Raw genomic sequence first — 144,179 nt, forward strand, 5'->3', positions numbered from 1 at the left:
CACTGCACGCCCAACCTACCTGGAAAGGGGTCTCTCTTTGAACTACCTTTCCCAAGGTTTCTTCCATTTTTTCCCTACTAGGTTTTTTTTTGGGGAGTTTTTCCTTGTCTTCTTAGAGAGTCAAGGCTGATGGGCTATCAAGAGGCAGGGCCTGTTAAAGCCCATTGCGGCACTTCCTGTGTGATTTTGGGCTATACAAAAATAAACTGTATTGTATTGTATTGATGGAAAAGGCCAGAAGGAGTTGCATTGTGTCTTTGTGGACCTGTAGAAAGCATATGACAGGGTGCCTCGAGAGGAGTTGTGGTATTGTATGAGGAAGTCGGGAGTGGCAGAAAAGTATGGTACAGGATATGTACAAGGGAAGTATGACAGTGGTGAAGTCTACGGTAGGAATGACGGATGCACTCAAGGTAATGGTGGGATTACATCAGGGATTGGCTCTGAGCCCTTTCTTATTTGCAGTGGTGGTGGACAGGTTGACAGACAAGATTAGACAGGAGTCCCTGTGGACTATGATGCTTGCTGATGACATTGTGATCTGTAGTGATAGTAGGGAGCAGGTTGAGGAGACCCTGGAGAGGTGAAGATATGCTCTAGAGAGGAGAGGAACGAAGGTCAGTAGGAACAAGACAGAATACATGTGTGTAAATGAGAGGGAGGTCAATGGAATGGTGAGGATGCAAGGAGTAGAGCTGGCAAAGATGGATGAGTTTAAATACCTGGGATCAACGGTACAGAATAATGGGGAGTGTGGAAGAGAGGCGATGAAGAGAGAGCAGGCAAGATGGAGTGGGTGGAGAAGAGTGTCAGGAGTAATTTGTGACAGATGTGTATCAGCATGAGTGAAAGGGAGGGTCTATAGTCCAGCTATGTTATTTGGGTTGGAAACAGTGGCACTAACCAAAAAACAGGAGACAGAGCTGGAGGTAGCAGAGTTAAAGATGTTAAGATTTGCATTGGGTGTGACAAGGATGGACAGGATTAGAAATTAGTACATTAGAGGGTTAGCTCAGGTTAGACTGTTTGGAGACAAAGTCAGAGAGGCGAGATTGCATTGGTTTGGACATGTGCAGAGGAGAGATGCTGGATATATTGGAAGAAGGATGCTAAGAATAGAGCTGCCAGAGAAGAAGAAAAGATGAAGGCCTAAGAGAAGGTTTATGGATGTGGTGAGAGAGGACATGCAGGTGATGGGTGTAACAGAACAAGATGCAGAGGACAGGAGGATATGGAAAAAGATGACTCCTAACAGGAGCAGCTAAAACAACAAGAAGAAGAAGGAAGAATTTTCATGTCCATATGTTAATTTTGTTGATGTCACATGTGATTTTTGTAATTGTGTTCTGTTCCATGTTCTTTGTGGGTGAAGGGCGGAGTGGTGGCTCTGAGGCTAAGGATCTGTGCTGGTATCCAGAAGGTTGCCGGTTCGAATCCCCGTCACTGCCAAAAGAAATCCTACTCTGCTGTGGCCCTTGAGCAAGACCCTTAACCTGTAATTGCTCCAGGGGCACTGTACAATGGCTGACCCTGCACTCTGACCCCAAGGGGTATGCAAAAATTAACAAATTCCTAATACAAGAAATTGTATAAGGCTAAAAAAAGAACAAAAAAAAAAAAAAAAAGCCCTGGGAGGTTGGAACACCCTGACATCACCTTCTCAAACTGAGGGCAGGTTTAGTTATTTGGGAATCATTTATTTGAAGAAGTTTCCAGTAAGTATCACTCTTTCTTGTTGGACTTTGAGGAATTTTGATTATATCACACTTAGTTTTAATGATTCTGACTTTGGATATTCAATTAGGTCTTGTTTCCAGTGGACAATCTTTTAGGCAACTCTTTTGTTCCTGTTTTTGTTCTTTTGAGCCTTTTTCAGTATTTTTCTATTTTCATTAATACATTTTAATTTGTAAAACTTTTTCTTTTGCCCCTTTTACTATAAGCTTGGTTAAATTGAGGCTCTGCTAGACAGACCAGTGATGATCCTGTCCTACTTGAGTAGAAACTTTTCAAGGCTTCACAGTCTTTTGCCTTGGAGGAAACTCTGATTCATGATAACTAACAGCTCATCACTCTTTTAAGCAGCACAACATTGGCAATGTGGATGTGGATGAGAAACCTACACAGTTATGGAGAGAAAGTAGCATAATTTAAGTGACATTGTAGCATAGCGGTGGGTACTGCTGCCACTTCACAAATCCAGCATTATGGATTCAAATCTTTCACCAGGTTTCAGTTTGTGTGAATTTTGCACTAAGTGTGACATTGATACTTGTAATAGGTTACTGTTGCACTGTCTGGTTGCGGTAATGCATGTAAGGGTCCATGGTTATAGGCAAGTATTTTCAAATCAAAACTGTAGGCGTGCAAGCTCTACACAGTGAGGCGGCAGGATGTCAGTGGGGAGGCGAGTTGATCGCTTGTTACGTGCAGATGTGGTCAGCTCAGCTATTCTCCATTGACATTACTCAGGTCCTCAGGCAGAGCACCTCTGCCTATAAGGTGGATAAAAAGAAGCCTGAGCTGAAAGCTCTGGAGATCAGAGCAAGAAAGGAAAACAAAGGCAGAGTGGGGAAGTGCAAGCCAGAGTGGTGGAGAGAAGGCAGGTGGAGCGAGATGATGGCGCTCCAGGGGTGGATCGTTCCCTGTTGAGCACAAGGGAGAAGGATGGAACTATCAGGCAGCCTCTTAGGGACTCCATAGATGCAGAGAAGGGCATGTGGAAGACGAAGGGCCATCTCTGAGCATCGCAGCACACACCAAAGTGATGAGAGCCAGACGAATGGGACACAGCTTTAGGCCTCTTAACCCAACTGAGAAGACTGGATGGGGTGAGCTGTGAGATGTAGAGTGAAACACATGCTGAGCTGGAGGAAACTGAAAGGAAACCCAATATCTGCATGGATTTAGACTGGGTTTTTAATTTTTTTATAAGCAGTTTTTATCCTCCATAGGCATTGGATTTTATTTGCATTCTTTATTTATTGATACACTGCACTGTTTTACACCTTGAGGCTTTGAATCCCCTGATTGTGGAATAATACAAGCACAAAGTGCCTTCCTTCTGCTGTATTAGGAGACCTCATTGCCTGGTCCATCCTCGATTATGACTATTGACTGTCCCAGGTGCAAAGAGTGTGACACCTGCAGCCAACCGGGACAGTCACACTGGTGTACACACAACATTTCTTAGTTGTCACCATCTAAAATCTCATTGAGACGCATTAGCACACAAGACAAAAAATATGCAGCTCATTTTTTTATCTTGTTTTTTTTTTTTAACAGACACAAAGAAAATCAAACAATTTACCTGGTGACTTGTATGGAAAATGTCTCAATTTAAATTTAATTAACATTATAAAAAGAGTCCAAGGAATATTTTTAAGCTTTATAATAATACATTTATTTTATCTTTTAATTTACAGTACTTACCGTGAGTAAAGCATCCCCAATAGGAATCAATGCATTAAAAACACATGACTGCCACCCCTCACATGAGAGAAGCTGCCATTTCAGTTAACAAAACAACTAAAGAGAGAGTTGTTACTGGGAGGACAGAAAGATTGAAAAAATAAACCTGAAAACCATTACGTTACCTCATAGTAAAAAAAGAACACGCATGAAAATCTCAATTGGAAATTTAGGATAGAAACACACAACACTTGAAAAAGGTTTTTTAGCCAACCATGGAATTGAAATACACGTTGAACCAGAATCTAACATCTTACACTACTGATGTAAAAACACCCCCCAGATTCTGGGACTACCATCTTGATGATTGTTTCACAAAATGACAGGGTGCATCGAAATGCAAAATGGCAATGCAGTAAATAAAATACATAAAGACATTAAAATAAACTTTTTCCTTTACTTGGAGATACAGTAAGTTACAGAACTTCATCTCTAAAGTGCTTCATATAGAAAAATACCATTTCCAAAAGAAAAAATGTCACCAAAATCCTGGAAAGTGTAGAATGATAGTTTTAATAACAGTGACATTGATAACTACACTGACCTGCCTAGACATGACATCACCTCAGACACTGAGACCGTTAACTCCACTGCCAGGCCTTGGCCTACACCTGCCCAAAATACTTTCAAAGATACACAGCGATGCCCTTCAAGGGAGACGATAATTTTGAAAAGACAAGTTTACTCCAAAAATCTTTATAAATGCTAAAATTTAATTAAATAAGTAAAAAAAATGGAAAATAGAGAAAAGGTCAAAAAGAAGCTAAAGAGACACCCTAAAGGCCTGCAGACTAATAACACATTCTGTATGTTTAGGGTAGATAATAAGCCCTAGATGTACCAGCAAACACACACTTGGCAACTAGAGAACAACAAGGAGCTTAAGAGATGCAGAACCTGTGTGACCTCCTGGCTAAAAGCATTAGACTATAAATAGCACATCCCTCATTTCAGTTAATAGCATTGCCTCCCTGTCTGATCCTAAAAGAGCAAACTGACCTGTTAAGTAGACTTTAGACCTGTAAGGCACCTTCTCAATGGCGAAAAAAAGTATAATAAAAAATGACAAGTTGTTGTGAGTGGCGATACAAAAGGACTGGCGTCCCGACAGGGTTGGAGACTTAGGTCTTATCCGGCTGGGAGGCCATGAAGAATGGACAGTGTAATGGCTAATGATCCCTATCCCAGTAGGAGCAGTCAGGGTGTATTGCATGGACTGGGACAGTTTCTCCCCAACACGGGAGGTGACAGTTCTTCTCCTGTCGACTTCCAATTTGGTCACCTGCAGGGTATCATTGGACCTGTAGTCATGAAAGGTAACTCTGTCGTTTTCCCTGGGTGCCACCAGTGAGTGCTGCCAAATGAAGCTCTCCCTATTTTGGGGACCTTTGGTCTGACCTGGAAGTTCTTCCCCCAGGTTACGACCTGGCACTAGATGTACTCACTGGTGTTGTATGAAAGGAGTCCTCTAACATCCATTTGGGGAGTCTTAGTCAGGAGGAGGCAGACAAAGCTCATTGAAAGGAGAGGAAGGAAGAGAAAAAGAAGGAATTGTGCTGGTGTTTGAGAACAACCTGTATGAAGGTATTGCTTGAGTAAACTTTGTATTGAACCTGGAACTTGTGTTGTGTTTGGGGCATGAGGGCTCAGTGGCATCCCCTACAGGTCACACATTCTAATTCCTCCATGATTTCCAAATACTGACACTACCCTTAGAGAATTATTTACCTGCCTAGGCTTGAATTGCAAAAATATAAAACAACTACATTATACTTGTGGGGTGCCTGGGGATAAAGTTCACTATGGAAAGATTCTATACAAAATTGCAAAGTTTCAGATTTTCCCTCACTTCTGATATTTAGTCTTTGCAACTAGAAGCAAGTCAAGTAACCTGCCAGTGGTGCAGTGTAGAAATCTATGAAATCAGTTGTAAATTTCATAGTAAATTTGAAATCATTTTGGGTAAATGTAAATGTAATGGTGTTCTGATTTGCTACGAGTTACATTTTTACAGCATTTATTCTTAGCTTTTGAAATTCCCCTTAACAGTAGGAAATGTTTACTGGGATTTAGAACTAAGGAGAATCATTCTTCATTTGCATTTTACTCTAATATTTTGTTATTAGTTTTTTTTATTGTTACAATTTATTATGAATTATTTGCAAAACTATTTTATTTTGCTGTGGTCACCTCCATTTTGGAAGGCTGGCTGGTATGATGTGACCAGTGTGTCTCTAAGGGTTGTTCCCCAGCATCATCATAGCAATAGCATTTAATTTTCAGAAATGCTACATGTTGCTGAAGATAAAAAAAATCTCAAAATAAAAGATACTCACGGTGTTTGAATTCAGAAGTGACTTTTTGGTTTTGACCTGTTCTTGAACATTCTGAGTTTCAAATTTGTTTTTCTACATTTGAAATCGTTTATTTGACTTTATCGATCTCTTGCTTTGGGCCTTTGCCTGTCTCACCACCCAGTCTGTTTTCATGGCTTTTGTGACCCACCTATCCATCCACTGGCAGCACAAATAGAAGGAAAAGAAGATGTTCTCAAAATTAAAGAGAAAATGAGTAGTGGTCCATCAATTATTGGAATTTTGAAGACAGAGTAAAGGGAATGTCAAGCAGGACTTTTGTATGCTAAATAGTTTTTATCGATAAAGTGATAAGCCAAATCATATTGATGTATCTGACCAATCAGATATGCTGCCTTATGGAGACGGTGTGGTCTCACAACAGGTTCAGTACAGATTGTGTTTGCCAGGATAACAAATCTGGGGAGCGTTTAGAAATAGAGGGTGTTGTACCGTAAATATCCTATTCCGATGTAACATTCTAACAGGATAGAAGCTGACACAATACCACATGTTTGCAGTGGATTATGGGTAGTGTAACTATGCTCAGTGCAGTGCTCTGCTGTGGGTCTAGTCAAAGCCAAGGTCAAATGACATTTGGTGATCTGTGAGCAGTGACATTCCATTAATGTACAAATCATCTGCGATGCCACGGTGAGACTGATAAATGTTGTGGCTCGGTGGCCTGGGTCAACCCATGATTCATTTATTTTGAGGAAAAGTAGAGTTGATCAGATAACTTGCTGATGCTGCTGTACATGATGGCTGGCTTGTTAGTAAGCTAACTAGCTGAACTTTTTCTGAGTTTTTCTTATGGCCTGTCTTAGTCATTGTCACTGTCATCATGTTATTTCAAGTGCCAGGTGATAATGGCTACTTGCCCCCTAGAATACAGACGAGAGACAATGTAATGCCATACATGCTCTTGCATGCTCAGGACTCCTCAAATGCAGGTGACAGTGTATGGATGTGTCAGGTGGGAGGCTGCTCTATAAGCCAATGGAGGTCTGCAGCATCATGACTGTATATGTATGATGTTAATTAGCACAGTCCATGCATAGTTATGTCAGAGTGGCATTCACGCATGCACGTTTAAAAGATGATTGTGATTTATCAGTTTCTCAGATCCTTATGATTGCCCATTTTTAAATAATAATCATTTTTTACATTTATACAGTTAGTGGGGAGCCACTTCAACGACTACTATTGTGCAGCATTTACCTAGATAATGTGATGGTAGCCATTATTGCACCAGTACTCTCACTACACATGCGCTGTTAGGTGGTGAAAGGGTTAGAGACAGGGGGTGATTAGGGGGCCAGGAGAACTAGGCCATGGAGGGCAATTTAGTCAAGACATTGGGGCACACCCTACTTTTTACAAAGGATGGCTGGGGATCTTGAATGACCAAAAAGAGTAAGGACCTTGGTTTTACATCTCTGAAGGATGGCACCATTTTTACAGCACTGTACTGGGGCTTTATGAGACACACACAGACCACAGGGTAAGCAACCCCTGCTGGCCTCACCAACACCTCTTCCATCCAAGCCTAATATATCCCACCTGTTAAATGGTGCCATTGTATCGAGACAATCAATGTTATTCACTTCACCTGCTAGTGGTTTAAATGTTGTGACTGATTGGTGTATATGCTAGACATTACACTTAATTGCAGAATGTAAACTTAAAAGAAAGCAAGAGGGTTTTTACTTTAGAATACCTCTTGGACTCAAAGTGTATCAATAAGGTGTTCTAGAAAGACTGTTCTGATTATGGAGATCCAAGACGCATGGTAGCCAACTGTGCATAATTGCAGGGAAACTGAAGCTTCTTCTCTTAGTCAGGGAGGGTGCAGTGGGCCCTGGCAGTCAAACCCTGGTTAAAATTTCACTCGGGTTTCCTTACAGATTCATGACAAACAATTTTAAGCCTTAGTCAATTCCAAGACTGAAGAGGATTGTATTAGATCATCTTCACTTACAGAATGACATATTCTTCATAATTCCTTTGTGGTGACGTGTACTTCCAAGTTGTTCAAGACAGTGGATAAAACTTTTCCTTTGTCCTTTTTGACTTTAGAAATGAGTCACCTTCAACAAATTTTTGAGTATGAGTTCTGTTGACCATGTTGTGTTTAGGTGAATGATTTTCTTTTTGCTGAAGGCTTGATCTCCTTCATGTGTCTTTGACTAGGTTTTTACTAAGATTTTCGGTTGGTTTTGAATTTTGTTTGTCCTTTTCCCTGTTATTTCCTCCTCCATCTCTGGCAGACTTTGTGATTGGTGGTTAAAGAAAGGATGGCTTAAATTATTATTATTAAATTATAAGTTCTAACAGTAGCACCTGTGCAGTATTAGTATTATCTGTGCTGCACGTCTAAATGCAGAAACATAAAACAACTATTCAAATGGATATAATTATAAAGCAAAAGAAAAAAAGCATTACACAACTTACAGAAAGACAAATAAATATATGAAATACAGTGAGAAAAATTAGTAACAAGAGAAAAAGAGAACAGGCATTAAAAAATAAACCATAACATAAGTCAGAGATAGACCCCCAGTGTGACCCTGACACATTCACACTTCTCCCTTTCAGCATGTACAACATGTGTGCAGATCCCTATGGAGACTGTGACTTTGGAAAGCTGGCTGTCCCAAAAATTCTGTGCTATTTCTGCAGTCACCTCACATGAACTCTCAATCCATCTGATATAAGTATGCCTTTGTAAATGAAAAATACACATACCTCCTACATCCTGTATGTTACCATTTCTATAGACCATCTACTAGTCACAATCTCCCTGTGCTGAAGCCTGTCTGGGGTCCATGGCATGTCTGCACAGGTGCAGGTGCAGCTCAGACCTCATAAGTGTAGGTATGCGGGAGGAAAGCCATGCGGCCGCAGAGAAGTTAATGGAGGAATTGACTAGTTGCTCGATTCCATGGACGAGTGCAGTCAGCACAACCATCCCCCATTAAGTGTAAAAGGTCAGAGAAAGGGATGATCAGATAAAGAAATTGGGAGGAAGAAATCAAAAGAGAGTGTAAAAATGCACAACAGAACCATAAGCGGTCAGGGTAGCCCTCACGCAGAGGGCTTTCAAGGGTGACTATTCCCCCGCTGATTTTTAAGAGCAGGGATGGCTGAATGTTCCAGGGGTCCTTCTGGACCAAAGGATGGCATTAGGTTGATGGAGTCAGGCTTCAAGCATCCCAGTAGGTACAAACATACAGTAGGTGGCTGGGACAAGAGTCTGTCTCTGCCCTGCTGAGGATGACTGTTGGGTGAGCAGGGTGAGACGGGAGAAAGAAAAAGAGAACACCGGTGAATGAAATGGGAGGAAATGAGGCTGAATGTTTGTAGCCTTGATTTGAACTAGTTGTTGGATTTATTTATTGATTGATTGATTGATTTTAACTTCCTCACGTAGCACTGTTTTTATGTATTATTCGTTGAACATCTTTGCACTGGACTTTAGACCGTGAGTGGATTTTTTGGAATATACACACTTAACAGTTTTGCAGTAGCCTTGTTGTGTTTGTCCTAATTCACACTAGTCCATCTCAGTTTTGACTATCGAAGAGCGGGCACCCAAGAGCATCACACACCCCTATAAGAATTATTATTAAAATTTTGTTTAATATTTGGTCTTTATCATGAATCAAAATGTTAAACGTAAGTGGTGATTAATTCTTTAAATTAATATATAATATAATGTATACGTAAACCATTTCTTTCTTTAATGTGCCCTTGGTGTGATACTGCTTTTGTTGTTGTTAACACAATACTGCTGGCTTGTGATATTCTATGAATTGCTGGTGTAACTAATGAAAATGTAAACATTATTTAGACCTGCTGGTTTGCAGGTTTCACTTTTAGTTATACAAACATTTACTATGTAATTCAGAACTTCAGTGTTCAGGTGGCAGAGGCAGGCCAGGTTTTTATGTTGTGTTCTGCAGCAGTGCACAAGCCATCACAATGCGGCAAACCTTTGTGGGGCTGTACAGATATGTGAAGCCCGATAAGTCCAAACACCGACATCTACCTTTTAATGAACCAATAGTCTGTTCTGTCATTATTATTACTATATATGCACTAATTCTGTATTTAGTAATTAGTCTGTACTTGTATTTAGCTGAGAATTTATCAAAGTGTTCTGTGCCTGCACTTCGTGAAGAGCGCTATACCAAAACAAACTGTATTGAAGCACTGAGTGGAGCTACTACTGTTTATTGTCAAATAACACAAAGTCTACAGAAAAAAATGGAGGCAAACATAATATTTTGAAAGCCGATAGTTAAGTGAACTTTCAACAGTAAAGATGAATGCATCAACTATATGTGCACCAAAGTCCAAAGCAGTTTTTGGAACAGTGATATAGGGGTGTATCTATCAAACTCAGAAAAAACATGGCAGCTCGAGCTGAACTTTAAACACTTGACCTAATGAGGTGTGGGTCATGACCTCTGTAAACACAACACCAAGCAACCGGAGGACGCATCATAGCAATGGGATCCACAAATGGTGGAGCCTGAGTGAAAGACAACATGGCATTGCAGACAAACACAAGCAATTTCAGCAAATGTCAAAAATTACCCTGAAATGGTGCTGGCCTTAAGGAAAAAAACATGGCATCATGAGGAGAGAGAGTGACTTAGATAGCAAGCTCTAATGAGGATGAGACTCCTTGACCTCTAATATGCCTAAAACAAGACCCTAATCATTTTTTGAGGTTAAAAATAAATAATCAAAAATCAAGGCTTTATCATGATAGTTGCAAGAGGAATTGATCTGGAAAGAGAGAGTGAGAAAAGCGACTGTGCAGGACGGCTGAGGTCTTCAATCATCATGTTTGCCTTTGAACTTCAGCAAGTGTTGTGTATCTCAAGAACAGAAGACAGCTGGGTGGCAGACTGTGCCATCTTTACTACCCTCTGCAGTGGTTTATGTTCTTGAACCGAGCAGTAGCTGTACCTGGACATGATTCAGCCAGTGAGGACATACTCTATTGTGCACCTGTAGAGAATTTTGTGAGGCAGAGAAATGCAGGCTGTCCTTACACATCTGAGGAAATAGTGGCACTGGTGAACTTGTTTTACAAGAGCCAAAATGTGCTGTGCCCACTTTAGATCATCGGTGACTAGAACTGATGAGCTGTGCTTACATAAATGTTGTGTTCTTCTCAAAATGTTCTTACGTTCTTCACCCCTTTTATTGCATTCAGGGACTTCATGCTAGAAGTTTGTGTTCTCTCTATTGCCACACAAAGTCCCATCTGTCCCACTTGTGGACAAAATGGTGCTGTGGGCTTTTGTTTGCCTTTCGTGCCATTATGTAAGCATTGTGTGTTTCTTCCCTGGCTGACATTCTGTCATCTTCTCAGGCTGACAAGATCTATTTACATTATTCAAGCAAATCAAAGCATTCTAATGTTCTAAATTCTCATTATAGAAAACTGAACACACCAAGGGAAAAATTATCCTGGTGAACTTTCCAAGCTAAGTTGAAAGAGACTAAATGGATTAGCACTCTTGGACAGCAGCTGTCATTGTAGTGTAGAAACGTTGGACAGTTTGTATGGAAATACGCAAATCTGCACAAACTGTTTTTATGAGAATTAGAAGAGCTGAGATAAAGAAGGCAGGAATCCAATTAGACATAAAATGTAAATAAAAGCTGGTGACATTTTTCTGAAATCCTGAATAAGGAGCAGGAGTTAAATAAATATATTAAGTCTGCCTCCATTTATACACAGCCTGCTGTCAGCCATGCCCTTTTTCCCCACCACTAATAGTTTTGGAATCAGAGGAATGAACATATTTAAGCAGCACTCACTTCTCTGCTTGTCAAGTCAAGTGGCTTTATTGTCATACCATCCATACACCATACTGCAGCATACAGTGGCATGAAATAAAAGAATCACTTTGCGACACGTACATAAACAAAGCACAAGCGCAAGACAGGTAAAGAACTAGACTGAACTATAAATAGATAAATAATCTGTCTCATGAAGACAAGGTTTCTGTCCCAAGAAGTCTTGTTAGATATTCCACCTCGTTCTATTGTTGTCATTCTTTAGCCTTAACATTTCTACAAGTCCTGAACTGTCACTGTCCCACCCCGCTTTTGTCTTTGTTTTAAAGTTAAGACTTTTCACAAGTGTTGTGTAACCATGGCTGGTCCTCTACCTGTTCTCCAATCTTGTATATTTCTCCCCAAGTATCCTGTTTACACGAAACATTGTAGACCCCATCGCTAAGCCTAAAATGCCCTGACCTACTGCCTTTCACAACTTGTTTGCCAGCCTCCCCCATCTCTTCAGCTTTTACAAGTTCCAGGTAACATCTAATAGAAGGCAAACTCAGATCAGCATCTGCAGGCCACGAGGTGCTGGGGGGCAGTAGCCTCTGTGTGGAATGTAGCCTGTGCCTGTGAAATGAGACATGACAGCATCACAGGGCCGTCTGTCTGCATTCTTGATAGACATGCAAGAAAAAAAAAACACACACACACACACCGACCCACCCAAGTTCCTCCCCTAGAAGATGCACAGCATTCGCTGAGTTCTTTACTGGCAGTCGGCTGACCCTTCACCTCATAAAGCTCCTCTATTGAAAGCAGACGTTCCCTCAGAGGCACACCTTTTTTCCCTTATTTGCAGATAATCCAATCCGTGCTGGCAGTCGGCAGCATTCCCGGTGTTCCTGTGTCAGGCAGACCACGTAGTGAAAGAGGACAAGCAGTCTGGTGACTCTCATTTAATATTAGGGTGCTTTTTACTTGAAGTTTTTAATAAATGTAACCTTCTGTTTAAAATTTTCACTTTTAACTTTGTTCCACTTTTTGCTTTCCAAACATCCATCCATTATTCAGCATCCCCAATCCAGTTTATAATCATGGCCACAGGTGGCAGTACTGGGGCCAAAGCATGAACCAGCCCTAGAAGGAGCACCAAATGGAATGAACATGACGCGGGCGATGGGGTAATTGTGGAAACCTGGGAAGACATTTACCATTGGGCACGAAGACACAGTATCTGCTATTGCAGGATCACTGACAGGGCACCAAAAAAATCTTGCTTCCTAGTGGCCTATTGACATGCAGCAGTTACGGTGTTATGGTAGGCTGTTTTATGCAATTGCCAAAGTTTAAAACAAATAAATAAAATTACTTTGCCAGCCATTGTCTGTTTGTTTCATTCACTGACTGATTTTAATCTCCCTCTTCGGCCCTCTGATTTCATACAACTTGGACTCTTGTGATCCTTTACAGAGCTGCCCACTGGTGCTGCCATAAGGACAGCTGCTAGTGGCACCAAACCACAAAGTACCTCTTTTTCAAATTAAATCTGAAGTCTCAAGTCTCTCTGTCAATGCTTACTTGGCTCTCCCTCCCGCTTATTGATTCAAAAATATAACTTTTATGTGTATTTTAGATAGGAGCCAAGCTAAAATACACACACCTTTTGTTACCAGAGTTTCAAATGATTTAGCAGCAGCAAGGATTGGCCTTACCAGTGCTTCACAGAGCCCTGCTGGGGTTCACTATGACACACACCGCTGTCTCCGCTAGCCTCCTTCATGTTTTGTTTGTTCCTGGTGCTGTCCATTTGGCCAAGTGGCCATCTCTGATAACAATCAGCAACTAGCTGTCAGACTGAAATACTTAGGATGTTGTGAATCTGGACATTCATTCTGTATGTCTTATATACTGTAGCTCCTTTTCTATCTATCTATCTATCTATCTATCTATCTATCTATCTATCTATCTATCTATCTATCTATCTATCTATCTATCTATCTATCTATCTATCTATCTATCTATCTATCTATCTATCTATCTATCTATCTATCTATCTATCTATCTATTATATAGTGCCTTTCATATAACTCTGTCTATCTATATAAGTACATACAGTAGAAAGTTAAGAAGTCAGTTGTTTGATTAAATAAGAATGGATAACAAACCATTACAAATCTTTTCAAATGTTCAGGTATATACAATTTAAAAATGAGTAGGACTATTTTCAGTTTGATTGCATAGTGAAAATTCAGTACAAAACTTAATTGGATTTTTCCCACTTATTGATGGCAGTGTCCGGTGAGGGTCACTGCACAATCCACCTCTTCTCAGCAGTTGTGACCACGCTGGCATTTCGCTGGCATGAGACACGTTAATGGCTAGAGTGCTCCGTAGAATAGATGATGGCTTTCAGACCATAAAGTCACCGTTTCAGATCCACTTGTGTGCACTATGATCCATTCTAATTCATGCTTGGAATTTGAATTCTGACTGCAGACATGTGGCACAGGGTCTAGAGCGGCATTAGGGGGTGGCAAGTGGGACGACTGCCCCAGGACCCATGCTTAAGGGTGCCCCTACTTCTGAGGTCTGCATGTCCTGTTTAAGCAGATTTATCAAGCAATATTCTCCAGTATATATATATATATATTTGAGACTCTTCAAAGAGGAACCCTTTTAAAATCCCTCTTCAAGGTCAAATTACATACATTCCATAGTCCACCATAGTGAAAACATTCCCTAGTCCACCTTTATCGCTCGAAAAGGGTTGCAAGTATAATTCCTTCCTAAAATAGGTGTAACCCATTAATTACTGGGTTGGCTTCTCCTATCTATAGAAAAAGACATTGCATCCAGATTAGACTACGAAGATGGCATCAACGACTTTTCTAATTGGAAGGCAAGAAAAGTGGATTTTCGTCTCTGAACCTGGAAACCAGTAAGAGATTTCATGATGATACCTCTACGTTAATTTCACACTTCCTGTCGAAATACTGAAACTCACATTTTATTTGTAGGCCAAAAACATGTCCAAATATTAATGCACAAAAACATGTATCACTAATGATAACCGGCTGACATGACATCATCATGAGTTATGACTAGGACATCCTGCATATCGAGATTCAGAATATACTTTTCTAGAAGAAGCCCAGCTAATTTCCACATAACACCACATCGCATTTCGCACTGTTGTGGTATTGTCATGAATTATGGAGGAGAGATATCAAGGCAGATGGGACATATACATGATGGCAGACTACTGTTGGAGTCCCCAACGTGATTGTTCTGATGACACACATAAAAGGAAATCGCATAAACAGCGTTTTTTGAAGCATTGACATTAATAACAATTAATAACTAATTAATATTGTATTAAATAATCAAATCATACATAACTTTTTTCCTGTCACTGTTAGATATTTTTAATTTCTTTTTTGTATGATGTTAGACTATTTACTTACTAGTTGTAACTAAAATAAAAATATTCTTGCAATTCTGAATGCTTTTCAAACGTGTTGCGTTAATTAATTATTAAATATCTCAGAAACTAGAGCCAATCTGGCAAAACCAAAGTCATATTCTTAATCAGCACCATAAACTTAATATAAAACCGTTCAGACATCATTGGCACCAGAATCACTGTATACCAGTGTTATAGATTGCACTTTTTTAATAGATTATATCGTTATATTTTGATAAAGTCCACGCGGTGTCTTGTAAAAATTTAGCTGAATACTGTAATGAGAAAATCTGGTGTATGTTAACATTATTTTAATTAAATTCACGTGCAAGTTTACACAGTCCACACATCCCGGTAACAACGTTTGACAGAACCGGCCCCACATGGGGTTGGTCATCCCTTGGTCCCGCACACTCCTAAGGCCGGCCGCCTCTGCTCAGGGTGAAATGTGAGTCTGAGGTGAAAACTGAACTCGCAGATCTGTTGTTCATAGTCACCATCCACACTTACCAGGCCTGACTGCCCAGGTGACCAGATAATCTGCTGTCCTAACGTGAGCAGGTGCCCTCTAAATGAGTTTCTTTTATACATTTTAAAGAATTGTTTCAGACCACCACAGATGCTGTGATCAATATGATAACAAATGATCACAGCACTAATTTCTATAGTGAATACCATTGCAAGATTTATTTTGCAAGTTTCACGTGACTGTGAGTCACACAATTAGTCAGAGGTGGGAGTGAAACAGGCAGCTTTGTGCGTTGAGACCCACAGAACAGTATGCTAAGCCATGCAAACATAAACACCACTTAGTTGATGTCAACACAAACCCCCCAAATTCTTTTCAGAGGTTGCTTCCTGTAGGACAGTGTTTCCTTGTCGAGAGGTTTACTTACCTCGTCAGCAACATCCATGTCTCTGGTAATTCTTCCTATGAAGTCAGTAGATGGATTGGGAGAGCATGGGGGGTCATGAGGTTACTAGAAATGGATGTGTGGCGCTCCCGATGTATATGCAAAAGGACGAAGATTTAGGTCAGTGATGGCAAACCTTTTAGAGACCGAGTGCCCAAACTGCAACCCAAAACCCACTTATTTATCGCAAAATGCCAAAATGGCAATTTAACCTGAATACTGAGGTTTTAGTTTAGAAAAACAACTCATACATTAACATCTTTTGTCTTAAAAGAAAAACACAATAACAGAGCTTTCAATGATATAAACAACTTTTTTATGGGAAGGTAAAAGTTTGCATTTGGCATGCTTTTGAACAATTAATGTGATTTTTGCTGTTGTATGCATGCTGATAATTTGTCTAACCTTGGTTCATACTTTGTAAATTTGAGAGCAACACATACAGCACTCAGGTCATCTGTTAGTCTGTTTCTGGTGTCAGATTTGATATAATTCAAAGCTGAAAACAGCTGCTCACAAGCATAAGATGATCCAAACAAAGTAAGGAAAGCAATGCTAAGTGCTTTCATTGACATTAAATTATTTGGCAGAGAATTCCACACTTTAAGGATTTCATTTTCAGAACTAACTGTGCTGTACTTTGTCATCCCTTCTATCTTCTCAATTGTTTCACGCTTGGTCTTCCTCATTAACTGCGTTCCCATTCTCTCTCTCTTTTTTTCCCCTTTCCATCCGCCTCGCGCTTCTATTATATATTACGGGGACGTGGATCGGATGTGGCGATTAGCAGCTCTCAGCAACAATTACAGATGCAGACAACTCCTCACCTGTGCACTTAAGTGAGGACCGCCACACTACCACTCTCCCCTCTAAGCTGCGAGTGCGGCGATTATCTATTAAAACTGGCCTTTACAATTTTTAGGTGTGGACCCGCTATACCACATCCCCTCCAACCTCACCACGGGAATCACCTTTGCCACAGACTCTACAGGCTGCAGTCCGCGCTGCACCCTCACGCCGCATGTGAGCCGCCTGCCTTACCCCAGACAGGGGAGGGAGGAAGCGATCCCATTGGGCTGCTGGGCAGAGGGGCAGGTGATGTGAGAAATGTTCTCAGGCACGCGTGGAGAGGGGGAGGGGAGCAGTCTGGCCCCACATCCCTCTGGCTTTCTAGTAACGAACCATGTGCTGGGGCGACAGCACGGGCCCACAGAGAGAGCTCTGAGTGCCCCCTCTGGCACGTGTGCCATAGGTTTGCCACCACTGGGACTCTAGGTCATTAGAGTCCTGGTGCTTCCTGTCTTGCTATATGGTTTGCAAGACATGGACGCTATCAAGTGACCTGAAAAAAAGACTGGACTCCTTTGGTACTGTGTCTCTTCAGAGAATCCTTGGATACCACTTGTTTGACTTTGTGTTGAATGAGAGGTTACTCCTGGAGTCCCGAATGAGGCACATCACCTGCATTGTGAGGAAGCGTCAGTTACGGCACTACAGCCATGTGGCGCGATTCCCAGAGGGTGATCCGGCTCACAAGATCCTCATTGTTGGGGATCTGAGTGGCTGGACCAGGCCAAGGGGACACCCGCATAACACCAGGCTGCAGCAGATAGAGAGTCATTTTTGGAGGGTGGGACTGGACCGCGTGGTGTCTGCTTGGGGGGTTGCCATCCAGGATCCCGAGCTGTTTCATCATGTGGTGGGTGCAGCAATGCGCTGTACCAGTGCATGCTCCCCGACCTGACCTGACCTGACCTTGGATGAATGAAAACACTAACAAGACTTAAATACCAAGTTTCATATTAAGCAGGGACTGTCTTCTAATTAGGAATCTGGTTGAAATGAAAACCTGCAGCCACAGCAACGTTAATAACGATTAACAAAATGCGACCCACACAAAACCTTACCACTCTAGACAACTGCCAGGTTCGCTTATATCAGGGATAGTCAAACTGCGAGAGCAGGTGGACGAGGTGTGAGCCAGTTGAATTAGGCTGCAAGATGGTTAACTGGCTAGTCATTCTACAAGATTCGTACCATTCTTGGCATCTATGAGCCTGGCAAGAGAAGAGCCATAAAGATAGATTTGGATTAGAAGAGAAGACCCGTGGTTGAGGGTGCAACCTGGCCTGATTTTACTGTGTCTCAATATATCACAAATATCTTATTTTGAATAATGAGCCAGAAACATTATGGCTGCTTTATTGACTGTAGCAATAAACTGAAAAGACAGGACAATACTGTAGAGCCTTCTTGGAAAACCACAGCAGGATTCTTTGTTGGTACAGAATTCTACCATCTTCTGTTTAGGCACTGGAAGGATAAGTGACTGGCCATGGAGTTACACAGTGAGCCAAGGATAAAAAATGTGTGTTCAGGGATTTGGAACAGGGCCACATAAAATACAAAAATATGTTACAGACTCTGTTTTCAAAATGAAGCCCCATAATAATTATCTTTCAAGGCACCTGCATGTCAGCTCCTGTGTATTTTAGCTATCATTGCCTGTCATGGTGCCTGCTCTTCTTCTCCTCTGCTCAGCACCATGACTCTAGGAATTATAGTTAAAAAATGGGAAAATAAGTGCTTGGCGTTTTGGTAGCAGAGAGGTATTGGGGTTTAGGACATTTTGCTTATTTTGTAACAGTGATGACTATTATTTCTGTTGCTTCTTCCATCTTCTGATCTGCTTGTCATTTTTTAAAACAAGACCATTAGAACAATTTTGGCAAGAGTAAGCCATTCCACTGGCCATAGCATGCTAATCCTAATCACCTAACTGTACACTAACATCAAGTTCAGTTTTGGGATCCCCAAAGTAGTACCGTCTACCACCCTATATACTCATTTATTCCACATACAGCGCCTTCACAAAATATTCAGAGTCTGTCACTTTTTTCATATTTTAATTCATTTCCCCTCATCCAGCAACACTCAATACTCCAGAATGACTAAGCAAATATGTGATTTTAGGAATTTTGGCAAATTTGTTAAAAATAAAAAAGTGAAAAATTACATGGATGCAAATATTCAGACCCTTTACTTGACCCTTTGGCCGCAATTCCAGCCTGGAAGTTTTCTTGGGTTTGACACGTCCAGCTTCACACAACTGGATTTGGGGATTTTCTGCCATTCTTCTCTCTTTCAGGCTGGATGGAGGTCAACAGCAGACAGCTGTTTTCAGGTCTCCCCAGAGATGTTCAAGTCTGGCCTTTGACTGGGCCACTCCAAGACATTACCAGTGTTGTCTCTAAGTCATTCTTGTGTTGTTGAGGCTGTGTGCTAAGTGTTGTTATCATGATGGAAGGTGAACCTTCTGCACAGTCTGACGTCTACAGTACTCCCTTTGGCTTTCTCTCAACATTGTGCAGTACCCCAGTCCCTGCTGCTGAAAAACAATCCCAAACTATGATGCTGCTACTGCCATGCTTCACTGTTGGAATGTATTGCACAGGTGATGAGCGCGCATGGTCTACTATAGACATGAGACTTGGAGCTGAGGCCAAACAGTCCAATCTTGGTTTCATCAGACCAGAGTATCTTGTTTCTCATGGTTTTTGAATTCTTTAGGTGCTATTTTTACAAATTCCAAGTGGGCTTTCATGTGTTGTCTGGTCACTCTGTCACGGAGCCCTTATTGATGAAGTGTTGCAGTAGTGGTTGCCCTTCTGGAGTTTTCTCCAATCTCCACACAGGCTTTCTGGTGCTGAGCTAGTATGACCAATCAGGTTCTTGGTCACCTCTGTTACCAAGGCCCTTCTCCCCCAGTGGCTCATCCTGGCAGGCCAGCCAGTTCTAGGAATAGCAGTGGTTGTTCCATTTTAGAATGGGAACCTTAGTGCTCATGGGAACCTTCAGTGCTGCAGACATTTTTCATAACCTTCCCCAAATCCGTGCTGTGGTACAATCCTGTCTCTAAGCTATACAGGCAACTCCTTCAACTTCATGGCTTGCTTTATACTCACCTGTGTGGCCTGCTATAGACAGATGTGTGCCTCTCCTAATCAGTCCAATGAACTGAAGGGCCACAGGTGGACCACAAACAAGGTATAGAAACATCTCAGTGTTAATCAACAGAATGAGATTCACCTGAGTCAGATTTCAAGCATTAGAGCTGAAGAAGCTAAATACTTGTGTCAATGTGATATTTCATTTTTTTTAAATAAATATAGAACATTTCTAAAATCCTGTTCTCACTTTGTCATTCTGGGGTGTTGAGTGTTTCTTGATGAGGGTAAAAGATTAAACGATTTTAGCAGAAGGCTAAATGTGTAAATAGTGAAAGGCCTTGAAGACTTTCTGAAGGCGCCGTATCTAAAACAATTTCTAACATTTGTGCACCGTTTCCCTTAAGCAGCCTCCATCTGTGCTCCTGTGTTCTTATTATGTTAAAGCTTCAGGCATACCTGTTGACCTATGCTTTGTAAACCTATTTGGTTTTATTTTAAAACTGAATGTCACACAGATACAAAGTGACGTCATGACTCAGATAATATATGCTGTGATAAGAACAACACAGATACATCAAAAAGGTTTGAGGCAGCCAGCCATATATTATACCGTGGCTGCAAAAGGTTGATTTTGGGATGAGTTGTGTTCAGGTTGAAGTCCAAAACAGAACTGATTTCGGTTTGACAAGATGGTGGATTTAAAGGCCATGGCAGGAAGTGATGTCATTGAGACCGGAACCAGAAGCAAAGTCTTTGGGGACCGGAAGTGACATCATCAAAAGCGCCAGTACCTATTTGGATTTCCCAAAGATAGTCTGCAGAGGATGGAGAGAGAGACCTACTGCAGGTCTGGAGTGGTATTACTATTATTTAAGTCCTCTAGCTGCTTCCCATGCGGATGTGTGTGACTGCACTTTTGTCAAACTTAACTAACAGGCTTCATATTCACATCTTAGAGGGAAGACAAAGCAACCAGCACGGCAAAAGCCCACCATACTAGACACTGTGATCTTGACTTGGAAGTATGTGACTAGGTGCCATGAACCGGGTGCAGCAGGACTCAAGCCAGCCTGTTTGAAAATAACATTAGTGCTTACATTAGGAATTACTCAGACCTGATACAGATTCTCTTTTAGGCCGACTGGCTAAATCCCATGTTGCATTAGATGGCTTTTCCAGCAATTATCAGTTATAGCCTTCATTTACATAATCTTGACAGTCGCCTAATGTGACATACCCGACAACTGAGTAGAACTAATCTGTGACTGGCTAGGATAAAATCAGACATATTTGATTTTGTCTTTGGTCGGAGTGGTGGGCACTTTGTGTATGAGAGATAAGGAACAATGAGAAATCAGCTGGCAGAGCAATGCATAGAATTGAGCAACAAGGAATAAGCAACATGTGTTTATTGAACCTCACAAATAGAAGAGAAACCCATCTGTCTCATGTCTCACGTTTTATGTACTAAAACAGAGTAGAAAAAAGAAAAAGGGCTGAGACTGTGGCTGAACGCACCACAGCTATTGACACTTCACACAACACCAGTATAGCGCCTTCTCTGTCGGGTGCCACAGGGGCTGTGGACCTCACAAACAAAAGGGAAGTGCGCTGTTTGATGTCTCATATTTTACATACTGTAATAGAATGGAAACAAGAAATAAAGGGCATAGCTTGTTGCTGAACTTGCTGCAGCTGTTAACCCTCATAAAGTGTTGCTTTATTAGTCAGCTTGGTATTGGCTATGAGAAAAAAGGGGCAAGCATGACTGTGGTAGGCAATTGGTGCTCGGTCAGTAATTGTGACATGGACTGTGATTTTTAGTTGTGTAATGTGACACAGTGCAGCAACGAGATAAGCATCTGGGATCAGGGCTATCTTAACAGCATCATAGTCACCTGGGCAAAGTATTGCAATGGGGCCCCTGTTTTGATATTAAAACAAACATATATAGGCATCAGAAACATCGTAGGACCCTATACTCTTGGGGCCCCTGGCCAATGCCCATTGTGCCAATACATTAAGTTAGCCCTGACTGTGATTTGCACATCTGGCATCTCCCACGAGAAAAAGTCATGTAATGTGACATTGGCTTAAAAGCCGGCCTTTTACGTTACTCAGGGTGCCACTCACCACCAATCAAGCCTGTTACATTCGGTGACATGGCTCAGATTAAGCATATTGGTGGTAGCTGGTCCCCTGGAAGCCATCTCAAGTAATGGCCATCAGTACCTGGCATGGCTGTAGGTTGATGCCTCTATTGATTTCCATACCCAGCTTGGAGGCATGGGGAGCTAGAGCCCAAGCCATCAACAGACCCAAGGTAGGGAGCTATCATCTGACTGAGCAGCATTTTATCATCACACACGCCCAAACACACTGATACTGCACCAGTTTAGTGTTTCCAGTCAACCCAACATGAATGTCTTGGTTTTTGAAACACTCAACCACCAGACCCCAACCACGCCTTGCCTGGGAGTGCCCTCATGTGGTTGGAGTCCTATCTCTTGGGCAGATCCTACCGTGTGTCCTGGTGAGAAGAGATGTCAAGAGTGCATCAGGCAAGCACGTGGGCACCCCAAGGATCAGTACTTTGCCCTCTTCTCTCCTCTTCTCTCTATCCACCCTCTCACTAGACCCTATTTTCATCTCCCATGCTAACTCTTATCAGTGCTATAGTGATGATATTCAGCTGTACCTGCCATTCCCTTCAAAGGACAACACTGTATCATCTAGAATCTCTGAATGTGTCACTGCAATGTGGATGTTAGTCTGGGAAAGATGGACCTTCTTGTTCTTCTTATTTTCAGCACCCTATCTCTGTATAGCTTGGCTTATTATTGTTAACACCTGCCAAGTTGGCACACAACCTTGGAGTGATTGATGAGCAGCTGTCCTTCACTGCCCCATGTTGCAACAGTCTCTCAGTCTGTCAGATTCACTCCATACAAAAACCTGTAAGTTCAGACCGTATCTGATGGAGTATGCAGCTTAATTACTGGTCTAGGCTTTGGTCTTTTCACGCCTGGACTACTGCAATCTCTGCTGGCAGGAGTACCAGCGTGTGTCACCAAGCCACTTCAGATGATTCAAAATGCAGCAGCATATCTGGAGTTCAACCAGCTGAGACGGGCACACGTCACTCCTCTCTTCAGATCACTACACTGGTTTCCTCTAGTGCCACGTATTAAGTTCAAATCCTTGATGCTTGCCTGCAGAGTTCACTTATGAGGTCCTCTGCTTCTTCTCACCCACTCAGGTCTGCTATAAACAGTGTCTGGTGATGCCACCTCTTCATGGGATCAATTCTGAATCCAGTCTCTCTTCACGTGCAGCTCTTGATGGGTGAAATGAGCTGCCCACCTCCATTTGAAACTCTGCCTCCCTCCATGTGAGTGAATGTGAATTTCCCCTTGGGATTAATAAAGTATCTATCTATCTATCTATCTATCTATCTATCTATCTATCTATCTATCTATCTATCTATCTATCTATCTATCTATCTATCTATCTATCTATCTATCTATCTATCTATCTATCTATCTATCTATCTATCTATCTATCTATCTATGTGTTCTAAGAAGTGTTGAAAGACCCTCTAGGAATTGTAATTCATTTGTTTTTTTGTTCTGAGCTCATCAATTGTGGTGATCAATTTTGTCACCTTGTCCTGGAACGCTTCTTCCCAAACACTGATGTTTGACTGATGTTTACTCCATTATGCTATCTTTTGTAAGTCTCTTTGGATAACATTGTCTGCTAAGCAAATAAATGGAAATGGAAATGTGGGTTGAAATGTGGAGAATGGCAAGTAAAACCCCATTGTTTAGAGCGGGAATGTGCCAACACCGCACAGAGGCTGACCAGACCCAGATCTGAACTGAGCCTCCTGCAGCTGTGGGGCAGCGGCGCCACATACTAAGCCATCCTGCTGCCTGAGTTAGGCTGATAATCAAACATGACAGATCTCTGCCAGGAGCAGATGAATGTTTTTTAATTGAACCTTTTTATTCTGCACAAAATTCTCCAAAAGTGAACACTCGGAAGCGTTTCCTAGGTTACAGCTCTTTCTGTGTAACTGGATTTGTGTTGAACAAGCCGCTTATAGATACAGTATGTGGCTGCTTATCTCGCTTGTTAAGGGCCTTAAAGAAAAAGAAAAGCCAAAGTTGATAAAGTCAGAGGAAGCCGAGGGCCTGCCACTGATCCTGGACTCGGGAGACTCTTAACTCCTCTGCTGTTCACACATTTCTCCTTTCAGCACTCTTGGGGTGAGGACTCTAATACAGAAGATAGACAACGCCGTTTCAGCCAAAACTGATTTTTTTTTTCTGCCATTAAACACATGACATTAACTGAGAGGGGAGGCTCCTTTGCCCATTTAGCCTCTCTATCTGTAGGCCTGGATATGCCCTGACCTGCTGGTTGTAGCATTGCCAGCATAAAAATCAACAAGAAAACTGTAGACAGCAGTGGTGGAGAAAAGTATCTACAAGTCCCAAATTAAGTAAGGCCTCAGTCTGGGCTGGATCAGAAGGAGAAGTTCATCCCTGGAGTTTCCATACCCCCCCCCCCCCAAAAGAACTTCATGTACAAAAGGAGTTTCCTCCACTTTGTGTTGGATGTCCCACACATCTGCATTTAAAATGTGTCTCTCAGGTGACATTTCCCTGCCTCAAAAGGCCTTGCATTCCTGAAGGAGGAATCTTCATCTTTAGGCTAGTGCAACACCCACCCCCCAGTTCTCCTGCTGCCCTGAAATCTCTTCCTAAAGTATGTGCTCTCCTCAGGCCCGGCTGGAATGAGGGGTCCTAATGTAAACAGCGGCTACGAGGCCCAGTCCCCCAGCCTTCTAAGGTAAGAGTGGCTTATTAGGACACGGCTCTTCCTCCCTGCACCACAAGCAAAGGGGAAAGGTAAAAATCTGAGCGCACTTCCTTATAAGGACAAACTTCCAAAGGCTTCATGTTTGGAATAGTGATGTCAGAGTTGGGGGGGGGGGGGGGGGGGGCGAGGGGTGCAGTAATCCTGCCAAGCTACTCTTAAAGCATTCTTAAAGAGATACACACTCAGACACGAGTGTTTTCACAGACTGAGAGGAGTGTGAACAGAGGCCGGGTCGAGGAGGCCAGTCTAGGGCAGGCTCTGTCACCTTGATGTTGACTTCCTGCGGCTCTCTTTGAAGGTAAATGTCACCAGTGCTTGGAGGCTCAAAGCCTCAATGGCACACATCTGCTGTGTTCACTGCAGAGCAGTGGCTGTCATTCCTACTGCTTCCAAATCAGGATAATTCTCAACTGTCGGCGAGGCAAAGAACACTTGGCCATTAGAAACGTGTGATGTGGAACGAGTTTTTCAGCCTTATCACACATCCCAAAAATGGCCTGAACAGCCTTGGACCAAACTTCATCCCAACGTTATGTTGTGTTACTCTTTCTTATATGCTAAGAAACGGTGCTAAGGTGTGATGGTATATTTTTTTCTTTGCCATTCCAACTATCCATCCATACATGTTATACGTTTGCATAACTAATACTTGGTTTAGGGGGGTCTAGACCTTCAACCTGCAACACTGGGTATAAGTCAGGAAACAACTTTGGGTGGGACACACCTCATACATACTTAGACAGTACCAGCTAAGAGTCACCAGTTAACCATAACATGCACATGTCTGAATAGAAATTCCATCCATCCATCCATCCATCCATCCACCCATACATCCCATTTTCTACCACTTATCCAGTGCAAGTGTAGGGGACAGCAGTCTAAGCAAAGATGCTCAGATATCCCTTTGCCCCACCACCTCTCCAACTCCTCTAAGGGGATACCAAGGTGTTACCAGGCCAGCTGGGAGATATAATCTCTCTAGCATGTCCTAGATATGCCCAGTGGTCTTCTCCCAGTTGTATGTGCCCACTCCAGAGAGATGTCCAATAGGCCACCTGACCAGATGCCCAAACCAACTCAACCAGCTCATTTCAATGTGAAGGAACATTGCTTCTCACTGTATCTCTAACACTGAGCCCAGACACCCTGAGGAGGATGCTCATTTCCACCGCTTGTATCCGTGATCTAGTTCTTTTGGTCACTTCCCAAAGCTCATGGCCGTCAGTAAAGGTAAGAATGTAGATCAGCTGGTAAGTTGAGAGCTTTGCCTTTCAGCTCAGCCCTCACCTTTGCCACAACTGATTGGTACAACATCCACATGACTGCTGATGCCACTTTGATCGTGTTCTGCACAATGGCAAGAAGAGGAGGAATGACAGGTAGTCATAACCAGAAACAAGTGGAAACCAAACTCTAATCATTAACCAGAAATCAAAGTCAAGAGAGAAAAATGGTAGAATCAGAAACCTGAGAGATTGAGAAAAGCATGCGTTACATTTGATTAGAGTTATTCTTATAATCACAGATACAGAGTGAATTTTTGTGTCGGATTTAATGGGTCGCTCAGGTGACACAAGGTGCAGTGTCATGCTATGCAACTTCCACGTGCCAGTAACAGGGATAATAACCTGGTGGTGCTCGACTGCAAAGTCCATCCATCCATCCATCCATCCATCCATCCTCCTCCGCTTATCCAAGATCGGGTCGCAGGGGCAGCAGCTTGAGCAGAGATGCCCAGACTTCCCTCTCCATAGGCAACTTCTACTAGCTCTTGCAGGGGAATTCCGAGGCGTTCCCAGGCCAGCTGAGAGACATAGTCCCTCCAGCATGTCCTGGGTCTTCCCCAGGGCCTCCACCCGGTTAGACGTGCCCGGAGCACCTCTCCAGGGAGGTTTCCAGGAGGCATCCTGATTAATTGCCGAGGAGCAGTGGCTCTACTCTGAGCTCCTCCCGGATGACCGAGCTTCTCACCCTATCTTTAAGGGAAAGCCTAGACACTCTGCGGAGGAAACTCATTTCAGCCGCTTGTGTTCACAATCTTGTTCTTTCGGTCACTAAAGAGTCCACCAAACTGGACCCCCTCAACACCCTGGCTGCGCCTAAAAATTCTGTCCATAAAAGTTATGAACAGAATCGGTGACAAAAGGCAGCCCTGGCAGAGTCCAACTCTCACCAGAAACGGGTTTGACTTACTGCCGGCAAAGTGGACCAAGCTTTGACACCGAGGGACACAGTCGAATGCCTTTTCCATGTTCACAAAACACATGTAGACTGGTTGGGCAAACTCCCATGCACCCTCCAGGACACCGCCAAGGGTGTAGAGCTGGTCCACTGTTCCATGACTAGGAAGAAAACCACACTGTTCCTCCTGACTCCGAGGTTTGACTATCTGACGGACCCTCCTCTCCAGGACCCCCGAATAGAGTTTTCCAGGGAGGCTGAGAAGTGTGATCTCTCTGTAGTTGGAACACATCCTCCGGTCCCCCTTCTTAAAAAGGGAGACCACCACCCCGGTCTGCCAATCCAGAGGCACTGTCCCCGATATCCAGGCGATGTTGCAGAGTCGTGCCAACCAAAACACTCCTACAACATCCAGAGCCTTGAGGAACTCCAGGCGTATCTCATCCACCCCCGGGGCCCTGTCACCAAGGAGTTTTTTTGACCACCTCAGTGACCTCAGTCCCAGAGATGGCAGAGCCCTCCTCCAAGTCCCCAGGCTCTGCATCCTCATTGGAAGACATGTTAATGGGATTGAGGAGGTCTTCAAAGTACTCCCCCACTGACCCACAATGTCCCGAATTAAGGTTAACAGCACACCATCCCCACCATACACAGTGTTGACACTGCACCGCTTCCCCCTCCTGAGACGCCGGATGGTGGACCAGAATCTCCTCAAAGCTGTCTGGAAGTCATTCTCCATGGCCTCCCCAAACTCCTCCCACGCCCAAGTTTTAGCCTCAGCAATCACCGAAGCTGCATTCCACTTGGGCTGCCGGTACCTATTAGCTGCCTCTGGAGTCCCACAGGACAAAAAGGTCCTGTAGGACTCCTTATTCAGTTTGATGGCATCCCTCACTGCTGGTGTCCACCAACGGGTTCAGACACTACCGCCACAAAAGGCACCGACCACCTTACGGTCACAGCTCCGGTCAGCCACCTCAACAATAGAGGCACAGAACATGGCCCATTCAGACTCTGTCCCCCACCTCCCTCGGGACGTGGTCAAAGTTCTTCCGGAGGTGGGAGTTGAAGCTACTTCTGACAGGGGACTCTGCCAGACATTCCCAGCAGACCCTCACAATACGTTTGGGCCTACCAGGCCTGACCAGCATTCTTCCCCCACCATCGAAGCCAACTCACCACCAGGTAGTGATTAGTTGACAGCTCCGCCCCCTCTCTTCTCCTGAGTGTCCAAGACATGTGGCCGCAAGTCCGATGACACGACCATGAAGTCGAACATCGAACTGAGGCCTAGGGTGTCCTGGTGCCAAGTGCACATATGGACACCCCTATGCCTGAACATAATGTTCGTTATGGACAATCCGTGACGAGCACAGAAGTCCAATAACAAAACACCACTTGGGTTCAGATCGGGGGGCCATTCCTCCCAATCATGCCCTTCCAGGTCTCACTTTCATTGCCCACATGAGAAATGAAGTCTCCCAGCAGAACGAGGAAGTCCCCAGGAGGTGTTCCCTCTAGCACCCCCTCCAGGGACTCCAAAAAGGGTGGGTACTTCAGACTGCTGTTGGCGCATACACACAAACAACAGTTAGGACCCGTCCCCCCACCTAAAGGCGGAGGGAGGCTACCCTCTCGTCTACTGGGGTGAACCCCAATGAACAGGCTCCCAACAACAGAGCTCCTAGGATCATTGGGACACGCAAACCCCTCCACCACGATAAGGTGGTGGCTCGAGGAGGGGCCGACTGCAAAAACAAAAAGAAAAAAAATGCTGTAGCATCGTGAATAATTAATCATTATATTCAGGAAATATATAAATGTAAAGAACCCACACAGAAAGATTCTAGAAATAAAGCGGCCCAAATTTGCATGCGATGTCTTGTTCTACAAAATATTTTAAGAGAAATAAAAAATAATTTTCAAAGTGCATAAATTGTGACAGCTCCATTTGCCGATCTCCTGCACCCATCCTCCCTCACTTGTGAAGAAAACCCACGAGTATACTTAAACTCCTCCTCTTGAGGCAGCACCTCCAACCCAACCTGGAGAGGGCACTTCACCCTCTCCCAGCTGAGAACCACAACCTCACACTTAGAGGTGCTGATCCTCACCCCAACTGCTTCACACTCATCCACAAACCTCCCCAGTCATGCATCTGAGGTCAGCACCTGATGAAGCCAATAGGACCGTAGCATCTGCAAACAGCAGAGTCGTGAACCTGACGTCACCAAACTGGACCCCTGAATGCAAATTGAAAGGAAAAACAAAATATGTGCCAAACACCATATGGCAGACAGCCAGGCACAGGATTTCAGCCCAGGACAATGGATCCATAAAGCAGAAGCAGTACTTCTTTTGTGGATCAAGACTCTACAAGTCCATATCCATACTTGGTGAGGGTTTATGATTTTCAGAACAACTTCATATCCAAAGACCTCCTGAACCTCCCCAATCAGGGCCAGATTTTCCTATAGGCTAACTAGGCTTCAGCCTAGGGCCTCAAGATCAAGAGGGGCCTACATTCAAATTGTTAGCAAAATTTTATTATCTCTCATGTAATTTACAAACTTAAAAAAATGGAAGGTGAAAGGGCCTCATAAGTGGAATAGCCTAGGGCCTCTTTTCATATAAATCTGGCCCTGTCCCCAATTCCTTTGAGTGCAGCACTTCTCCAGTCCTAACTAAGGAGACATTTCTGGCTCTGAACGTAATTCATTGAGGATACAGGATGGGTTTGGATTTTTCTTCCCTAAAATATAAATCTGTAGGGAAGATTTGTAAGTCAATATCTTCTTAGCTGCATGTCTCCTTTGGACTGGTTTTTATTTGCTTGTTTTTGTTCCTTCGGATATCATCAGTCATTTATGTTGTATCTATCACAAGCCATTTTTTTTTTCATTGTCCAATCAACCAAAATTGAAGAGCTATCAACCAATGCAATGAGGGCAATGTGGCTAGAGGTGCCTGAAGCTGTAGGTCACATGAGGTGCCATTATGTTCACAGTGGGTTGAGGTCATCAGAAGTGGACATTGGTCAGTTAGAGGTGGCAAGGGACCCTTCAGAGGTTTTGTTGACTGGAGTTTTTGTTTTCCATTTGTCTACTGTTAAGTGCCTATTTCTGTTTTGCATTGCTAATGAAGTTTATAGTATATTAGCTCTACTAATAAAACAACATGTACCTTCAGTGCCTTTCATCAGCGACATGAAGTGTCTGACCCTCTCTTGACCAGTGCCTCATCTTTGTCTGTCTATACATATATAACACTAGCTACATTACCTGTTGAAGACAAGTAATAGAATACATTTTTAAAATATTTGATCTCTTGCCGTATGTGTACCCTCAGCATTCCTCCTACACACCTCTCCTTAGTATGTCTGAACATCTCTTGACTGGCACTTCCTCTCCAGTAAAGTCTGCTCCTCAGACCCTGTCATTTTCAGGTGCCTTGCTCGCTCCCTGTCCATTTTTGTACTTCTTGTCTTTGAAGGTGACTGTCAGCATGCCTCCTACTTCTTTACTCCTCCACATGTGTCTTACACTTGCGTTTCCTTTCTGCTGCACCACCACAGTTAAACTGACCAATCAGATTGCTCATGAGGACCAGACACACACACTTTAGTGTTTTATTATATAGTAGATTGTTCATAGGAATCATTGACATTGCTCTGTTTGACTAACTGATTAAGTGTATTTATGCATTCAGATGTTTACTAATATACAGGTAGTGTTTGATATTTGTAAAATATGTGTGTAGTGCTCTAAGCCTGCACTCATACTCTAAGAGTCATGTCATTTAATCCAGATAGGGGTGGGCAGGGTTTGCAGCCTATCCCATCTAGCACAGGGCGCAAGGCAGGAACAAACCCTGGACAGGATGCCAGTCCATTGCAGGACAAACACACACACCCGCACCCACACCCTTGGGCCAATTAATTGTCGCCAATTCAACTAGCCTACATGTCTTTGGACTGTGGGAGGAAACTGGAACACCTGGGAGGAAACCCACGCAGACACAGGAAGAACATGTAAAATCCACGCAGGGAGGACCGGGGACACAAACCCTGGTCTCCTTACCGCCACCCTGGCTCTAAGAGTGCTATCAAAATACAGAATTTGTACTCAGTAAATGCTATTCAAGATGAAGAGGAAAGCTACAAGGCTGCCTCTCACTTCAAGATACAAAATTTGTTTAAAAATCTGCCTGCATGGCGTAGCACATCACGCGCTGTGGTAAACTATTTATTCTGCCACGTCCTGTTTTATAAACCTGATGAAGTGTGGTTTATTCTCAACTACCTACACGTCCCCACATGCTTACTTCTGTTTCTCCTCAGACGACAGCTTTATTTCGGAAATCTGACAAGCGTTCTTCAGATTTGCGCTCCATCTGTTTGACTGCTGTGTGTTTGTGAGTTGATTTTGTTTAATCTTAGTTGTGGTGAACAAACAGATGTCGTCCTAAGTTGCTTTTGTTCAGCTAAACTGCCTTCTGCTTCTTTTCTTAGTTAATCTCAGAATATGCAAGTCGTTTTCTTTTTTTACTGCTTTACATTAAGGATGTTATACTTCGTAAAGCCCAGCAAACGTTTTTTAAATATGAATGTACAAAGCGGAAGTTGTTCAGAATTAAATACCTGATGGACTGCAGCCTCTCTGAGAAACACTACATGTCTTTTTGTGGACACTCCTGGAATAGGCTGAGGCTCCAGCGACTCTGAGTGGGATAAGGCAGGTGTGAAATTCAATGGATGGTAATCTTTCACACATACAAATGGAATCACTTAAACAAATCTTAATTAAAGTGATTGTCATATTGTACAATTGTTAAATAGCAAAAACCACCAGTGGACAACCAAAGTCCTGCTCCAGGTCTGAGTCTGCAGCTAACAATCCATTTCAGAGCAAAGAATGTGAGAGGGTCTTTGGTCCAGAGCAGAACATCTACAGACAGGGAGCCGGCAGACAAGGGTTGAAAGTGGCTTTGAGTCGACTGAAGACACATAAAGTGGCGGTGGCATTTCCAGGTAATGGGATGGAAAGCATTAAGCCAAGGACTTCAAACTATCACGTTTCTATTAACTTTCTTTAAAGGGGAGTGTGGCCCACAGTGGCGGTCTCCCACCTGCTCAGCCATAAATGATGGAGTTGCTTAAATTGTGCAGGCAGCCTTGTGTTGTGGCTAAAGCATTGGACTTCAAACCCTGAAGTTATGGGTTCAAATCCTGTTATTGACACTGTGTGACCCTGAGCAAGTCACTTCATCTGCCTGAAAACACAAAAGAAAGTTGCCAGCCATGGGTGGTTGACAGAGAGTGCTCAACCAATTAGAGCAAAGCATGTAACAGATGGCACATCACAAACATTAAAACCACTTTTATGAATCCCATACCAACTGGAATATGACAGGACATAGGTACTGCATTTTCCATTCCAACAGATGGTGCATTGCAACATTTATAGTATTGACTTTTCTTTGACAAATCAAAGTGTTTTTGAGATTTTGAGGTATTTTTCTAACTGGGGGGGGGGGGGTGTTACCCCTAAATATTGATAGATTGAAATCTTCTTTCTTAGCAGATACCCACTGGCATACATGTACCATTCATCCATTATCCAACATGCTATATCCTAACTACAGGGTCACGGGGGTCTTCTGGAGCCAATCCCAGCCAACACAGGGTGCAATGCAGGAAACAAACCCCGGGCAGGGCACCAGCCCACCGCAGGGCATACATGTACCATCCTGGCAAATTTCTGCTTTTCAACTAAATGTGAAATATCGAGTGAGTGAGTCAGTCAGTGAACTTTGTATTTATTATATACTGTATATAGATAAATGTAATATGTAACATCTTCAAACCTGCTCAATCCAGTTCACGATTGTGAGGGCTGGAACCCACCGTGGGAAGGGACTTAAAATAGGAAACAGCCTTGGACTGGGCATTACACGTGTTTGACCGCCATACCCTGCACTTGGCTTGTTGTAGTACAACTCAGTGCAGGATGAAGTCCTGTTTGCTTATGTTCTCTCAGGCACAGGAGCTGTGAATACTGTGGGCTTTATTTATATTTTAATCACACACGTATTTTAGTAGTCTCCCCCTGCTAAATTAGTCCTGCCGCCCACCAGCTTATTATTTATGTACTGTAATTTTCATAGCCACTGGTAGAGGGAGTGCAGACATAAAAAGAATCCAGTCTGTTGCATGTGTTCATTTTATTCATTAACATATTTAACATATTAACATATTTAATTAATATATTACCTTTTATGCAAGTTAGATTGATACTTACCTGCACAGTTTCATATAATAAGGTTTTCAAATGATGCAAAACCTTGAACTGTGATTAAGAGTAAGCAGGCAAACTCAGCATTGAAATGGCATCTCTGTCTGTCTATACAAATATAATACTAGCTATGTTACTTGTCAAAGACAGGTAATAGAATTCATGTTAAAATATTTGATATTGCTTGCCTTATGTGTACCCTCTGCATTCCTCTTATGCCTCTCCTTGATTTACCGACTTGTTTAATTCTCTTGTCGTGATCTCAGATGAAGTCAAGATGGTGACGAGGTGAGTTACAAAAACACTCCTTCATTGTTCCTCTAAATTCTTTCTCATGTTTTCCCTATTCAAGCTCATATTCTAATATGTCATGTGTACAATGAAATTGTTACATTGGTGGGCACATCTTCCTGGGGTCACATGTTTAAACGGTGCGTATGCACAAAAATGTTGCGTACTCCCGTTTCCACGCTCAGATCCCGATGTATAAAACCTAAACTTGGCGTAAAGCAATGCACATTTTCACGGTAGCTCAAACCCTGGCATACGCAAGTTCTCCGATGGGTATTGCAAACTGGCGGCACCCAGCGTCAAAGCAGTGCTACTGTTCAAGTGTGGTTTCCCTTGCATTTTTAGATCCACATCACTGATGCGGCTTTATCATATACACTGAAATTAACCGCATATTGTTTATTAATTTAAGGCATCTGATTGTAATTAACCTGTAACAATATAATGGTCCACGGAATGGACAAACTATTCCAAATACCATGGCTGCTTTAGCGTTGTTGCTCTCACTGCACCATTTTCTTCTTCTTTCAGCTGCTCCCATTAGGGGTTGCCACAGCGGATTATCTTTTTCCATATTACTCTCACTGCACCACTCGGAGTATTTATATCCCTGTATCTAAGTATGGAATCACAGATCTACAGCAGCTGATCGGAAAGAGAATTATCAGTATACAGCATCAAGCACACACTGCCTCAGCCATGCTGTCTATTGAACTGCTCTCATTCGACAAACGCTTCAGATCCTTTCCTGTTAGGACCTCGCCGGTTCAGAAACAGTTTCATCCCAAGAAACTATAAACGCATTCAATCAGTCCATCGAGTGCTCCTTGTAAAACTGTTTGTACTTATAAGTACAATTACTCACTGTAAACTTGCGATAAAGTTATAATATTGCACAACCTGAGCCACTTTATAAAGTGCGTATTTACATATGATGACAATATCATTTTTAAGATGAAATGCAGCAAAATACGTTATATTATATTACTGTATACAGATAAAATGTTAACATCATTTAAATAATCTATATTTTTAATAATTAAACATGTGAGGACACCATGGACAGCGGTAGTGACGAACTGGCGCCCCGATTTTTCCTGCCTCGCTCTGTATTCTTGCTAGGGCTGGTGCGACACTGACACGATAGATGGATGGAATAATTAAACATGTACTACGAAGATATTTCAATGTTCCTTAAAAGTTTTGAAGAATTGGCGTTCTCAGCTTACAGGTGGCTTAACGTCTATTACAGAGCTGATTGTGTAGCAATTGGTTACTTGGAGAAAGAAAAGGAAGGATAGGAATTGGGGGTTAGTACATTTGAAAGAGACAGTACTGCTGCAATAAATTATTTCATCGAAGGTCACACACGGCGCAGCAAGCATCTTGCGTGAGGCATGAATAATCACTGCGCCACCGTGTTCCCGTGTTTAATAACATGTTTTAATTCCTATCATCGTGAAAGTGATAGTGGCGCAGTGGGTAGCGCTGCTGCCTCGCAGATAGGAGACTCGGGTTCGCTTCCTGGGTCCTCCCTGTGTGGAGTTTGCATGTTTTCCCCATGTCTGCGTGGGTTTCCACCAGGTACTCCAGTTTCCTCCCATTGTCCAAAGACATGCAGGTTATGTGCATTGGCGATTCTAAACTTTCCCTAGTGTGTGTGTGTGTGTGTGCACCCTGTGGTGGGCTGGTGCCCTGCCCGGGGTTTGTTTCCTGTCTTGCACCCTGTGTTGGCTGGGATTGGCTCCAGCAGACCCCCGTGACCTTGTAGTTAGGATATAGCGGGATGGATGAAAATGATATCAAGTATACATCTCAGTATTTTAATTATTCAGAGAGCTGTAATATCACAAATGTAATGGATTCTGTGTCCTGTCGGAGGAAGAGAAAGCCCGTTTAAGAAGCACGTAGTGATTCACACACATAGAGCACACAGAAGAACACATACAAAACAAAGCATTTAACGTGCTACTTTAGTTACGATGGTATTTGAGAAACTAGTAAATTAAGCAAAGATGAAGTTTATGATGTTCAGCTTTAATGACAAAATAAACTACGTGATTAAAGTGGAAATTTCGAGATTAAAGTTGACATTTCAAGCTTTTTTCTCACTGTGTCCCTATTATTTTTTCTTTTCTCTGTACCCTAATAAGCTTTCATATGACACTCAGACGGTGGGCTACGACTCGCCTTTTCATGGCGACTTTGATATGTGACAACTTCTTTTTTATTTCGGGCACTGTGAGACTTTGTGAACTTGAGCTTTCAAGTTTCTCCGACACTCTATGTCACTCGATCAACTTCAATTTGTTGTTTAAACCAACAAATAGTACATTTTTCCTTGGCTCCACTTGGTATTCGCTGAAATTCTTCTATTTTCCCCTGCGCATTGCCTTTTCACAGAACGCTGAGCTTAAGGGCTATTTATATTGATTTGCATATTCAAAGAGGCGTAATTCTGGGAGGAGTTGGGGAGTGGCAGCAGGCACGTGCACGTGCGTTACTTTTCACGCTGACCGGGATTTATGGAGTGTAAGAACGTGGAAGTTGGTGAACGCACAGATTTATGCATCTGGATTTTTTTGTGCATACGAACATTTCCGCTTTTGTCCGTACGCCATGTTTTAGTGTGAATTCTACGCACTGCGTTATGCATGAGGCCCCTGGTCTCTGCCCCAGCAGCCACACTGCTTATCAAGAATCGTTAGTCAAGTAGACCCTTCCCGTGAGGCCAATTGGTTCTTCCTGTACGTGTGAAGATGAAGCCTTATAATGTTATAATTCTGCATTGCGGCTCGCTCAGCCAATGCTGTTAATGTGCTGTTTGATGGCTTTTCTTTTTGACGTGTCTAGCTGTGGTGATTTGGCTGCTAATTTATACAAGGGGTGTTCAATAATTTATCTACCTGATACAGAAAATAAAATCGGATGGTCAAACTCACCTCCTTACTTTTCAATGTAACCCCACCCTGACCCCCATTCAACGCACTTGGTCCACCTTGCCACTGGTGATTTAATCCCTTCAGAATAGAAAGATTCACCTTGGCCTTTCAGCCAACCCGTTACCGCCTCCTTTAGGTCATTGTCATTGGGAAATCACAGTCCATGTAGAAATTTCTTCAGGAGAGCCGGTCTGAACTGTATGATGGATGGTTAAGGTCTATGAAGCCACATTCCATGATAGCAGCTTTCAATTTTTGGGATTTCTGAGACGGTGTGTGTTGTCATGAAGCAGAAACATGGCTACTGATGGTTATTCATGACATTTCTGTTCAATCGCCTCATGTAATGACTTCATTGTGAAAGTGTAGGTTTCACCAGTGATGGTTGACAGGAGAACACCCTTTGTATTCCAGAAACCTGCTGCCATGATTTTTCGGGCCAACTGCAACACACACAAATTGTTGGGGGTTGTTTACCCTTTCTGTTTCCATTCCATGGAGTCTATGTTTGGTTTCAGGGTAATGGTGGTGAGCCTATTTTTCATCCACAGTAACAATCAGTGAGAAAAAATCAATCGGAGTTTCTCTAAGAAGATCTAAGTTCTTGTGACTGAATTCCTGGTGATATGCTTTCTGATTTGGCACCAGCATTTGGGGAACCCATTGGAAGCTGACATTTGACAACATTAAATGAATATGGAGGATTGTCCCAGCTGAAATGCCAAGTTCATGGACTGTAACAATAACTTTAACATGACGATCCTCCATAATCATGACCTCCACTGTCTGGCACATTTCCTGTGAAGATACTACATGGGGGGCTCCCAACCCCATTTAAATGGCTTGGTCCAGAAAGTCATGTTATAGTATGAAGGTGCATCATCACCATATTCAGGACTCAACCTCTCATGGATTTCCTTTGGCTTCTTCCCTTCCTTTGTGAGGAGTTTAATGACGGGGAGATGCTCTACCTGCAGGTGTAGGTAGATGTGTTTGAGATCCTCTCTGTCCGAGTGCTTGATAAGAAGTGACCTCAAACCTCAGGTGTAGCATGCAAGAGACATCCTGACCTCCAGTGACCAGTCCAGATCTGTCACACAAACACGTGATACTCAGATAGATAAATTATTGAACGCCACTTGTATTTGGATCAGTTCACATATTGCACTTCAAATTGAACAAAACAAGCACAGAAATGGCAGACGTGAAGTTCAGGTGCTTTGTTTTCAGTGAGACTTTGGGGTTTTGCCTTTTATTGACTTGGTTTAAACAGAAACAGCTTGCTTACGTTAAACACATCTTTAATGAATCAGGCTTACGGTTTGTATTTTAATCTTTTAAAAATAATTGTATTACTGCATCATAAAAGCTTTTGTGATATGGGACTCTCACTACGTTCTCAAAGGATGTCGCTCCTTTCTTGAAAGAAACTGTGAATTAAGTGAACGATTAAATGATTAATGACAGTTAAAGCGATGTTGTTAGACTCCAGGTCACAGTATCCAGTATGGCGGTAGTCTGGCCTTGAACTGTGGCGCTCCCAGCTGTCTGCTGTCTCTGCTGCACTCACTCCTAAGCTGGCGGTCAGTTGTTGGTTTATTTATTTTCCATGTCTGTGTAGATTAAGTGCACTTTGACCAAGTGCTTTATGAATATTTAAAACAGTGAATCACTGACTTTACAAATGAAGATGAAGCACGTGGCCTGCACTCATTCGTACATGTTGTGCTTCTTTCTCTCTGTCACAGATTTGTTTCTCTGAAGCCGTAAAATATGGAGGGAAAGTGGCTACCCCAGCTGTCTCACAGATCCAGCATCACGGGTTCGAATCCTGTGCCTGGGGGGACACCTGTGTAGAGTCTGCATGTTGTCCCCTGTGACAATAGATGGCACTATACCAATGCCTGACTCGACACAGACAGACACAGGAGGCAGACTAATAAAAACACAAGTTTTTATTTTTATTTTTATTTTTCTTCGCCTGTGGCCAATGCCTTCCCTGTTTCCCACAGGCACAACACAGTCCCAGCAAGCACTAAGCACACACACAATACTTTATCTTCTCTCTTTCTCCTCTACTCCTCTCCAGCAAGCTTTGTCTCCCTCCTCCCAGAGTGGTGGCTGCTGGCTCCTTTAATAGCCCACCTGGTGGTCCTCCAGGTGTCCAATGACCCATTTCTGGCTGCACTTCCGGGTGTGGTGGAAGAGCTGCCCACACGGGCTCAGAAATCACTGCAGTGCCCCCTGGTGGCATACCCAGATCCCAACAGGGTTGTAGAGAACTCCATCTCCCATGGAGCCCTGCGGGAATCCGAGGCACCCCTGCCACTCAGGGGGGCTGCCATCTAGCATCCCGGGGAGGTACTGTTCAATCCATGCTTGTTCCCACGGACCATATAAAGAGAGGCATCCCGGCCGGGCCAGGGCCCCGGCTGTCTGCCACACGCCATGTCTGTGTGGCGTTCCTATCTCAGCTCATGATGGCAAGACTGCCAAATCCGTGTTCATGCATGAGTCCTGCCCTGTCCATCTTTGTTTCCTGCCTTGTGCCCACACTGACTTGGCGACAGCCCCCGGTGCACCTTTGGGCAAGACTGAGTATGATAGCACATTAGGATGTAAAATCAGCCATCACTGCACAACACAACACATTCAATAAAGATTACAAAAAAAACATTTGCTTGGCTTCCTCCAAAACATTCTGCTGAAAAGTGCACCTGACGCTTGCTGGGAGAGGCTGTAGCTCAGTGTAAGCGGGTTTGGAAACTGATGGATGAAAGTGCAGCCGACACATAAACTTGGCAGCACAGCTTCAGAATATTTACAGTACTGTATGTTATAGACTTCACGCCAGGTCTTTAATGAGGAACACTTAGATTGTTCCTGAGGTGATCATTCTTTATCTTTTATGAGATACAGTTTTAACATTCTAAGTGTGTCCACTTTTTTAGGCCCCCTGCCAAATGAACTTGCAAGGAGCTGACAGTGAGGTCTAAGATGATGGCAGTAGTAATGCTGTCATGTAAAGATGGTGATGTATGTCTCAAGTTTTCTCGCTTCACCACACTCTCTGTGGCGTGCGACAATACAAGAAAGAGCCTGGCATGTGCCTCCCATTTTCTGTTCATACGTGGTTAAAAGTGCTTTTAATGAAAGTATAATCTGTCCAGCTAGCTATGCTAACTCTGACCGTGTTGGACTTCCATGATATGTCACATCTGCCTTTGCAGGTAGCAGACTGCCGGAGAGTGCCAGCATGTTGCATGGTGATTAGCACACGCCGATGAGAATTTCACTGGATTCTGTGACAATAACGACCCTATCAGCCTGTAACCCTAAGTGTATGGAGGCCGGTGAAATTCTTAGGCTAAGGAAGGACTAGACCTTGACAGTCTCTCTCTCTCCCACCCTGAAATGATATATCGCTTCCTTGGTAGCCAGAGGGGCTCCTAAGCACCAAGCAGGTAGAAGCCCTTTGATCTGCACCTCCACACACAGCCTTGGCTCAGGAATTCAACATGCTGGCCTGCGCGGCTACACCCACAGCTGGACATCTGCATGGGACCCTGGAATTAACAAAGATTTGTGACAAGATATTTGCTTGTTTTTGAAAGAAATGTTCCTACTGCTACCCTGTATGATCCAGTCCACTTTAAGTCCTTTATTCTTATTCCTTATATAATTCGTCCACCACTTGCCACAAGCACACCATCATCCGAAAGTTTACGTGTCTCCAGTTAGCTGGACAGCATTTGCAGCAGTGGGAAAACTAAAAACGGGCTGCTGAAGCAGAAAGCACAAGAACAGAAAGGTGTTTTGTTGTTTTATAACTGCAACTGGTCTTCAGCAATGGCCAATAACTCCATTATTGATTCTACTTCTAGTGATTGTGAAGCATACAAAGGTAAAGGTTTTGCATAAACTGTAAAGTTGACACGACTTCTGTTTGTTCATAGTGTGACAAGAGCGCCGGGTGACTTTCAGAGCTGCCATCCATTGATTTCCAGGGCACAAGGTGGATTTTTCAGGTGTAGGTGATCCCTTAGAGAATTTCAGATTGAATTGTGGTGGAATTGTGAGTGAGACGCGTGCAGCAACTGAGCAGCACGACACAAGGGGCTTATGAGCTCTGATGTCAGTTGTCATGAGCTGCTGGCTTTCTTTGAACTTATGCTATCAACTAAACTTTTATTTTAAAAGCCTTATGGATCAATAGTGAAAACTGGTTTGGTTAACTTGTTAGGTGTTTGCATTTTGTTAATTTTCTTGCCACTTAGCACAGTAGTGAGAAATCCTTTTTGAAAACAAATTTATTCTCTTCGCTTTTCATAACTGAACAGAAAATTGCTAACGAATCAGTTGTGCTTTGGAGAGGTCGCATGACAACAAAGCGATACAAACTGGATAGTCACTCAGGGGGCTGCATACTGGACAGCATGTAAAGTTTAATGGTAGCTGGACAAAAGTGCCCAGAAAAACTGAAATCTTGGATGTTTTTACGTTTGTTTAAATTGTTTACTTTTTGTACATTTTGTGTTTTCTTTGTTTTACTGTAAAAGCTGAAAATACCTGATATTGTTAAAATAACCGTGCCAGAAAAAGGTTTTTAAAATATTTTTTCTCTCTCTCTTTCAGGAGCTGAGAACTCAGACTCCTATTGTTTGTAACGTTTAACGTGGCTTGCTGTGCTCTGATGGCCATCAAGCAGAATGCCAGGCTTTGCCAGTGCACACTCTGCCCTTCTCTCTCTATCCCTTCTTATCTCTGATGCTGTCCTAAACCCTTGTTCCTTCACAACACCAAGGCAGGACACAAAGAATGGCTCAAATCCAGGAAGCCCCCCCTCCCAAGTCCACCCCTGGCCCTGCCCACCCACTGGTTAGCCTTAACCAGCATCAGTGGGCTAAACGGGCTGTCACTCCACCCTAACCGCATAAGTGAGTGAGGAGCTCATCTTTAGAAAGACTCTTGTATTTTCATGGCGCATATTAATTGTATTCCGCCGACGGCCTAGGACGGTATACGGACCTCCAAAACTGTTTACGTTTTGAACGTTCAGCTTATTCAGATCTCAACGAGTCCATGTCCTCAGTGGGACCCTGAGCTCCTCGTTTGAAAGTTCTGATTGACGAGTGACCCTCAGCATTACCAACAGCACAGACTGCGCGGCCAGTACAGGATGTCAAGCTAAAAATCCGGCATCGTGTGTTCCTTTTAAGTCCCCTTCGTCGCTACAGCATTGTAAGTCCGGCTGGTAGCAGCAGATGACGTGAACTCGCATATCACATTTTCAAATGCTGATATCAGAATTAAACTTGGTATGAACCTTTAAAATGCTGCCGTCGTTATCAAATTTCAAAACATACGGTATCAGAGTTTTGAATTTTGATATCAAAAAAGGAAACTGAATGCTAAAAAGGTATATCCAGTACATATGCATATCTCATTGACAATGCAGGGCTGCTCCCTCCACCGCCTCCATTAAATCTTATTGGACAGTTTGAGCAGATTCGCTGTTCTATTGGCTATCGGACCACATCTGCTCAGTGCTGGGCGATGCAGTCATAGACATAGAATTACTAGACGCCGCATGACCAGCAGCATCGTACGTCAACGTCGCCGCCATATTGCGAGTGGCACTGCTGTGGAGTGAAGTAATAAATAATGTTCTGCTTGGGATTGTACAAACCGCTGTACGTTCCAAACCAGACCCTGAGGGATTACATTTCATAGGTAAGGCTGAACAATTGTTTTGGTTATATTTGGACATTAGAAAATCAAGTTTTATAATCTTAGCACTCAACGTCACCTTACAATAAAATTAAACATCCATCCACGCTCGAGCTCCCACAGAACAGAGTTTTGATGTGTGGTACAGACAGTAAAGCTGCAGATGAGGATCTGAGTGAGCGAGAGGGAGTGTAAATCTGTAGGAGATCAGTGAGGTTGTGGAGAGCTTTAAATGTTAAGAGTGGTATTTAGTATTGTATTCTGTAGTTAACAGGGAGCCAGTGAAGTTGAGTGAGAATAGGTGTAATATGTTCAGTGGATTTAGAACAGATTATTATCCTGGCAGCAGAATTTTGAAGAAGTTGTAAGCGATGGATAAGTTTTTGTGGGATGCCAGATAGAATAGCATTACAGTAATCTATACGTGAGGTGACTAGGGGATTAACCAATACTTAAATACTGTGTTGCACAAGAACAGGACGTCTAGAAATGTTTCGGAGATGGAAGAAGGCAGTCCGAGAAATGTTATTTATATGGGAGGAATTATTTAATAATATTTATTATTATTATTTAATAATTGCCATTATTAGTGTATAAATGGATATAAATAATTGCATGTAAACGATTCGCCAAAGTCTGTTGTATGTAAACGATACTATTTTAAACGTTATTGTTTTTTCATCAGAAAACCCGGTTTCCACGTCTACCTGTATTAGTTTAAATGGCACTTTTGCCACTCGCAATAGGGCGGACGCGCTGCCATATCGTGTCGACTGGGCAACACAGTGAATGCGGCGTCTATCTATATCTGTGTATGGATGCAGTCCTGCCCACTCTTCTCCCATTGGCTGTAGTTAGGCGCAGATTAAAATGAGCGAAAACTGGCTCACCTGTGCAGGGGGCATCGTCCATTCACACTGGTCAGTCAGACGAAACGGTAAAAGTAGTACAATCGTTTTGTTATGTAAAATAGATATAATGTTAGTGTTTTATGAAAATGAGGAAAGTGTCGTTGCGGAGAGGAGGCTGGGACATTCTGATTTTCCTATTTTTTTACCTAAGCAACAAGTATAAGAACACAGGACATTTTACAAACTAGAGGAGACATTTCAGTTCGTCGAGCACTAAGACTTCGGTTCTTTTCAGCAATGCCAAAAGGTAATTGCTTTTATTATTTTTTAATTACACTACTGCTCTGATAGTGGACGCTAAAAGAAATAGCTTATCTTTATGACGATCAGGTGACAGGCCGCGGAATGAGTTGCAATTGTATATAAACATGTTGAACTACAATAAATGCACGATCGTGGAATCTGTTGACCGACATCCATCGTTTCAGTCATTTGGAGGTGTGCGGGGTAGACGCGTTGTCTACTTCTGAAGTGAGTTATCCGCACATTTTATTGTAAAGCTTCTGTATGGAAACAAAGCCGCAGAAGCGGACTTGAATTTTAAGCTGAAAGAGGACAGGTGTGTGGGCAGCAGAGCCCGGTGTGTATGTCAGCGGACAGGTCTTGTTGTTAGATCTCGAGTTGTGTTTTTGAAGCGATCGTACACTATTGCAATAAAATCTGCTCTGTTGTGCTAAATAGACCTATTTAAGGTTGTTTTCTACCAAAAAATCCCAGTTTGGGATATAAGTACCATCCGTGTCACTTAGTGCTTTCTACTAAAAAAACTGTTGTACGCTTGTTGTCACAAGGTAAGTATCCAATCGACATGCAACATCTCCCATTTTGAGAACCCACCATAAACACGATGCCAGTTAGACGAACTGGGGACTCATCAATTGAGCAGATCGCGCGTCCAAAGATTTGTGGGGCACGGCAGGAAATCACGGAGAGGACATGCAGACTCCAGTTGGATTCCACTTTGAATTCAAGTCAAAACATTCAGAGCTGTCTGGCATTCGAGATTCCCTGGACTTCTTTCGGTTTAATTCGCGTCTCCGCGTAAGTAACGAAGCCAAAGTAACGGGACGTATTGAATGTGTTTGTATTACTTGTTTAATTTAATGGGACTCTTTTCAAGTTATGCTTGTGTTGTCAAGTGTCGGTGGGTATTTAATGTAGTGATTCCCTTCTAAGTATTAATGGAGCACGGGGAGTTTCTCTTTTAATGTTTAATTGGACGATGGAGAGAGAAAGGGACAATCCTGTCCGTTCGTCTGTGAATCTAATTGGAGATTTGAATAACGGGTGTTTCTTTCTGTTTGCCTGTAAATTCTATTGGATATTCCACTAAGGGGCGTGTTTCTACCCCGCCTCTTTCTGCTGTCAATACATCTGACTTGTGCTGTCTCATCCTGCTTCGAGTTAAGAAAGAAAAAGAGCGAAACACTAGGATTTGAGAAAATGTTTGAATCGGTCTGCTGTTGGTGTTCGGTTTACAAAATCAGATTGTGATGAGTAAGTAAACAAGGATGAGCTGATTGAGGAGTAGCGGGATGGACCTTCTGTTGTTTAATCGTTCTTTGATTTCCAGTATTTATTTAGTGTTTTATGAGGATATCATTTTTTATCCAATATTGTATTGTCATGTTGTTTATTTTATATTTCTGTAAAGCGCTTTGAACATGGGAAAGGCACTATATAAATACAATTTATTATATTTTTGTAATCGTTACTATTTGTTTTGCGTGTAGTCTAGAAATCATTTCTAGCACTGGCTCCTCGGTTTTCACCCCAAATAAAAGCGCCGTTTTTTTATCTCCCTGGTGATGGGGTTTATGCGGGCCTCGAACATGCTAGCTCTGGTGGATTATACCAGTGGGCTAACTGGGTGAGCTACCGTGGCTTACCTGAAAATAAGCCAAACAAACAATAAGCTTTATATTAGCGACTGGTAAGCGGACTCTTAAATAAATTGGTCTCTTAACACGACAGGCGGGGACGGGGTTTGAACACAACACCTCCGCAACGTCCCGGGCTTGTTGAACCGACTCGATTACCTGGGTGAGCTAACCGTCCAGCTGAGAAAGGCAACACGTTTTTTAATATCATTGACAGAATGTGGGGCGCTGCAAATGAACTGGCCGATTAAAGTCGGCGTGCTAAACTGTTATCGTATCATACTATGTTTCTTGTTATTATTATTATGATTTGAAGTAAACTATTACCAGAGCGACGACTGGCAACGTTTGTGATCCTATTTGTTCCCTTTATTTTATTGCAGCACAGGCAGGTAAAGTGACTTATGTGGGCTCACCAGCGGAATTTGAACCCAAAAGCCCAGGGCCTGAAGCTGATATGCTTGGGATAAGGGGGCACTTGACGGCTCAGGTCAGGGGGGCACAAGGCAGGGTCCATCTGATGACATGGACAGGACCAGCTGGCCGGGGGTGTCACTTTGCCGGGTCCCCCATGACCATCTTCATTGAATCAGGCCGTTCAGAATTCCACAAAAATGCAGTCCCACTTTGTCACAAGTCGCTGCGTTTTTGTTCATTTTTTAAATTTACTAGGGGGCTTCGCTCGCCCACCCCCTTCCCCCACAAGGCCCCCTTGATGTCAGCAACTTCACGTCTCTGCCGCTCAAAATTGTGAAGGGGAAGGCTGAGCTGCTGCCGAGCTGCGTGTTCTGCTTGTCCCACTGCGAGTCGATCATTTAAATGCCTGTGCAGCAGCAGCGATCTCCCGGGAAGTTAAAGCGTCTCCGAGAAAATAACATCTCGTCTCCTTCAAAGCCTTCCAAGATATTTTTTGCTGTTGCTGAGCAATTGGTGGAGTGATTTCTTTTCTACTTAAGGGTGAGCTTATCGCATGCTGTAAAGGAGAGCACTGTGCCCTAATGAGGTACTTTCACAAATGTTTAAATTTTGCACTTTGGGTCCCTGTTCATACCCTAGGTGGCCTTGTGCCCTGTGCTAACAGGGATCGGCTCCAGCTCTCCTATGACCCTGGTCAGGATAAAGCAGGGCTAGATGATCAATGGATGGCCCCACCTTCTCTGCTGGTCTCTTATCACAATACTATGAATTGTCAAAGATGTTAACGTCAGGTTGATTGGAGACGCCAGCAATGCTGAGATGACTATCAGCCAGTCGAGATGAGCTTCCTGCCCTGCAGCCAGCGCTGTCCAGAAAGGCTGCCATTCCATCTTCAGCTAGTGGACAGGGAAGATGCTCTCTTACAAATGAAGGTGCCAGTTTAGTAGGTCTGTCTGTGTGTTTGTCTCTATTATTCCAAAAGATGGAGCATCACAAACATGTTTAGTAATTAAATGCATTGCATTTGTCATTCCAACAGATGGTGCATCTCAAACATCAACACAGATTTCACGAATCCCCTACCAAATGGCATATAACAAAGTGCATGGTGCACTACCAACATTAATGCTGAGGTCTACGTTGACTACTGAGATTTCACCTCATACAACATCACAGGCTAAGTTGAGGTGTTCTTCATCTGCTAAGTAGCTACCTGTTTTAACCACACATTTGGAAACTTTTTCAAAGTCCAAAGAACTCCTGTTATAAGTAAGGAGACCCTCCCAAAATGAAGTGAGTCTTTGTCAAGTGATGGATGTACGAGCAGCCACACCGCCCCGTAAAGTGCCATTAAAGAACCAGTTCAGTAGTTTTAAGTGTGTGTACCGAGGGGGGAGTGTGTTATGGCAGGCAGATGGTAGCCTCTCCATATTCTGTAACTTTGTTCAATCTGATGACCCCCCTGTTTTTTTTATATGGCCACAGAAAGATGAAGTCGGCCAATGTCTGTCTTAAAGTCACCACTGCTGTTCTTCTGCAGGCATCTCCACATGTCTCTGCTTTGACAATTATCAGGGCAGCTCCTCCTTTGGATAAAGCCGTTGTACGAGTCCCATCTTCATCCTTGAGTTTCTGCCCTAATTTATGAGACTGATTGCCTCAATGAAGTCTAGATTAAGACCCCCACACCCCCTCACTTCCTCTCACTACGCACCAGGCACACTCGTCCTCACTAATTGTGAACATCACGTGCCAGTAATACATCAGGTAGAGGGAGTGAAGCAGAAAGAAGTCCAGAGCTTTACATCACCTCCCCATCGCCATCTTTCTTTGTTCGCCAGTGTTTCATGATACTGGAAATGTAACAAAACAAAACAATCGCTGAGCGCAATGTCACAGCTGTGGGAAATCAATGACAACCCAGTAAAGAAACGTCACCTAAACGATTTCAAAAGGACTGCGACACTTGGTGCATAACAGTGAAGTGTATCTGGGCATTCTAGGGTCACTTGTCTGCACCAAATAAAATAAAAGACCACCGTTCCCTTGTGTTCAGCATGACTTGGTGCGTCTCACCTCCTGCCGTCTTGTGGGACCCCCAAGAATCGGCCTGCACTTTGGAGCTGGGAGCGGAAAGGCCAGCCCTGTCTTGTTAGTCTCTGTGTTTACGGCTTCTTCAAATCAGTTTAGTTTAAGGTGTCATTCTCAACAGAGCAGCGTCTTTATAGTGTCTAATTTTTTTATTTTCCTATTGCTGCACCACTGAATGGCCATCCATGTGGACTTTGTCAGTTTTTCTGCACAGCAGCTCGTCTTAACGTACAAAGCTCATATAAGTGACCAATCAGAGCCCAGCTGTGATTGTGCCCCGCCCATATCAACCAATCAGGACTCCCATTTTTCTTTTAGCCCCCTTAGTGTTGTTTATTTATTTATTTCTATGCTACTTATTCTGTACCATTCTTACCTAATCTTATTTGTTTTTTCTTGTAACTTTCTCTTTGACATCTTGTAAAGCACTTTGAGCTGCAGGCTGCGTATGAAAATGTGCTCTAGAAATAAATGTTATTGTACCCTGCAATAATGAGCCATTTTCAGTGAATTTTTTTCAACAATAAAATGTTATTATGTGTAAGAGAAAGATGTAAACATTAAACATCAATATAAATCCAGTAGGTAATGTCTGTCGTGTGGCTGCTGCTGTACTGATTTAGGACACGTTCCTTCACGTGACAGCCTAATGTCACAATTGTGACTATAGAATTGTGTTGTCAGAGCCTGTCCCACACGATCAACGTGCCCCTTGTGTTACTGTAGGCTTCCACATTTCCCAAACACGAACATTGACAATTGCTGCACTGTAAGCAGTGCTTAGGGGGCTCGTGTCTTTCTGGCCTTGCACTCGATTGCGATCAGTTTGTCTTTTTACCACACACTTTTGCCCCTTGTTGAACCTTCACATTCACCTGACGCACCCCAGCAGTTGGACGGTGCTGTACAGATCAGTTTCACTATCTGTGTCAATGGCTGATGACCAATTCACATCATCAGCAGTGTCACTTAATTCATTTCCTCGTTCAGGTTCAGCTTGTTCTAAAACTGACTTTATACACCGTTGTGCTTTGGCTGAAGGTGCCACCCCACTCATGAATATTGATGAGCTACCAGTGTGTCAGAACACAAACTCTCTCATCCCCTAGGTGGCAGCAGCAGACACTGTAAAGCAGATGTCGAACTCGGGTTTAACTGTATTCACATGTGATTCAGAGTCACACCTGGAGGGGTTAACACCAAAGAGGGTAAAAGCAATTTCTTTAGGGCTGATAATGAGAAGTGAAGTGAAGTGAGGTGAGGTTGAGGTGGGTGCAGTTGGTGAGAACTTAAACTTTTCCTGGTTTCAGCCATTTTTTCTTTTGCATTTTCAAAGGGCCCTTTGTGAGCAGAGACCCCACCTGAATCCCCTGCTTGACCATGATGGCAGATCTGGCCAAGGCCCCAATACTGCCGATCCTGCAATTGTGGAGACATTCATAAAAAGACTTGTATTCTTTGCCATGGCTCAAAATGCTGATGTGCCTGTTGTCGTTTTCTTTTTAATTACACCTTTTCTGTGGAATTTGCTCCTTTAATGGTATCCAAATGATCAGTAACAAGCAGTGCAGACACGGGTGCAAACAACGCTGAATGCTAAAGGGATGGTGACTGGACTGCCATTTTCACTTGTCAACTCGTTAACAACATCTCTCATAAATGAGCAGGCAGGTAGCTGTGACACTGACGTCGCTGCTCTCCTTTAATGTTCAGGGTGGTCAACGTTTGGATACAACAAAGTGGGCAAATTCTGTATGTTCACCTTCACAAAAGAATAAGGTGTCTGTGTGTTTGGCCAGTTGCTATGTTTCGGCCATTGCAACAGATGGTACATCACAAACATTTGGAGTTATGCACCATAACTCCAAATGTTTGTGATGCACCATGTGTTGGAATAACAACTGCAATGCACTTTATTACTACAGTAGATGGCACACTGCAGACATCAACACTGAATATGCTCAGGCCTTACTTTGATTTCACTCCGTCTTAGATGGGCAGCATGGAAATAAAACGCTAAGGTCTGTCAGTGACTAGCGGGGCCAGAGACCTGGGGGGTATTTTCCGTACGTCGCTTAAACCATCCGAGATCAGGTGCCTCATCTTGAATGAGTTAATGCCAGTGAAACTCATCCAGATAAGTTGGTTTTTCAAACGCAGCTGTGTATTAGATTAGTGTAGCTGGATCTAATCATACGAGATGAATGCGCGCGCCCGCGCTGAGTGAAAAGCCCATATATATTGAGTCTAGAAAACATGATCAGCAAGTCTTTGATAGGCTGCAACAAAATGACGAAAGAACGGGCGCATTTTTTTTTTCACACACGCGGCGCAAGACCTTTTATTCGAAGGACACGAAGAATTTCAAGATTTAATATACATAAGGGGTAACACTGCAAAAGCAGCCCAGACCAGAAAAGACGGCTGGCAAAAAGTGGCCGAAAAAATTAAACGCTAAGTAGTGTACATTGTACTTACTGAATGCAGCGTTTCATTTCCTATGTGTCAGATTAATTATTATTTAATATGTCATAATTCCAGATCAAACGTGAGCACAAGGAGAACATGGGAACAGGTTAAAGTGAAGTACAAGAATATACTTCAAACTGGTAAATATTGGTATATAACTATTTAAAGAATTGTTGACATAAAGAATCATATATAATATAAAAAACATTAATTTTAAAGCTAATAAGGAGGCAGACAAGCAAAAAACAGGTGGCGGTCCACGCGGTCCAGACCTAACCCCTGCAGAAGAGTTGGCTCTCCAGCAAAATGCCCATTGCCCTGTTTCTGAGGGCATTCCAGGGGGAAGCTCCTCCTCAGAACCAGTGGCAGGATGCAGTGGTCACTTCATTTCAGGTAAAGGATGGTCATTGCATATTTGTCCTCCATGTGTGCCATAGGTATGTTCCATATAGCCCTCTTTTTTGTTGGGTCAGTTGCAGGGAATGTCATATCCCTTGAACCTGTGTCTGACCAACGAGATATTAACGAAGGTCAAATATTTGATGAGGACACTGTGTCTGATTATTCATCAGGAGGAGAGGTACATTTTCCAAATAATGTTTGATCAAACTCCACTCTGATCAGTCCCATGTGCCCCAATCACATTTGGAAATCCTGGTAATGAGAATGTTAGGCTGATTGTGGGATTCTTTATGGAACTGTGGGTGTTTTTACCTGTGTATTCCCCATACCTGCAATGGCATGAAACGCCTCTTTTATTGTCTGCACACGCAGGTGTCCAGGAAACACAATGAAAACCTTAAGGAAATGTTTCAGAGCCAAACAGACTTTACGAATTGCCTGGCAAACTGCACTTTTTGATAGATGTTACGCAATCGCCTACAGTATATAAAAAAAGTGCCGCTTGCAAGAAACCTCAAAGCAACGCCTACTGTCTGTGTGGTTGTGAGAGCCCGACCTCGCCGAGTTTGACTTCGAATATACGGAGCTAATAAATCTTTGAGGTACAATATTCCCCCTCGGCTAAAGCGGTATCTTTCGTACAGAAGTTCCTCCGGGGGCAATAAAGGATCTTGCCGATCGCGCAAAACCCTCTTTATATGAAATTCTCTTCGTATAATTTGCGCACCGATATCAATTGGTCGCTCATTCATGAACGGCGAAGCCCTGACTGGATGACTTCCACGCACCGTCACTGATCACGTGTGTAAACTAATCCTTGTTTACGCAGAACAAACTGCTCCGAGCAGGTTTGCGGATTTGGATGTGTTGCTATGACAACACTTCCAGCAAGAGTTTCAAAAAACCGACAGATCCAGGATCAGGCCAAATCGTCAACAATTACATCCGGCTAAACGAGTAATCCACGTACGAAAAATACCCCCCGTATCTTGGTCTTAATCGAAAGCCTACAACTCGGTATGTTCTGAAATATCATGGTGTCTTGTGGTTAAAGCACAGTCGCCACAAGCCCGCGGGACACGCTACATGTGTGTTCCCATTTCATGTTTGGACAGGTTACTGTCATTCATTTCTGTTTTTAACTTGTTGAACCACAGGTCCATATTTTCACTAGTTAAAAAAAATGGCAAAAGAAGCTAAGACAGTTAAAAGCTTGTCGAAAATATAAATATTTCATATTTGTTTAGGATAATAGACTTTAAAGGACAGCGCATGAAGCTAAGAAATCTAAAAAAGTCAAATTGAGTCACTGGTTGGAGTAAAAGCCTTGCAGCCTCAGAGAGCCCATGACTGAACTTTGACCCCACTCTTTAAATAAAGATGAGACTTGAATAGCAGGTGTTGCTCTAAATGTCTCTCTATCAAAACACAGTCTGGCCTCAGAAAGATTCCAGTCATTAAATGCTGAAAGAGCCATCCAAGAGCTTGAAATGTAATGGCTAGTGGCAAATCCACGTCTGTTCTTCCTACTCGGCTGCACACACAGCTTACAAAGGCAGGAGCACTACCCGCAGTCTGTCTCTGATAACACGGGCCGGGACAGCCTGGCACACGTCTGCTGTTTCCTGGTTTCCCTGCACAAGCAGCACGTGGAACCAACACAATGGTGGCTTTTGATCAGTATGTGGTGGGGGAGCAAAATGCCACTGGGCTCCTGACCTGCGACAAGGTAGGACAGCTCTGTCCTATCTTAGTCCACGATGACAGAAAACCACGAGTGACGTCACACGAATCAGCAGCCCGAGGACGAGAATATCTCAATTAATGGAAAAGTAAAATGTGAGCCACCTGATTAGTGCAGACCCCCGCCCCCCCCCCCCCCCCCCCCCCCCCCAAAACGTTTGCCATTTCACAAATCAAATTTATTTCTTCATAGTCGTATACTGCAAATGCAATGTGACCAAAATGTGGCACTTCCGGGTGAACAGACGATTACCTTAAAGCAGCACTTCCAAAGCTGTGGGCCGCAGCTGAACTATGGTCAACACCCTGTGCCCCCCCACCCCACTGCACTCGATTCTCAATGGCAGGTGGATCACAGCCAATCCTGGACAACCCCCCCCAAACCCCACCTTGATGATCACACTCGACTCTTCTAGTGCTCTGGTGATTGAGTGGGACCCCAACCCCACTTTCACAATCACATTTAACTCACCAGGGATTTGCGCTAAAATCACCCCAAAAGTGGGCTCAATGAAATGTAATACCACCATGGTTGGGAAGTACCGTTATAAATAACTGACTAAGGTGAAAGGTCAGGGATGCATCACACCTCAGACAACTCGTGTAGCTTTCTTTGTAGTTCATCTGGAATTTCCGATTCAGCAACTCGGATACAACACCAGTCCAAGTGACAGGGTGTGTGACTGTCTGCACGGAACATGCAAGTGTGCTAAGAGGTGAAGGGGAGGCTGAAGAGGAGCCAATGAAGCTCGGTGTATTCAGGTGAACGCCAAGGAATGACACAAACGTTTAAATAGAGATTTAATGCACAACTTTCAAACAGAACCACCATCGAAAAAAAAAAAAAAAAATTGTTCACAACTTCCCCCAAGTCGGGGGGCTCCTCTTTGTTTTTGTTTCAGACCCTCAACAGCTTTTAGAACTGAACTTCTGCTGGCCCTTCAAACCGGTTTTTAAAGCCACATGTGCAACACGGATCGAGCGCTCCTCCTCTTCTGCGTGCTCTCTGGGTGGGACGGTGGTAACTCAAAGCTCAGAAAAACGGAAAACAAAATAAAAGAAAGCCAAAGGCAAAAGAGAGGCCTGCTTGACAAAGATGCCGGTGGGGGGGAACGCCACTAGTCCTCTTAGCCTTCACCGTCTTCCTCATCTCACAGTGACACTAACAAGTCCATCTGTGGTCTCCTTTCTGCCGACCCCCCCCAACACACACATTCTCCCATGGTGCCTGCTACAAGATGGCGGCCCCCCCGGCTTATCAAGGTCCTCTTACTCACCACCCAGGACAGCCATAGCTTGTGACACACACGCGCTCACGGACAGATGTCATCATGTTTTGAATATTTTTTCTGAGCGGGGGCTCTCAGAGTCCGTGTCATCTGGCCACCCTCGAGTCCGTTTCAGCCTGGCCGAGCTGGATGAAACCCCCGCAGGTGCCTGGGACAGCTCCGGTGAAACATCACAGTGATCTGCGCTCGAGTCCGTCTGGCTGGCATTGTCCACGTCGTGGCACAGTGGCTGTGTTTTCAAGAAGGAACACTCTTGATCTGGACGGTGTCGCCCATTGGCACCTGAGCAGTGCTTTATGGGTGATCCACAGTCGCTGCCCAAAGGTTGACAGCTGCAGCTCTGTCCCCAACTGCCACTGTCCAACTTGTACAAATCTGCTGAGCCTCCCTCACTAAACTGCAGGGAGCCTGGGGTCCCATTGCCATTCACCGTCAGTTCGTCATCTGGGTCTTTTAAGTGGCAGGGAGGAGGAGGAGGAGGAGAGTGGCCTTTTTGTCCTGAGGAAGGTTCAATGGAAGAGTCTCTCTCCTCCTCTTGGCTTTGTACACCAGTGTCCTTATCCCCCTGCCCACCATTGGAGAGGTGGTCAGGAGATGGTGTGGCACTTGTGCCTGGTGGGGTGTCGGGCTCAAACTGCACACGGTCATTATCTCTGCTGCTCCTTGTTTCTGGTACTCTCCCTAAGCCGTCTTCCCCGGAGGATGACGACGAAGGGTCTTCAACTTTAATGTCAGGGTAGCCACAGGAGTCCAGGCCCAGGTAGTGGGTTCTGGTGGACCCCGAAGCAGCCGACTCTGGCCTCTCCTCCCGATAACGGAACTTCACAAGGCGCCGCCTAGCAGCATTGCGTTGCCTCATGGTAGACCGTCTCTGTTCCTCTTCTTCCTCTTCCGCCTCCTCTTCCTCACTGCTACTGGAAGATGTTGGACTGGACGTACTAGATGACACATTGTCCCTCGGACTCGGCGAACGTGGCCTGGGAATGGGGTCCGGCCAGTACCCACTGGAATCAGAGGAGTCATTAATCAGATCAAGCACGCTGATGTCCCGATAGGAGGGCCGACGCCGTTGCCTCGTCTGTTGAAGTAAGGGAGTAATGCTGCTCCGCGTCAGACAAGGAGAGCTGGCCGACTCCGGAGGCGGTGAGGCCACCGATGATGAAGAGTGCTCGGAGTCACTTGGCCTCCTCGAGCCAAAGGCAGAAACGATGGAAGCATCAGATCCTCCTCTCGTCCCGCTCCGCCCCCTGGCATGAAGCTGCAGAATGGTGCCCTCACTCAGGTCGCTGTCCGAGTCCGAGCTCCAGCCCTCAATTTCCCGGCGCACAAGCGAGTCAAAGAAGGCCATCATGCGAGGATCTTCCTGGATGGACTGGCTGACGTAGTCATGGGACAAGCCACTGCCGCTGTTGAGCACGAGGCTGATGTACTCCTCATGTGTGTACAGGCTGCGACTCTCGTCCTCCACGCGTCCCTCCAAGTCCCCCGTGCTGCCGGGCTGCTGGTAAGGACTCCACACCTGCAGGACACAAAATGAAGAAGAGATATTGATCTGTCTGTGGGGCTCAGAAAACATTTCTATAATATATATAAACATTTTAAAGTCCCTTCCTTTTAAAGATCCTAGAGTTCAGTGGGAAAAGGATCTCTCACTCTACATCTCAGAAAAGGAGTGGAAGGTAGCACAGAATTCACTTGAGCTCCATATGTGCAAAGCATACAATTATTCAACTTAAAGTTATATATCGAGTACATCATGTCTCGCTTAAAATTGTCCAAAAGGTTTGCAGGGCAAGATCCAACCTGCGAACGCTGCAATCAAGTTCCAACCTCACTAGGTCACATTTTGGGCCTGCACCAAATTAACATCATTCTGGACCAAAATCTTTAAATGCTTATCAGACAGCCTTGGTGTCACAATCCCTCCTAACCCATTAAATTAACAGCTGTGTTTGGTGGGCTCCCAGAGGGGCTTAAAGTGCAGAAGGACAAACAAACTATGATTGCCTTTATTACACTATTGGCACGTAGACTTATCTTGCTCAACTGGAAGAATCCTAACTCTCCTCTTTTAAGTCAGTGGGTAACTGATATTTTATACTATTTGAAATTGGCAAAATTCAAATTTGCAATTAGAGGATCTGTGCAGAACCTGGCAGGATCTAATCAATAAAATTTTAGAATAAGCATTTATATTGTGGGAAAAAGACTCCTTTCCCTCTTTACTACTCTCAAAAGTTTTACTCTGGATGTTGGCCTTCCTCTTTCTCATGCGGGGCCACTGAATTAAATTTAGTTTTGTTAAGTTTGACTTGATTGTATGGAATGTTTTATGCTTTTAATAAATTCAATAAAAAGAAAAAAAGGAGGCAGCCATGAAGTCCAAACACCTGACTGTGACCTGGGTATTCATAACTGCTTATGAAGTCGTCAATTTTTGTAAAATATTTTAGACATGTTGAAAAATCAAGCAATCATTTAAAATATGTAAATTGATATGAATAATTGGAGGTTAAAAAAGCAGCATGTAATCAGTCTATATATTTAAAATGCTTCATGTCTCCTGTCTGTAACATGAAAACTCGCACACCATTGGGCCTCAGTCTCATTTGAGAGCTTGTGCCGTGTAACGCAACCCACCAACTGGCCGTGCAGGCTGCCTTGGTCACGAAATCTGGTATCAGGTCCTCCTCACAGCAAGCAGTAGCTGACAAGAAAACAACCTGCAAGCGAACTCTGCTAACAGTGAGGCAGACTGCGCTTGATGACTGACCATCTGCAACAGAAAACACAGACAACCGAAGACCTGCAGGTGCGAGCCTCTGGTCCTCCGCACAGTGAGCGCCAGTGCAGCCAGGAGAGCGGCCACACCAGCACGTGACACGTATGTGAGGAACAGGGCCACGGTGACGTCGGGTGACAGCGAATGACACTGCAGCCACCCAGCAGACTGACCTGGGGTGCTGTGTTTCATTTGAGGGTCACTAGCGAGGTATTCAAGTTATAACAAAAGCTAACAGTCAATCCTTACACGTTGGATCTTCCTGCACCATCTTCTCAGGGATGGTGGGCTCCACTTATTCACATTTGGGTGTTAAATACTGCCACCAATCAAACTTTAAGGTCTTGTAATGGTTTCGTAACGGCCTGTCACCGCACCGTAAACAGACCTCAATTTTGTTTTGCAACTCCCTTACGCTTACCGTCAACTGTGTGCTCACCATAATGAGGGCCAGACAAGCTTTAAAGTGGATATAAAGAGGGAGGCTGCAGTTCAGCCAAAGTGCCACCCACCAGCACTGCATTGTGTGTGTGTGTGTGGGCGCATTCTGGAGACTCGCGTCTCCCACTTCATTTCATAACAGGAGATGTGGTGATGCACTGCAGCATTATAAGTCGCATTTGCATTCCACCGTCGGCCTCCAGCCTTACCTGAGCAGGTCACTCATGTAAATATTAGATTTATGGCATAAAATTACAACAAACTCAATTTTTAAACTGTTGTTAAAAAATGTATATACATACATATATATATATATATACACATACATACATATACATACACATATATATATATATATATATATATATATATAAATATACATATAAATATACATATATATATATATATATATATATATATATATATATATGGTTGAAATAGTTTACTGTCAAATAAATGCAAAGAGTACACGACACATGTTTCGCCCTCATTCTGGGCTCATCAGGTGTACACACTCCACTGCACTCCCTCTCGGGAATCGAACCTCGGACGTCCGCGAAACACGTGTCATGTACTCTTTGCATTTATTTGACAGTAAACTATTTCAACCATTCTATGATCTGCTCTTCACAAACTGAGGGCACCGTGGCGGATGTTAGCAGATCGCTGGCCAACCACAAGCGTTACCTGGTAGGTAACCACCCACATAATCAGATTGTGACACAGACTTCGAATGCCATGAATGTAATTACCCCGATCTACATGCTGTCAAATAAACGAACCACACGCCGTGGCGCAACGTTAGGGGCATCGCCTCTGACGCGGACGTCCGAGGTTTGATTCCCGAGAGGGAGTGCAGTGGAGTGTGTACACCTGATGAGCCCAGAATGAGGGCGAAACACGTGTCGTGTACTCTTTGCATTTATTTGACAGTAAACTATTTCAACCATTCTATGATCTGCTCTTCACAAACTGAGGGCACCGTGGCGGATGTTAGCAGATCGCTGGCCAACCACAAGCGTTACCTGGTAGGTAACCACCCACATAATCAGATTGTGACACAGACTTCGAATGCCGTGAATGTAATTACCCCGATCTACATGCTGTCAAATAAACGAACCACACGCCGTGGCGCAACGTTAGGGGCATCGCCTCTGACACGGACGTCCGAGGTTCGATTCCCGAGAGGGAGTGCAGTGGAGTGTGTACACCTGATGAGCCCAGAATGAGGGCGAAACACGTGTCGTGTACTCTTTGCATTTATTTGACAGTAAACTATTTCAACCATTCTATGATCTGCTCTTCACAAACTGAGGGCACCGTGGCGGATGTTAGCAGATCACTGGCCAACCACAAGCGTTACCTGGTAGGTAACCACCCACATAATCAGATTGTGACACAGACTTCGAATGCCGTGAATGTAATTACCCCCGATCTACATGCTGTCAAATAAACGAACCACACGCCGTGGCGCAACGTTAGGGGCATCGCCTCTGACGCGGACGTCCGAGGTTCGATTCCCGAGAGGGAGTGCAGTGGAGTGTGTACACCTGATGAGCCCAGAATGAGGGCGAAACACATGTCGTGTACTCTTTGCATTTATTTGACAGTAAACTATTTCAACCATTCTATGATCTGCTCTTCACAAACTGAGGGCACCGTGGCGGATGTTAGCAGATCGCTGGCCAACCACAAGCGTTACCTGGTAGGTAACCACTCACATAATCAGATTGTGACACAGACTTCGAATGCCGTGAATATATTATATATATATATATATATATATATATATATATATTATATATATATATATATATATATATATATATATACATACATATACATACATACATACACACACTTAAACATACTACCTTCACATCTCTCCTTTTCCTTCTGGCCGCGTAATCTGCCTCCCGCGCGCTACTCCGCCTTGTCAAAAAGCCTGTGCCGACTTCTCCCTGTGGTTATAAATTGATTTTCTGCTTCTCTCGCTCTCTCAGACTTCTGGTGCTCCTGGCACGTATTCCTCCGAAGAAGAAGAAATCCTTGGTTGCTTTTAAATGACAAGCGGAGGTGTAAACTCTTTCAAGGAGCACGTTTGAAACAGTTTTAAAAGACAAACGTTTGTTTGCAGTGTTTGAATAAAAATTCGAGTTTCTTCAACATCCACTGGTCTTCTGTGCAATCTTGTAACCCAAGCGTGACAAGTGGTACCAGGAGTGGTTGCACAGATGGATGCTTTAGCACAAGCGGAAGCCGAATACCTTTTTCAAATCGCCCAGAATGTTCCTATCCCATATGATTCAGAAGATGATTTGCATTCCGAACGTCCTACGTCTAGTCTCCGGCCTCCGTCTGTCAGACGAAGAGACAGCCAACAATATATTCAGCCTCAAGGAGCCTCTCCAATCCCTCAACAGTATGTTCCCCCTCCACCAGCACCTGCGCAAGTTACTAGACGTGTGCTTCCTCTCCCTCCACTTCCGGACAATGCTAAGAATGTCCTGTCGAAGATGGGCCCATCTGATGACCCAGAGCTATTTCTTTTGGCTTTTGAACAAGTGGCGACTGTGTTAGGATGGGACAAACGTCATTGGGCTGTTATCGTCACCCAGTTTTTGTCTGGTGATGCAGTACTTTGATTACTAAATATACCTACCGACAAATTTGGCAATTACGATTTTTTGAAAGATCAGCTTGTCTTGAAGAAAGCCACGACGTTTTTGTCGAAAGGTTTTGCACTTTACAACTGGAGGTTGGATATGGACAAATCTGTTCGTGCTCAGATACAAGATTTGATTCTTAAAGTGCAATGGTGGTTTGAGGGAGATAAAGTTGAGCGCATCGTTGAAAAAGTTGTTATGAACGTAGTGCTGTTTGGAATACCTGCACCCATCCGAGATGAATTTCTTCGTCACAATCTTGAATCTCTAGATATTATTTCACAACGTCTAGAAGACTCCCAGACCGCTTTCAAAACAAGCGGTAGCTTCAGTACTCAGTATCCTGTGTTAAAACCTATAAGGGAACACCCAGAGTATCCTCGTCAACTTGATCGTGTACCTCGTCATCCTTCAACAACTGATCTTCAGATGTCGTCGGCTAGACCACCAGGAAATACAGTTGCTGCTACCACAAATGAGATGCCTGCTACCGGAGACAGAGGTCGTGGACGTCGTCGATTCGGTGCCGGCGAGCGAAGATGTTTCCGGTGTGACCAGCCTGGTCATTTAGTGAGAGATTGTCGTCTGTCTCCAGCCCGTTCAATGGAAATTGGCGTGGCAGAGGTTTGTTGCTCGAATATCCCGGATCCGTCGAAAAACAAAGATGGCTTATTTTTCACTATAAAGTTCGGGGGCCGACAGGTGACGGCGTTTTTGGACTCAGGCAGTGACCTTTGTGTTGTCAGACGCGACTGTCTTGACGACAGTTACCATAGTAATACCGAGACTGTTAACATACGCTGTGTACATGGAGATGTTAAGAACTATGAGACATTATTTCTTCCTGTAACTTATAAGAGTCGTCACTTTAAAGTGTGGTCTGCTATTTCTGATTCATGCCCTTGGCCTTTGCTGATAGGCAGAAGGAATGCTCTTTTTCCTATATTGATGGCTGAACGACAGTCACTAATCAACTCACCTGTTAAACCCATTCGGGGGGAGGGAGATGGGAAACTGGTGGCAGTAGGGAACAATTTAGGTCCCAATTTAGATATTGAACCAGATCTCTCTAGTGAGTCGGAGGAAAACTCCCTGGAGAATTTCTCAAATTGTCAAGACCAAGACCCTTGCACGTCCTCTCAAATTGTAAATGTCTCAGAACCCAAACCGAGTTCTAGCGAGCCGTAGGATTTTGTGAGCTTGCAACGTGCTGATAGCTCGTTGGAGTATGCATTTAATCAGACTTACACTGCCAGTGATTCCTATTACCAAGACCGATATAACGGGAGCCTAAAAACACCACACTTTCTGGTGAAAGATGGTTGTATTTTCAGAGTGATTTCGGACCATCTATTGGAAGACTTTATTGAGCAATTAGTAGTACCTGAAGCACATAGGGAAATTCTTTTACAGCTGGCTCACTCTCATATCTTGGGAGGACACCTGGGGTCTGATAAAACAAGAGAGCGATTATCGAAACGGTTTTATTGGCTAAATATGGGAAAAGATGTTGAACGGTTCTGCACTTCATGCCCTGACTGCTAAATCGTCTCTGCTCATAAGCCTCCTAGGGCTCCCCTTTGCCCTATGCCTATTTTGGATGTCCCCTTTCAGAGGGTGGGTTTAGATATTGTTGGACCTTTGCCGAAAACTAAAAATGGTTTCCAGTATTTGCTGGTGTTAGTTGATTATGCAACGCGATATCCAGAAGTAACTGCTTTGAAAAAGGCAAACTCATTGTCTGTAGCCAAGGCTTTCTCTGTGATGTTTACCCGTATTGGCATTCCTAAGGAAATTTTAACTGATCAAGGCACACCTTTCACTTCTCGTGTGATGAAACAATTATGTAAACGGTTCGCTATTAAGAAATTGTGCACCACCGTTTACCATCCACAAACTAATGGCTTGACTGAACGGCTTAACAAAACCTTAAAACAGATAATCAGAAGAGTTGCTCATAATGATCCCACAACTTGGGACACTGTCCTGCGTTTTGTTTTGTTCGCTGTTCGAGAATCGCCGCAGGCATCCACTGGTTTGAGTCCTTTCGAGCTGTTGTTTGGCAGGCGCCCAAGAGGCATCCTAGATGTTGTTCGAGAGGAATGGATAGGTCATGAAACAACCTCTCTTGGGGAGGGTTTTGCAGAGCGAATAGTTTCCTTACAAGAAAGAATTTCCAGACTTTCTTCTATTGCTGTAGAGCATCAACAGCGAGAACAGGAAACACAAAAACGTCTATACGATAGACGCAGTCAGCTTCGTGAATTCAAACCAGGCGATCGTGTTTTAGTATTAATACCGTCAGACCCACATAAATTCCTAGCTAAATGGCAAGGCCCAGCAGTTATCGAAGAGCGTATGGGACCAGTAAATTACAAGGTTAGAATTCCTGGTCGACGAAAACCATTTCAAATTTTGCACATTAATCTCTTAAAGAAATGGCACGACAGACAGCAGGTTCACAATACCTTGACTGCTGTTTCTCAGACTGATGTCATTGGCAACGATTTGACTGACCCACAAAAGACAGAATTATTAAACTTAATTGAACAGAACACTGATGTTTTTTCGAACTTACCAGGCGTCACTAATTTAGCAGAACATAAAATCACAACTAAAGCCGGTGTTCGGGTGCAGATGCGTCCATTTCGAATTCCAGAAGCATGAAGGAATATTGTGCGTGAAGAAGTCAAGAAGATGCTGGAACTAGGTGTGATTCGTGAAAGCAAAAGTGACTGGTGCTCTCCAGTCGTGTTAGTGCCCAAGCTGGACGGTTCGGTTCGTTTTTGTATTGATTTTAGGCGCTTGAATAAGGTGTCTAAATTCGATGCTTACCCAATGCCCCGGGTGGACGAGCTCTTGGAAAAACTGGGTCAGGCGACCTATATTTCCACACTAGACCTCACAAAAGGTTATTGGCAGGTGCCTCTTGAGGCTAATAGTTGTGAGAAAACAGCATTTACGACTCCTGATGGACTTTATGAATTTACAAGACTCCCGTTTGGTCTTCATGGAGCCCCTTTAACTTTTCAGCGAATGATGGATCAAATACTACGCCCACATTCTGAATATTCTGGGGCGTATCTTGATGATGTGGTTATTTTCAGCAATGATTGGCATTCACATTTACAACGCCTACAAGCTGTACTTGATAGCCTGAAACAGGCTGGATTAACTGCTAACCCTAAGAAATGTAAACTAGGTATGTCTGAGACTCATTATCTAGGTTACTCGATGGGCAGGGGTTTACTTCGTCCACAACTAAGGAAAATAGAGGAGGTGCTTGCTTACCCACATCCTAAAACGCAAAAACAGGTGCGCGCTTTCCTGGGACTAGCTGGTTACTACAGAAGATTCATCCCTGACTTTGCAAATAGAGCTGCTCCTCTTTCAGAGCTTACTAAAGGAAGAAAAAACCGACCTATTATATGGACAGAACTTTGCGAACGTTCCTTTTCAGATTTAAAAAAGCGTTGTCATCTTATCCAGTGCTACGAAATCCTGATTTCTCTAAAGATTTTATTCTACAAACAGACGCTAGTGCATTCGGAGTAGGAGCGGTCCTTTCCCAGGTATTTGAGGGTGAAGAACACCCTATCACATAATTGAGTAGGAAATTACTCCCAAGAGAACGCAATTATTCAACTATTGAGAAAGAATGTTTAGCAATTAAATGGGCTATAGAAGCACTACGCTATTACTTATGGGGACGGAAGTTCACATTAGTAACTGATCATGCTCCACTTCAATGGTTATACCGTCAAAAAGATACAAACTCCCGTCTTATGAGATGGTTTTTAGGATTACAACCTTACAGTTTTGAAGTCAGACACCGACCTGGGTCTGAACACATAAATGCTGACGTGCTGTCACGTCTCTTTGAACCGGGTCTGGAGAATCGCTTGATTCACGGAAACGTGAATAAAGCTGAGGGAGGGGGTGTGAGCTGCGAAGCTAATCCTACCCCCAAAAAGATACAGACGCCCCTGGAAAAAGCCCTAGGAAACCCCTAGGAAACTTAAACAGACTACCTTCACATTTCTCCTTTTCCTTCTGGCCGGCTCTGTCGCGTAATCTGCCTCCCGCGCGCTACTCCGCCTTGTCAAAAAGCCTGTGCCGACTTCTCTCTGTGGTTATAAATTGATTTTCTGCTTCTCTCTCTCTCTCAGACTTCTGGTGCTCCTGGCACGTATTCCTCCGAAGAAGAAGAAATCCTTGGTTGCTTTTAAATGACAAGCGGAGGTGTAAACTCTTTCAAGGAGCACGTTTGAAACAGTTTTAAAAGATAAATGTTTGTTTGCAGTGTTTGAATAAAAATTCGAGTTTCTTCAACATCCACTGGTCTTCTGTGCAATCTTGTAACCCAAGCGTGACAATATATATATATATATATATATATATATATGAATGGAAGAGAAGGTCTGTGATACGGTTTGCATATTTGCAGCTGGAGATCCACGAAGGGAGAAAAAAAGAATCACGTATCATAAAATAGTTTTTTATTCCTGAGCTTTCAACCCCTATCGGGGTCTTCATCAGAGGATAATGCTTAGACTTACAAGAAACAAAGGCAATATATAGCAACACATTCAGTGGGGGGTGGGTGGAGGTGACTAAGTCAGTATGATCAAGGGGGTGGGGGGGGGTTGTATAGTTTATTTATTGTGTACATGCTCTTCTTAAGTTGGCATATGCTGGATTTATGTCCAAGTGTCTGTTGATGGCGTTTTCATCTGATAGCCAAGACTCGGCCAACTCTCTGGCACTTTTAGTACTGGCCTTAAATTTTACTTTTACGTTGTCCCAGTTGAATGTGTGTCCTGTCGATTTAGTATGTGCATAGATCAAAGATAGTGTGTCCTTTCTTCTGACGGCGTTGCGATGTTCCTGTACACGTGTTGAGATTCTTTTAGACGTTTGTCCTATGTATACCGCTGAGCAAGAATTGCATGGAATACTATAAACTGCGTTTCGTGTTTCGGCTGTCGATTTCCTGTTTTTAGCATTAAACAGGACCGTGCGCAGATTGTTCGTGGGTTTATGTGTTATTCTGATGCCCCACTTGGTCAGGGTGCGTGCAGTGCCTTCTGACACATTATGGTGATAAGGGAGTGAATGCCAGGTGGGGTGGGGGTTCTGATTTAAGTCGATTGTATGCTGATTCCTTTGGCGTCTGCTGTGTAGACTCCGATTAATGAATGTTTTTGAGTATCCGTTCGGGGTGAAAAGGTGGAAGAGATAGCGTCTCTCATTAATTTTTGTTTCCTTGGTATTACAATGAGTGTGGACTCGTTTGAATAGGGTTTTCACGCAGCCCCGTTTATGAGATACCGGGTGGTTGCTGGAGAAGTGTAGAATCTTGTCTGCGTAGCATTGTTTGCGGTAAACACTTGTGGTCAGGGTGGCGTCACTATTTCTTTTGATGTAAATGTCCAGGAAGCTGATGTGTTGGTTGATTTCTTTTTCCATTGTGAACTGGATTGCAGGGAATATTGTGTTGATATGATTGTAGAACTCATTCAGCTGGTTCTTTCTTAGTATGACGAATGTGTCGTCTACATAGCGTATCCAAATTTTGGGTGTAATCTGGGATAAAACTATTTTATGATACGTGATTCTTTTTTTCTCGCTTCGTGGATCTCCAGCTGCAAATATATATATATATATATACACACATATACACTCTCTCTCTCATGCTGACTTTCTCTAATCCTGACGTAGGGGGATTGAGCAGGGGGGCTGTTCGCACACCTAGACAATACGGACGCTCGTCTAAAAATGCTGAAAGATTATCTTCACGTTGCTACCTTCTGTGCAGCTGCTTCCTGAAGCGACATGCTGCACGGTGCTTCGCATACTTAAAAGCTCGAAGGGCACGTATTGATTTTTGCTTGTTTGTTTTTCTCTGTGTCTCTCTCTCTCTTTCTCTGCTCCTGACGGAGGGGGTGTGAGCTGCCGCCTTCAACAGCTTTGTGCCGCGGTGCTTCACATACTTAAAAGCCAAACAGCCCTATTGATTTGTTTGCTTTTCTCTATCTCTCTGACATTCACTGCTCCTGACGAGCACTCCTTTGAAGAGGAAGATATGTTTGCATTCTTTTAATTGTGAGATGGAACTGTCATCTCTGTCTTGTCATGGAGCACAGTTTAAACTTTTGAAAAAGAGACAAATGTTTGTTTGCAGTGTTTGAATAACGTTCCTGTCTCTCTACAACCTCCTGTATTTCTGCGCAAATCTGTGACCCAAGCATGACAATATAAAAATAACCATATAAACATATGGTTTCTACTTCGCGGATGGCTCTGGAACGCAACCCCCGCGATGGAGGAGGGATTACTGTATATATATATATATATATATATATATAAACAAAAGAGAGAGAGAGAGAGAGCGAGTTTCTAGCAGTGGCTTTCAAGTTCAGTCCTGGGGCCCCCATGGCTGCAGGTTTTTGTTTGAACCTGCTTCGGAATCAGTGAGTGATGAATCAGTCTTATTATTTATTTAGCTGTCTGCTTTAAATGTTCTAAACCCGCTTTTTCAGGGTAGCTGAAGCCTATCCCAGCAAGCAATGGGCATAAGGCAGGAACAACATATGAACAGGGCGCCAGTCCACTGCAGGGTAAAGCACATCCTGCTGCACCTTCAGGGATAAAAACAAGACCATCGAATCACTGAATGTCCACTTTTATCCTATTTTGTGAAACTTGTAAGAATTATTTGTCACTTGCTTTTTCTTTCACATTTTCTGTGGAGTTTGCCCTCTTCCACTGTGTTGTATTCGCTTTCTGATAGTTAAAGACGAGCTGAGCAGACGACAGGACAAACAACACACCATTAGCTTTGCTATTACCCACCTATGCGCACATTAGTCAATAAGAACTGAAATAACCAGAACATTAAAAAAGAAAAAAAATTAAAGTATAAAGCAGGAATTCTGATCCCTGTAACAGAGTAGGGGTGCTGGGGTCGGGGGGGGGTTGGCGATATATTGAACACGTCAACATCTTTTTCAGTAAATTTATTTCCAACGAGTTTATATTCACATGAAATTCTCAACATGGCATTGATATTAAATCGATAAATCCACAAATGTAAAGAATTCACAACATTAAAGGCCATAAATAAAGGTATGTGTAATAAAGGGAAAAGTAATGAACACACAACGGCAAGTAGTTCGCTGAAATCCACAAGTAGTTAGAAAGTAGCCACCTTCTACCTGAGTAAATTGATATCAGCTGGGTCAGTATGTTTTGATACCCCTATAAAAAGGGGTTTTGCTGCCAAGGTATCACAGAAGAAACACGTCCCACTGGCTAAAGGCAAAGAGCTCTCCCAAGACCTTCACAACCTGACTGTTGCACACCATATCAATGGACCTGCTGCTCAAAGACGTAGTTCAAAACTTCCGAATCTTCTAGTAAGCACCACTGGGGGGTCATTATCTGCTAGTGGAGAGAACATCACTCGCCATCAATCGACCACACACAGGATCTCCTCACAAGATTTCTGACAGGGAGTCAGGACATTCAGAAGAGCAGCCAAAAAGACAAGGACCAGCAGGTACAAATGTTGCAGAGAAGGCAACAGGATGTGCACTCCACTGGCACAGCGTCTCTGCACATTCATCCTGCAAGACTCGTTTAAAGTTTGCTAGACAACATTTGGACAAGCCTATAGAATCCTGGGAGAATGGAGTCTAGTCAGACGAGACCAAAGGTGGACTTTTTGGCTGTCATACTGCACAACATGTTTAGAGGCTCTGCATATCACGTGAAGAACATTAAAACCAACAGTGAAGTGTGAAGGTGGAGGCATCATGGTGCGGGGCTGTTTCTCATCTCATGGTACTGGCAGACTTCATGTAACTGAAGGAACGATGAATGGGGCTAAGAGGTTCTTGGAATGAATCTGCTGCCATCCACCAGAATGAGACGTGAGAAACTCTCAGTTGGTTTCTGAGAAAGAATATCAAGTTGTCAGAATGGCCCAGTCAATCACCTGACTTAAATCTAATTAAACATTTGTGGAAGGAACCAAAGATGAGGGCCCCTCGGAATCTTCAGGATTTAAAGTCAGTCACTTCAGAAGAGTGGGTCAAAATGACACCCGAGCAGTGCAGACGAGCAGCTTCTTCATACAGGGAGTGTCTTGAAGCTCTCGTTACAAACAAAGGCTTCTCCACTAAGTATTACATTAGACTGTTCATTACTTTTTCCCTGCGTCATTCCACACACCTTTATTTATGGCCTTTAATGTTGAGAATTCCTTATATTTATGAATTTCTTGAATTAATACCAATGTTGGGTGAGAATTTCATGTCAATAGCCTCACTGGAAATACATTTACTAAAAAACTTTACTGTTGACACGTTCCAACACTTATTTTCCCCACTGTACATAAATGGTTATTTAATTCTTAGTATACCAAGCTTGTAGTTTCTGAATTTGCATGAAAAATAAACAAACTGGGCCTGGTTAATTAGGGTCAAAATCTAAATACAAAAATAAAAAAGCAAATACAGGGGCCCCCAGGACTGACCCTTGGTTTACAGCAGATGTCAAAAGCCAAGCCGAGGGTCTATTTGATTAGTCAGACTGGTGACGGCCAGGCCACCTGGTGCAGACTTCACTTGCGCAGCCTTGGCGAGTTGGGGGCCGTTGTGTAACACGACATGCCCAGAGCCTCACTCCAGCATGTGCCCCTCAGACAGCCGAGGGTATTGTTAATGGCTCTTCCTCTGTCTACGTCAAATGACGTTTCCTATTTTAATACAATCTTATTTACTAAGGGACTGGAGAGTGGCGATGTGCTCCATGTTGGTCGGATATGAAGCTGCACTTTACACATATAACAACATTAATGCTGCTCCTCTGTCTTTACGTTTAAAAGCAGCAGAGAAGGGTCCATGCACGGTGTTTGGGACACATTCCAAAAGGCAAAGAATAAAGACTAAGACGGTGAGAATGTTGTTTCACTGATTATTAAAATTTTGGTGTCTGCATTTGCTGCCCACCAAAGCAGACAAGTCTTCAAATTTACACTACCACTAAATTAAAGGAGGCAGGAGTATTGGGGGGGTCACACGGCAGTCTGAGGAGCAACATCCCCTCCAGCCACAGGCTCAGCAAAATCTTCATATCCAGGCAAGCACCCACTGGCATTGTAGTATCCGGTCGATCTTCTGACAGACACAAAAAAAATGAAAGACCTCTAATTAAAGACCACAAGTCAGAGGACTGACATGTCTGGGCCCAAGCAGACAGAGCTGGTCTAAGATTAAATCAGAAGGCAAGAATGGACTTGCTCTGGGCAGGGGCCAAGGGGGTCTTCTACAGGCAAGGCAGATGTGGACTCTGCGGGGCCTCCGAGAAGACACATCAGCCTGCACAGAGCGTGACATGACCTGCTCTGAAGAGCTTTCTCTGATCGGAATACAAAAACATGCAGCTTATTTAAGAGCCCGGAGCAGAGGAACACTACGAAGTCCAACTCTGTCTTCACACAGTGGGGGGCTGATGAATCAAGGGAAGGTAGCCAAGCTCACATGGTGTTCCTCTGGCATCCCCCCGCATTGCTAACACATGGAGATTGGGTGGCCCGTGTGTTTGTCCCTCTGTCCAGGGGCTGCTCCTGCCTTGTGCCCAATGCTTGCTGGGAGGGCCTCCAGCTACCCTGCCCTATATATGCCGGTAAGGAAGATGGATGGCAGTCGTGCCCCCTCATCACAGCGCTGGACACCAGTAACCTGTTTCATGTTGATTAGAGCATTTCACTCGACTCTGAATTTAAAGATGGTAATTTGTGGGCTCCAATTCTCCACCATGTCCTGCTGATTGCTGCTGATCTACTGCTTCATTGACACAAACACTAATTTAGGATTTTGTCAAAAATTTTTTGTAAATGTAACTCCTGAAGTGGGTGACCAACCTCACTAAACAGAACATGAAATAAACAAGACACTAGTGTGCACCCCCCCCCCCCTTCCCAATTTCACTTTATAAAGTAAAAATGACGAGTAGGTAGGCCAGAACACCCTACAACACCTCAATGCAGCAAGAATCCCATCTGAAACCCACTCAACAGGAAAGCAGGGGGTTGTGTTGGGACAAAAGATGAACAAGTTGTAAGAAGCCAGAAACACTCTACACAAAAATAAAAATAAAATACCTATGGGAGAGGATTAAGTAAAGGTGCACAGGGTGGTGGTGGCAGTGGTGAAGGGTCTGGCATAACTGATATTCAGAGATACTCCCCAGATCAAACTGTGTGATCAAAAACAAATTGGAGTGATAAGAATCAACAGTAATTTAAAATGGTCCGAACTGAGGTGGGCATCTTTTAACAGCAAAGAGAAGTTAAATTTTCCTCAATCGCCTTGAACTGTGTTCAGGACTACAATTTCAGCGATGGGATCAAACAGCTTAACTTGGGTGTTCTGGTGGTGAGCTGACTGGTATGGTGGTGGCACCGTGGTGAAGTCAGGTGAGAACAGCCATATTCCAGGCCCGACTATTGCTGGTGTTCATGTGACCTTCTCCTCGTGCTGGCATGGCGTCCTCTGATGCCACAGGGCCAGGAGTTTAGTTAGTTGTATGACAAAAGAGTATGAGTGAGTGCTGGTGTGTACACACGTGGGCCTTACATCAGAGCCAACAGAGAGAACTGAAACCTTTAACAGGCTTCAGAAGGTCAAACGGGACTGCATGGCGCACCACACTACTCATTACTGGAAAAACTGGGAAGGAAGGCCGGTGGGAGCAGTTTATACACCTCTCTCTGTCACTATGTGGTTCCACGCATTATGCTCATCTTGTACAACTGCAGGACCCCTAATTGCTACAAAATGAAGTACCAGTGAAAGATGTTTTGATACCCCTGGGGTCAGGGTTTGGGTTATCCTCATAGGACTATAAAGGCTGGGAGATCATTCCAATTTTCAACCCACTGCTAATATTACATGTGGCAGCCATGATGAGTGGCCTAGCTTCAGTGGTTATGCTGGTCGGACCTTTGTAATCATCTCGTTATGGCATTTGAACATTTCAGGACAACATGAACCTGGAAAGAGCTTAAATGACAGCTTACATCTCTGGCACTTGGCTCTCATGCCCTCTTGGTAAAGACTGACGACCGTGGAGCACACCGGAATGGAATAATCCGCATGTTTGTTTAGAACAAGACCCATTAGCTTCTTCACCACACCACATGCAGTACAGCATGGCTTGTGTCCACAAGGGGGCAGCAGTGAACATAAGATGCCTTTCTGTACTCGAGCAGTCCCAGCAGCTTTGTGGCATGCAGTTTCCCAGACTACAGTAGGCCGATAGTTGTCAAGAAATCCCAGAGGCGAGTGATAAAATACGAGGACTCGTCTGCACTTGTGTCTGCTTGCAAAGATTTAGAAAATCTGGGGACATAACCACATAAAGGCAAAAACACCTAAATAAAAGGATAAAGTGAACTAAATCGGGCAAGCACTTTGGTAGGCTTACTCACATGTTTGATTGTATTTTTATAAATGTACTGTATATATCTGGAGCAGAACCCGTGCTTCATTTAATGCAGTGACCAAAAGGAGCCGAGCATTTTAACTTTGTCTGATAAAGCTGATGTTTGCACGTAGTCAGGCCGATGTGCTCAGGGTGCTATATGACTCGTCATATGCACCACATGAAAACGGAGGCCTCTAAAAAGCGCAAACTGTTGTCGAATTGAAGGTGAAAGCTTCCTTTACTACCTTGTCTGAGATGTGGATGAAAGGAGGGCTTCACCTATTTGACATAAAAAGCCACACAGCCGGGATCATGTGACCACGGATAATTTGAATGTTGCCAATACTTTTAAATCTTTCCTTTTGCTCATTTTCCCTTTCAGCCCACAGAGAGCCATTAGAAATGAAAAACAAAAAAGAAGCAACTACCACACCATGCCTGGACCTCACAACAGCCATGTGCAGGTAAGCATCCATTACCTAATCACGTTCTGGTGAAGACAGATTCACCAAGAGGAGGATCACGCCTTGCATTTTAATTGGTTATAACTGCATATGGACTTTGAACCTTGGAAATATAAAATTTTTGTTTTAAGAAATGTTCTCAATGTGAATGTGGGGCAAAGTGATAAAAGACCACCAATTCCACAAATGTTACCACTTGATGACTCTTAATCAATCGCCTGTGAAGTTTCACCCCACTTTGAGGGGCTGGTGGACCATCTAGTCGAGAAAATGTGGGGCTTGTGCAAATGTATCAGCATTTACAGGTAACTACTAGAATGAACACTCAGGGTTGGAGACTAAAACGAATGTCACTTTAGGTTGGATTCAACAGTAAATCTGGTCCTTCTAAGGTGGCAGCATTAAAAATCCAAGATCTGCACCCGCTGCCGTGTCCATTTCCGGGGTTGTCACCTTAAAATGCTGACAGCTCTGGGTTTATGACTAAACAGCTCAGACTCTGCTGTAAGCATTCCCACCCCTCTACTAGGGTGGGCCACTGTGCAGCATTGAGAAGTTAGGATTATTCTACCACCACTCACCTTGATAACCTTCTCCACACCTGAAGAGCAGATCATGTATGTGTAGGGGTTGAAGCGGACCTGATTAACAATGGAGCGGTGACCCTTCAGAACCATAAAGGCACCATTCACCACTCGGCCAGGACCACCTGTGGAAAGATATGCAAGAATCAAACAACGTGAGTGAATGTGGTGGTCACATCTGTACTGGAAAACAAACACATGCAATTTGGCCAGATGAGCTGGTCAAGACATATCCAACAGAATGGCAGCATGTTCAGTAATCATCACCCACTGGTACTGCGAGATCACCAACCACGAGCATTGCAGGAAAACTGCAGAACAGTCCAATTCCAGGACGTGATGCTTTCTATTCAGCAAATCAGGACCACCAGAGATTCTGATCCATGGCTTTGCACTTCTGGCTTGTGCTTGCTGCCCAGTCTTGATTTTCTATGTCTAATTTCATACTTTCCCATTAACCATTTTACCTTGAGGTGGGCACTTCAAGTTCTTATGCAGAACCGTTTCTGTCTTGGGGAGTGCTGCACAGACAGACTTTCTGTATTCAGTCACTGAGAAGTCACACTTGTGAATTTCTTTTGTCAAGGCTCCTCTGTTCAGCTGTGCTTACCAACAGAGGTCCCTTTTGGAAGTGGGGTGGTACTGATACAGAAAATCAATGTCTTAAAAGGGAACTCACTGTGTAGAGCTTATGTGATTAGATAGATAGATAGATAGATAGATAGATAGATAGATAGATAGATAGATAGATAGATAGATAGATAGATAGATAGATAGATAGATAGATAGATAGATAGATAGATAGATAGACAGATTAATCAAGTATCACTAGAGGGCAGCAGACCAGTAAGGCAAGAGATGTCTGACGGAAGGGGTGTTGAAATGGGTGCAATGCTGAGACCGTTTTTACAGCTAGTTTTGGATCTCCCCACTGTGAGCTATGTTAGCACATGAAACACTGTGTCTCCAGGTTTTTCTCAATTTGTCCTCCTCCATCCCAGAGAGGAGATTAACTGGCGAGTCTAAACAGGCCCGGGTTGTACTGTCCTCGTATCATCTTGCCTTGCACCCAGTGCCTATGTCATTTTGAGAAGACACATTTCAGAATGTTTGTTCATGACATATGTTGGCATTCATCAATCCATATCACACTCCATGTATAAATGTGAAGAAGTGCCATTTATAACATTAGTGTCATGGATGCCAATCACTGGCACAAATTGTGTGACAAGACAGACAGAAAGGAAACACTGCTAAGATTTGGTCCTGATTACACTCAGACCACCCACCTGCCTCTGGATCCTTGGGAATCTTCCACATGTAGAGATTGAAGTCGTCTGAGCCGGACAGGATGTACTACAAAAGCAAAAATGAGAAAAGAGGCCATTGACAAGACCCTAGTTGTGTACTTTCAGGTCAAAAAAGGCAGCAGCAGAAAGAGCTTTCAGGAGATGTGGAGAAATGAAGATTTGTTTGAGATGAACTCAAGACTTTAAGTTCACTCCTTGACACTCTTAACCTAATTTGGCTTTGTCAATGGGGGCCAGGCCCTGAGGAGACCCTGCCATTTGACCCACAAAGTACACACAAACTGCAGTCACAACTAATGAACAAAGGTATCCGGGCCTACAATAACCAGCCAGGCTGAAAATGTGACATTAAAGATGCCACACAGATGTGTCCTTAAAAGGGAAGGCAAAGCCTGGAGGCCCCACAATCCTCTAGCACATCATCAGATGGGCGGCGGTGGCAGTGGTGCACAAGTAATGCTGGCTAATCCACCTAGAAGAGTGTCTGTCTTTGTCTAGGTTGCCACCTCAACTTTTCCACACAGAATCGCCTTCTGATTCATGCCTTTGATATCTGATGTGTGAACAGTGAGTCACCAGCCTGCCGCACTCCAGATGTTTAATACTGCATGTCATGAGCAGATAAACAGTGGAACAGCGAGAAGCTCTAAGTGCACTAACCACCACCTGGTGGTGGGTTTTTCTGGCACTCCCCCAGTACATGAACTGCATCCAGCATCTCTGGGACAAAGTTCAAATTAAAGATAGAAGGATGTGTGGTCTGTGCGGCACTGACCAAACTGTCATAAGGGAGGGAGAGTGGACAGAACCTCTTAACACTTGCTTTAGTGTCATCCCTGAGGAAGGCCTATGGCTGCTCTAGTAATCCTGGATCTACGGCTGACCACCCAATCTGAGAACAACTAACTGATGATCTCACCTGATCATGGTCTCCAGCAAAGCAGCAGCTCTTCATGGTGCAGGAGTTGAAGTAGCCCTGGTTGTCAAACTGAAAGATGGGCAGCCGTGAATGCAGCTCGTACAGGACGGGAGGCAGACGGCGGCGGAGTGCTAGCAGCTGGGTGCCAGTGCTGTTAAAGCGCACACTCATAGCACTCTGCAGCGAAAGATTGCCCCCATAGCGCAGAAGGGAGCTGAAAAAGCAAAAAGGTAAAAGGTGAGAGATGAAAGTCGAGCCTAGATGGAGTGTTTCAGCCCTGGCAATAGTCTCAGTGGGGCCACTGACAGGACATCTGTGACACCTACAGTTTCTTATCAAAGACACACAAATGGCAGCTTCTTTTGCTATTTGCTAAGGTCACTTTAAATGACAACGGTAGAACTACAAAACTCAGCTGGACTACAGTTCGGACCCATTCCCTTTCTGCACACTTGATGGTGCAGCAGATTTAATTTTAAACAGATACAGAAAAATTAAATTTGACATTATTCCCACTAATCAGCACTCAAAGAGTGAAAACCTATTTTCTGAAAGGTCTGCACATTTATTACAAATTAAAAACTGAAATCTCTCATTCCGATTAGTATTGAGACCCTTTGCTGTGGCAATCCGAGTGGTGTTCAGGTGCCTCCCATTTGCTTTAACTCTCCATCAGATGTTTCTGGAACTTGCCTGGAGTCCACCAGTGGCCAACTGAACTGACTGGACGTCGTTTAAAAAGACACATTTGTACCTGTGTTTAGAAGGTCTCACAAGTCACACCGCATGTCAGGACAAGAATCAAGCCATGAAATCCAAGGAACTCTCTGCGGACCTCCACAATCAAGTTGTGGTGAAGCATAGATCAGGGCAAGAGGATCATACAATTTGTAAAGCTTTGAGCGTTTCCAGGAGAACAGTGACCTCAATGATTATGAAATGGGAAAAGTTTGGAGCCACCAAGTCTCTTCCTAGAGTTGGCTGTCCAGCCAAACAGAGTAACCAGACAGTAAGGGTGGGGACCAAGAACACAATTGTCAGTCTAAAAGAACTTCAAAAGTCCTCTGCTGAGGTGGGAGAACCTGCCGGAAGGATGGCCATCTCAGCAGCACTCCATCCATCAAGCACAGATGACAGCCTCCTCAGAGCTTACCGAACTCCCTTTAAAGGACTCCAATAGCAAGAGGAACAAAACTCGGGTCTGATTTGACAAAAATAGAAGTCTCTGGGCAGAGCTCCACGCACTATGTCTGTTGAAGATTGGGCACTACTCTTCACCTGCTTAATACCATCCCTACAGTGAAGCATGGTGGTGACAGCATCATGTTATAGGGGGGCGCAGGGACACTGGTCAGAACTGAGTAAAGTATACAGAGAGGTCCTTAAAGAAACCTGCTCCAGAGATCATGCCATCTCAGACAGGGGGCGATGGTCAAATGGCCTAAAACAGAGAGCCAAGACAAAGCTGGAGTGGCTTTAGGACAAATCTCTGAGTGGTCCTGCCTAAGCCCAGACTTAACCTCATAGAACATGTGCGGAGAGCCCTGAAGATTTCCGTTCACAGACGCTCCCCATCCAGTGTAATGGAGCTTCAGGATCTGCCAACAGGATAAACTGCCCAAATCCGGCCGTGTAAAGGGGCTTCTAAACTAATGAATTAAGGGTCTGACTACTTCTATGAGGGAGAGATTTGCTTCTCATTTGTAATAAATTTGCAAACCTTTCTGAACATATGAATTCACTTTGTGATTATGGATGGGTTAATGCATCCTTTTAAAATTTAATATACAACACAATAAAAAAATGCAGAGAGTGGAGGGATCTGAATCCTTCCTCAATCCTCTGTAAATAAAGGGGCTTTAGGATCTGTGCTGCCCAAAAAAATAAAAGACACAGGTCTTGCAAAGTAGAACATGAAGCATTCAGGACACTGTTTGGGTTTCTGACATAGGTGACTGGCCAACAGTAACATCTTCTCAAATTAAAAACACACCAGCAGCACTTTAGATGGCTCAGTGACAAAGCAGGAGACCCAGAGGTGGGACGGGTATTTTTTTGGGCCCTCAAATTGCAATATTCTGGCAAAAAAAGCCGGCATATCTTTGTAACTCATACTGTCCTGAATCTCTGAATCAACCATGTGATGTGTGGAAGAAAATTCTGGAACAGAATTGTGCCATTCTGATGGCCGAGGTGTGCCCACTGGAGGGATTACAGGAATGTGGATTTCCTTTTTTTAGAACAAAATGCTGAACTGACATTACTGGAACTGGTAAAGGTTTAGCAATTGGCTTGTTTGACAAAAGCTTTGATATCCATTTGAACGATAAACTCACAAATTTGTATATTAATTATGGACCGGGTGTTTTGAATATTTAATTTAAGACAAAAAGAACAAACTGGCAGGACCCTGCACTCCCAGGATTAGTATGTCTGTTAGAGAGGAGGTACAAATCAGTTAGTAGCCTGGTGAGAGGCTCATCGTCTCTTCAGTGTATGAACGTCAGCCTGCCGCTGGTCTGCCTCGTTGTGAAACAGCACTACACCGTATGAGCAAGGGTGTAAATTAGTAGGTGAAGCACCGACTGCCTAGTGAGCACACCATGGCTGACTGTCCTCTAGTCTGATAATCAGAAATGCTAACACACACGCTTAATAGATAATCTGTGCATAGTGTAGTCTTGGGAGATATGACATGGTAGGTAAGGTTGCCTCGTGGGGCTGATTGTCTTGTTCAGGTCAGAGTGCTATATTGTACTAAAGTGTGGTGTATATCAAAGAACCAAACGTTTAGGGTCAGTATGAAAAGAGAGGCCTTTTCCACAATATTACACCATGTATGGCCATGTCTGTTTTTTTTTTTGTTTTTTTTTTTTAAATAATTCATTAAATTATAAAGTCACCCCAAAGTTAAATCACTGCTATACATGGACTACTGGCACCCGAACTAGAGAATTACAAAGAGCAAAATGTAAATTAGAATGCTACAATATATGCTTATACTGTAAGGCTGAACACATTTGGCAGCACAAGCACATGTGAGACTTGCCTTGTGGTGGAACAAGAGGTTCATCTTACTAACCTGAACTACGTCCACGCCGTTTCATTTATGAATTTAGCCCTTTGCCTACACTGGACATGCACGTACTCAGCGGAAACAGGAATGAGATGTTGTAACATGTCGGATCCAATCAGGGAAGGGCTGTGTAATAAGTATGAACCAATCAGAGCCTCTGTTTACACATCTCTGCCTGTACCCATGCATGCTTCAACACTGAGTTGGCGTTCTCATAAACAGCAGGGATTAAAAACAACAGGGTAGTGCGGACAAAAGGAGAAAACAGAGACTAATGTCTGTGTTTTTATCTGAAAACAATCTCCAAGTACGCCAGCGTTTTCACATCAGTTATGAAAGAAACTTCTGCCACACTAAGATGACTAAAAGCACAGATGACGCAGCACTTTGCCTATACTGGACTTGCACAGGAATGGATCCAATCTGCAGAGGGCCACATAAGAAGCCTAAACCAATGAGGGGTCTCCCCCTTTATCACCCATCCACGCTGCTTCACTGAGCTGCCGTTTTCAGAAGTACAGTGGGGCAAAAAAGTATTTAGTCAGCCACCAATTGTGCAAGTTCTCCCACTTAAAAAGATGAGAAATTTCTCTATATGCAGATGATATGGATTTATATCTATATATATAAAATCCCTATGTGCATCCAGGTGTCCGTGTGTGGGTGTCTTCTGGTGAAGTGCGCATGCGCAGGGCACGGTGCTATGCGCGATATTACTGTCAGAGAAAGTTAGAGGCGTTTTACGGAAATACAAACCAGTATTACTGCGAGAGGAAATTAAAGGTACACAATACAGTGACGCATATTACAGCCACATACAAGCCAGTATTACTGTCAGAGGAGATTAAAGGCATATTACCGACGCGCACGCCTGTATTACCGCCAGAGAAAATTAAAGGTATATTACGGACGCATATTACGGACGTACAAGCCAGCGGACGTACAAGACGGTATCCTTCAATAAGGGCGCGCACAGGCATCCTTCAATAAGGGCGCGCACAAAAAGGCGAGCCTCAAAAGGACGACCTCAATTAGGCGCAGCGAATAAAGGCGCGCGTAAATAAAGATCTGCACCTGTTGCTCTTCACATATTCCAGAGCCATTTGAACTAAATTATCTACGCGCCCTTATTGAATAGAGCCGTACAAGACAGTATTACTGTCACAGAAAATTAAAGACACACAATACACGGCGGCAGCCCACGAAGAACGGTCAGCTCAGCAAGTAAACATCAACAAAAGAAAGGCTGAAAGAAAGAAAAATACGACCAACAAAAAGAATGAGGTCAAAGTCCCTTGCCATTTAATATAGACTGTTCCTACTAATGTTTATGCACTACTGTTCTAGCGCCCGTTATTGTAACGGGCTAAATGACTAGTATATATATAAGACACAGAAAACACTGTACCTGCAGTTTTAACAGCACTTACAGAATTTTAAAAGATATCCGGTCTCAGAATCAATCTGAATAAAAGTATACTCTTTCCAGTGAATTCACAAGCATATACAGTGCATCCGGAAAGTATTCACAGCGCATCACTTTTTCCACATTTTGTTATGTTACAGCCTTATTCCAAAATGGATTAAATTAATTTTTTTCCTCAGAATTCTACACACAACACCCCATAATGACAACGTGAAAAAAGTTTACTTGAGGTTTTTGCAAATTTATTAAAAATAAAAAAACTGAGAAATCACATGTACATAAGTATTCACAGCCTTTGCTCAATACTTTGTCGATGCACCTTTGGCAGCAATTACAGCCTCAAGTCTTTTTGAATATGATGCCACAAGCTTGGCACACCTATCCTTGGCCAGTTTCACCCATTCCTCTTTGCAGCACCTCTCAAGCTCCATCAGGTTGGATGGGAAGCGTCGGTGCACAGCCATTTTAAGATCTCTCCAGAGATGTTCAATCGGATTCAAGTCTGAGCTCTGGCTGGGCCACTCAAGGACATTCACAGAGTTGTCCTGAAGCCACTCCTTTGATATCTTGGCTCTGTGCTTAGGGTCGTTGTCCTGCTGAAAGATGAACCATCACCCCAGTCTGAGGTCAAGAGCACTCTGGAACAGGTTTTCATCCAGGATGTCTCTGTACTTTGTTGCAGTCATCTTTCCCTTTATCCTGACTAGTCTTCCAGTCCCTGCCGCTGAAAAACATCCCCACAGCATGATGCTGCCACCACCATGCTTCACTGTAGGGATGGTATTGGCCTGGTGATGAGCGGTGCCTGGTTTCCTCCAAACATGACGCCTGGCATTCACACCAAAGAGTTCAATCTTTGTCTCATCAGACCAGAGAATTTTCTTTCTCATAGTCTGAGAGTTCTTCAGGTGCCTTTTAGCAAACTCCAGGCGGGCTGCCATGTGCCTTTTACTAAGGAGTGGCTTCCGTCTGGCCACTCTACCATACAGACCTGATTGGTGGATTGCCGCAAAGATGGTTGTCCTTCTGGAAGGTTCTCATCTCTCCACAGAGGACCTCTGGAGCTCTGACAGAGTGACCATCGGGTTCTTGGTCACCTCCCTGACTAAAGTCCTTCTCCCCCGATCGCTCAGTTTAGATGGCCGGCCAGCTCTAGGAAGAGTCCTAGTAGTTTCGAACTTCTTCCACTTACGGATGATGGAGGCCACTGTGCTCATTGGGACCTTCAAAGCAGCAGAAATTTTTCTGTAACCTTCCCCAGATTTGTGCCTCGAGACAATCCTGTCTCGGAGGTCTACAGACAATTCCTTTGACTTCATGCTTGGTTTGTGCTCTGACATGAACGGTCAACTGTGGGACCTTATATAGAAAGGTGTGTGCCTTTCCAAATCATGTCCAATCCACTGAATTTACCACAAGTGGACTCCAATGAAGCTGCAGAAACATCTCAAGGATGATCAGGGGAAACAGGATGCACCTGAGCTCAATTTTGAGCTTCATGGCAAAGGCTGTGAATACTTATGTACATGTGCTTTCTCAATTTTTTTATTTTTAATAAATTTGCAAAAACCTCAAGTAAACTTTTTCACGTTGTCATTATGGGGTGTTGTGTGTAGAATTCTGAGGAAAAAAATGAATTTAATCCATTTTGGAATAAAGCTGTAACATAACAAAATGTGGAAAAAGTGATGCGCTGTGAATACTTTCCGGATGCACTGTAATATTAGATTGGACACTCTACCTTTTACCATAGCAGATCAGTTTAAATACCTAGGGGTAAATATAACAAGTAAACATAAAGCTCTTTATCAACAAAATTTTGCCGTCTGTATGGAAAAAATTAAGCAAGACTTGCATAGATGGTCAACCCTTCATCTCACTCTAGCCGGAAGAATTAACATTGTTAAGATGAATATCCTTCCTAAACTTCTTTTTTTATTTCAAAACATTCCAATATATATCAATAAATCGTTTTTTAAACAGTTAGATTCAACAATAACCTTATTCATTTGGAACTCAAAACACCTACGTATCCAAAGAGCGACCCTACAAAGACCTCAGGCAGAAGGTGGCATGGCTTTACCTAATATTCAGTTTTATTACTGGGCAGCAAACATACAAGCCATAAAAACCTGGACACAAATAAATGAACATACAGAGGCTTGGTCCGCAATAGAAGTAAAATCCTGTAGTACTTCTTTATACTCCCTGCTCTGCTCTCCAATAAATGCAAGTTATTGCAAATATACTAATAACCCAATTGTGCTTTACTCACTCAGAATATGGAACCAACTTAGAAAGCATTTTAAGATGGAAAATCTTTTATCTGTGGCACCTCTGCAAGAGGACCACCTCTTTCAACCCTCGCAAACATATCTAGTTTTTAATACCTGGAAAAGTTTTGGGATTAAAATGCTCAGAGATCTTTATATAGAAAACATATTTGCATCTTTTGAACAATTATGTTCAAAATTCAACCTCCCAGCTACACATTTCTTTCACTATCTTCAAATTAGAAATTTTGTTAAACAAAAATTGCCCGATTTCCCCCACCTCGCACCCTCCACAATGCTGGAAAAAATACTGCTCAATTTTGAGAAATTAAACACCATTTCCGCATTATATAAAATCCTATTAGAGTCCCTACCTTTCAAAGATCCAAGAGGACATTGGGAAGAAGATCTCTTAATCAATATATCAGAAAAGGATTGGAAGGTAGCAAAGCAGACAATTTACTCGAGCTCCATATGCGCAAAGCATACAATTATTCAAGTAAAAATTATATATCGAGCCCATCTGTCTCGCTTAAAACTGTCCAAAATCTTTCCAGGGCAAGATCCAACCTGCGAACGCTGCAACCAAGCTCCTGCCTCACTGGGTCACATGTTCTGGGCCTGCACCAAACTAACATCATTTTGGACCAAAATGTTTAAGTGCCTTTCAGACAGCCTTGGTATCACAATTCCTCCTAACCCATAACAGCTGTGTTCGGTGTTCTTCCAGACGAACTTGAAGTGGAGAAGGACAAGCAAATGGTGATTGCATTCACTACACTTTTGGCACGCAGACTTATTCTGTTAAATTGGAAGAATCCTAACTCTCCTCTGATAAGTCAGTGGGAAACCGATGTTTTATATTATTTGAAATTGGAAAAAATCAAATTCTCAGTTAGAGGATCTGTACAAAATTTTTTCAAAACCTGGCAGAATCTAATCAATATTATTTTAGAATAAGAGGAATAACTATTACCGCATTTAATTCCCTTCTCCATCTCTTATTTACCTATATATTTATTTCTCCCTTTCTTTTATTTATTGTTGCCTTATTAAAAAGCCCTAAGCAATTCTCCTTTGGCTTAGCTCTCCTTCTCAGGGATGGGGTTTGATTTGTCTTCAATTTTGTTTGGTTATAAATTGATCTATTTGTATGGAATGATTACAATAAAAATTAATAAATTTAAAAAAAAAAAAAAAAAAGATGAGAGAGGCCTGTGATTTTCATCATAGGTATACCTCAACTATGAGAGACAAAATGAGAAAAAAAATCCAGAAAATCACATTGTCTGATTTTAAAGAATTTATTTGCAAATTATGGTGGAAAATAAGTATTTGGTCACCTACAAACAAGCAAGATTTCTGGCTCTCACAGACCTGTAACTTCTTCTGTAAGAGGCTCCTCCTCTGATTACCTGTATTAATGGCACCTGTTTGAACTTGTTATCAATATAAAAGACACCTGTCCACAACCTCAAACAGTTACACTCCAAACTCCACTATGTCCAAGACCAAAGAGCTGTCAAAGGACACCAGAAACAAAATTGTAGACCTGCACCAGGCTGGGAAGACTGAATCTGCAATAGGTAAGCAGCTTGTTGTGAAGAAATCAACTGTGGGAGCAATTATTAGAAAATGGAAGACATACAAGACCACTGATAATCTCCCTCGATCTGGGGCTCCACGCAAGATCTCACTCAGTGAGGTCAAAATGATCACAAGAATGGTGAGCAAAAATCCCAGAACCACACGGGGGGACCTAGTGAATGACCTGCAGAGAGCTGGGAGCAAAGTAACAAAGGCTACCATCAGTAACACACTACACCGCCAGGGACTCAAATCCTGCAGTGCCAGACGTGTCCCCCTGCTTAAGCCAGTACATGTGCAGGCCCGTCTGAAGTTTGCAAGAGAGCATTTTGATGATCCAGAAGAGGATTGGGAGAATGTCATATGGTCAGATGAAACCAAAATAGAACTTTTTGGTAAAAACTCTACTTGTCGTGTTTGGAGGAGAAAGAATGCTGAGTTGCATCCAAAGAACACCATACCTACTGTAAAGCATGGGGGTGGAAACATCATGCTTTGGGGCTTTTTTCTGCAAAGGGACCAAGACGACTGATCTGTGTAAAGGAAAGAATGAATGGGGCCATGTATCGTCAGATTTTGAGTGAAAACCTCCTTCTATCAGCAAGGGCATTGAAGATGAAACGTGGCTGGGTCTTTCAGCATGGCAATGATCCCAAACACACTGCCTGGGTAACGAAGGAGTGGCTTCGTAAGAAGCATTTCAAGGTCCTGGAGTGGCCTAGCCAGTCTCCAGATCTCAACCCCATAGAAAATCTTTGGAGGGAGTTGAAAGTCCGTGTTGCCCAGCGACAGCCCCAAAACATCACTGCTCTAGAGGAGATCTGCATGGAGGAATGGGCCAAAATACCACTAACAGTGTGTGAAAACCTTGTGAAGACTTACAGAAAACGTTTGACCTCTGTCATTGCCAACAAAGGGTATATAACAAAGTATTGAGATGAACTTTTGTTATTGACCAAATACTTTTTTTCCACCATAATTTACAAATAAATTCTTCAAAAATCAGACAATGTGATTTTCTGGATTTTTTTTTCTCATTTTGTCTCTCATAGTTGAGGTATACCTATGATGAAAATGACAGGCCTCTCTCATCTTTTTAAGTGGGTGAACTTGCACAATTGGTTGCTGACTAAATACTTTTTTGCCCCACTGTATGTCTCTCTGGAGGGCGCCTTCACAAGTCTCCGTTTATGTGGGTCAAACAAACCCCCCGCGTAGTGTGGATGAAAGGCAAAAAATGCAGACAAATGTTTGTGTTTTTAAACAAAGTTGTAGTTGTCCTTACACAGCATTAGTTTGAAAAGTGGTGCTGCATGAAGCAAATCAATGGTGCCCCACCCATATCTATATTCTATATGTTACACAGGACATCCCCTAAATACTGTAAAAGCAAATCAATTATTATGGAATACAATTTCCTCATTTTATTTCGTTTCAGTAGTGTAGTCCTGTTCTCTGTATTTAAAATGGCTACTTTGGTTTAATAATTGGACTTTTCGAGTCTGTCAATTTCTGAAATGCTTGTTCATTGCCAGCTTTATCTTTATTATTTCAGAATGAGTCTGTCAGTAAAAATGGCTTAAATGACTTTTCATTTATAACACAAGTTCTCCATGACGTGGAAGAGTGTGGCAAATCAGCAGGACACAGCAGCAGAGCTGCCATCATTTAAGATGTCAGAGGAGGATACCTGGAGGCCATCTAGTGGACGGTGTGCCAGGCACTGAGAAGACAGAGAAGTGTCACCCTTCCTGCAGAGTCACATGACCCTGATCAAGACAAGCAGGTGGTTCTCTTATCACCTGCTTAAACAAACTGCAAAGCAGGTACAAATACTAAGATGAATGCCAGTTCAACCAAAATGACACCCTAATGCCCGCTGCCTCAGTCACTCCAAAGAGCATAAAAGGGTAAGTGACAGAAGGCAACGTGCCATCCAAAAAATGTCCTCACAGGTGGCGCAGTGGTAGTGCTGCTGCTTTGCAGTAAGGAGACTGTGGAAGATTGTGGGTTCGCTTCCTGGTTCCTCCCTGTGTGGATAGCGCTTTGAGTACTGAGAAAAGCGCTATATAAATGTAATGAATTATTATTATTATTATTATTAGTAAAGTCATCAAGTCTTGCTCAAAAATAACAGGTCAGTTTAGCACATGACTCTGCTGCCCTCCACCCTTTTCATACCACATATCTGTCCACGGTTTCATCATCTCCACTGCTTGGAAGGCAGCAGCTCAAACATGAAGGATGTGAATTGTAGAAGATTGACCAAAATGTGAATGGCTGCCTGGCCATCGATCAGAAACAGTTAATGTGAAACTCCTGCCAACTCACCTGCGAGGCTTACGGATGTCCCAAAGGCCAACTCCCTCCTTAGAGTTAGCCGTGGCCAGCAGCCGGGGCTCCACAGGGTTGAACATCACACTGTGAAATGCAGATGGGTAGTTGGCCAAACAGAAGGGCTCTGGAAGAAATCGGGAAAATGGAGGAGAGGTCATAAACACCAATGTCAAGCACATGACTGAGCCAGTCGAGGTGGGACGGCTGAAGAACCTCTAGCTACACCTTGGTCAGTGCACTTACCTCCATGAGGGGGCTCACGAGTGTCCCATATCAAGACCCTTCCGTCATCAGAGGAACTAGCAAACACATTGTCATTGATGGGACTAACCGACAGGCCATAGACGGCATCTTCATGGAGGAAAACATTGAGGGTCTCACCCCTAGGAATGAACACAAAGGCACGTAACTTGAGAGAGGACAAGATAGGCAGTAGAAGAAAATCTGAAAGTGTCCTTCACTAATGATCGCCTGTTTTGAGCTATTGTACCCTCAACTTACTGGAGCCACTGCCTCCCATTAGCATCACAAGCGTAAATGTAACATTACATCTAACCTCAAGAAAAAAAAAATAGCCTGAATTATGCTCGTTTCAAAGTAGTACACATAATGCCCTGGAAAATTATTTCTGTGGATGTTGCCGTCCGTACTTAGAGGGAGGAACAGGCCCCATAAGGAATATCTGTCCCTCAGAGGACACACTTCTGCAGTTGAGAGTTACAAAGGAACGTAACCTGCAAGTCTTTGGGGATGGAGGAAATGCGTCAGCTCCACGCAGAAGGCGAATGTGCCGGGAATCAAAGCTAACTGCCTGGAGAGACGAGCATCAACCGCTGGGCCACCGTGATGATGACAACAGTCACACAGTCCGGAACCATGGTTGCCCATGGTGTCCAGTTTCAAAATGAAGCTCCAACCACAATCTCCCAGCATGCTATTCTGTGTTCAGCTCATCAGTGCGCAAAAAAGTTCACAATTCCCTGAGCTAACTACTCTGGAAGTACATAAGCCAAGGAATCCACAGTGCCACTAAGCTTCATCGCTGCAGTAGCTCAACTGTGTTACCAGATGGAAGCAAATTACACAATCTGGGCACAGCAAGACGATATGGCGACGTGGTGTCTGAACTTTAGATATAAGATGAAACTGATTACCTTTCAACGTCATGAAGTATAACTTGTTCATCGTTTCCTAGAAGTGAAAGAAAAAAGAGAGAGTGCTAAGAAGATTTGAACACAACACAACAACACAACAGGTGCTGGACTCACTGTAGCACCTTCCTATAATTGGCAAAATTCTGCAAAAAAAAGAAAATGAAAATTATAAAACGAAAAAGCAATCTCTTTTTTGTCATTTATTGTTCAAAGTTGATGCACAAGGATGCTACAATAATTAAAAATAAAACAGAATAGCACCATGTACAATTTCATTTTCACACACAAGAGACAGCTGTCAAGATTTAAAACTAAAATTAAATCACCCTTTTGTCATTTCACTTTCCACACCCATCCTAGTGTGGCAGTGTCATAATTAAAATGAAAATGCAATCCCCACTTTAGATTTGCGTTTTCTTCATGATATGCATAGCAACTGTTAAAATGATAATTCAACATTTTTTTTTCCATTAGGTTTGCAGTACATGTGTGACAACATTTCAAAAAAACTTAAATGGATAAATTAATGAAAATGAAAAGCCTCATGCACATGAGCACTGGCGCCACCTGCTGCTCACTGCATTGACATTTTCATGTTCGCATCGGTTACGCAATGTCATGAAGAAAAGGCAAATCTAAAGTGGGGACTGCATTCTCATTTTTAAATTTTCACAGATGACTCTTATGTGTGTAGTTAATAAAATTGCAAATGGTGATATTTCATTTTATTTATTTCTGTGGCACCCTTGCACGTAGACTTTGAAAAATAAATGGCAAATTGGAGATTGTATTTTCATTTTGTAATTTTAATTTTCATTTCTTTTTCTGCACAAAATATCTCCCACACATTCTCGGGGTCTTCACAATTACACGACTGTGACGGACCACTTTCTCTTATTGCAATGTGACTCTCAGAGTCGCTAAGTGACCAGTCCTTGGGCCTAACCCTAAAAAGGTGGACAGCTAGTCCGACTACCACATGAGCCCAGGTGTGTATCAGGAGCCTGTTCATGACCTGTATAGTCTCGGCATGCTGGGTTTACTCCTACATTTAAGGCCAGCTGGTCCCGTGAATACTGTCATGTGCACAAGAGGGGCCTGTGAAGGCCTGGCATCTAATCCAGATTTGGCCCCCTCGTGCCCCTGAACTGGATTAAATAGGTTACAGCACGGACTGTATGTATTTAAGTATTTCGTAATACATTTTGGCTCATCATGTGTGTACTGAAGCCCAGCTGTCCACCGGTCACTCAGTAAAACTGTACACCCGTTTTCAGTACCAGCCGAGAAAGTCAAAGCAACAAACAGAAACAAAACGGTACTTGGGATCAACTGTTCAAGTCCAAAAGGAGCTTAGCGATTCAAATCAATTGTGGGGACCTCGAGCAAAAGGCGAGCACAACATCTTATGCACGATACCCATCACGTGACTGTTGAGCATGAAGGACGAGCACCCTGAATGGTGCCAGCTTTTCTGTCAAGTCTGTACTCAGTTTGCTCTCAGCCCACTAAACGATTCTGCTCATTTGAGGTAGGATCATGATGTCACACACTTCAATAATTTACAGATAACTCAATGACCCCAACAAGCCTAACAGAACTTGTACTCATCCCCCCTTACTTCTCGCAGGAATTGATGTGTGGAAGGAGTCGCCATATTTGTAACTTTCAGGCCTTGTAACTTCTGTGCTCTGCCTGGTCCACCATCCCAGTGTCTCCTTCATTTCAAGGACTCTTCATTTAATCTACGTCAAGTAAATGAGTGGCTCACTCACAAGTCGTCAGGAGATGAGATCCAAGACAATTTTATAAAGCTGCACACACCTGGAGCAAATGGTGAAACCGTCTATGATATCAATAACTTTGTGTTCGGTGGGCCCTCACTATGACAGTAAGACCTGACCTGCAAGATTTCTGGAAAGCATTACCTGCAGAGAAGACGCGCTTGTTGGTGCTGTCAAATGCCAGGCAGAAGATGTTGGAGAGGTGTTCACCTTTGAGCTTCACAGGCTTTGCCTGAGAATGGATTGCTTTCTCCATGTGCCACAAAAGCACTCGGCGGTCATCACCTCCTGTTCATTGGAAGGAGAGAAAAAGAAAGGCAATTAGATGACTGCAAATCAACACGAAAAAAGGACACAGCTGTCAAGTGCTGGGGTGACATGGGGGCCACAGATGCAGCAGAGGTTACTTAGGCCTGACCCAAGCTTCAATAGCTTCTTAGGACTGGGTTTTGGATGAGGAAACTGCCTTGGCATTCCAGAAGGTGCACATTCATGACTTGGTTAACGTTCAAACATGCATGCAAAAACTTCTGGATGGGTCATCACCTGAAATCAGACAAATTCAGTTTCATAAACTTGAACTCGGACCTGAACATCTCATTCAATTTGACATCTTTAATGAAGGCTTGTGGAGTAGTTGATCCTGTCAGCTGACATCACCACACATTTGCCTCTGACATTCACTACAAGCACCTCAGGGAAACATATCCAGGGTGGGATTTACCGCTATGGAGACCTGGGGGGTATTTTTCGTACGTGGATTACTCGTTTAGCCGGATGTAATTGTTGACGATTTGGCATGATCCTGGATCGGTCGGTTTTTCGAAACTCTTGCTGGATGTGTTGTCATAGCAACACATCCTAATCCTCAAACCTGCTCGGAGCAGGTTTATTCTATGTAAACAAGGATTAGCTCACACACTTAATCAGTGTCCGTGCATGGAATTCATTTAGTCATGACTTCGCCGTTCATGAATGAGCGACCAATTGATATCGGTACGCAAATTATAAGAAGAGAATTTCATATAGAGAGGGGTTTGCGTGATCGGCAAGATCCTTTATTGCTCCCGGAGGAAATTCTTTTCGAAAGATACCGCTTTAGCTGAGGGCGAATATTGTACCTCAAAAATTTATTAGGACCTTATATTCGAAGTCAAACTTGGCGAAGTCGGGCTCTCACAACTACACAAGACAGTATGCAATGCTTTGAGGTTTTTTTTGCAAGCGGCACTTTTTTTATATACTGTAGGCGATGCGGAAAATCAATCTAAAATTGCAGTTTGCCAGGCAATTCGTAAAGTCTGTTTGGCTCTGAAATATTTCCTTCGGGTTTTCATAGTGTTTCCTGAACACCTGCGTGTACAGACAAAAGAGGCGTTTCATGCCATTGCAGGTAGGTAATTCACGGGTAAAAACACCCACAGTTCCATAAAGAATCTCACAATCAGCCTAACATTCTCATTACCCAAGGTTTCCAAATGTGATTGGGGCACATGGGACTGATCACAGTGGAGTCTGATCAAACATTATTTGGAAAATGTACCTCTCCTCCTGATGAATAATCAAACACAGTGTCTTCATCAAATATTCGACCTTCATTAATATCTCGGTCAAACACAGGTTCTAGGGATATGACATTCCCTGCAACTGACCCAACAAAAAAAGAGGGCTATATGGAACCTACGTATGGCACACATTAAGGACAAATATATGCAATGACCATCCTTTACCTGAAATGAAGTGACCACTGCATCCTGTCACTGGTTCTGAGGAGGAGCTTCCCCCTGGAATGCCCTCAGAAACAGGGCAATGGGCATTTTGCTAGAGAGCCAACTCTTCTACAGGGGTTAGGTCAGGACCGCGTGGACCTCCACCTGTTTTTTGCTTGAATGCCTTCTTATTAGCTTTAAAATTAACGTTCTTTACATTATATATGATTATGTCAACAATTCTTTAAATAGTTATATACCAATATTTACCAGTTTAAAGCATATTCTTGTACTTCACTTTAACCTGTTCCCGTGTTCTCCTTGTGCTCACGTTTGATCTGGAATTATGACATATTAAATAATAATTAATCTGACACACAGGAAATGAAACGCTGCTTTAAGTAAGTACAATGCACAAGTGTTTAATTTGTTGGCCACTTTTTGCCAGCCGTCTTTTCTGGTTTGGGCTGCTTTTGCAGTGTTACCCCTTGTGCATAGTAAATCTTGAAATCCTTCGAGCAGCATGTACGCACAGCTTGTGTGAAAAAAAAAAAATGCTCCCGTTCTTTCGTCATTTTGTTACAGTCTATCAAAGACTTGCTGATCATGTTTTCTAGACTCAATATATATGGGTTTTTCACTCAGCGAAGGCGCGCGCATTCATCTCGGATGATTAGATCCAGCTAGACTAATCTACTACATGGCTGCATTTGAAAAACCGACTTATCCCGAATGAGTTTCACTGGCATTAACTCATCCAAGATGAGGCATCTGATCTCGGATGATTTAAGTGACGTACGGAAAATACCCCCCTGGGCTGCACTTCGAAACAATCACAGAAGCAGGCACTTTAAAAACAGCAGGCCATAAACTACATGACTACTCACAGGCCAGTTGTGAAATGTGTCGGCTTATAGACGTGTCTAAGATGGACGATTTGGATTAATGCTCAGTTAGATTCTGGCTTTGATGTTTAGAACTTTATAAGATGTCACAATCTTTGAATTCCAAATATAGTGCCCAGAATTGTCACGAAAGACCTCATTTTATGGAGGTCCGAGATGTTTGGGTTTGTTGTGGTATAAAATGACTCTGCCATCTTTAGGCACGGATTGATTATATCAAACGAACTGGCGACAAGAAAAGAACAAAGACAACCTGGGAAAAGACAAAAACGTGATTGAAGTTAAAGGAACAAAACAAAGGCATCACAGCGGATTTAAACATCCTGGACAACCTCGGTAAAGACAAGCCCAAAAAAAAAAAAAAAGAAGGGCCAGGATAAACAGAGCTACACGAGACAGAACTACGGGGGCTAGACTTCACTGTTAGAACATCAGAAATATTTCTGCCAAGCAAAGTCTTGCCTATTCTGTTGCACTTAGTTTCTTCAGATTATCATCAAATTGAGATTTGAAGGTCCCTATAGACCACACTTCTTGGCCACTATTTTAATAGGTCTCTGGCTTTTTATGTAAACAAAAACTTCAAATGTTTCTGCAAAATCTCCCCTTAACAAAGTTTCATCTGAGAGCCCCTGTGTTCTTGAATTTATTTTGCCCTCTTAATCTCCATTTTCCTAATCTGAAAAAGTGCAGCTGCTTCAATTTTGCCTCATAGCCCATATCTTGTGGTCCTGAATCATTCATTCTTAAGAGTTTTACTTGAATTATGCAGTACCTTATTAAATGCCTTCTGAAAATCAAGATAAATAATGTCATATACTCCTCTCATCATATCCTTGTGTTGTTTTCTTTATAGAATTCCAGCATGTCGGTAAAACACAGACTCCTTATTCTGAACCCTTGCTGACATGTCAGTAAAACTCCTGTTCTTGCCATGTGTTGCACAGTCTTTTCCTTAATAATTCCTTCCATTAATTTACCTGAAGAAGTTGGTGTGAACGTCAGGGCACGAAGTGGATGCAGAAGCAGACAACGGTGAGATGGGCCACGTTGTCGAAGAATTCCAGGCTCTCGACATCCAAATCCAAAAACTCCTGTCCAGACGGAGGCACCTGAGGGACATGAAGCCTCGTCTACTGGAAAAATCCTCCCCGACATCTGAAATTGTCTTAGCAAATTGCGGCTCAGTAACATCGACTCCATGCTGTGCTGCTCATTTCCAAGGCCAAGTGAGTTTTACCCCCACGCCTCATTGTCAGAGCAACGATGTCAACGATGAGGAACTTGGCCTGTTTCAGCGATGCGGGAGGGGGTTTAAGGCTAGATCACCTCCATCGGCACAGGCCAGCATCTCCACCCAGAACCGTTTCAACTCTCTCCGCTCCCCCAGTTTGCCTTCAACCCTGGGTGATGCATTTGTGATTAGAGATTCAATCGTGTATGTAAAAAAATCTATAGACAGTGTGGCATAAATACGAATAATTTAATTACAATTATGCCTCTAGATAAACAATGTATTAAAACTATAGAAACAGACTATAGATTAAATAAAAAATACGCACAGAGCAGCTCTAATAAAAATAACTTAATTTCTATCTTGAAAAGCCATAACGCTACTACAATTCAGTTCTGCACTTCCAAGACATTAAATATGGCTTTATTAAATGTTATAGCATTAACCAACAAGACATTTTCCATCAATGATCTTATTAGTGAAAAGAAAATCAATTTTATTGCACTAAGTGAAACATGGCTTAGCTCTGATGGTGCAGCTGTTTTAATCGAATCTGCGCCTCCGAATTATAGCTTTGCAAATGCGTATCGCCAAGATAAGAAAGCCGGCGGTTTAGCAAACATTTACTTGAGCCGGTTAAAGTGAAAAGATGTCAGTTTTGGTAAATTCAAGCCCCTTGAGTTTCTTGCCGTCATTATTCATGTAGCTTCTGTGTCCAGTATTGTCCATGTATCCTCCTAAATACAATGCGTCTTTCTTTGAGGTATTCTCAGACTTGGTGTCAAACTGTAATTACGAACTATGACACGTTCCTAATAGTCGGTGACTTTAACTTTCATATCGATAATCAGTGTGACCCGAAAGTAAAAGAATTCATGAACCTCCTGGACTCTTTTGATTTGATCCAGCACATTAGTCAGCCTACAAACAAAGCAGGTCATATATTAGATTTAGTAATTACTAAAGGACTAAACGTTGATGTGATGCAGATCATTGATATTGGTCTATCAGACCATTTTCTCTTCCTATTTAATATAGAAATAATGATAGAAAAAAATCACTAGACGCATATTGTTAAAAAAACGCTTCTTTGATTCATCAGCAGCTTCAAAATTTACAAATATTCTAAGCAACCAGTTTGTTTGTAGTGCTTACTACAATTGCAAGGATAATGTAAATAATATGGTGGAAAATTTAAGGGTGAGGGTTGCTGCTGACACAGTCACACCTGAAAAGACAGTTAAAAATTCTTCCAGCACTATTATACCATGGAAGACTTGAAGAGTGTCTGACCTAAAGAGAACATGCTGGAGAGCTGAGTATAAATGGAGAAAAACTAAACTGATTATTCACTATGAGATATTGAAGGTTAAAATAACAGAATACAACAACATAGTCTATCTTGAGAGGCGGTGTTATTTCTCTAGAATTATAAATAACAATGCTAGTCTTATTCTCTACAATCGATCATCTGCTAAACTCAGCTCACTCAATGGAATGCCTCCAAAAAACTTCCAGTGAAACTTGTGAGGCTTTTGCTGTATTTTTTAATCAAAAAAATTAATGATATTAGAAATAACATATTACATCTCCCCAATACTGATCCTCTTAAACCGCGGTACTCCATTATAAACAAATTAAATTCTTTCACCAGGATAGATTTACCTGATTTATATAAAATAATTTCTCAAATGAGACCCTCCACCTGTGTCCTTGACCCAATACCAACAAGTTTTTTCAAAGTATCATCGGGCATGCTAATTGATAGTATTCTTGACATAGTAAACTCGTCATTATATATGGGGGTCTTCCCAGCCTGTCTTAAGACTGCTGTATTTAAACTCCTGCTTAAGAAAAATAATCTCGACTCCTCTGCTTTTGAAAATTTTAGACTTATTTCTAACCTGCCTTTCTTACTGTAAGTAAAATCCTAGAGAAGGCAGTCATTATGCAGCTTAATGATCACCTCAATAAACATGCTATTCTTGATAAGTTTCAGTCGGGTTTCAGAACAAATCACAGTACAGAAACTGCACTCATTAAAGTAGTAAATGACTTGCAGGTACTGTAAATACAGACAGGAGCAGAAAATAGAAATTTTAGTGATTGGCAAAAATGGATATAATGAGGGTATTAGAAATAAACTTGATGCATTAGGATTAAAAGTCAAGACGGAGGTAAAGATTTTAGAGTTAACTATTGACTCTGGCCTGAATTTTAAATCACGTATCACTAGGACAGCATTTTTTCACTTAAGAAATATAGCAAAAGTTAGACCTCTTATAACATTGCAAGATATTGAGAAATTAGTTCACGCTTTTGTTTTCAGTCGGCTAGATTACTGTAACATACTCCTCTCAGTATCACCCAAAAAAAGACATCAATCGATTGCAACGAGTGCAGAATGCAGCTGTTAGAATCTTAACTAGGAAAAGAAAATCTGAGCACATCTCTCCAGTTTTGATGTCACTAAACTGGTCACCTGTGTCATTTAGAATTGACTTTAAAATACTGCTTATGGTTTACAAAGCCTTAAATAATCTCACTCCATCTTATACCTCAGAATGGCTTTCACCTTACACTCCAAATCGTAACCTTAGATCTTCAAATGAGTGTCTGCTTAGAATTCCAAGAGCTAAACTTAAAAGAAGTGGTGAGACAGCCTTCTGCTGTTATGCACCTAAAATCTGGAACAGCTGATAGAAATTCGCCAAGCTAATACAGTGGAGCATTTTAAACTGCTAAAAACACATTATTTTAACATGGCTTTCTCATAGCTTCATTTTAGTTTAATCCTGACACTCTGTATATGCATGTAATTATTATTATCATTCATGGTGGCTCCGAAATCCGTACTAACCCCTACTTTCTCTGCTGTTCATTTTTCCGGTTTTCTGACCACCCAATCAAAGCACCGTGATGTCCCTACATTGATGGATTAAAGGCCAGAAGTTCACATGACCATAAATCATCAAGTTCTTCCATGTGAACCCTGCATACCATGAGGCAGTCTCGTGGCCTCGGAACCCCTGCAGATTTTTTTTCTCTTCAGCCGTGTTTTTTTTTTTTTTTCTATCCTCCCTGGCCATTGGACCTTACTTTTATTCTATGTTAATTAGTATTGCCTAATTTTATTTTCTTATATATTTTGTCTTTTTTTCTCTTTCTTCATCCTGTAAAGCAATTTGAGCTACATCATTTGTATGAAAATGTGCTATAGAAATAAATATCGTTGTTGTTGTTGCTGTGATGAACATGAAGCTTACTGGCCTGTAGTTGCTTAGAGCTGCGTGATCATCATTCTTATGCAGGAAGATAATATTTGCTAGCTTCCAGTCTTTAGAAATTTAACCTCTGAATGGTGAGTTTTGAAAAAAATCTGCACTCACTAACCTCCCTAAGCGCTCCGTGATGAATGTTATCTGGTCCTGGAGATTTGTTACAATTCAGCCTTTTTAATCTCAGCAGCATTTCTCTCTCTACAATTTCCAAACAACTCAGTAACACCATTGTAATCCCGTTACTTTTGGCAGGTTATCGTCTTCTTCACATGTGTAAACTTCACAATACCCAGGTTCAGTGCATCTGCTATTTCAATATCTGTGTATTCCAGCTCATCTTTACCATCTCTAATACTCCTTACCTCCTGCTGTTTTACTACTGAAATACTGTAACAACCTCTTTGAGTCATCTTTAGCTTTTTCTGCAGTATTCCTTTTCAACTGTCTTAGCCTTCCTGATATCCTTTTCACCATTGCTCTCATATGCCCTGCAGTTAGTGCAGTGGGGTTACTAACCTTATACTCTTTTTCTTTCCCCTTTGTAAGTTCCTTTTTAGTTCCTTTTTAATCCAACCTGGACTTTAATTTCTTACTGCCTCTAAAATTTGTCATGAACATGTCCTGCATTACATGTAAAACACTTTCAAACCATCCTCAAATCTTCTCAACTATTTGAAAAATATTAATTGAACTGAAATCAAGCCAAGCATTGTGCTCCATTCAAAACACGGTGAAACGTACAAAATTATGGTCCCTAGATCCTAATGGCTGAATCACACCAATCCCCTGAATTCTGTCCCAATTAATATGGAATACTAAATATAGACAGGCGCCCACCCCCAGCGCATTGGTGCTGTAACAGACTGTATTAAGAAACAGTCAATGATTATGTCTAACAACTCAGGTTCTTGTTAGGCTGTCAGTTAATAGCATGGTAATTAAAGCCACACCCCATGACTATCATATCCCTCTCTATATTTGTAGAATTTTTGAAAAAGTGCAAATTGACCTCTTGATGACATTTGGGAAATGTGTGCTGTGTTTGGTGTCCATAACAATGGCGTCCACTGATTACGGTTACTCTTCACTGATGTGTTGTGTCAATTTCGCATCGTCTCTCTGGGTAGTAATTTAACAAACCTATTGACCTAATCTCAAGCTAACCCAGCCACAGGGGATGCACAAACCAGTGTTTCTTCGTGCTGGTCCCAAGCCCGGATAAATGGGGAGGGTTATGTCAGGAAGGGCAGCCGGTGTAAAATTTTGCCAAATCAATATGCGGACAAAAATGTAAATTTCCATACCGGATTGGTCGAGTCCCGGGTTAACAACGACCGCCACCAGTATTGTTAGCCAACAGGGTGCTGGCGAAAATTGGGCTACTGTTGGCCGAAGAAGGAGAAGAAGAGGGGGGAGACGTGTCCGGAGGCAGAAGGAGAGGAGGAGTGTACAGAGAGTGGAACTGAGGGTAGGAACTTTGAATGTTGGCAGTATAACTGGTAAGGGGAGAGAGTTATCAAATATGATGGAGAGAAGGAAGGTTGATATATTGTGCATGCAAGAGACTAAATGGAAGGGGAGTAAGGCCAGGTGGATTCAAATTGTTCTATCATGGTGTGGATGGGAGGAGAAATGGGGTAGGAGTTATTCTGAAGGAACAGTATGTCAAGAGTGTTTTGGAGGTGAAAACAGTGTCAGGTAGAGTAATGATTATGAAGCTGAAAATTGGAGGTGTGATGATGAATGTTGTTAGTGTATATGCACAACAAGTTGGGTATGCAATGGGTGAGAAAGAAGATTTTTGGAGTGAGTTGGATGAAGTGATGAGCAGTGTACCCAAGGGACAAAAAGTGGTGATTGGAGCGGATTTCAATGGGCATATTGGTGAAGGGAACAGTGTAGACAAGGAGGTGATGGGTATGTATGGTGTCAAGGAGAGGAATGAATAAGGTCAGAGGATAGTGGATTTTGCCAAAAGGATGGACATGGCTGTGGTGAATACGTATTTTAAGAAGAGGGAGGAACATAGGGTTATGTACAAGAGTGGAGGAAGATGCACACAGGTAGATTACATCCTATGCAAAAGAGTTGATCTGAAGGAGATTGAAGACTGCAAAGTGGTGGCAGGGGAAAGTGTAGTTAAGTAGCATAGGATGGTGGTCTGTAGGATGACGCTGGAGATCAAGAAGAGGAAGAGAGTGAGGGCAGAGCCAAGGATTAAATGGTGGAAGTTGAAAAAGGAAGGCTGCAAGGTTGAGTTTAGGGAGGAGGTGAGACAGGCACTGGATGGCAGTGAAGAGTTACCAGACAGCTGGGAAACTACAGCAGATGTAGTAAGGGTGACAGCAAGAAGGGTGCTTGGTGTGACATCTGGAAAGAGGAAGGAGGAAAAGGAAACCTGGTGGTGGAATGAGGAAATACAGGAGTGTATACAGAGGAAGAGGATGGCATAGAAGAAGTGGGACAGTCAGAGAGATGCAGAAAGTAGACAAGAGTACAAGCAGATAAGGCGCAAGGTGAAGAGAGAGGTGGCAAAGGCTAAGGAAAAGGCATATGATGAGTTGTATGAGAGGTTGGACACTAAGGAGGGAGAAACGGACCTGTACCGATTGGCTAGACAGAGGGACCGAGCTGGGAAAGATGTGCAGCAGATTAGGGTGATAAAGGATAAAGATGGAAACGTACTCACAAGCGAGGAGTGTGTGTTGAGCAGATGGAAAGAGTACTTTGAGAGGCTGATGAATGAAGAGAACGAGAGAGAGAGAGAACAGATTGGATGATGTGGAAATAGTGAATCAGGAAGTGCAATGGATTAGCAAGGAGGAAGTAAGGACAGCTATGAAGAGGATGAAAAATGGAAAGGCCGTTGGTCCGGATGACATACCTATGGAAGCATGGAGGTGTTTAGGAGAGATGGCAGTGGAGTTTTTAACCAGATTGTTTAATGGAATCTTGGAAAGTGAAAGGATGCCTGAGGTGTGGAGAAGTAGCATACTGGTGACGATATTTAAGAATAAGGGGTACATATGTGCAGGACTGTAGTAGCTACAGGGTAATAAAATTGATGAGCCACAGCATGAAGTTATGGGAAATAGTAGTGGAAGCTAGGTTAAGAAGTGAAGTGATGATTAGTGAGCAGCAGGATGGTTTCATGCCAAGAAAGAGCACCACAGATGCAATGTTTGCTCTGAGGATGTTGATGGAGAAGTTTAGAGAAGGCCAGAAGGAGTTGCATTGTGTCTTTGTGGACCTGGACAAAGTATATGACAGGGTGCCTCGAGAGGAGCTGTGGTATTGTATGAGGAAGTCAGGAGTGGCAGAGAAGTACGTAAGAGTTGTACAGGATGTGTATGAGGGAAGTGTGACAGTGGTGAGGTCTGCGGTAGGAGTGACGAATGCATTCAAGTTGGAGCTGGGACTACATCAGGGATTGGTGCTGAGCCTTTTCTTATTTACAATGGTGATGGACAGGTTGACAGACGAGATTAGACAGGAGTTTCCGTGAACTATGATATTTGCTGATGACACTGTGACCTGTAGCGAAAGTAGGGAGCAGGTTGAGAAGACCCTGGAGAGGTGGAGATACGCTCTAGAGAGGAGAGGAATGAAGGTCAGTAGGAACAAGACAGAATACATGTGTGAAAATGAGAGGGAGGTCAGTGGAATGGTGAGAATGCAGGGAGTAGAGTTGGTGAAGGTGGATGAGTTTAAATATTTGGGATCAACATTACAGTTTAATGGGGATTGTGGAAGAGAGGTGAAAAAGAGTGCAGGCAGGGTGGAATGGGTGGAAAAGAGTGTCAGGAGTAATTTGTGACAGATGGGTATCAGCAAGAGTGAAAGGGAAGTTCTACAGGATGGTAGTGAGACCAGCTATGTTATATGGGTTGGAGACGGTGGCACTGACCAGAAAGCAGGAGACAGAGCTGGAGGTAGAAGAGTTAAAGATGCTAAGATGTGCACTGGGTGTGACGAGGATGGTTTTGGTTTTTTTTTTGGTTTTTGTTCTTTATTTCGCCTTATACAATTTCTTGTATTAGGAATTTGGTAGTTTTCACATACCCCTTGGGGTCAAAGCGCAGGGTCAGCCATTGTACAGCGCCCCTGGAGCAATTACAGGTTAAGGGCCTTGCTCAAGGGCCCAGCAGAGCAGTGGCCTTTTTTTGGCAGTGACGGGGATTCGAACTGGCAACCTTCGGGATACCAGCGCAGATCCTTAGCCTCAGAGCCACTGGTTTGGACATGTGCAGAGGAGAGATGCTGGGTATATTGGGAGAAGGATGCTAAGGATAGAGCTGCCAGGGAAGAGGAAAAGAGGAAGGCTTAAGCGAAGGTTTATGGATGTGGTGAGAGAAGGCATGCAGGTGATGGGTGTAACAGAGCAAGATGCAGAGGACAGAAAGATATGGAAGAAGATGATCCTCTGTGGCAACCCTAACGGGAGCAGCCGAAAGAAGAAGACTGACCTAATCTCAAGTTAAAAAAATGTGACCTTTTCTTGATTTTTGTCCATTGTGAAAAAGATGTGAAAACCGACGAGTGTCTCTCTTGATTAGTCAGGTGTTTGCCTCGCTGATTACAAATGAAGACTGTGGTCAGTTAGTAAATATCGAACAGGAGCTTCATGCAACAAAGCAATGTCCGCAGAGATCACAAGGCGGAGATGAATTAAGTTAAACTCCATCATCAGGCAACCCAGATGTTCATGTGGAGCAAAAGCACATCAACGATGGATTGGGTTTGTACTGCTTGGGAAAAGGTTTGTGGTACAAAACATGTGACAAGGGACAACCTCACAGGACAGTGACTGCTCTTAAAGGCACAGCACATGGTGGTCTATTGATTTAGCAGTTCAAATTCAGCACAGACATTAAACTTTTATACCAAATCACCAGAGATAGCAAAAAATAGAACATCCATTATGATTAAAAATAAACAGGACTGACTTTACAAACCGACTGAATTCTGTGGTCCTTCACCACATGTTAGGGCAGGGCCACTCTCTGTTACCTAAAGTATCAGAGGAGAATAGTCTTTCAAAGAACAGAGGCTGGGCAGGTGTGTGTGTGTGTTTGGTGCCAACTTTAAGATGTGCATAGTGATCCAGAGACCATTAGAAAAACATGTGGGTATCACTGTTCAGGAAGGAAATAACCTTAAGCTACTTCATTTTGAAACAATAATCCCCTGTTTAAGCAGTAAAAAAAGAGCAAACCGAATCTAATGCAACTGCACTGATTTATAATGAGCAGAACATTCATTTTCTACCGCTGCTTGTCTAAGCACCAGTTTCACTAATCGTGCTACACCATACCCACACTAAGAATAAACTCGTATTTAATTAATCCGATTTTCAGCACATTTCAATAACTCGACTATTCACAAAAACCCAGTTTCGAAAATACAATGTGAACCCTCATTACAATTGAGAGCTACAATTGAGAGCTCGGGTTATTGGTCAGTGAGAAGGCAGGTTAACAGAGGCAGATTTCTTTGTGGGTAGCCCCCGTATTTGGTCATGTAAACCCTTAAAAGCGTTACACTTCAGGGTTTCGTAGTCTGCACATTTCCACTGCACTGTGTTCACCTCACACACTCTCAGCAGCCACAGGTAGACGTGTCCACAAAGAAATGATGCAATTCCTGTGACAAATGCTTAGGCACCTGCTTTACTCCTGCTCCTGGCTGAAATAACCCATCTCAAGATTTCCAGAATCGCTAAATTTAAATTGATGAAGTGAACCTACAGTTTTAAACTCAGCAGCATAATCTCGTCAACAGTTGGGTAATGCGTTAAAGTTGAGGTATGTTAAGTAGTCTGATCACTTTTTAACGTAACAAATAACCTAACACAAAGCTTATTTTACTGAAGTAAAAATACCTGCTGTGTTATTATTCCAGCAGTACTGGGTGGAAGGCAAAAAGCACACATAATGGTATGTTGTTCCTTTGCAGGGCTCAGCTGCACAGCCAAGGAGCAGAGAGTGTGCAAAGTGCAATCTGGCAACAGAAACCTATGAATAAAGTGTCAGGTTAGTTTTAATCCAGCGGTTTGCCATTGATACGTTGAAACAGTGTGATCGGGCGATGCAATGGCCAGTGTTCATACTGTGGATCATCAGAGGTTTGGTCAGGGATGTAAAAAGGGGACAGATGTGTTTTAGTTCAGAGGGCATGAAGAACTAAACTTATTTATAAAACACAAAAAATTACCACAGATTTAATGCTTGTTTTAAGATTCACGATGGGCTTGATGAAGACGTTTAACTCTTTACATGAAGTTTAATGATGTTGGAACACTTCGACAAAAAAGAACTCAGTGAGTGGACCTGCACACATAAATGTGGATTTCTAAGAAACCAGGCTTCTCTCTTAACGGGTTTACTCACCATATCTTGGCATTGGGTGTATAAGTAAACGTACTCATCATCAGACACGCAAGTGTAGGGAGCACTGGGTGGGCTTACAGTGGAAGTCAGAAGTTTACTTACACTTAGGATAACCCTAATTCTAACCCTAATTCTTTAAAACTTACTTTATGACCCCTCACCAGATTTTACACTAACAAACTATATATGAAGACGTCTGCTTTGTGCAGGGCAAAATTTTTTTTTTCCAATAATATTTACAGATTATTTAACTTCTTATTGACTATATCAGAGTTCCAGTAGGTCACCAGTTTACATATTATATATAGATATATACACACATAAACACGTATAAAGAAAATGAATTAGGTATTTTAAAATATGAAAAATATATAAAATGTGAAGCTATAACAGAATTAATTATTAAACATAACAAAAAGGCCTTAAGCGCCTGAAGTCTCTGCCTTGACTTACAAAGCTACCAATGTACTTTTCCACAATTAGAATGATGTAAATGAAAAATGAAAACCCCTCCAGAAAGCAGGGAAAAAGTCCATACACCCCTCCTATGAAGCTGTGCTAAAATCAATAGTACAATCCACAAAACACCCCACTAACAAGACAGTGTTCGGAACAATGGGAATGTTGATCGGAGGAGGTAATAGAGTTCTGCATATTAGGAGTCACATGACACAATGTAATTATTAAAAAAGTACAAAAAGCAGGTGAATTGTTAAATTGAGTGCTCACTCCATTGACCGAGACATTTGTGCATAACTCTGCACAAATAAAGTAATGTTCTACTATCTCATCTGGACTCTGTAACTAACTTATCTGAAGAGGAAAGGTTTTTTCACAATAAGCCATGCAGCTCCATACGCTGACAAGCTTTACTGTATTTAACAACAGCAAGATGCTGATCTTTGAACACTCACCTGTGTGATCTATCTTCACTTTTTTGGACATCTAAATTAAATGGAGCACATCCTTCAGGACCACAACCCTCCTTATCTTGTCCTTTGACAACTTTAAATCAGGCTTATAATCCAAAAATGGTGGGACATTACAAATAGAAAGAGAGAGATGATTGTTAAGAAGCCAAGTGGGCACCAAAGCAAGCCAGGGCATAAGCCACCTGGCATTGCAGAGACAGTTGATGGTTTCCAAGATCTTCATCATCACAGGTAGAGAGTCCAGCTGAAATTCTTACTTGAATGTGGTAAATGGCATGCAACATGTTACCTCCACTTTGTAATGGAGTCTCCAGGGCTCTCATTTATAAAACTTTGTGTGGATTCGAGCGTGAAAGTATGTGCATGCCCAAAAAAAAAAAAATCACATTTATAAAACCTGCCTTACATATACGTCTACATAATTTACCATTTATACATCACAATCACCTTGTAAATATGCATAAGTGAATGAGCCTTGAACACCGTCCTGAAACCTCCACATATGGAGCATGCTAAATCAACCTCATACATATGCAGTCACAAGGCAAAAGAACTTTTCTGGCTTGTAGAGCAGCTCCCACCTGACACAGCAAGACCCTAACACCAGCATTTAAGGAAATCCCCGCAACTGAAAGGGCAACATAACAAGCAGCATTATAGTGCCTCTACTCTGTGTTCAAGTGGTCCAAGAAAGGAGTAAGGTAAAAAGCATCTGAACTGGTAGTCACTACCACTTGACACATGTAATGATGTGACTGTTGTTACAATGAATGGTAGAGGCCATATAAAACACTGAGGGTCCAGCCAGCTACCTTACCAATAAACCAGCCACCATGTACAGCACCATCATATCTGCCAAAGCTACTTAGTTTCAAAATCAATGAATCACGGGCTGACCCAGGCCACTGAGCCATGACATTGGTCAGTTTCATCTTGACATCACAGATGACTTGTACATTAATGGAATATCACTGTTTACAGTTAACAAAGGCAGTGTCATTCTCTCTCGGTGCCCTTATTGCAATAGGAGTGCAGTAAAGTGGTCCGATTATGGTAAGTCAGGAGAAGCGGACACTACTGCAAACTGCCTTCTCAGGTTGGCAAAAACCTGTTATGTTTTATATTTGGACACCCCACACCATATAAACACTGGATGTAGTACCTCACCGGATGTTTAAACGCTTTTAGCACAGCAGGCATGTAGGAGTGAAGCTTGGCTGAGATATGTCTGACCTGTCAGCCAGTTCCCTGACAAGTGACAACAGCTAACCGATACAAACTGGTGAAAAAACAAAAAAGTTCTTCAGTATAAATACACAGCACTGGCCCTCTGAAAAGAAAATTAAAACATGTGTCTGTGTGTCACAGTCCTCACTTTTGAGGTGCAATATGTTTGTCACGTCAATGCACATCATAACATTCTGAAGACATAACATGAAATGCCAAGTACACATGGGTCAGAGTTGCTGCAAATATTTGTATGTTCCCCCATGAACTTTTCTTTTAGAAATCCTGACATCTGTGTGAACGCTGCACACACACATTTCAAGCCCGTCTTTGTGCGCACACAAGCTTTATAAATGAGGCCCCAGGACTTGAGTTAAGTCAGCAGGTCCCCAGAGTGTTTAAATCTCAGGACTACAAGTTCCACTTCTTACATGTCACGTGAACCTGCAGCGGCCACTCAACATTTGCTTCAAAAGGTGAACAAGAAGAAACTGACACTGAAACAAACTTTGAGTAAACAAGGAGGTGCGCTGCCAGAAAATGAGTAGTCTTCGTTAAACTCATTTGCCGTGTCTTTGATCAACATATGGATGCCGTTCTTCGAAAGACTCTTGGCAAGAAAATATATGTTGTAGTTGATGAAACCACCAATAGCTGAGACCACATAGGTCTCATCATAATAATAGGTTAGCAAAAATTTGGCCATACGGTAATTCTTTTATGTGTGCAGTTCTAATTGTACATGATGTATTTACTGTGAATCATTTAACCAATAAAATTATACATGTATTTAACCGGTATTAACAGTCTTTCCCGTAGAAAAATGTTATTAGTGAACTGCACTGGTTGTTAACGGGTTCCCTTTTAAAAATTAACAATGATGTTTCAGGATTTAACAAATGTTTTCCTTGCGGTGACGAGGCACGCAAGGTCCACATTTGACTCTTCCCTAATAAATTTGCCACCTACAAACATGGGCAGAAAAGCAGGCTTCTCCTCAGATGCAACGAGCCCTTAAAAGTGGGTCACTCTTTCTATTTTCTAAAAGCATCATGGAGGATCTGGGCTCCTACCTGATAAATGTAACTGCAAAATATGGTTCAGTTGTGCTAGTGTGCTGTTTCATTAAAAGGAATGTAAAGTTCCACTTCATTATTGTTTGTTTTGTTGTAGCTGTTACTACTTTCTTACAGAAAAAAAAAAAGTAAATACCCAAAAATCCCAATCAAGGAAAAATGAAATGGTGAAAACTAAAAATCAAAATAAATTAAAAAGGAATTTGTGGAAAAAAACAAAAACAAAAAAAAAAACGGATTCCATAGGGCCCTACAACCATTGCTGTTTTGCCGGGCTGCAGGTGCTGGCTGATGACAACACTGCTCAGCCAATTCTGCATAAGCAAAACATACACAATCTGACTGCTCTCATTCATGTCATGTGGCCACAAATCAGGTATGTGTCTGATCTAGGACCACATGTGAAACTGACTCAATCTGATCATGAGAAAAGTATGAGTAAAAATGGCTGACAGTCATGATAATAGAGCACTGCATCGAGACATGTGGAAAAGAAATCCAGCAGGGGTCGGAAACCTTCAGCGCCTATTATTTAACACAGAGTTACCTCCAAATAGGACTGACTTGTGCTTGATGAGCTCTGATTAGGTATGTTACTTTTAAAAGTTGCTAAATAACATTACTAACTATGAGATGGAATGCATTAATAGCAGTGCGTTGTTTTTTTTTTTTGGAAAGCTGTGGATAATCTTCAGTAGTAATGCAGTAACATTTAAGTAACACACAAAGTTTTACTTCAAGAATATAAGTATTGTGTTACATTGTTACTTTATAAAGTAATCTGACTACGTAACGCATGTCACCTCCAGCACTAAGAGTGTAGTAACCAAGAGATCAGACGTGAGCTGGAATTGTTTAGCTTGTAGTGTCATAAATTCCTAAGAGGAGGTGGCACGATGCAGAGATTAATCTTTTTAATTCAGCATCCTGCACTGACCCGATTCTAGGAGTGGAGGTCTCACATTCACTCTCCGATTATAACAAATATGCCAACTGATGTTCCACCTGCAAACATCCGTCTACTTTCTAACCACAATATACAGCTCAGGGTCAGAGAGGAGTCAAAAATCACCGTTACGTGAACAGGACAGATGCGGCAAGTAAAAAAATCAAGGAAACTCTCAAACAAAATGACAGCACTGGTGATGAAATGAGCTGCTATGTTATTTAATACAAAAATCAAATTTATTTAGTGTTTCAGTGCTTCAAAGCACAATACAGAGACATGTAATCGCAGAAACACACAGTTAGCAGGCCAAGTAAAACAGCAGGGCTGTTTGGTGTTACTTGTTTGTTGCTGGCAAATGTAATGCAGCGTCTCAGTTCTGAGCGATCAGGAAACTTCAGTCCGGTTAATCTTCTAACTTTGGCTTGCATACCCAGGCTAAGCAATAATGAAGTCTGATCACTCTTATAAAACACAACAAGGAAAGCCGATAGACAAGACCTTAGAAATAAGGCAGCCGTATAAAACTGAGAAAGTTGACTGGTTGTGGGGTTGACAGAAAAGCTGATGTTTAAAACTAAAAACTGTTTTAAAATGTGTGGTTTTCAGTTCTTTTCTACTACTGCTGTACCACACCACTCTTGTCATGTTAATAATTTTTGAATTTGATCCTAATACCAGTTTAATTTCCCAATACTCTTTTTTAACTATTGGCTACCATGGCAAAAACAGAAATCCCATTCACTGACTTCTTATTAATGGTACTTCCATTATTCAGGAGAACAATATCATTCCTTTTTCTGTAATTACAATTGGAAATGCTAACAGTAACAGCAGCTTTAGGTATCCGACTGTCATTATGTAGTCCAGTATTTTCATTTATAAATACCACCATGCGGGGTAGGCCTTGACGTGTAGCAGAGCTGGGGATTTCAGCATGGTGCTGAACTAGTGTGGTGCTGAGGTGTCACCCATTGCATGGCTGCACTTGGGTCCTAATCTGGGATCCTGAGTTGGTTTGTCATGCGGTGGGTGTAGCAATGCGCTGTATCAGTGCGTGCTCCTAACCTCTCTGTCTCTTATAAAGAATAAAATCCTTGTGGACTGCTGATTTATCTGACCCAGTGCACATTCTAAATGGACTCTGACATTTTCCCTGCAGTAACTGAGAAATACTGCTTTTAATCAGTACTAAAATAAAAATTCAAACATTGAAATATCTGTACTGTTAGAGAATTCTAACAGAATTCCAGATATTTTCATCTAAACAAACTCTTTAAAGCTGTTTGTGTAACAGTATACTTTTAAAGTCTATTAAGTTTGTAACGTTTATATTTGCAACATTAGCTTTTTAAAAGTCTCACTGAAGAGCAATATTTAAAGGGGTGAGGCAAATGTCACAAACTCCCGGTGCTTTAATTTTCCAAATCTTTCTTTTTTTTTGTTTTGTTCCGAAAATGCCTGTGTGAAGTCAATCTTATTTGCTTGACTCCTGCTGCTGCAGTATTGGAAAAACATAAGTGGTGTAGACTTCACGAAATGACACCACGAGAACTTTGTGGGGGCTTATTGCTTCAACGTTATTAAGACTTCATGGGGGACTCCCTCCAAATTGCTTCAGCACAATCAGAACATCTCTTATGACTAACAAGATGGAGAGGGAAGGAGAGCGTAGTGCAGGTAAACTGGAGTAAGACTCGGGGGTTTGCAGTTATCTGTTGCTTGCTTAGGAACCATTCTGGTACTGGTAATCATGTCCAAAAGCTGATATTGATACCCAAGTCAAAATATTTGGTACCAAAGCAACACTGCTAGATAGAGAGACTTGAAAGGCACTATATAACAGATAGATGTGAATGGCACTATATGATAGACATGAAAGGCACTATATACTATAGAAATAGCACCTTATTTGTCCTCGGGTAAACACGTAGCTTTTTGCTCTAATGTGTTTTCTCTGTGCTGCTAGAATCCCAGTTGTTGGGTCTCATTTGTTGTTTTTCGTTTTCATTCCTTTATACTTCGTTTCTTTGGTTTTACCAGCACTGCTCGCCCATTTCTATTTTCTTTGACAGCTTACACGATCTGCAGCACTGCACAGCTTCTGTTGACTTTGACTCCCATTCAATAAAATACAGCTTGTGTGTTTTGATCCATTCTTGTTTATTGAGGTGCCAGGGGGGGTTTAGGGGGGGGGTCGGTGATGTGATGCCAAGGCTGGATGAACATTTTGGGCAATCCTGGGGCACAGGAAGATGGGGGTGGGCACCTCAATGGCTGTTTCTGATCATCTGCATTCACCACTTTAATTAAAGTTCAAGTGTTTTTATTTTTCAGTTCAGAGGAACTTCAAAAATTAAAAATTTGAAAATTTAAAAATAATAATGTTAGGCTGTGGTCTAGCCATTTTCTATATTTTCTGTATGGTGGAAATTGCAACCAAACTAACTGCCAATTCAAAAAACAGGATACTCACTGCCTCAGACCCTCACTTGGGTTCAGGTCACTGAGGTCTTTTGGAATTGTGCCTGCCTTTATTACTGACCTCTGGTACATTACCTGTGATTTGTGGTTATGTGTATGGGGACACCACAGAGCCTTAATCTGTACTTGTTGCAGTCATTTGGTCACAAGGTGCCCCTGAGGTCAGTTGCACCATGGCAAAGCGGTTAGAAGATCTGGGAAGAGCACAGGGCTTAACATTCAACCTCCACACCCCATAAACTACCAGAGAGGTGACTTCAGGTCGCTGATGCCACGTGCCCTGCTCTGTACCGTCAGATATCTCCCCATACCAGCCCACCAACTCTAGAGTCCGCAGTCAGGGGCTCATACCGAGCGCCCCCTACTGCCGCCCTTCCCAGACCGCACACATCGGCGGTCGATTAGCCCCGCCTGGTTTTGGTGTCAATCGGCGCTCGGCCTCCGCTCCTGGAGCTGCGCGAGGCCTTCACTCCGCCGTCAGAGCCGCGGGGTCGATTTATCAGAAAGCTGCTCAATGGCACCACTCCATGAGGCAAGCGCACGTCCGCCGTCTCGGCGCTTACCCCCACCCCGGGGGCTATTTGATTTGTGACGTTTTTCACATTCAGAAGGGGCGACAAGAAAAGAAGGGGCAAACGAAAGACTAAGTAGGCTCCGCGGCTCGCTCTCCATCCACCATCGTTTGCAGGCTTCGGCTGCGCCGACAAGTCGCCGCCGTTTGTGGCGCTCGCCCGCTGTGACGCACGTCGCCGTGACGCAGTTGCCTTTCGCCCCCCAACTCGAAGCGACGCGCACTTTTGTGTTTTTAGCCCGTAACGCGTCCGCTGACGCCGCCGGCTGCGATCACTGCTAACCGGGGGGCTGTCAGGGGGCCGCGCGCGTAGAGGAAGAAGAAGAAAAAGCAGAAGCGGAGCCTACCCGACACCAGCCATTCCCCTCCATTATTGGAGAACTCGATTGCGTTGACACATCCAAAATGTCCCATCATGTCCTTCTTGTAGAGGCTGGTGCACCCGGTCAGCCTGCGCCGCTGGAACTCCCCCTTGAGAAGCGGCGCCTCGCGGATGCTGCGGCGGGACAAGAAGCCCACCGCGCAACGCATGCCGCAGCCCTTGGCCTCCTTCATCGTCGTCTTCTTCTCCTTCTCCACTCTCGCTGCCTTTCAAGCGGTGCCCACCTCGCATTACAAGATGTCAGATTAGGAGCGGGGCTCTCTGCGGTTCCATGCCCGCGCACTCACTCGCTGCTCTCTCTTCGGATGTTTGCACTTCCCTCTGGGAAGCTCTTCCTGCTCGGCTCCCCTCCCACCGCCACTGCCGTCATCGGCACAGCTGATCGCCCGGCGCTGCTGCGCGTTCACTCGCCGGGCGGACGGACCTACAGCGAAGCAGCTTTACACGGAAGGGCGTCGATGAAGCGAGTTCAAGGAGCAGGAGAACCCCTGCTGTGACAAAATGGGCAACGCGAGCAGTTAACGGATTTACGGGGGTTGGTGTTGAAGTCGAGTGACCTGAATCGTCTGCCGGTGTCGAGGATTTTTGAGAAGGTCAGCGCAAAAAAGCCAATCAGCAGCGGGTGCCTGGTCATAAATTAAAAAGCGCAACGTGTCGGTCCATCTGTGCCTGGCATTAAGGCGAGCTGCAGACTGGGCCAGTGATACCCAGCCACTGGTCCGCAGAACATTTTGCCGGGCCGCGAGCTTAAGTAATCGCTGGTCATGGTTTTTTATCCTGTTTGAAACTTTTCAACCAAAAAATTACAGCAACCATCCATTATCCAACCCGCTATAGCCTAACTACAGGGTCACGGGGTCTGCTGGAGCCAATCCCAGACAACACAGGGCGCAAGGCAGGAAACAAACCCTGGGCAGAGCGCCAGCCCACTGCAGGGTGTGCACACACACAGACACACACACACACCAAGCACAATTTAGAATTTCCAATGCACCTAACCTGCATGTCTTTAGACTGTGGGAGGAAACCGGAGTACCCGGAGGAAACCCACACAGACACGGGGAGAACATGCAAACTCCACGCAGGGAGCACCCAGGAAGTGAACCCGGGTCTCCTTACTGCGAGGCAGCAGTGCTACCATTACATTATGTTCTGGCCTATATATTACGTTTAGACGTTACCCAACAAGGAGTAACTGATCAATACAAATTTCAAGGGGGGCTTCCGTCATGCTTTCCTGGCATTTTATAGTCTGTGGGGCCGCTTTTAAAATGCTTCGGCTGATGGAGCAGTTTATAGCGCAATCGAAGAGCTTTCTCCCTTGGCATTCCAAGGGGCACAATTAAAAAGTAGAATTGGAAATTTAAAAGAGCACAATTCACAAGTGGGGGTTTATCCCTTTGACATTTCTAGACATCTTCATGTTTCTGGTGGCACGATCAACAAGTTGGGGGAAGACCCACTTCACGTTTCTGACCACACAATCATGAGTTTGCAACATGATTGGGGGTGGGGGGTACTTCAAGTTTATGGGATATGTACCCGCCCCTTGATCCGGCCTTACATGTCAGACTTGCACAACCCCAAGAAAGGCCCCCTTCAATTCCATGTAAAATCATGTGCCGACTTAGTTTACTTGGGATGGGCCATTTGGTTGTGTATCAGTCACCGAGTGTACAGGTCATTGTAAACGAGGCTGTGTGGGTCTGGTGTGGGTCACCGATGTGTGTACTTCAACTGTTGGATCAGGGTAAGGCAGTATTATTTAACCACTGGGTCATGGGTTGCCATCATTGGTTCACAAGTCAGTCAGAGTGGGTCACCTACGCCAGTGTTTCTCAGCCACTTGGTTGCTGTCATTGGTTTGCTTTGAGTCAGGTTGGGGACTCTACTTTTCTGTCCTTGTCACAACAATGTCCACCCTTTCCTGGTGCTACTAAGTTAACCGACGCCTCTTACGTATCCTGGCCTTGCTTGCAGTTGCTTTTGCCAAGTGTACATTCCACTAAATGTTCAAAGCACATCTCAAAATGGAGGAGGCTCCTCCTCTTTCTTGTTGTCAAACTCCCCACCTAACCACAAAGATTGCATGAGCCCTGAAACCCCACCCAAGACCCTGATATCAGCCACTTAGACCCATTGTGCTGATCTGTCCATGATGACTTAGAGCCCGCCAACAGGTTGCAGTGTACCTTCAAATAAATGACTGATTTGGCTGCTCCACCACTCCAGCACTAATCACCCCACCACTTCCATGGGCTTCACTATACAGCGAGAAGGTCCACCATTTCTGGGAAGCTTAGATTTGCAGGATGTGCAATGATCTGCACAATGACCACCTCCTACCTGCCTGTTCACTGCTCTAATTCGATAAAATATATCAAGGCAAACAAGAACACTTTATCTCAGGTGAGATGCAAGCCTTGACTTGCCAGACTGGATACTTATTCAGCTTCAGCTTACCAAATGAAAGTGAGAAGTAGCATACCTATGATGGAATTCACCACCCACATAAAACAAAAGCTATGAGAACATCAAAAAACACACACGGAACTCGCTCTACAAGTACTTGGCCACTAGAGCACCTTGGAGGAGGAGACGCACAACACTTGAATAGAAATCATCCCCTCAATCTCTGAAATGCATGTCAACAAGACCGCCCGACTGCCAGCAAGCACATAGACTCAGTCAACTGCTCCACAGTCAGGTCCTGAATCCAAACCCCTACCCCCCAAATCCAAAGCAAGACTGGCCTGGAATGTCCTCTCTGAGGCCCTGCTCTGGATCCTCCAGGATATTTAAGGACTCTGGTCTCTTTACAATGCGACCATCTCTTCATGTCTTGCTCACAAATCACTGCATTGTCCACATGAACAGAAACACAAGCAGCCCCACCACTATACATGGACATGAGTGTGCTCCATAACAAGACTCCAGAAACCCCCACAATAAGGTCTAGTCCAGACAGCTTGAGCCCAGAACTCAAATCATTAGGACCTCCAATATTTATACATCTTTTTGCACACCTTCTAGCGATTGCTCAGGACTATTTTGGATCTATTGTATTACAAGGTTTTGAAGTACAGAGCATCTGAATTGGAGGTTGGTTTTTGTGGTTCAGATTCGCTTATGTTCTACCACAATGCCATTTTGTTTTCCTCACAGGCACTGCCACTTTAAGAACATCTAAGAATATGGAAACCCATCTCAAAATTCCTCTTTGTGATGTCATACTGAGCGGTGGTGTAAAGGTCATTCCCTTCAACTCTGGGGTGTTGCCCTGAACAGTTCCAAAAATGCACGCTAAAGCCTGGGTAGTAACACAGAGGGCCACATATCTATCTATCTATCTATCTATCTATCTATCTATCTATCTATCTATCTATCTATCTATCTATCTATCTATCTATCACATAGACTCTATCCTTAACAAAAATGCTCTCGGTGGAGCACAAGAACAATTAAAAGCAAATCTAGATGAAGAAAAGTCCCAATGCAGAAATCCAAGGCAAGGTAAAAACAAAATACAAAAAAAAAAAAAAAAAAAAAACCACAACAAGCAAAAACCCAAAAAACATTCACCAACTCCCCACCACATTCGAATGAACTGCCATAGGGATGAGGGCAAACCCTGGCGGTGATGGGCAGGTGGTCCCAACCACCCTCAAGACAAAAAATTCTGGATTAGTGACAAAAATCATAAAAAGGAATAATGCAAATAATTAACAAAAGTCGGATTAATGTTAAAATAAAAAATGAACAAAACAAAAGAGACATACAACAAGACTTTGTCTCCAATGTCAGTGTTGTGGGTTATTGGCTGAAGCATAACATGGGGTATTGAACTTTCGATATTCTCCACTTACCTTTTCAACTCCTGGTTACAACCTCTTGATGTCATGATTTGGGCTTTGATGAAAGATCTCTCTGGTTTCAATCCCAGACCGTTTCTCGACTATCGCCACCTGGTCAGTTTCATTTTTGGTCTCTCTTCAGACAGAACACCAGTTTGTGGTTTCAGCCTACATAGACATACTGTAAAGTTCCCAGGCTGTTAATGTTTCAGAAATATTCCTTTAAATGTCCCATAATTCATAGAAATGTCCATTTAAGGGAAAAGATCCATAAAACCTTTGGCAGTGAAGAACAAGGTAACAATAATTTATTAACAAAAAGTGCAAACAAGCATACAAATAATAAAACAAAAATGCTTGAGAAGGCAACATGGTTGTGTAGGAAAGACAACCTAGGGAAATCGAACCCCAAAGTGCAACTCGAATATCAAAAACAAAAAGAACAGAAGGCAAAATCAGAAATCAGCAGGGCACTCGAACACAACAAAACGATCAATGAGCCATAATGGGAAGGGGTAGTAATTTAGCATAAATGGAGGGGTGGTCCCAACTCCTGAAAGGTCCACCCAGAAAATACAAGGAAAACACCACAGAGTCCTTGGATACGGTGGAAACAAAGCAAAATACAACAAACTCTTGAGTGTCTTTTGTGTTAATTATAAAGAACCGTAAACCCTGCCAGCTGAAATGTGACGCTGTTTTCTTGGACTATGGACACCACTGAAGGAAAGACTTTAATTCAATGGGGGGATTTTCTAACTGCTAGTATCCATCATATTATCCCCAAGGTGGCCACCATGACAAGAACATTCATTTATGATGCAGTCCTCTCTACGCAAGTCTTGGAAAGTGTCCACCAAAGCCAGCAGCACACAACACGACTTGTAGTTGGAGGGGATGTCAGACTACACGACAGATTGGTGATATCATCGGCTGATTGGCCAATATCATCGCTTGAGGACTTTGATTTACATGACTAGATTCGCAGGGCATGATAAAATAGACGACTTTCTATTGCAGCTTTACATTTCCAGCAGAGTTTTGCATTCTGATAGCCGATAATGTGCTGACAGTGCCGGCGCCCATGCAAAGGTTACACAGCTATGCCAAGTTCAGCCCTTTCACCTTCCACTTTTAATTTAGTTGATGTATGAAAACAGAACATTTTCAGACACACGAAACAATTCTTTCAACACATTATCTCATACACACATTTCTTTAAATTCGCTGCGCATCAAGACGTTTTTTTACTTACATACACTGCCTGGCACAAAACAAAACAGAAATACGTACTCATTTATTTTCACAGAACATACAGACTTTACATAACCCTTCCATATTCCTTGTTCTTACTAGTTACCATTTTCCACATACTGCGTAGTGTAAATTGATTACTCTTCAATTATTATACAATTACCTTTTTCTACCTTTAGCCCTATCTTCCTGTGGGACTCTCCCTCCCACTGGTTGCAACCTTATTTCCTCAGGGAGGACTTTATCTTCCTTTCTTTTTTACTGATGTGGGGAATGCTATCCTCCTTGTTACGTGGCGGGGACTTGAACTCAGGACTTCTCTATCCATTTAACAGCATTACTGTCTACTGAGACCTTTTGCCAAACCCAGAGAGAGATCTGGGAAACTCCCCCTGACAATTGTGGGTCACTTGCTTCGGACGGCAACCCAAAATAATCCGTCACGTGATGAGGAGTGACCTCGGCATTATTCTTTACTCGTTGGCAATCTCCTATGCGTCCCGGTGAGTCACTGGGACGACGTATGCTCTCTCTAGGGAGCAAAAGGCACTCACTGAATTCTTTTTACTTTCTCCTTACACAGCAACACTAAAAACTAACCCTAACTTATGGCATCATAAACACTTGTGTAATAATAATAATATTACTATAATTGTTTGTGATGACCCATCCATTGAATGATAAATACAACACAAATGTCTCTGTTAATAGCCTTTTGGTATGGGATTCATAAAAACAGTGTTAATGTTTGTGTTGCACCATCTGTTGGAATTACAAATGCAATGCCTATGTTTCTGTTGTATGACATTTGGTAGACTCGAAGTCAGAAACCAAAATGAGTCAAAAGCAAATAATCAAATAAATAAATATAATAAGCTTCACGCCATTTCAGAAATGCGCGATGCCAACCTTCATCCCATCATGGTGATAACAAAATGTGACACGCGCCACCGATCGTTAGGTCGAACACCTGCCTCTGGAATCCCCAAAATGACAGCTTAATAATTCTTTGAGACCAAGAAATGGCTACCAAAGAAAATCAAATGATGACTTTGTGCAGGCATCAGCTTGACTTCTGAATTTTGACAAACCGCCTTGCAGGAGGCTTCGTGGCACAGACACTCGTGCAGCACCGCTAACAGCTTTCACAGTGACTTTACTTGGCGTGCCCTCCTTTTTATTTGCCTAGCGTGGAGCCTTTGGGTGGCGACTGAGGCTTTACATCCAGATTTTGCTACTCATTTTCTATTATTCATTGATTTTTGCTGTTATTCATATCTCTTATGATGGAATAAAACTTCCATCCCCTGCAGGAGGTGCTCTCTTGGTGCACTTTCAGCCACAGGCTCATTCCATAATGGTGAGCTAAGAAGCACCTCTAGGGCTCTTTTCTGCCCACTGCTATCAGGCAATTCAATTTTTCCACCAGGCGTACTCATTAACTTCATTTTTATTTATTTATCAATTGATTTGTTGTATTATTTGCCCTGTCAGTCTGCATCCTTGGTTTTTATGTTTCTGCTGCTCTATGCATTTCAGTTTCCCCAGGGGATTAATGAAGTTTTATCTAATCTAATAACCACGAGATGATTATGTGAGTTTAGAAACATCTAAAGGGAATACCCATGAAAGAGGTAAAGCAATCGGGCAAACAATGCGAGACACAAAGTCAAAGGCAGAAATAATTAAAATAAAAAAAATAAACTAAATTGAACCTGACACTACTTGTACCAAAATGTAATAATGCTAAAACTGTTTTTGGAGGGATGAGACATGTTGATGTGGCGTAACTGATGTGACAGCTAAGGTCACATGATAGCTCCTATAGTGTCACCCAAACAAGAAGTAAGGTGGCGATTAAAAACATAAACCTTTCTCAAAATAAATTATGACAATAAGAAAACTTTAAAATGGAATCTGCTCAAAATATACGCATAAACTGAATTACGTATGACAGTAGATCAGACACAGGGCGCCTGGCAAGGTCCAGTGGGTAGCACCTGAGATGGGACGTCTTCAGGAGTGAGCAGCACAGTAAAGAGTCAAGCGTCTTGGTAAGTGGGCATCATCAGGGCATATCAGCCTCTAGGGGACACCCGTGTGCCATTCACACCAATGGTAGGGAGTGCCATGCAGGCTGTGGAGGCATCACTCATACATGAAACTTGATGAGATAAATACAACTTTATATGTCCCCAAGGGAAAATTAGTCTTTTTACAGAAGATAGATAGACAGACAGGTAGGATAGGCACTATATGATAGAAAGATAGATAGATAGATAGAAAGATAGATAGATAGATAGATAGATAGATAGATAGAGAGATAGATAGATAGATAGATAGATAGATAACAGACAGATCGATGAATTAATTATACATTGTAGCATGTGCACTGAGGGCCTCAATGGATGGACTCTCTGCACTTTTTGTGGTTCTTTGAGGTGACGTACTATCCTTTAAAGGACTGCTTGCCTTTTGCCGCAGTAGTTGAAAAAAAGCACCTGTGACTGTGCAGAGCTGCCGTTTTTACAAGCGCTCCTGCTATAAATGATGCAATGCCAGCTCACTCTTTTTGGCGACTCATCCTTTTCTGATATGACCTGTCCAGTGCTGTTGCAATATGATAGATAGAAAGATAGACAGAAACACACACACACTATGTTCTTAACCACCACCCGAATGACAAAAAGAAGCAAAACTAAAAAGATAGAGAACTTTTAACTTGACACAATACAGTTGTACTGCTGTTAGTATAAAGAAGCCCCAGTTGTGTTTCTTGACACACTTCAACTGAATAATTTGTTGGCTGGAAGTCCTCAGTGTCAGGATGTGTAACATTGTTCATAATGGCACTCAGTTTTGTTTTAATTCTCTTGTATGACCTCCAGAGGGTCCAGAGTGTGTCCCATAAATAAGTCTTTCCTTTTAATCAGCTTGACAATTTGGTGGGTCTCTCTTGAAGTGAAGTTACCAGCTCAGCACACCATACTGGTTATCACAGAGTTGTAGAAGATGTGAAGGATGTCACTTCCCACATAGTGTTCAAAGAAATGAGAGTTCCTCTGTGTTCCGAGACCAGTCCAACCTGTCCCCAAGTACTTGTAGGAGTGCACCCCTCTCTACATCCACTCCTTGAATAGTTTTCTCCAATTTGCTGCATTGAAATGTGATTGACAGCACAATGAATATGTAAGTGGCTAATCAAATGATTGACAGTAAAAAAAAAAAAAAATGGATTGCAAAAAGTTAAGCCCATTTCACTCGCAGTATGTTCTTCTGCTGGTATTGCTGCAGACCGGAGACATTATAAGCGGATCTGAAGGCGGGATAACTGAATCAAATTTGACTACAGCAAATCATATTGTGCTAATTCAGAACTTTGACGAATGAAATTATTGGTACTCTATGACGATCAAAAACTCACCTGTCCAATTATCACCGTTAGAAGTTGTCTATCAAGTGTAACTTTAACCAAAAGTTTCACAGTTTGTGATCCCTACCTCTTTGATGTTCCGCCTCATAGAGTTTCCTCTTAAATAACCTGCCATTGTACCAAGCGACGAAACTCCATTAAACAAAAGGAGACAAAAAAGAAGTTGCGGTGATGAAACTCCATTAGACAAAAGAAGAAGCGACGAAACTAATTGCTCGTATTTTTGACAATGGAAGTAAGTGTGCTTCGAAATGAAAATGTTTGAAATTTGCAGTTTTTTCGTATTTTTAATAACTTTGTTTTGCATGGTTATGTTTGTACAGTACCATGAACCTTTACGTTTGTATTAATAATAATCATTTTCGCTGTAGTAATTGATTTATATTCAGTGTCTGAAGTGGTGGTGGCACTCAGCGGTACTGGGAACTCTTCAAATTTCACAAGGCAAGTTCCACGAGAATTCCTTGACTGTGCATGGAAAACGAAAAAAAAACTTTTACAAGCATCTAGGAAACGCTTGATCAGTTATTCTGTCGTGAAGTAGGCTTTTGATAAAGTTCAGATTGACTACAGTGGTGTACGATATTACCTTTTTTTCTTTTCAGTTTAGTTCCTTATGTTGGAGTAATGTGTCTAAATTGTAATACCAAATAATCTGCAATGTTTTTGTACCGTCAATTTTAATAGAATTTCATGGTAGTTTTGTGCAGATGATGCCTGCCATTTCTAAATTGTTAAAGACTTTCCTGCAAAGGGCAGTGCGCCACTAAATTGTATGTGACTCAGACTGACAGTCGCAATGTTCACAGAGCCTTTTCAGTTTAATTACAAGTGACATTTATATTTGTTCCTTTCAGTGAGAACACAGAAAAAACATTATTAACTGTAATGATTATAAGTATCCATCTATCCATCCATTATCCAACCTGCTATATCCTAACTGCAGGGTTGCGGGGGTCTGCTGGAGCCAATATCAGCCAACACAGGGCGCAAGGCAGGAAGCAGACCCCGGGCAGGGAGCCAGCCCACCGCAGATAATTATAAGTATTTAACTCACAAAATACCAATGACTGTATTTTGTATTAATCATGCTGCAGAGAACTATATGATTTTATATTTCTATATGATTTGATCTGCATTTAGGTAGGAAAGGAATTATGTTTATGCACAGAATATGAGACTGATTTAATTTTTCTATGTGAAAATGCTAACCTCTTGATATTAACAGAACACCCTGTGATATTATAAATCAATGTGATCTTTCTTTACTCTTGTTTAATATTATAAGAAAAGAAGTCACTTATGAATTAATAAATAAGGATTATTAATCTAATCAAACAAATATAATCTAATTAAGATATTAAAGTTATAAGAATGTAATCTCTTTATAACTCATGCAATGAACTTTAAGAAAACTGCTTAAAATGGGTTTGTGTGGGTACTGAGAAGGTTACAGTCTTTAGATAATGTAGGCGCCTGGTACTGCTTTGTTTTTCTGTACTCCTATGTCATAAATTAAGATGTCCCCTAATTTATGGATGACCTCAAATTGAACTGTTATGTTTTTTTCTGTTTTCTCTTTGGCCAATGAACAAGCTAAGTGATAAAAGTGTGAAGAGTTTTTTTCTTTTTCCAGTCTGCCCAAAACTCAAAACAGTTAGCTGAGCGGGGGGTTCAGTCTCACAATCTCTCACCAAGAATAAAAGAATAAAGAAATTGTTTTTATTAAAATTGGTTTTAGACTCCCGTTGTTGATTTCGACTTCAGCTCTCACAGTTTTGGTACCCCGTGTGAGGACAGAGACGGCCAAGCGACTCCTTGAGCGGGATCGTCCAGAGGACCGGTAAAAGGACCGACACCGGCCGAGTCGGGAGGACCATCTCCGGAAAAAGTTAGGACTGGCCTGCCTCAGGGGAATCCTGCGTAGGGAGCTCTTGACCTCCTCTGATTCTTCCTGAGAGTCGAGTGAACTGGGAACTTCCAGACGGGAGGAAAATTCTTGGTGAGTACCTGGGGTTTTCTTGACTGGGAAAGATAGTCTTAGCCGATTAAGGCACCTCCGGACGGAAATAAAGGTGCCAGAATAGTTAGTGAGTACGCCCCTAGGAATTGAAAGAAATAATAAAGAAAGAAGGGGTTGGAAGAACAGAAAGTAGAAATTTTGATCTGGGCGCCGAATAAGTGAGGTGTTGAAAATGCTTAGTTAGTACGCTCCCTGGAATGGGACGGAGTCTTTTACCGGCTCGGAAAAATAAATAAAATAAGGCGGGGAGTGGGAAGAATAGATAAGAGGGAAACACCTCACAGGCGGGACATCAAAGCACTGTTGCGGGAGGGCGAGACTCTAGCCTCCACGGTCTGGTCATATTCCTGCTCCAACGGGTTAATCTGCTGTGGACACCATAAGTGGTAACCAGCTGTTAGACGACTGAAGAAGGGGTCGGCTCTGACAAGTCGAAGCCCCAGACTCAGTAGTGAGCAAGACTGTTAGTCCGCTACAGCCACGAAGCAGCAGATAGTGATCCCGGAAGCAGAAGGGACCGGAGGCAGAAAACCGCAGGGGCTGTAACCTGATACCTTGCAGTATTGGTGCTATCCAGTAATGGGAAAAACAAATAGTAAACCGGTCAAGATCCCTTTAGGAAATCAAACGTCTCTGTTGGAAGGATTATTTTTGGAGGGCTTACCAACCCCCAGTAAGGGTCCAAAGGGAGGATCACCTAGAAAATGAGTGGAAAAGAAAACAGGGTTAGACTTTAAGAAAGCGTGTAAAAATTAGAATAAACAAAGCGGTGGTAGATGGCCAATTGAGGGAACTGGGGATATTTTAGAAATCCAAGAAATTAGAAAAAGCCTATGCAGAAACACACAAAGCTGCTGCCAAAGGGGTCCCTATAGGATGGATATGTTTGATAGATGGGAACTAGTAATTAAAGATCGGGCAATTGAGGCAATGCAGAAGCGCAATGAGACGCTTTCTGCTGAAGTTAAGACCCGAAAAGAAAAAGAAGAGATGTTGCTAGCATTACAAAAGACTAAGACAGAGCCAGATTCAGACAACAGGTGAAAGAAATTGGATAAAAAGAATCCCCTTTACCCAATGATTCACTCCAAACCTCCTTATCAACTCCCACCTGCTCCAAATGTCTCACCGGCTCCTTTAGTAGCCGATGATCCACCCGGAGTGGATCCACTGTTTCATTATGACTCGTCTTCTCATTCAGACCCGGATGACGAAGACCGAGGCGCCCGGCCTGTAGGCAATACTAAATCCCAGCCACATACTTCACTCCAATCACCGATTTCTAGCCATACAAGAAGCCACACAGCACAAGCCCGCACAGGCTCCCAATCGGGATTCAGCTTCATTTCCCCAATGCATCAGAATCCCGGAGCCGAGTTTTCTTGTCCTTTAATACAAGTCCCCAACCCCAGGCACAACCCCAATCAACCCGCAGGAGCTAATAATCCTACCACTGTCATGATACATCGAAATTGGGACATCCAATCCAATTGGGACATTAAAAGATGTGGCGTCTGAACTGCCAGATCCCAAGGGAGTCGGCGGCTTAAAATTCGTGGAATCGCTTCAGCAGTTAGACGACATGTATAAGCCAAATGCTGCAGAGTGGATGCAAGTGCTGCGCCGAAAGCTAGGCACCACCTGGGCAACAGTAAATCATGCGACCAGAGGGGATGAATCCTTGAATCGCGATAATCAAGAGCCCCAATTTTTAGAACAATGGGATTTATTAAAGACCGCGATTGCAGGAAAATATAAAAAGGGAACAGACTGGTCACTCATATCGGCTGCCAAGCAGCGGAAAGATGAGACGGTCGATGAATGGGCTCACAGAATTCAAGACCTGATGGCTAATCATTCTGGTCTGCAAGACAGCGAAGATCGAAACCGCGCTGCTATTCCCCCTTTCGTTTTGGGATTAAGAAGCGACATACAGAACAAAGTCCGAACGTCCTGCATAGGCTGGGAAAGTGCTACTTTTGAAGAAGTGAAACGCCATGCAGAGCATGCTGAGAGACAATGTAAACAAAAAGAAACCGATATGCAGACTAAACTGATAGAGGCACACCTTCAGTATTACACCGGGGGAACGAACAGGGGCAGAGGATTCCAAGGCTGTAACCGTGGCAATTCCTTCCGAGGGAGAGGACATGGAAGGGGACGTGGGTTCTAGTCCTCCACGCCCACCAACCTGTTCACCCAGATGCCTAACTCAACAGAACAGTCTCACACACCTTATACCTGCTACAACTGCGGTGAACATGGCCATTTCAGACGCAACTGCCCAAACAAGCGTCCACCTCCACCACCTCAGTGATATTCCCTGGTCCTAGGAATTAGCAGGGACCCCCAGCCATTTTTTCCAGTTTCCCTTGCTCACCCGTCATGCTGATGCAAACCCTTTACTGACTTTGATAGTGAATGGCAAGGAAACTGACTTTTTTTTGTGGACACTGGAGCTACTCGCTCAACTTTATCTTTGTTGGAGGTCCCTGCCTCGAAAGACACTGTGAAGGTCCTCACTGCCTCAGGACAACCTCATACTCTATCAGTACCCAAGCCCCTTCAAGTTCAAATTTCCACTGATAGTTCACCTTTGACACATCAATTCCTTTTAAATCATCTGTGTCCAGTTAACTTATTAGGAAGAGATCTCCTGACTAAACTGTCTGTTTCAATCTCTTTATCTGAACAAGGATTCTATTGCTCCATTCCTAAGCTCCTGTGCCAAACTCTCCAACCCTCTTGCCCTTCTTTTGCTGCCTGGACCCTAAACATCTCCCCACATACCCTCCTCCTTAAAGCCCTCCATACATTCCCTTCCTGCATTTTTCCCAACCTTCAAGTCCCCGACACTCTCCACTGTACTGCCCAATATTTCCCCACTGAAGTTGACATTCCTTGGTTAGAATCGTTTCTCTCCTCAGCTACTTGCCAAGAGAGTTTTTACATCCCTTGCATTTTCATCTCACCCACTAAAGCTGCTGCTTCAGTTCACCTCACGCACTTACAGAACAGTTTCTATCTAGGAGGTGCAGTCCCCCATGTTTCCCTGGCTAAGTCTAACACCACTCGATGGATTGAAATTGGGGACTGGGTTAAACAATGTCAAAATAGGACTGATTGGAACTTCGTCGCACCAGGAATGTTTGACACCCCTGATCACCTGGTTACTAAGGTGTCAATCCAAATCGACCTGCCAGTCGTTCGTTCCCTCTGTCACTCATCTCCTTCTCTGTATTCCTTACAGACTCTTTTCCTTGGCTGTCTACAATTCCTGACATTCTGTGGTCTCAGGGAAAAAATGATTTTGGCAGGATCGCAAATTGTGAACCCGTAGTGGTTTTCCCAAAGTCATCCTTCCGTCCTCATCGTGCACAATATCCTCTTTCTCCCGAGGCTGAACTCGGAACTGCTGCTGTACACAAAGACTTAGTTGAACGGGGAGCTATTATTCCTATTAAGTATTCTCCTGTCAACTCTCCCATTCTGCCAGTAAAGAAAGCGGATAGATTTTGGCGCTTCGTCCAAGATCTCAGACAAGTCAATTCTGCTATCTTTCCTAGAGCACCGATCGTGCCTAATCCTTCCACTATTCTGTCTACAATCCCTCCATCTGCAAGTTATTTCTCAGTTATTGACCTCGCAAATGCTTTCTTTTCTATTCCTGTACACCCTGATTCGCAATTCTGGTTTGCTTTTACTTTTCAAAATCGCTGCTGAACCTGGACCGTTATTCCACAAGGTTATACAGAGGCTCCTTGTGTATACGGACAGTCGCTTGCTCAAAACCTGGAAGGCTTCTGGCCTAACAGGGGAAGTGCATTAATACAGTACGTTGACGACTTATTGCTCTGTAGCGATACAGAGGAAGCATGCACACAAGATACGGAATTATTATTAAGATATCTTGCGGAAAATGGCCACAAAGTCTCTAAGACAAAGCTACAGCTAATTCAAACCACTGTCAAGTTCTTGGGGCATGACATCACTTGTGGTACCAGAGCTCTGTCAGAAGACCGCATAACCACCATCCAAAATCTTCCAAGACCGGTCACAAAACAACAGGTTATGTCTATACTAGGCATTCTTGGTTATTGTCGACAATGGATCCTAAATTTTTCTGAAAGAGCACAGCCCTTACAAAATCTAGTTAACACTGCCAACCTTCCTCTTTCTGGCCGCATACAGTGGAATGAGCAGGCTGAGAAGGCTCTATGTGATTTAAAAAGTGCACTACTTTCTGCGCCTGCCTTATGACTCCCTGACTATTCTCGTCCATTCATTCTCTTCGTGGACGAAAAGGAGGTATATATGAATGCAGTATTAACACAGCTCCATGGAGAAAAACAGAGGCCAGTAGCTTATTTTTCAAAAAAACTGGATCCAGTGGCTATGGGACTTCCGACTTGTCTTAGAGCAGTAGCAGCAACAAAGGAGGCTGTCCTGGCAAGCACAGATATCGTACTCATGAGTCCCCCAACAGTAAAAGTGCCTCACACTGTTCACTCCATCTTAGTCCAGGCCAAAACCTGACATTTCACTACTGCAAGGGCAATACACTATCAAAATGTACTCTGTACCATGTCAAATGTCACTATTGAAAGATGCTCAACCCTGAATCTGGCTACCCTGCTTCCCACTGAGGAAGAGGGGGAACCACACAACTGCCATGATGAGATAACAAAGGCCCTGAAACCCAGGCTGGATCTCCAGGAAACCCCACTAGAAACAGGAGAAGTACTTTATGTGGACGGTTGTTCCTTGCGATTGGACGATGGGACACTCTCCACCAGTTATGCAGTGGTCAAAGGAGACCACTTACTTGAAGCAAATCGAATCTCTCCTAGTTTAAGCACACAAGTAGCTGAGCTAATAGCTCTCACCCGAGCTTGCCAGTTGTCCGAAGGGAAGGTCATAACCATTTACACAGATTCCAGATATGCCTTTGGAGTCTGCCATGACCATGGGGCATTATGGAAATTAAGGGGATTCAAAACCAGTACTGGTAAGCCCATACAACATCAGAAATTAGTGGAATCCCTTCTCTAAGCTATAACAAAACCATTAAACCTGGCAATAGTTAAATGCCAAGCCCATACTGGGAAACGAGACCCAGTCAGTCTAGGAAACAAACTGGCTGATCACTTTCCTAAACATGCCGCCTATAATAACACACCAGTCTCTTTATTACAACAGAAGGATGACAAAGACCCTGATAATCAAATTATTTCTTTACAGAGCATTGCCACTGACTGAGAAAGGATAAAGTGATCCATAGAAGGATCCCTCTCTGCTGGGGTCTGGACCCATAAGCAAACTAACAAACCTTTCCTCCCAAAAGCTTCTTTTCCAGGAATGGCAAAAATCGCACATGGCCTGGATCACACAGGAAAAGATGCTATGACTCAGGATGTCGAGCGACATTGGGAAACTACAGGGTTCTCTGCATATGCTGAACAATTCTGCTGACAGTGTGCCCTATGTCAAAGGTACAATATAGGCAAAGGAACTCAGCTAAGTCCCGCCGTTACCCCGAAACCAGTGGGTCCATTTGAGCATCTCCAAATGAACTTCATTGAACTAACGCCGTCCAAAGGATATCGATGTTGCCTTGTGATTGTTGAAGTGTTCTCCCGGTGGGTAGAGGCTTTCCCCTCTAAACATGCTGATGCAAAAACTGTGGCTAAAGCTTTAATAAAAGAAATTATTCCAAGATGGGGAATACCACAGAAACTGCAGACTGATAACGGTACCCATTTTGTGAATTCTGTAATAAATGACCTGACTACTTGGCTCCAGATAGATGTACATCATTACTGCAAATACCACCCCCAAAGTGGAGGTATTGTAGGTAGGAGGTAAACTTAACCTGGCCAGATGTTCTACCCCTGGTCTTGATGGGGTTGAGAGGAAGGACACATCGGCAGGACTGTTGCCATTTGAAATTTTAACTGGACATCCCATGCCCGTTGGCATGGTTATTGGAAATGTCACTTTGCATACTGTGGACAATGATCTTCTCTCCAGTCTTACAGGTCTCCGAGCATCCCTGAAGGAAGTCCACGAACAGGTTAACAAGGCTTGGCGGACCGGTCCCCCACCGACGGAGTTCCAGATACCCTTTGGAACCTGGATACTGGTCAGAGACACCCGAAGGAAACATTGGCATCAACCTCGCTGGAGGGGACCATTCCAGGTGCTGTTATCTACACCTCACGCCATTAAAGTTGAAGGACTTCCTGCCTGGATCCACATCTCACATTGCAAAAAATGGCAGTCTTAGTCCTGTTATTAATAACTTTTTCTGTCCCCTCGAACATGGGACAACAAATTCATGGGGACCTTCCCACACTAACTTTACCAAGTAGGGAAAACATCCTCATACAGGTTGATTTTTGCTCGGTTGTTCCCTGCGCACTGGACAGACAAGACAAATGGAGATGGTCTGAAAAATACGTTTGTGTGACTCGACCTGGGTATAAATCTGATTCAAGCTTCTCCTCCAGCCTGTCTGAATGTTCAAGCTGGAGTGATGTGTTTTCATACACTGGAAACCAGGACTGGGGGTATAATCCACGAGAAGCCCAGGAACATGATTTAAAAACAAGGTTTTCTATAATTAAATCAGGGTTTACTCCATTTCATGAATGTATGGTAGGAACTTGTAATCCTTTGATTATCACTCATATCATGATAAAGGAACATATATATTAGGGGCCCGTGTCTCTGGGAAGGACCCAATAGGACAGCTCCATTTTCATGTCTATTCTGCCCCTGAGAATGACACCTCCTCTTCCACCCACATCTCTGATAACTCCCTACAAAACCCAATCAAATATCTTAACATTACCTCTCTTCCCTCCACTTTCACAGTCAAGACTGGATATGGTGATCAAAACCGTTGGCTACAGTGGGTATTGTACTCAGCCAGACATGTCAATCAGTCTAATTCCTATGCCTGAGTCACTGCTCGATCGCATCTGGCCACAACTCCATTTCCCCTGACCGACCCCTCTGAACCTGCAGGTCTAACTTGTGTCCTACAGCTTTATTCCTCCCCAACTCCCCCTGAAGATCCTTTATGTACCTCAATGCATAAACTTTTTCCTCCCCTTCCTTCTATGAATCCCCCTATGTACCATGCTTACAAAGCAAACTATACTTACTTTACCCATATTCATGGATTCAATGCCACAAATAATCAAGGTGAGCTACCCACTCACTGGTGTCAAGAGACATTCGATGTCTCTGGCCATACTTCCAGTCACTCTAACATCTCAGTAATCTGGTTTACCTCCCAGAACACGCTGCGAGCTGACATCTGGTGGATGTGTCAGAAAAATCTCCTCCTTCCAACGCTACCCTCAAACTGGAAAGGTCGCTGCACCCTAGTCTAGTTGATTATGCCCTTCCACTTGCTACCCCTCGACGATATCCCTGAACCTAAACCCCATCGACCTAAACGTGATCTCTCAATCCATGGTGAAGGTGTATATATTGACAGATTTGGAAACCCTAGGGGAGTTCCAAGCCAATACAGAGTTGCGCGACCCTTTGGCTGCAGCATTAGAATCCCATTTCTTATGGGGGTCAACCCTTAACAAAAATGTAGATTGGATAAACTATCTGTATTATAACCAACAACGTTTCCTGAACTTCACCCGTGAGGCTATTGATGGCATACATGAACAGCTTTACAAAACTTCCCTAATGACCTGGCAGAACCGAATTGCTTTAGATATGCTGTTGGCAGAAAAGGGGGGTGTCTGCATGATGCTTGGTGATGCTTGCTGTACCTTTATTGCTAATAACACTGCCCCGGATGGTTCTGTCACCCGTGCCCTAGCTGATCTCACTTCCCTGTCTATAGAATTAGCAAAAAACTCAGGAACACCAGACTCTTTCCATGATTTCTTCCAAGACTGGTTTGGTTCTTGGGCTGGTTGGATTAAAACTATTCTCATAACTATCCTTATTTCACTGGCAATTTTCATGCTCTGTGGTTGCTGCCTCATCCCCTGTATTCACAGCCTCCTTCAGAGGCTCATTAACACATCTCTCACAAAAGCCTATTTTCTCCATGCCCACAATTCCCAGGACCCCGATTATAACCCTTTACTTCCTGAATCTTCACCTCCTTCTGAATATGGGGATACTGTACCCGATGACTGGGTCTGATCATTTTAATATGCACATTTTATGTGCAAAGGGGGGAACTGAGAACGCAGAAAAAACATAATTAACTGTAATGATTATAAGTATCCATCTATTCATCCATTATCCAACCTGCTATATCCTAACTGCAGGGCTGCGGGGGTCTGCTGGAGCCAACCTTAGCCAACACAGGGCGCAAGGCAGGAAGCAGACCCCGGGCAGGGAGCCAGCCCACCGCAGATGATTATAAGTATTTAACTCACAAAATACCAATGACTGTATTTTGTATTAATCATGCTGCAGAGAACTATATGATTTTATATTTCTATATGATTTGATCTGCATTTAGGTAGGAAAGGAATTATGTTTATGCCCAGAATATGAGACTGATTTAATTCTTCTATGTGAAAATGCTAACCTCTTGATATTAACAGAACACCCTGTGATATTATAAATCAGTGTGATCTTTCTTTACTCTTGTTTAATATTATAAGAAAAGAAGTCACTTATGAATTAATAAATAAGGATTATTAATCTAGTCAAACAAATATAATCTAATGAAGATATTAAAGTTATAAGAATGTAATCTCTTTATAACTAATGCAATGAACTTTAAGAAAACTGCTTAAAATGGGTTTGTGTGGGTACTGAGAAGGTTACAGTCTTTAGATAATGTAGGCGCCTGGTACTGCTTTGTTTTTCAGTACTCCAATGTCATAAATTAAGATGTCCCCTAATTTATGGATGACCTCACATTGAACTGTTATGTTTTTTTCTGTTCTCTCTTTGGCTAATGAACAAGCTAGGTGATAAAAGTGTGAACAGTTTTTTCTTTTTCCAGTCTGCCCAAAACTCAAATCAGTTAGCTGAGCGGGGGTGGCACCAAGAATAAAAGAATAAAGAAATTGTTTTTATTAAAATTGGTTTTAGACTCCCGTTGTTGATTTCGACTTGAGCGCTCACATCAGCCAGCTTGATACAAGAATATCTTCTGGAAATTGGATGTTAATGAAAAATCAGGTAAATTGCAAACAACCATTTGTTAAACTCATAATTCACTTGTAGTGTTTGACTTTCACTTGTATCTTTTTTTTTTCTTTCCTTCTTTTCCTAGGACATCCCTGCTGGTTCAGTAGACTGTGGAATAGACACATTGACGGTATTTGAATATTAACTGTAAGCTTTATGTAACTTTACATTTGTGTTTAGATTGTATATGATTTTAGTACTTTTTCTCTTATTCTCTCTCAGTGTGTTCTTTATCTGACCATGGAGGAACCCTTTGATTTTACTGTCAATCAGTGATGCTGGTAATATATTTTTTTTTCTGCATATGTGGCATACCTTTAATTGTGGCATTCATTTAATGTGCCCTCCACTATAAATGACACTCCTTATAAAAATGTTAATTTTAAAAATATATATTTCTTGATGAGGGCTTTGTTTTTCTTTGAATTAAATTGTTTCAATTAAAAGTCAGATGTTTCTAATTTTTTCAGTGGAAGATGACATTTCTTTGGAAAAAAGGGATTTTTTTTCTAACCCTTCTTACTAATTTTTACAAGGGGTGCCAATAATAGTGGACAGCACTGTATTTATCCTTTTTATCTTAGGATGACATGCCTGTGACTTGCATATTACTTTAGGTAGTGTCAAGATTGGTGTATTCATAATACTCTGAAATAACTGATGTATTCTAAAGAACTATTGAGATAACCATGAATGAGAGTTTTTGTAGTGAACCACAGAGTAATTCTCACAGTTTGAACTCTATTCCAAAGTGTCCACTTTTATGAGAAAACAGGAGTGTTCAGACCCAAACCAGACAGCTTGCACAAGACAAATACTACATGTGACAATTTGATGTATTGATTTGTGTGTGTCCACCATGTAGGAGAGCAGTGGCTGCAGTGGGGCAGCTGACTCGAGAACAAGGGGCTGCAGAGATCAGCAGGGCCTCCAGGAGGACTCAACATGAAAAACTGTTGGAGTTCATCATAAAGGGCCATGGAGCAGATGATCACTTACTGGTAACTTAGTTCAGATAACAAGTAAAACTTTGTTATTGTAATCTGTAGCAAATGATGACTTTATAGCACCAAACTCTTGTATTTGCTTGTCCAACAGGCTGTTGTATCTGAAAAGGTGTCATCCAAATGGTTTAAAAATGATGAAGATCCTAAAGGTCACCAGGTAATGACCTATGTTATATACAGTAGAAGATGAGGAGCTGACAGATGGCCTCTACAACTACCTGATGAAGTTCTGTCAAGAGCCGTAGGCACTTTTGAAATGATCGACACCCCGAGTTCTCATCATTCTGGATGTGCTGATGCCAGATGCTCATTTGTCTTCAGTGAATCTCTAATGAGTACAGAGAGTGTCTCTATGAGTAAGAAGCAGAAGGTCTGTTCATTGATGGACCAGCAGACAGTGAGTGGTACGTCATGTGGTGTTGGGGAGCAGACAGTCCTTTCTTTTTATTTTCAGCATCATTATTCTGTTAATCAGAATATCATTTTATTTGTAGTGAATTTAGACAAGAATATAAACTAAAACAATATACAGTAGAACCTCTGGTCACAAACATTTCTGAACACGTACAAATTGGGTTATGATCAAAAAGTTTGCCAAAATTTTGCATCTGTTCATGACAACACGCTCTGGTGGCGAACAAAAACACTGCCGGCCAGTTTCCCTATGCACGTTCGTACGCGCCAATGATTTCCCATTCTCCGTTTACCATTTTCTTTTGTTTGCATATACAGAGCCTAACAAAGGAGCTGATGTTGCAAAAGGAGTTATAATGTTAACCAAGAAGAGGCCTCAAGTGCTGGAAGAGGTGAAAAAACTGTTGCTAGTGTGATTGAATGAGAAGCAACTTGCAAGGGATAGCGTAAGCGAGCCGATCATATGCAAGAAAGCCAGGAAGATTCATGGCGATTTGCTGAAAAAAAATCCTTTTTCGAGTGGCGAAGGTGAGGAATTTAAAGCCAGTAGAGGATGGTTTGAAAAGTTTCGCAAGAGAAGTGGCATTTAATTTTTCCCTGTGCTTAAAACTCATAAAAAAGTGTTTACAGTGTTAAAGTGTTCATAAGGGTCTAGCGCAAACTCTTACAATGTTAGTTTTCTCAGTTATTCAATGTTTTTTTACATTTAGTTTACTATTACACTGTGCATTCTATGGTATAAATAAAAATATATATATATTTACATACAGTTTGTATGGTCTGGAATGGATTAATTGTATTTACATACAATCTTATGGGGAAATTACGTTCGGGTCACGACCGAATTGGGTCGCGTCCAGAGTTTTGGAACGAATTACGGTTGTGACCAGAGGTACCACTGTAAATGTAAACATATGTTTAAAGTGAAACTTAAAATACGCATTAATACACTTTTAGTATTGGTGAAAGTAATTTTTTTTTTTTAAGTGAAAGAGAAGAGTTTGACAAACTTGTGCTTCAGCTGTTGGAGTACCAAAGACAGACAGCATCACTGAGGCATTTCAACTTGGGATTCCATATCAGCCAATTCTCTAATAAACATGTCACTGGCTTTATTTGTCTTTGGCATTTTTTATTTCTGACTGTTAAACTGACTGTGCATAATAGAGTTGTGTATATTTGATTTAACTATTGATGTAAATAATAAAGAACACTTTGTTGATTAAGTTCTGTACATTTGAAATTGTCTGTGTATCTGTTTTAGCCAATTCATGCCATCTGCATTTTTTCTTTTTTATAACTGCATTGTACAGTTTTATTACTTTTTTGAACATTACAAGCAAACATGTCTAGCCTCATTACATATTATTTATATATGCTGTAATATATAGAAGTGGGCATGCTTTAGTATATTCCTCGATCAGTCTGTTTGTTAGAATGCACAAAGAATATTAATTTTTCTTTCAATTCAACTGACCCATCATTTATTGTTAATCTCTTATATATATTTCTCTTCTGGTTCGTCCTGCTTTCACTTCAAAACCGGCCTCGCCCACACGCAGCCGACACAGCATTTCTCGATTCCTATTTGTTGTTTTCCATGTCATGCACTATACTGGCCTGCTGAACGTAATACATCCAACAAGTACTCAAGGTGCTGCCACAACAGTAAAGTAGCTTTACCACCCTTGCGGGAGCCACCTGTGTCTTTACAACAGCTTCTAACACAGCAAACATCAGAAGCTAAAAATGATCATGAACACATTCGAGAATACAACCCTTCTCTAGCGTTTGCTTCCATGGATGCACAGATAACTCAACCTCCTGGCCACGGACCATACTGTTTTAAAATACACGGGCAAATTTATCACCAAATCTCTCCACTATACGCTAACACTTCTACCTCTCCAGGATATGGACAGTTGTATGTTTTGACACAGCGCAAGCTACTGAAGTACGCTTATAAAATAAAGCAAACTGTGCATGCAGCGAAAATTTGCTTCTCCAGCTAGATTCCATGCTCAGAACCATCAACCCCTTCGCTAAATCATACAAAGACATGCATGAAATCGCTCAGTCCAATCCAACAGCATCTGTACGAATGGTTTTCAAGGAAACCCCTAGGCAGGATTTACGACGATACAATGCCCCGACATGTCACACTGATGTTGCATCGATTTTTTGTCGGAGAAGATGGCGAACCGCCTGCCGAAAGGGACATTTGCATCTATCCCATAGGCAACTCCTGTAAACAGATTTTCACGCTCAATATGAATTGCGATCCTATGGTTTACCTACTTTTATTCCCTTACGGAGACATTGGCTGGCCCAAAGATTTAAAACATGTTCCCGATAAAAGAACCGCCAAGCGAATAAGGCTTACTCAATGCCAATTTTGCACGTACAGATTAGCAATGAGGAATACATTTAGTATTTTGCACTCCAGCGGCAAACTATTCCAACAATACGTCGTAAATGCGTATGTTAAAACAGAGGGCGCACGTCTCAACTATCTCTGATTACATCAACAAGATCTGCGCATCCAACTATCAGATGCACTGCAAGCAAACGCTATAAATAACAACGTTCGTGTAGGCAAAATGATCATATTACCGTCCACATTTCCAGGAAGTCCAAGATACATGCAACAAAACTATCAGGATGCCATGGCCATAGTATGTAAATTCGGAAAGCCTGATTTATTTATCTATCACATTCACATGTAATCCTGCTTGGCCGGAAATTCTATATGCACACTGCGTCTTTCAAGAAGTATTTATTTCTTCTTGATTTCTGAATTCCTTTCTCACCGTTTTCCGTTCCTATTCTTACACCGCTGTATGCTATGGCGGGCGTCGGCTAGTTGTAAATATTTCTTGAAATGGTTGTTCAATTTATACTGAATAAATAGTAATAAAATTTTGTTTTTGGTAGTGACAATACTGAGTGTTTTAATTTGTCCTGGCCCAATCAACTCGCGTATTAACACAACTAGAACTGATAGATTTGAGCAGAGCCTTCACTTGTATCAACACCGTCTACAAATGGCACTTTGCTTGACTCACCGGTAATCCCACAGGATAAAACAGCTTGGAAACTAAACATCCTGATCAAGACTTTGCTGTTCACTTACAAACATAGTCCACAACAATAAGGGTCTTACTTATCTTTATTTAGGAGTCACATTTTCAATAAAACTTGTATGGCCTTTAACTGAAAATGCAGCTTGTATATATAGGAACAAAATTAAAGGAAAAGGATTGAATACTGTTGATAAACGGAGAGTCAAAACTTTTGAAGCTCAGTATTCTAAAACCATAACTCACAGCTAGAACCTTGTTATTCTAAGGTCTTGACATTAAGTGTGTGTCAGTGTTTATATATATATATATACAGTAATCCCTCGCTATATCGCGCTTCGCCTTTCGCGGCTTCACTCCATCGCGGATTTTATATGTAAGCATATTTAAATATATATCGCGGATTTTTTGCTGGTTCGCGGATTTCTGCGGACAATGGGTCTTTTAATTTCTGGTACATGCTTCCTCCGTTGGTTTGCCCAGTTGATTTCATACAAGGGACGCTATTGGCAGATGGCTGAGAAGCTACCCAGCTTACTTCTCTCTCTCTCTTGCGCTGACTTTCTCTGATCCTGACGTAGAGGGATTGAGCAGGGGGGCTGTTCGCACACCTAGACGATACGGACGCTCGTCTAAAAATGCTGAAAGATTATCTTCACGTTGCTATCTTTTGTGCAGCTGCTTCCTGAAACAACATGCTGCACGGTGCTTCGCATACTTAAAAGCTCGAAGGGCACGTATTGATTTTTGATTGAAAAACAAACTCTGTCTCTCTCTATCTCTCTCTCTCTGCTCCTGACGGAGGGGATGTGAGCTGTCGCCTTCAACAGCTTTGTGCTGCGGTGCTTCGCATACTTAAAAGCCAAACAGCTCTATTGATTTGTTTGCTTTTCTCTATCTCTGTGACATGATCTGCTCCTGACGCGCACTCCTTTGAAGAGGAAGATATGTTTGCATTCTTTTAATTGTGAGACAGAACTGTCATCTCTGTCTTGTCATGGAGCACAGTTTAAACTTTTGAAAAAGAGACAAATGTTTGTTTGCAGTGTTTGAATAACATTCCTGTCTCTCTACAACCTCCTGTGTTTCTGCGCAAATCTGTGACCCAAGCATGACAATATAAAAATAACCATATAAACATATGGTTTCTACTTCGCGGATTTTTTTATTTCGCAGGAGGCTCTGGAACGCAACCCCCGCGATGGAGGAGGGATTACTGTATATATATATATATATATATATATATATATATTGTCATGCACGAGCGTATGGGGAGCAGTTTAAGGACTCAGACCACATCGCGACAACCCATGCCGAGGGAAAGCGGCGGCGCACTAACCTTTCCCTTCTTGTCTCATCAGCCAGAGCGAGGACTCGCCACCATAATAAAGCCCGGAGTAAACAAAAAGACGCCATACTTCCGGGTTCCCGACCAGTTACAAGATGATGATGTCTATCTCCCATCATGCATCTCAGTTTTCCCAGCATTCCAGATTCAATTTCCTGTCCCCCTGTATAAATGTTCCCCCATTTGCTTTATACTTTGTCTGGTGTGACCATTTGCGTTGTATTGTGGAGACAGTACTCGATTTATGTTACAGTAAACCGGGGCGGAAACCCCAAAAGTTTATACTGTGTCATTTTGATTTCTTCACAGATTGGCGTAGTTGGCAGGATAAAGCCCGAAGATGTCGGAAGGGCAGGACCTAAATGCGGTATTAAATACCTTGGTGAACGAACTCCAGGCGGTCAAGCTGGACCAGGCCACCACACAGATGGAGCTCGGACAAACGAAGAGACGGTTGGCGGCCGCGGAAGCTGCGAGGCCGGACCTCACCCGGCCTCCACCTCCCCAGATTGTTCTCCTTACAGAAACCAATGATCTAGAAGCTTATCTGACCATGTTCGAGAGAACAGCGGAATGAAACCAGTGGCCATGAGCGGAATGGGCATCCATCTTGGCTCCCTACCTGAAGGGTCCAGAGCAGCAGGCCTATCATCAACTCCCTGAGGAGGAAGCTGCCCAATACGACCTCCTGAGAGCCGAGTTGTATAAACGCTACGGCATTACCTCCGGCCAGCAGGCAAGGGTATGGCGGCACTGGCGGTTCAACCCGGAGCTTCCAGCTAGGGCCCAGGCGTTTAAGTTCTGAGGCAAACTCGGCGATGGCTACAGCCAGATGTTAATCAAGCCCGCCAGGTGGTTGAGCAGGTAGCCTGTGAGGCGTTAGTATACACCATGCCGGACTACCTCGCCCAGCAGGTCCGGAGACATTCCTTCCGGGAAATGAACGGGCTCCTGGAGGTCTTGGAGCGACAACTGACGGTAAACCAAATCGGGGGGTCTGAGAAGCCTGCTTGCATGGCCCGACAGGGACGGGTTGCCACACAGGAGCCCCCCCGTCATGCTGTCACCACGGAGCCGCCAGCGAAGACAAAAGACCGGGTGCTCACCCCACCGCACTGTTTCAAGTGTGGCGAGGTGGGACACATTCTTCCCACCTGTCCCCTCAACGCAGAACCAATGGACTGCAGCTACGCGAGAGGAGAGAGGTACTGTGCGCCGTCAAACCCTCTGGCACTTATACATACGGGAATGGTGTTGGTGAATGGGCACTCGGTGATGGCTTTGTTTGATTCCGGGAGCAATATCACCATTGTTGCTCACCGTTATGTTTTACCGCAACAGTGGCTCGCTAAAAAGTCGAGTATAACGTGTGCACGGAGACACCAGATCATACAGGTCCACAAGGTGTTATATAACATGGAAGGGGACTCCAGAACAGCTTTTAGTTGCGGTGTTGCCCAAACCCCCCTATCCGGTTATATTGGGACAAGATTGGTCTAAAAATAAATGCGGTAAAACTGTCACTACTCCTGTACACAAACTGGGTCTACTTATGGATGGTCAGGGTCTCTCTAAACTGCTCCCACGCTGTGCTCATCGGCAACTGATGACGTGGACGGCCCGGGGGATGCCTTTCAGGGACGGACCCCAATCCGAAAGTACAACCGGGTGGGGTTACGCCTCCGGAGGACGCCGCTCCGGGCCTGCGCCCTGATGAATTAGCTGGCCTAGACTTTCAATTTCGCTCTACGCCAGCATCTTTCAAAAGAGAACAGTGGAATGACGATTCCCTGAAGTTTGCCCGGAATGCTGTTGTATCTGCAGACGACCTGGCGTCATTAGATTCCACACCTCCGGGACCCTACTTTGTCCTAGAAAATGACTTGTTATACCAAGTTGTGGAACATGAAGGCGAGATATGGAAGTTGCTGTTAGTGCTGCGAACCTACCGGCGGGAGGTCTGCGACATAGCACATGCCCACCTTGGGGACGAAAAATGAGGATTAAACTCCGGTTTTATTGGCCCGGGATCAATGAGGAGGTCCGCCGTTTCTGTCAGTCTTGTCCAGTCTGTCAGTTACGCCAGATTCCCAGGAGGGGCCGAGCTCCTCTAATCCCGATTCCCCTTATTGATGTTCCCTTTGAGCGGATCGGAGTCGATCTCGTTGGACCCCTAGAGCCTTCAGCCAGAGGCCATAAATATATATTGGTCATGGTGGATTATGCAACACGGTATCCCGGAGCAGTTCCCCTGAGAGCTGCTAATACAAAAAATGTCGCATGGGAATTAGTAGGATTATTTTCCCGAGTGGGCATACCTAAAGAAATCCTCACGGATCAAAGTACACCCTTTACTTTGGATACGTTCAGGAGGTGGCCAAGTTACTCCGTATTAAGCATCTTAAAACGTCTGTTTATCACCCTCAGACGGATGGGTTGGTAGAAAGATTTAACCAAACTCTTAAACTCTTAAAGAGCTGGTGGTGGATTTTAGGAGGCCCAGACCCCTCATAGACCCAGTGATCATCAAAGGTGACTGTGTGCAGATGGTGCAGACCTATAAATATCTGGGAGTGCTGCTGGATGATAAATTAGACTGGACTGCCAATACTGATGCGCTGTGCAAGAAAGGACAGAGCCGGTTATACTACCTTAGAAGGCTGGCGTCCTTCAACATCTGTAATAAGATGCTGCAGATGTTCTATCAGACAGTTGTGGCGAGCGCCCTCTTCTACGCAGTGGTGTGCTGGGGAGGCAGCATTAAGAGGAAAGACGCCTCACGTCTGGACAAACTGGTGAGGAAGGCAAGCTCTATTGTTGGCATGGAGCTGGACAGTTTAACATCTGTGGCAGAGCAAAGGGCGCTCAGCAGGCTCCTATCAATTATGGAGAATCCACTGCATCCACTTAATAGTATCATCTCCAGACAGAAGAGCAGCTTCAGCGACAGACTGCTGTCACTGTCCTGCTCCACTGACAGATTGAGGAGATCGTTCCTCCCCCAAACTATGCGACTCTTTAATTCCATCCAGGGAGGTAAACGTCAACATTTAACATTATACATAGTTATTGTCTGTTTTTCACCTGCATTATTATCATTCTTTAATTTAATATTATTTATTGTATCAGTATGCTGCTGCTGAAGAATGTGAATTTCCCTTTGGGATTAATAAAGTATCTATCTATCTATCTATCTATCTATCTATCTATCTATCTATCTATCTATCTATCTATCTATCTATCTATCTATCTATCTATCTATCTATCTATCTATCTATCTATCTATCTATCTATCTAAACAGATGCTCCGTAAGGTAGTCTACACGGATGGAAGGAATTGGGACCAGGTCCTACCTTTAGTACTTTTTATGTATCGGGAGGTGCCTCAAGCCTCCTCGGGATTTTCCCCATTTGAACTTCTATATGGACGCCAGCCCCGGGGCATTTTGGATTTACTAAAAGAAGGTTGGGAGGGGGAGGCACTTCCCAACACAAATCAGTTGGAATATATCGCGCAATTACGCAATCGATTAGATAAAATCAGGCCTATACTAAAAGATCACATGTCTCGGGCTCAAACAGCGCAGGCCCGGAATTATAACAGGAACTCCTCCCTTTGCAGATTTCAGCCGAGGGATCGCATACTGGTGCTCGTGCCCACCTCACACTCAAAACTGCTGGCCCACTGGCAGGGCCCATATGAGGTTAAAGAAAGCCAACCAAATCATCGACCGAATGAGAAGGTGTATCACGTGAACTTGTTAAAGTTGTGGAAGACCAGGGAGGAACAACCTCCTTCCGAGTCCACCCTCTCTCTTTTCTCCAAAAATATATCACTTAAACTCGGCAGCAATTTGACGCCCCTCCAACGACAGGAGCTCGAAGGAGCAATCCTGTCCGTCCCGGAAGTGGTCAGTGAAGCACCAGGCCGGACTGCGCTGATTCAGCACGATATTGTGATAGGCCCGGGAGTGGTTATCCAGGAAAGACCTTATCGCCTCCCGGAGGCAAAAAAGGCTGAGGTGGCGCTGGAGATTCAGCAGATGCTGGACATGGACATTATCGAAGAAAGTCACAATCGTGGTCCAGTCCCATTGTCCTGGTGTCCAAACAGGACGGCTCTTGGAGATTTTGCAATGACTTCCGGCGTCTTAATCAGGTCTCCAAGTTTGACGCCTATCCCATGCCCCGAGTCAACGAGCTCCTCGAGAAGTTGGGAACGGCCCGGTATTTGACTACACTTGACATAACCAAAGGGTACTGGCAAATTCCCTTAATGGCATCCGCTAAAGATAAAACCACTTTCAGTACCCCTAGTGGACACTGGCAATACAAGGTTCTCCCATTCGGGCTGCACGGGGCACCGGCAACTTTCAAACATCTGGTAGATAGAATGCTAAGGCCCCACCAGTCCTATTGTGCCACCTACCTCGATAACATCATCATTTTTTCTGGCACCTGGGAGGAGCATGTATTACAGGTTTACGCCATCCTCCTGACGCTAGCGAAAGCCGGCCTACGTATCAACACCCGGAAGTGCTTCTTTGGGTTGACCAAGGCCAAATACTTGGGCTACATGGTAGGAGGGGGGATGGTGAAACCACAGTGCTCGAACATAAAAGTCATCTTGGAATGGCCCCATCCGATACTCAAGAAACAGGTGCAAGCTTTCTTGAGGTTAACGAGTTACTTCCACCGGTTTGTGCCTCGCTTCTTTGAAAGGGCAGCACCCTTGATATGTCTGACAAAGAAGAAGGCCCCTTTTCATGTGGTGTGGAATGAAGCCGCGGATCAAGCATTCAGTGACTTAAAACAGGCCTTCACTTCGGCACCTATTTTGAGAACGCCTAACTTTTCCCTTCCTTTTCTCCTCCAGACCGATGCTTCGGACACAGGCCTCAGTGCCGTGTTGAGCCAAAGTATCGACGGTGTCGAACACCACGTGATGTACCTGAGCCGGAAACTGTTAGACCGGCGGTAACTCACCTGCGGTACTACCTGCTGGGTCGGGAATTCACCCTGGTAACGGACCATGCCGCCCTCCAGTGGATGGCCCTTCATAAGGAGTCGAATCCTCGGGTTACAGGTGGTTTTTGGACCTGCAGCCGTACAAGTTCACCGTCACTTATCATCAGGGTAACCTTCAGGCCAACACGGATGCACTCTCACGGGCACTCGACCTCTCGGTTCGGGCCAGCCGACCTGTTAGGTCTGGGCTAGAGGGGGGGTCATGTCACGCATGAGCGCATGGGGAGCAGTTTAAGGACTCAGACCACATCGCGACAACCCATGCCGAGGGACAGCGGCAGCGCACTAACCTTTCTCTTCTTGTCTCATCAGCCAGAGTGAGGACTCGCCACCATAATAAAGCCTGGACTAAACAAAAATTTGCCATACTTCCGGGTTTCCGTCTACCCTCCAGTTACAAGATGATGACGTCTATCTCCCATCATGCATCTCAATTTTCCCAGCATTCCTAATTCAATTTCCTGTCCCCCTGTATAAATGTTCCCTCATTTGCTTTATACATTGTCCGGTGTGACCATTTGCGTTGTATTGTGGAGACAGTACTCGATTTATGTTACAGTAAACCGGGGCGGAAACCCCAAAAGTTTATACTGTGTCATTTTGATTTCTTCACTATAGATATATATATATATATATATATATATATATATATATATATATATATATATATATATATATATATATATATACAGTAATCCCTCGCTACTTCGCGGTTCACTTTTCACGGATTCACGACTTCGCGGGTTTTTAAATACAAGTGATTGCCCGCCTATCGCGGAAGTTATGTTCCAGACCCATCAGCAACAGGAGAAAATCTGCGATATAGAAAGACCATATAAATAAACATTTTTATAGTTTAAGCCTTAAAATACCCATTCCACATGCTTTAAACACATGTAAACTTATAAAACACACTTTGTTAACACATATGATATGTGGATGTTGGGCTAAGGATATGAGTAAAACATCTCACTATTATAAAACATTTTAACTTCACGCAAGACAAGACAGTGAGACAGGAAAATTGGTGATGTACAGGCTTAAAATTATTGACACGCAGAGCGACAAGCAGCACAAAGCCAGCAAAAAGTCCACTTCTCCTTAGCGTTCATTCAGCTCCCCACCCCCTTGACAATGCGAAGTGGCAGGAGCGTACTGCGCTTCCGGGGAGGGGGGGTTTGAGTGAAGGTGCGTTCAGCTCTCACACACCCACACACACACACACTCCTCCTTCCGAACGCGCAGAGCGACAAGCAGGCATTTTGGCAGAAGCAGCACAAAGTCCATTTCTGCTCAGCGTGAGTTCAGCTGCCCCCCTTCACAAAGCGAGTGCAGACACATTGACATCTGATCGCTGTGTGCAGTGTGCAGTGTTGGTCTGAGGTGTTTAAGAATGTAGAAAGTGTTTAAGAGCATAGGAAGTGTTTACAAGAGAGTGAGAAAGGTTTATAAGAGTGTGGGAAGGGTTTATAAAGCCTTAAAATATGTATAAATAATAAAATAAATATAGGTCGCTACTTCGCGGATTTTCACCTATTGCGGGGGCTCTGGAACGTAACCCCCTCGATAGGTGAGGGATTACTGTATATATATATATATATATACAGTACTGTGCAAACGTTTTAGGCAGTTGTTAAAATATGCTGTAAACAAAGAATGCTTTCAGAAATATAAATGACTAGCAAAATACCCGCGCTTTGCAGCGGAGAAGTAGTGTGTTAAAGAGGTTATGTAAACATATATATACATAAACATATATACATATCTACATATACACATATCTACATATATACATATATATATATACTGTATATATATACATATATACATATATATATACATATATATATACACACTAGCAAAATACCCACACTTCGCAGCGGAGAAGTAGTATGTTAAAGAGGTTATGTAAACATATATATACATATACATATATACATATATATACATATCTACATATACACATCCACATATACATATACAAATTTACACATCTACATATATATATACATATGTACATATATATATATATATATATATATACACATATATATACATATGCAAATATATATATATATAAATATAGACATAAATATATACATACATACATTGACATATATATATATATATATATATATATATAGCAAAATACCCGCGCTTCGCAGCGGAGAAGTAGTGTGTTAAAGAGGTTATGTAAACATATATATACATATACATATATACATATATACACATATCTACATATACATATATATACATATATACATATATATATATATATACAGTATATACATATACACATCCACATATATATACATATATATATATATATATATATATATGCACATATCAACATATATATACACATACATATACACACATACATAAACACACACATATACATCCATCCATCCTCTTCATATATACATACATACATAGTGCGTTGTAACACGGGCTGTGATTGTTACATGGGAGGGAGACAACAAATCACAGCTTCCCGCTTTCTAATCAGGCCTGTGATTGGTGCTTTGACTGATGCCTAGATCCCACAGTATATCCCCTTAGGAGAGGCGTTAGGCAAGTGTAATTGAATAGCGGTGCTGCAAGTTTAGCTTTACACCTGTTTTTAAGGCTTATTGACTGAAAGGGGCTTTCATGAAAAAACTTAGGGCTTTGCTACAGGATACACCCTCCACAAGTTAAGGAAGTAAAAATAAAGGTATATATTTCTGTTTTATTTAAACCTTTTAAGTTTGTATGCGGGCGGCATGGTGGCGCAGTGAAAGGTGCCAGTTAGGAGACCCGGGTTCGCTTCCCTGCGTGGAGTTTGAATGTTCTCCCCGTGTCTGTCTGTGTTTCCTCCGGGTACTCCGGTTTCCTCCCACAGTCCAAAGACATGCAGGTTAGGTGCATTGGCGATTCAAAATTGTCCGTGGTGTGTGGGTGTGTGTGGGTGTGTGTGCCCTGCGGTGGGCTGGCACCTTGCCCGGGGTTTGTTTCCTGCCTTGTGCCCTGTGTTGGCAGGGATTGGCTCCTGTATTTAGGATATAGCGGGTTGGATAATGGATGGATGGACATTTGTATGCATAGCCCTATTTGCCTGTTTTCGTTTTTTTTCTTTCTTCAGTAATATTTCAGCAAACCCGGAGCTTGTCAGTTCAAATCCTGGTACTGACACCACTGTGTGACCCTGAGGAAGTCACTTCACCTGCCTGTGCTCAAAAAACAAAAGTAATGTAACAAATTGTACCTCAGATGTTGCAAGTTGCTGGAAAAAAGGCATAAGTCAAATAGATAAATATGTATTATACACATAGGAACTATTCATTTATTTTTAGTTAAGTCATCTGCAGCAAACCTTTATAAATGAGGGTTTCTCCTTTTTAGATAGTGCAAACTGTTTCTTCTTCATTGAGGTTTTCTCTTGGAGAGCTTTTTTCATTTCATTGAAAATTAAAGCAGCAGCTGCCAAAATATGTAGCTTTCTTATTAATTTTTCAACATTGTGTAAAATAACTTTATAAAGTAACATAAAAGGTTTAAATACTGGTTATCCTTTTACACTAAAATATTACTAAAGAGATACAAAAAAAGTAAAATGCATATGTTCTTTTTCTTTAAGGAGATTAAATATTACTGAAGAAAGAAAAAAAAAACTAAAACAGCCAAATGGGGCTATGCATACGAACTTAAAAGGTTTGAATAAAATAGAAATATATACTTTTATTTTTACTTCGTTAACTTGTGGAGGGTGTATCCTGTAGCAAAGCCCTAACTTTTTTCGTGAAAGCCCGTTTCAGTCAATAAGTCTTAAAAACAGGTGTAAAGATATTGACAATAAGCTACGCAAATCCACCAAGACATGGAATCGTTTAAATCAAGTATCATTACATCTTCCTTTCTTAAAGAAAAGTAAGGCAGTACTTATAAGCTTACATATATATATATATATAGACATACATACATATATATATCTATATATATCTATATCTATATTAAGGATCTGTTTTTTTGTGAAGCAGCCTTAACACAGCTTTTCCGCTGTTTTATAAACGAACGCCAAGGAAGGAGCCTTTTTATTAAATGCAAGAGTTCTTCGCTTTTTTTTTTTCTTTTTTTACGATTGTTATAGTTCTGTTTGTATACCACGTTGTCAGTTCAGCACTCCGGTTGTAATATGACCAAGCCGTGCAAGCACACTCTTGAGAATGCAACGTATAGTTGTACAGGAGAAAAGCAATCTTTCCTGAAATCAATGGCAACCTTTTGTAGGTCTATGAAGTTAATTTAAACTTTAGGTTTACACGGTGCTTTCTTTCCGAAGTACCTGCACTCATGAATATGTCTGTATGCGTCAGTCGCTCAAATCCCCGCGCTTTGCACCGGCGAAGTACTGCTTTTAAATTTTTATTAAGAAGAAAAGAAAACCTTTTTAAATTGAGAGAAAATATACTAATAACAATTTGTTAAGGATCTGTTTTTTTGTGAAGCTGCCTTTACTCGAGTGATCACTTCGAGCTGACTTGCTGGCTAACCATAAGCGTTACCTGGTAGGTACCCACCCATACAATCAGATTGTGAATCAGACTACGAATGCCGTGAATGTAATTACCCCGATGTACATGCTGTCAAAT

The 144,179-nt window shown here is 42.9% G+C and overlaps 1 protein-coding gene and 1 long non-coding RNA gene across 2 annotated transcripts; one reads left to right on the top strand and one right to left on the bottom strand.

The window, feature by feature from the left end:
• Positions 1–52,985: 52,985 nt before the first annotated feature.
• On the bottom strand, positions 52,986–109,405 carry dcaf5 (ddb1 and cul4 associated factor 5). The gene is made up of 9 exons (XM_028822387.2): positions 108,884–109,405; positions 87,927–88,070; positions 85,999–86,035; positions 85,088–85,227; positions 84,839–84,968; positions 74,146–74,359; positions 73,206–73,272; positions 71,914–72,041; positions 52,986–55,005 (listed from the first exon to the last, which is right to left on the bottom strand). The coding sequence occupies exons 1-9, from the start codon at positions 109,089–109,091 to the stop codon at positions 53,527–53,529; spliced, it is 2,547 nt and encodes an 848-aa protein (XP_028678220.1). The 5' UTR covers positions 109,092–109,405; the 3' UTR covers positions 52,986–53,526.
• Positions 109,406–117,486: 8,081 nt separating this feature from the next.
• On the top strand, positions 117,487–130,182 carry LOC114667185 (uncharacterized). The gene is made up of 4 exons (XR_003718708.2): positions 117,487–117,694; positions 128,608–128,659; positions 128,754–128,815; positions 129,767–130,182. It is a non-coding gene; the product is annotated as an uncharacterized LOC114667185 (long non-coding RNA).
• The last annotated feature ends 13,997 nt before the right edge of the window (positions 130,183–144,179 follow it).

This window comes from Erpetoichthys calabaricus, chromosome 16, assembly GCF_900747795.2.
Source record: "Erpetoichthys calabaricus chromosome 16, fErpCal1.3, whole genome shotgun sequence".
Lineage (NCBI taxonomy): Eukaryota > Metazoa > Chordata > Cladistia > Polypteriformes > Polypteridae > Erpetoichthys > Erpetoichthys calabaricus.

Bases quoted from the DNA above. Each gene is read 5' to 3' on its own strand.
- dcaf5 (XM_028822387.2), bottom strand. From the start codon at position 109,091: ATGAAGGAGGCCAAGGGCTGCGGCATGCGTTGCGCGGTGGGCTTCTTG. The intron at 84,969-85,087 runs GTAAGTGCACTG...GATTTCTTCCAG, and splicing joins TCGTGAGCCCCCTCATGGAG to AGCCCTTCTGTTTGGCCAAC. The intron at 74,360-84,838 runs GTGAGTTGGCAG...TTGCTTTTTCAG, and splicing joins GACATCCGTAAGCCTCGCAG to CTCCCTTCTGCGCTATGGGG.